This window comes from Cydia strobilella, chromosome 8 (assembly GCF_947568885.1).
Source record: "Cydia strobilella chromosome 8, ilCydStro3.1, whole genome shotgun sequence".
In the NCBI taxonomy this organism is placed as follows: Eukaryota; Metazoa; Arthropoda; class Insecta; order Lepidoptera; family Tortricidae; genus Cydia; species Cydia strobilella.
The window spans coordinates 12,065,160-12,209,338 of NC_086048.1; the positions used below are offsets into that span (position 1 = coordinate 12,065,160).

General features: G+C 37.1%; 3 protein-coding genes across 4 annotated transcripts in view; 2 read left to right on the forward strand and 1 right to left on the reverse strand.

Annotated features, from left to right (window-relative positions):
- The window catches only part of LOC134743672 (importin subunit alpha-7), a 23,471-nt gene extending 6,171 nt beyond the window's left edge, over positions 1-17,300 (forward strand). The window contains exons 5-11 of the mRNA XM_063677265.1: positions 6,574-6,683; positions 6,974-7,127; positions 11,747-11,951; positions 13,994-14,121; positions 15,082-15,248; positions 15,462-15,729; positions 17,102-17,300. Of these exons, the coding sequence (XP_063533335.1) occupies positions 6,574-6,683; positions 6,974-7,127; positions 11,747-11,951; positions 13,994-14,121; positions 15,082-15,248; positions 15,462-15,649 (952 nt within the window). The 3' untranslated portion in view covers positions 15,650-15,729; positions 17,102-17,300. The remainder of the gene's footprint in view (positions 1-6,573; positions 6,684-6,973; positions 7,128-11,746; positions 11,952-13,993; positions 14,122-15,081; positions 15,249-15,461; positions 15,730-17,101) is intronic.
- A 12,595-nt stretch (positions 17,301-29,895) lies between these two features.
- Positions 29,896-111,522, reverse strand: LOC134743662 (juvenile hormone esterase-like). Of its 2 annotated transcripts, none has more exons than XM_063677252.1 (4): positions 111,518-111,522; positions 33,473-33,647; positions 31,761-33,055; positions 29,896-31,189 (listed from the first exon to the last, which is right to left on the reverse strand). In XM_063677252.1, the coding sequence occupies exons 2-4, from the start codon at positions 33,635-33,637 to the stop codon at positions 30,976-30,978; spliced, it is 1,674 nt and encodes a 557-aa protein (XP_063533322.1). In that variant the 5' UTR covers positions 33,638-33,647; positions 111,518-111,522; the 3' UTR covers positions 29,896-30,975. The 2 variants fall into 2 exon arrangements, with proteins under 2 accessions (XP_063533322.1, XP_063533321.1); XM_063677251.1 differs by lacking the exon at positions 111,518-111,522 and adding an exon at positions 33,792-34,046 and having other exon boundaries at positions 33,473-33,698.
- On the forward strand, positions 71,843-76,704 carry LOC134743648 (toll-like receptor 13). Its single transcript, XM_063677228.1, has 3 exons — positions 71,843-75,040; positions 75,784-76,155; positions 76,307-76,704. Exon 1 carries the CDS (start codon positions 72,460-72,462, stop codon positions 74,977-74,979), a length of 2,520 nt encoding a protein of 839 aa, XP_063533298.1. The 5' UTR covers positions 71,843-72,459; the 3' UTR covers positions 74,980-75,040; positions 75,784-76,155; positions 76,307-76,704.
- Positions 111,523-144,179: the final 32,657 nt, after the last annotated feature.

Sequence of the window (144,179 nt, forward strand, 5' to 3'; positions counted from 1 at the left end):
GGCCGGCGACTCGCCGCGCTGCCGCGACACCGTGCTGGCGGCCGGCGTGCTGCCGCCGCTCGTAGAGTCAGTTCACTTAGCATTCACATCACACGAATAGTGGCGGAGAGCGGCGCGGTGGGCGTGCTGGTGGCGCTGGTGGGGTCGGGCGCCAGCGACGACGTGCGCGAGCAGGCCGTGTGGGCGCTCGGCAACGTGGCCGGCGACTCGCCGCGCTGCCGCGACACCGTGCTGGCGGCCGGCGTGCTGCCGCCGCTCGTAGAGTCAGTTCACTTAGCATTCACATCTGACGAACTTGTTAAGGTTAACTGAACAAGAACTGGTATGAGGGTGTCAAAAAAACGCTAAATTGAACGCTATGAGTTTGAAACAAAGCTGAAAATCAGTGTGAGAAATACATCCCCTCTGGCTTTTTTTAATACCACGTCGGTGGCAAACAAGCATACGACCCGCCTGATGGTAAGCAGTCACCGTAGCCTATGGACGCCTGCAACACCAGATATATTACATGCGCGTTGCCGACCCTTTAAAAACCTGTACACTCCTTTTTTGTAGAACCCCATACAGGGGCTACACCTCGGGAAAACCTCGGCAGGGAGCTCATTCCACAGCCGAAGCGTCCCCGGGAGTTAATTCCTCTTAATAATAATAATAAATAATTTATTTCAGACCGAGCTGATCCATAGTTTGTTAGTTACAGAGTATCTTAATAACTATGTTAGTGGCACAATACAAAAACAACAATAATTAAAATTGAAGAATACAAATATAAAAACTACATATATTACCTACACGATATAGGAAAAATTATTTAGCAGGGGCAAGCAAGGCAGACAACCTGCTCTACTTGGCCCTGCCAATCGCCACTTCCACCCAGTAGCGAGTGAGAGGAGAGTCGAGACGCTCAGCCAACGCCCTCAGAAGGCCGTTGCTGCTGCCCCGCATACGACTCAGCAGTGATCCAACTCTTTTTCTCCTGACGGCGAAAAAGTCATCTGTACGCGCCTCAGCAAACATTCTGGATGCACTGCAATGTCTCGGCAGCCGCAACAACATTCTGAGGATGTTGTTGTATTGCACGCGAATTGCGTTCTAGGCTCTCTGTGTAAATTTCACCCACAGACTACACGTGTAGAACGTCTGACAGTAGGCCTTGAAAAGCGTCAGTTTGACTTCGTTACTACAGCGTGCGAATCTGCGGGCGATCATAATGCCCCGCACAGCCATCGCTCTCCTCTCCCTCTCCAGATTCGGGTCGTCGCTCAGGTCACTGGTAAGCATATTAGGCCGGTCCGCACAGTTCAAAATGTATGAGAAATCTACATTAATTCTCACATTAGAGATTTTTTGAGATGTGATTACCTATGTTACAAATAATATATTTTGAAAAAAATCTCCACAAAATATGTCAATTTGTTTTTATAAATCCAAATTATTACTAAAGTAGAGAAATAAACCAAAACATCAATCCCCACACTAGAGATTTTCTAATATGCTGTTCTCAGGCATATACTCATTAAGTATTTATATTTTCTTCCAGCTTGGCACAGAAACCTGCCCCCAATAACTTTCTTTATTAAATTTTTTTTTTACATAAAAATAACAACTAATGTGTACATAAAAATTACATGTTAATTAAGCTCTTTATATTTACTATATTCTACAAAAAAATCTCTAACGTAAATGAATCCGTTTAATTACTATTAACCATTTTTGTTTCGAATTTTTTTTGTTGCTTATAGAAAATGGACACTCTACTTTTGTTTCACCTTCATAAATCTCTTACTCATGTTAGTGTAATAACAAAAAAAAACTCACGTATATGTAATATTGTATGGAATACAACCATAATTATTACGACGTCCAAGCTATTTAAATTACCCACGCAGGCACTAACTGACGGGTACTGATTCACTGTAGAGAACGTTTGATCGACTTCTATATCTCCGTCTCACTTCAATGTTCGCGGTAGACGATCGGTCCGCTTGAATTGCCGAGAGTTCGCGATGCGGTCGACCGTTAATTCTCCCATGACTAACTTACCCAGTTTCATCGGTACGCGTAACGATTGTTTACGCATGTTTAATTTTGATTGCCCGCTTACTTAATACACCTCAGGCAAAGCTCCGATAAAACGCGCAATGCATACATTGCGGCATATATCTCACGTATGTCAGCTATGAGGCTATGACATAGCAATGACAGACAGTGGCAGTTAGTGCCAAATTAGAATACAGACTTTTTTACCAACCATAAAGTTTAGTGCAAAGAGAATTTTAAACTCCTTAGTGAAAACCTCACGGTTTGTGTGAAATTGAGCGTTAAGCTATGCTATGCTAATAAAGATGATGGTGTGATTTACGGAAATTAATAATAGATATAATTTATTTTATTGTATAATACATTCCCGTTTCATTTACACCCAATATTATATATTTTTCCGTAATCAAATGCGTTTATAATTACTGTAACCGTCTGTGTAGTGTACCTTAATATACGCAATGGTTTGTCCTCCGGGCCCAAAATCGATGATCCCCTTTGATTATTTATTTTAAATGAACGTCAAAATCCAGACAGGAAATTTGATTTTGACATTTACGGCTACTGCCGTAGCAGTCGACAGCAATGTCGCGCTTCAATATTGCTGCAGTCGACTGCATTGCTGCAGAAAACGTGAAAAAGATCATTCAATTCAATGGGTAGTAGGGTTATGAGATGAAATGACGCAATAATGAAACTTTAGTTAATTAACAATATTATATTAAATCATTATTACATACTATTTTACTCGCAAAAAGGTTTACTACCAACATACTTCTTGGTGCCCAAATGAAATAAATAGTACATTTCGATGCTAGTGCGGAAAGTATGTCATTACTTCACGAGTACCGAGATAGGTATCTTGGCAAGACTCGGGACGAGTGAAGAATGACATTTCCGCACGTGTATCGCACGACGTTTTTTAACACAGTTGCGAAAAAATAATAAAAACAACAAGTGAGGAATAAAAACAACAAGTAAGGAATAAAAACTTGGAAACTTAAAACGCCGCTTAGTAAGAAAAAACGCCTCTTTTTTGACAGGCGTTTCGGCAGCTATTCCTTTAAAGTGATATTTTCCAGAATGAACAATAAATGGGCTACATTGTCCATTTTTTTATTTAGTGCAAATCGCCACACTGTAATTGTAACAGGGAAAATTGTCACAAAAAATTACATAACATTTAAATTTTTTGTAAACAACTCATTTTTTTTTGTATGGAAAGGTCTAATAATTTTTTCAAAAATGAATTCCTCGTTCCTAAATTATACGAAAATGATATATAAGTTGCCCTAGTTGCTAAGAACAGGAAGAAATATAGCATAGATTGGACTTGGGGAGCCGACCCTTTCACCCCCCTTTTGGGGGGCGTTACGATCTCGTGGCTACCGGGCTGAATCAGTTTTATTTGCCCTAAGGAACAATCAATCGTGCCAAGCGGCATCGCCTGAGACAAAAGTGCATACTCAATGCGCTTACTTACCACTATAATTTAATAGGCCCTGGAGGGAAATTCTCTGAAAACCTTAAGTTAGCTCATTTTACTTAAAGGAGACATTCTTTTATTTTTAAAAAGAAACTTAATTGCATTCAAAGGTTTTTAATTATTTTTTTTCAATTTTGCTTGTCTAAAAATATTCTTGAGTACTAAATTTTTGTACGACAGACGAGTGTAAGACCTAATGTTTCTTGAACAAATGTTATCATTAACATTAACTGTATCGACGTGGTATCGACTAGTAGAATAAAATAGGGTGTATATTGTTTGGAATTTTTAGTCGGTTCGATTCCCAGGCGAGACAAGCGAATTTCAAAAAACCTTTGAATACAGTTTTGTTTCTTTTTAAAAATAAAATGAGCTAACTTAAGGTTTTAAGGCACTTTCCCTTCAGGGCCCATAAAAAAATTCCACACTGTATATTCAGAGCACGTCTTATTCTCAACTGTTAGACCTTAGACTAATATAACTTGATCCCAAGTTTCCTTACAATTATACGTAATCGAGGGCCAGGTTCATACTGGTTTCATGTCGCGATGCGCTCGCTGACAAATACCAAGCGGTAAGAATTGCTGACATTTGCGTCTTTTCACTCTCACAGCTCCCGCTACTAAAAGCATCGGATGACAGGATCGTTGAAAAGGGACAAACATATCGTTTGACGTTACGTTACTCTTCTCGTGAATTGTCAAAATTTAAAATTCGAAATTAGCTTTATAATTTGTCCGGGCGGCTATTCGAAGTATAACTAAGTGGACGGTCCTTACTAACCAGTAAGATTCAGATCAAGCATAATAGATAGTTGTAAGACTTCAAGGGTCTATTTATATCTGACACAGCATCCAGTATTCTAAACGTTTTGTGAATAGATATAAAAATTTGACAGCTATCGTTTTTCATATAAAGACAGACACTTAATGCATTGAACTATTGAACCTTAACGCAATGCCATAAGCCATAAGGTATACTTTCCTAATATACCTTGAGGCTAATTCGAACTTTGTTATTAAAGATATCAATTTTTAATTTGCGTGTGCGTTTCGCTCGTACTAGTTAAAATATGTTTTGGAGCGAGCGAGACGGTCGGGCGAATGATAACAAAATGATATATTATTGACATCTTAAATAAAGTTCGAATTGGCCTCTGTGAATGCCTGGAAATACCGCATACTTTTTAATTTTTTATGCTGGAAATTGATTTAATTATCGAGAGAAAAATGAATACGTTATTCTTCCATAACTTGTGCAGTTACTGGCAAAAAACTAGAAATGTCCATTAATTGTGCAGAACATTATTTGCTGTTTGTTTCCAAAATCTTGCTGCTATTCTACAAATATAGTAGTGACTCGGGAGATTTTTAAACATGATCCATACAACTACTTCATAACCACCATAGTAAACTTTTCTCTCGGTGTGGGAGTTCCTCGGTCATGAAAAACTTACAAAATAATAATTTGTTTCAATAAATCTATAATTTACATTATTGTCGAGAGATATTCTGACCGTGTAGTCGTATAAGCTTCATAACCCATTCTACGAAAAATATCTTATGTGGGAATTATTGTTTAAGTAGTATAAAAGATTTAAAAAAAAGTTTTTTTTCTCAAAAACGGGAACTGATATCAAGTTGTTACTTTACAGACGGGTTTTCAATATGATATAGAATTCACCCATGTAGAAAAATTTGAGTGTGCATTTAATGTAACTTAAACTTTATATTGACTCCACTATATGACCAAGATATTTAACCCTATCAACTACTTTTAGAGGTAACCCACCCAGCGTGATCTCAGGGACAGCTTCCCGGTTGTATTTACGGGCCTTGAACACTACCAGCTCGCTTTTGGTAGCGTTATACCTGAGACCACGCTGCGCAGCGTAACCCTCGCATAGTGCCAGCAACTGCCTTATGGAGTTGACCGATGGCACCAACAGCACCATATCGTCCGCGTAGCTAATGTTATTAAAACACTTATCGCCCATGTGACAACCGACAGGCGTCCTGCTGAGGCCATCGATCAACTCATTTATATAGAGGTTAAACAAACTAGGTGACGAAAGCCCCCCTTGCCTAACACCACATTGGAGTCTATACTCGTCCGATTCTTCCCTCGCCCATCTCACACGATTGACCTGGGAGCTGTACCAATACCTTAGCAATGCCACACATTCCAACTTTGAAAGATTGAAACTTATAACCGCGCACGAACCGTGAATCTTCTTTGCGCGCCGCAGTTTTATGACCGAGCTGTGAGTGTCGGCACGGGGTTGTCACTTGACAAGTTTTTGTACCTATACCTACTGATTTATTATTTTTAAGATAAATATGTAGGAATTACAAACGTTGATTCTGTAAACATATTTTTTTTTATCCGGAGATAGTATGTCTGGTTCTCACGGAAGTAGGTATGCCACAGAAGTACTTATTCCTTTGAAAATATATCGGTCAATATACTCCGGAATTTAAAAAAAAATAATTTCTGCTTCCTTGTTCTTCCGCTTATTCAGACATTCGTAAATAGAACAATATCTATAGATTTAGGTTTCGAAGGCATTATGTATTTTCAATTTTGCGCGAGTCGAGCGGCAGCCCATTGCCATACGCCTGCCCGGGAGGCGCGCCGGTCAAATGTACCTAAACTGCAAAGTGACACCCCCCTGCCGAAAGCTTAAAGTTCCGATTTTACACTTCCGAAAATATTTTTTTCCGAATTCCTAAATTCCGAAAAATCATTGTCCGATCGGAAATTAAATAATTCGGTATTCAGAAATTCGGTCTTTTGTAAGGTCGAAAAATGAAATTCGGGATATTCAAATAAAGACTCACGTTTTACTTTAGTAATTCGGTATTCAGAAATTCGGTTTTTTGTAAGGTCGGAAAAATGAAATCCGTGATATTCAAATGAAGACTCACGTTTTAGTAATTATTACGGGTGCCTGTCGTGCCGCATCATGATAAAATGAAATGAGTAAAAAAGCATCTTTTCATAGATTACATAGATACAGCACATCAACGCATATATTCTTGTTTCAGAATTTTGAATAAATATACGAGACTATCAATGACTAGAAATGCTGTTTGGACACTGTCAAACCTCTGTAGAGGCAAGAATCCCCCGACTAACTTCGAAGCTGTTGCACCAGGTGTGTTTCTAGAATTAATTTATTCTGCCGTTTTCACGGTACGATTTTGTCATTGATTTTAGTATTTCCTATAACAAGATATTCTTTAGCCTGACATATGATTGGTGTCTGTAAATGTTCCATTTTAGCAGGCTGTTTGTTGTCTACTTCAAAATCGAGTTAAAACTACTGAGCTGATTTCAGTCGGTTCGTTTTTATGACGCGGGTGATTTACATTTGTAACCGACTAGGAAAGATCCAAAACAAATTGTAGTCGGATGAAATGAAACATTTTGTCTGTTTCACGACAGGTATTCCAGTGCTAGCGCGGTTGCTTCACCACACAGATGCGGACGTTTTGAGCGACGCGTGCTGGGCGCTCTCGTACCTCTCCGACGGGCCCAATGAGAAGATACAGGCCGTCATAGACGCCGGTGTGTGTCGGCGACTCGTCGAGTTACTCCAGTGAGTGTTTAATACTTAAACAACGAGCTGCCTCACATGAGGGCTCACTATATAAATGCTCGATCAGCCTTAACGTGTCACACCGACGCGGACATAAAGCATGACCGGTAATATATGATCATTGTCAAGAGGGCGCTGTTTATTCTCATGTATAGGGTGACAGTTCAGTAAAGTATGAAAAAATTAGTTCCAGTAAAATTGGCGCGTAAGCCTATGTATATTCCTGGTCAGGCCTTACAGAGCGACGCATGCTGGGCGCTCTCGTACCACGCCGATGAACCCAACGATAAGATTCAGGCCGTCTTAGACTCCGGCGTATAACTAGACAGGTTGCCTCGACGAGGCTCGCTTGGCAAATACTCGGTCGGTCTAAAAGTGACTTACTGAGTCTTCTTTTTGACGTGAAAACATTAATATTGATAGATTTATTACAAGCTATTTTTAGGGACGTAGATGCATATAGTTAGCAACAAAATTCAAACTGATGTTCTTCTTCTTTTCGTGTCGTGGTTCCATTTTTATTTTTATACAATGGATGCCCAGTAGGCAGCGGTGTTGACAGCCCTGGCTGTCGCGTCCCTCAGATCCAGCTCCGAGCAGTGATGCGGGCATGCGGGGCACGCCAGTAGATGTGCCATGGTTTGCGTTGCTGTGTCGCAGGTACACTGAGTCAAGGGGATACAGAGCAGTCCCCATCGGGCCATGTTTTGCTTACATCGACCAACTTGGGACCTGAGCCTGTTTAAGGACTTCCAAATTGGCCAAGGTTCTTTATGGCCAGGCGGTAGTTGCTCCAAAGCCTGCAGGTACACGTATCAAACTGATGTTGACCTTGTCTTATAAAAGTCGTCGGTTCATGGAAAACGGGTTTTCGATAACCTCTTAACTTCACCGTTTGCACTTTTATGCAATTCTATTAAGGTGGTTCGACTAGGTTACCCAAAGCTTAAACCCCGCTAGATGGCGTCACTTTCGCAAATTTTCAGGTTTTATTTTTTTGTGGAATAGTGTTGGTATCTGTATACTTAAAAGTATGTTTAGCGCACTCTTTACATAAATATTGAACTATTATAATAAACATTGAATACTTCATTAGTGTAAAAAACACTTTTAAAGTCGACAGAGTGTTTCTGTCATGCTATTTCCTACTATTACTCACACATGCAAACAGTGTTTTCGTGATTGCTTGTAGTAGACAATTTCATGGAGTGTAAGTATGCTGCAATGGCGTTGCGGTATGTTCGTGGAAATACGTGCAAGAGGATTCGGGTTCGAGACTGGTACGTCAGGGGTACTTTTTTTTGTCCTTTTTGTGTTATCTTATGTTTTATACCTTTTATTCTTCGAATTCTTGTCCGATTCCGATATAACCGAAATATATTTCAGTGATATCGGAAACGGCTCTAACGATTTCGATGAAATTTGCTGTAAAGGGTTCGATCTAGCTAAGTCTTATCTCTGGGAAAACGAGCATTTTTGAGTTTTTACTTATGTTTTCTTTTTCTCCTAGATATTCAGTATTATTAATAAATTAGTTTATAACGTTTTATAAAAATATGTGACGTTTTGAACTAAAAGGTACCACATTGTCGGTTGTCGATTAGGTTGATTTCATTTTGAAGCTTTATGGAAATATGACAACAATAAGTAGGTACCCGTTTGGTTGAAAACGCCATATATATTGAAAACCTGACTTTCACAAATCTCACCTTTTTGGGTTCTTCCAACTCAGAAAGGATGGAGAATACTGACGATTCTTAGTAGCACTAGCCCAAGGAAGTCCAGGTTTGTAAGTGTCAGGTATCAGTTTTTTTTTAAAGCGCTAAATATAGTTCTACAAGTAAAGCAATCCCTTACTGCCCAGCCTCTATAGTATTTTTCAAACTGGAAGGGTACGATGATAGATTTCATCTCCATACAATTTATAACCTAATAATGCCAAATGTTGCAAAATTATATTGAATTGAGATCTATCATCGTACCCTTGCAGTTTAAAATAGTTATTTACGATACAAGTGCGGAAAAGAGAAAATTCGAAACGAGTGGCGACAGATTAAAACACGACCGCAGAGAGTGTTTTAAATCGACACGAGTTGCGAATTACCTATTCGCACGTGTATCGTACAACGTTTTACAGTACATATGGCCCTTTAAACTTTCGACATATGCATGAAAAATGCTCTTTACGCACTAGGGCGAGAAAGTTGCACCATATGTACTGTAAAATACTTTTTAGTACATATGGTGCTACATATACGTTACCGCCCTAGTGCGGTAATTAGTACAATACGTGCATATGTCGAAAATGTAAAGGGCCATAATTATGTACTGTAAAACGTTGTACAATACACGTGCGAAAAGGTAATTCGCAACTCGTGTCGATTAAAACACTTCCTTCGGTCGTGTTTCAATTTATCGCCACTCGTTGCCAATTTCCTACTTTTCGCACTTGTATCGTAATGTACTAATAATAAAGTAGTAATTGTAAAATAAAATTAAAACTTTTTTATATTATTATTTTTTGGATTCAAGTAGGTACAGTGAGTAATAACATTGCATGGCCTTCTAATTATAACTATTATAGAAAACGGGATATTTATCATGTTTATTTATATTATTTATTTCTCGATATTTTGGCCGGTCTTGCAAGACCAGTCGTTGTGGAGATCCCTGGGGAGGCCTATGTCCAGCAGTGGATGTCTTGTTGGTGTAGATGGATTCACACAACAAATGAAATAACATTTTTTCATATTTGTTATCCGTAGTTGTCCCTGTACCTGAAAGAAAAATAATATCATGATAGCACAAAATCTCTAATGTTATAGGAAGAAAGATGAAGCAACAATATGGATTCTAATAAAGTTATCATTTACTTACCTAGTAATAATTGTGCTTTTCATTCATAGACAAAATTCCATAATTTTCATCCCCAGGAAATGTTATTTTACTTTATTGCAGTGAGGATGTCCTGATTTTTTCTGGCTAATGAAGGAAAACATTTTATTTCCAAGAATGCCTCTTCATTTTGCACAATACCTAAAAAAAACCTAGAGTTAGTGACACATTGACTATTCGGCAACCAAAACAGTAATAATTACATTATATAGGTATTGTTCACTGCTTATATCTACCATTACGGAAGAAGTGAGAATTATTTTCTAAAAAGATCGGCACGAGAAAATTACAATGTACAATGAAGGAATGAAACTGTACCTACCTTACAAAACTTCACCATCATGAATTCCGCTTCAATTGAGTCTGAATTTTTCTGGATTTTCGCAGACCAGAACACCGATGATTTTTGTAACTTGATTTAGACGTTGCTACATATATTATTATACTCTTTGCGTTGCTATCATTTTCAATTTATACAAACAAATTGATGTCACAATAAACATGACCCTATGTGTCAGTGTCAACACTGTCAAATAAAAATGCACTAAACATGACGCCACTGCAAATCCTGCCAGGTCGGCCAGGCAACGTCGCCAACGTCATAGAGTGGCAACGCCGCACGCAACGTATTTGTACACGACATTTGTGACACACACATACGTAAAATTGATGAAAAAATTACGTTGATTTATGTATGAAACAAAGTTTTTCTATTAATTTAGCGCAAACGAATATTCGAAAGTAGATAAATGAGCTAATATTTGTGTAGTAATAGTGTGTAGTGCCTTAATTAAAGCAGATTGAATTTTGTATGAAAATCGAACCACCTTAAATGCGGAGTTTATCTTAATTGTCGATTGCATAATATGTAGCAAAACAATTGTGTGTACATGTTTCTTTGTGATTTTCACGTGGTACTCGTACCGGTTACGGATATAATATTACAGGTAAAGAACAAAACAAGTGTACGTGTGTCTGTTCTTAACACCGGTTTCTGATTCTTTTTTGACGTTAGACTCAAATTTTAGATTTTGATTCTCGCCATTTATAAATTGATCATAAAACGACTAAATTGTTACACCGTAAGTAATAGTGGATAATGAAATCAAACGGTTCTAACCCATTAAACGTCACGGCTGTCGCGTGTGGCGCGTCATCGGGAACCTTGTCGGATGCACGAAAGTTGATATTAGGCTACAGCCCAAACGTTAACTGACGTCATTGGCGGTCGAAGGGTTAAGCCTCATTTCGTTTTCATTCAGTCATAATTCAGCTCAAAACCTGACTTAGGTAGGTTTAATGACATTCCACCAGTGCCGGATTAAGCCAGCGTGGGGCCTGTAGCAATTTTTATCATGGGGCCCATGGATTGTTTTAATTTTGTCGGACGAAGTGAGTGAAACTTAGGTTTTTTACGGTTACAATGCGCGGGGCCCGTGGCATTTGCTACCTTTGCCACGTACCACGTGGCTAATCCGCCACTGCATTCCTCATACGGGAAAATTTGTTATTCGGTATCTCGACCACTATTAGCATCGGTTCTAAAAGTATAATAAGGTGTATTCGGGTGATTCCGAAAGGAAAAATACTAACGAAGTTGCGGATAATTCCTAAAAGGAACTCTTATTACAACGAAATATGAGTTATTTTTAAATTACTTTCGGGATCCGATTTCCGAAATTATTTTTACCAAATGATTTATTACAAAAAATTTAAAATTTCAGGCACAACAAATCAACTGTGGTCTCGGCGGCCCTCCGCGCAGTCGGCAACATAGTGACCGGCGACGACTCCCAAACGCAGACAGTCCTGAACTGCAACCCTCTCGGCTCTCTGCACGCGCTGCTCCGGTCAGGGGCCGAGGCGCTGCGCAAGGAGGCCTGCTGGACCCTGTCTAACATCACTGCGGGCAACGCGGTACAAATACAGGTGTGTAACGTACACAGTGAACTGCAACCCTCTCGGCTCTCTGCACGCGCTGCTCCGGTCAGGGGCCGAGGCGCTGCGCAAGGAGGCCTGCTGGACCCTGTCTAACATCACTGCGGGCAACGCGGTACAAATACAGGTGTGTAACGTACACAGTGAACTGCAACCCTCTCGGCTCTCTGCACGCGCTGCTCCGGTCAGGGGCCGAGGCGCTGCGCAAGGAGGCCTGCTGGACCCTGTCTAACATCACTGCGGGCAACGCGGTACAAATACAGGTGTGTAACGTACACAGTGAACTGCAACCCTCTCGGCTCTCTGCACGCGCTGCTCCGGTCAGGGGCCGAGGCGCTGCGCAAGGAGGCCTGCTGGACCCTGTCTAACATCACTGCGGGCAACGCGGTACAAATACAGGTGTGTAACGTACACAGTGAACTGCAACCCTCTCGGCTCTCTGCACGCGCTGCTCCGGTCAGGGGCCGAGGCGCTGCGCAAGGAGGCCTGCTGGACCCTGTCTAACATCACTGCGGGCAACGCGGTACAAATACAGGTGTGTAACGTACACAGTGAACTGCAACCCTCTCGGCTCTCTGCACGCGCTGCTCCGGTCAGGGGCCGAGGCGCTGCGCAAGGAGGCCTGCTGGACCCTGTCTAACATCACTGCGGGCAACGCGGTACAAATACAGGTGTGTAACGTACACAGTGAACTGCAACCCTCTCGGCTCTCTGCACGCGCTGCTCCGGTCAGGGGCCGAGGCGCTGCGCAAGGAGGCCTGCTGGACCCTGTCTAACATCACTGCGGGCAACGCGGTACAAATACAGGTGTGTAACGTACACAGTGAACTGCAACCCTCTCGGCTCTCTGCACGCGCTGCTCCGGTCAGGGGCCGAGGCGCTGCGCAAGGAGGCCTGCTGGACCCTGTCTAACATCACTGCGGGCAACGCGGTACAAATACAGGTGTGTAACGTACACAGTGAACTGCAACCCTCTCGGCTCTCTGCACGCGCTGCTCCGGTCAGGGGCCGAGGCGCTGCGCAAGGAGGCCTGCTGGACCCTGTCTAACATCACTGCGGGCAACGCGGTACAAATACAGGTGTGTAACGTACACAGTGAACTGCAACCCTCTCGGCTCTCTGCACGCGCTGCTCCGGTCAGGGGCCGAGGCGCTGCGCAAGGAGGCCTGCTGGACCCTGTCTAACATCACTGCGGGCAACGCGGTACAAATACAGGTGTGTAACGTACACAGTGAACTGCAACCCTCTCGGCTCTCTGCACGCGCTGCTCCGGTCAGGGGCCGAGGCGCTGCGCAAGGAGGCCTGCTGGACCCTGTCTAACATCACTGCGGGCAACGCGGTACAAATACAGGTGTGTAACGTACACAGTGAACTGCAACCCTCTCGGCTCTCTGCACGCGCTGCTCCGGTCAGGGGCCGAGGCGCTGCGCAAGGAGGCCTGCTGGACCCTGTCTAACATCACTGCGGGCAACGCGGTACAAATACAGGTGTGTAACGTACACAGTGAACTGCAACCCTCTCGGCTCTCTGCACGCGCTGCTCCGGTCAGGGGCCGAGGCGCTGCGCAAGGAGGCCTGCTGGACCCTGTCTAACATCACTGCGGGCAACGCGGTACAAATACAGGTGTGTATCGTAACTTGAATGAAAGAGATGTTTTACAACCTTACCTATATATAGAAAAATCGCGACGCCCTCAGCTGATGGTAATCTGTTATGTGTGGCTCTTCGAGCCCCGGCTACCTCCTAGGGGGTTGCGACCCATAGTTTGAAAAACACGAACATTATAGAGCGTGTAGTTATCTAGTACCGTTCTTAAACCTTATTGTACCGAAATAAAGTCCATCGTCAGAAATGTGTCAAAATTAACTTTATAATTTTGTAGAATCGTAATTGGAAATATCACAAAACTAGCTAATAACTTCGCTTTACTACTATTGATTTATTTTATTTATAAGTAAGTAGGTAGTTATCTACTTATAAAACGTCTGCTTATAACTTAAACTCAATTGTAATAGAAACCTTTTGTATTTCAGGCTGTTATAGACGCAAACATCTTCCCAACACTGATAGAAATTTTAAGACAAGCCGAGTTCAAAACTAGGAAAGAAGCGGCGTGGGCGATAACAAACGCTACCAGCGGCGGTAGTCACGCCCAGATAAGGTACGACACCAGAATTTGATCTATACTTATTTTTATCTGTTATTGTTTAAACTTTTTTGTCCCGAAAGTTACTATGTGCTATATAGATTAATAATTCACAGATTTTATATCTCAATTATATAAGAAAATGTTGACAATTCACATTCAGTATAAATTTCGCGTTAGCTCTTATAAATCTACCTACATTACTAAAACTTTGTAATGTTATTAGGGGGAGGTGCGCATAGTTATTATGCTAAAAAGTAAAGAAAAAATATATTTTTATTCAAAGAAGTCCTAACGCAAATGGGCTTGCTGCTAAAACGTAAGGTCAAAGAGGATATAATATTATAGAGCGGTACTGTCATAGTTAATTTTGTAACCACAGTAAATTCACTGCCATATATCGACATACTTTAAAGCTAAAAATGAAGATTTATAAAAATACGATAAAATGTATTTAAATATAGATAAATGATTTTTTTTATTCGCATTAATTATTTTTATTATTTTGACCCATGTTCTTTCACTGATATGCGTTAAAATTGTTTAATAACAAACGAAACCGTCAACGCTCTCTATACGAGAGTAGGCCAAACCAAAGGTAGTGGAGCCATCTGATCGAGAATCAAATTTTGAGTGATTTTCAAGGCACGTTTTTTCCTTAGACTGTATCCATCTATTACGGAGTTATATCTATCTTTGGTAAGGTCTAACGGACTTTTCCCGTTCCAATATCTGTGCCATATTCCCATACAATGACATGGATGTACCTTTTAGCGTCACTAAACTGTGGACAGAAAAACAGCGATTCCCAATGGCAGCTCCAAACAAGACTAAGTGGAATTGACAGTTCTTCAATCAAAAGAAACGATTTTCCAGCTTATATGTCATTTTGCCGTTTTATTGTCTATCAAGATCAGCAACGCAGCAGAATAGTACTTGATATATTTTAGAACTAATTTGAGATTTTACTTTCAGGTACTTAGTCGAACAGGGTTGCATACCACCACTATGCGACTTATTAACATTAGCAGACCCGAAGACAGTGCAAGTAGCACTCAACGGAATTGACAATATACTGAAGGCCGGCCAGCAGTCCGACCACCAAGACAATCCGTATGCGGTGCTTATTGAAGAATGCTTCGGTAAGAAATACTACCTATTTTTTTAATAATGACAACATCACTGATATTACAAGCTTTTATTTTACTTGCTCTGTTAGTTAATGTGGGTCAAATCTTGGAATCAAAATTTGACCCGTTTCCCGATTTCCGATTGAGCTGAAATTTAAATTGTAAATTGGATGACAATAATTTCTAACATTTTTGCATGTACAAAAGTGACACTCTCTTTTCCAGGCCTCGACAAAATCGAATTCCTGCAATCTCACGAAAACCTCGAGATCTACAAGAAGTCATTCGAGATAATCGAGAACTACTTCGGGTCGGAGGAGGAGGACGGGCGCCTGGCGCCGGCCGTGTCGTCCAGCACCGACTCCTACCAGTTCAGCGCCGACCACCCGCCCTCCACCGGCTTCCACTTCTAACCGGCCCTGCCCTGCCTGCCTGCCTGCTACCACTACCACTACCACTACCACTACCACTCAATATACACGCTTATTGTGCAGTTTGTATTACTTTTTATATGAAAGAGAGATATATCTTTGAGTGTCAGGGCTATTTTTATTACACTATATTGGAAATACTGTTAATTAGCCATTGCTGGCCCTTGTGTCGTTGCAACAAGGTTGACGAATTGTCACTTAACACATGCGATTTCCAGTCATCCATTGTCATGGGGGTTAAAACATACATACACGATGCCGAATGGATTCGTAATTTACGACGTGTCAAACGTTTGATGCATGTCTAAATATTATAATAATTACGACTTCTTTGCTGGTGTCGACCCTATGGGTTATTCCCACTACTGTAACTACTGGGATTTTTTTCCCCACCTTTTACCAGTGGTAACTACCAACATTTTGTTAGAGTTCAGTAGTAATAAAAACAGTATAAATACTATACTATAATTATAGAGACTTTAATAAAGAACTATAAGTCGATTAACTATAAATGTTTTAGTAAACTGCCTTAAAAGTGAACAAAAATGCCAAAACATAAACTGTTTAATTAATAAAATCACTTGAAGAATGGATAATGAACAAAATAACAACTTGGTGGTAACTAGTGTGAATAACCCAACCTTACTAGCCGTGGCGATGTGCGCCCGCTAGGCGGGTTCTTCGACGTAGCCTGTTATCTTTATCTATAACTACCTAAAGCAATAACCCGCCTAGTGAGTTGTCTGGCATCTGAGCAAAAGTTGCAAACGCCCACTACACGGGTTCCTGGCAGAGAATGCGTTAACAGTGTGAATGATGGTTAATTTTAAACTAACCGTTGTCGGCTATTGCCGACTGTGGCGTTCTAAGGATTGATATGTGCCGTCTCAATCGTTGCGACTTCAGCGTACTCATGACCTCGTCCTTATTTAGGATTTACTTTTAAATCAAAATACAGTAAGGTCAACAGCATTTTTTTTTATTCGAAAAAAAAAACAAGTAACGAACAGAATCAATATATATATATCCTTCATATTTTTTTCATTGTGATTTACATCTGTATATGCAATTTATAGATATAAAAACTGTTGCCTTTTTAAAAATTAATCAAAGCGACTTCTATTATTTTTGTCAGTCTGCTTTCCTTTTCTGAATTCTTAATTTTTCTCTTTCTTAGCTATTACTGACGAGAATAATTTACGTCATCCAATTTGCTGCGCTAAAATGAATATTAAAATAAAATCTAACACAAATCAAGCTTTAGAAATTTAGACAATGTTTGTTTGAATGCATAATAAATTCTTGTAACAAATACGTATGAATGGGCACATTTATTTAAAAAATTTACATGTAATATTCTCGGTCAGGCAGCTCGAAAATGTTATTGGACTAGTCATCATATTTGTTTTATTAATCTGCTTATTTCTATTGCAGATGTATCAAAATAAAACTAGTGATAACATGTTAATGAGGTATGAAGCGAAACAAGGGAATATCTATGAAGTCCTTAGTATGGTTTGCTGACCAAATCAAACACCAGAGTGAAATTATATATGCACCAATGTAGGTACTACATGTGATTTTATTAATTTATATGTATGATAATTGTTTATAATAAACGCGCTTCTTTATTATTTGCTTTGTAGATAATGGCATATCTAGATAATATATTTTTTAGATAAATGAATATATTTTGTTGGCAACAATAGTGGCTAATATTTGTTAAAATTAAATATACATACTTACCTGTATATTGTTATGTGGAAAGTAACGTTTTAATTGACTGTATGTATTATAAAAAAATTGGTAAAACCATGTTCATGATCTTTTTTATATTCTTTCCTTAGCCTTTTAGACCTACCTATCGTATATTATATTATTAGGTACTAATAATAACACGCACAGTGGTATAAATATTGTGGGCGTAGTATATTTGTTGAGTTTAGATACTTGTGCGATCTAAGGTAGACCTACAGGACAATCTTATGCGTTAGATCGAGATGTACAGTCCGTTAACCCTGAGAATGACCTTCGGATTTTAGAAAGATACATCGGGTATCGGCGGTAACACGCGAAGGTGATAATGCTGTTCTGCTTTCTTATCAACTCACAAAAAGTTTTAAACTTACCGCAAAAAGTTAAGGGTACCTAATGTCTCAATGTAAAATAAGCCCTAATTTAATGACATTATGCTTAATATTCGGTTGATGACTATATTATTGCGATTTGAGTTTTTGTCATAATCTAAATAAAATAGAATCAGAATTTAAATTCGTCCGGAGGTAATTTGAAAACAGAACGTCACACCGTCATTTACTACTTCTGGCCGAAATTATACATATAGAGTTGTTAATACCAGTTACATATTTCAATCATAGAGTAACTGATACTAGAGCGGTACTGTTATAGTAAATTTTGTAACCACAGTAAATTCACTGCCATCTGTCGACACACTTTAAAACTAAAAATGAAGATTTATAAAGATACGATAGAATGTATTTAAATATAGATAAATGATTTTTTTTATTTGCATTAATTATTTTTATGATTTTGACCCATGTTCTTTCACTGATATGCGTTAAAATTGTTAAATAACAAACGAAACCGTCAACGCCATCTATACGACTGTAGGCCAAAACTAGTAGCGCCCTCTGAACGAGAATCAAATTTTCTTGATTTTCGAAACACGTTTTTTCCTTAGACTGTATCCATCTATTACGGAGTTATATCTATCTTTGTTTCAATTCATATACTTAGTAAAATCAAAGATAGTAGATATAACTCCGTAATAGAGTAGAGAAAATTTTGATTCTCGATCAGATGGCGCCACTACCTTTGGCCTACTCTCGGATAGATGGCGTTGACGGTTTCGTTTGTTATTAACAAATTTAAGGAGATCTTTGAATCTTAATATTTTTCTTAATGTATTTTTTGAAATTCCTGTTACTTCTATCACCGGTCTTGAATTTTATTAAAATATTTACAATTATCTCTTTTCTTAAAAGTTTCTGCTTCTTTTCAAAAATAATTATATACTTTATATATGATTTCTCGTGATTGACTATTTACAGAAATACCCTTTTTGAGATGAGCCCCCATTAAATTAATTGCCGAAAAATATGAAATTAAATATTTACCTACTAGTTATGGTGGTATTAAGAGCCAACAGGAGCCGAGCCCGAACTCAATTTTGAGATTTGAAAGAGAATATCGCCGTCGCGCTGACGGGGGCGGTACCGCGTACCGAGGGACTGTCCCAGTGTGTGTGGTGCACGAACACAGACGCGCACGTTATTTGCGCTCCTCGCCGGCCTCACGCCGCTCGCGTTTTAAGTAACTAAATTCAATATCCTTCTACAACCTGCAATCTAATTAACATTTCGAGTTACAGAAGAGTAAAAAAACATAACATAACATGGACATACAAGAAAACATTGTTGTATAAAAACATACAAGATAACGGCTGTTAAATTAATCCAATTAAATATTTTTAAATATCATAAACAAAAATATTAAATTATAGTCATAAGTATTTTAAAAGTAAAACTCCCTTATACCTTGATTTTAAACAAAGTATTTTACTTATAACTTACTTGGTTCGTATGAATTAGCATAGAGTAACTTATACTAGAGCGGTACTGTCATAGTAAATTTTGTAACCCCAGTAAATTCACTGCCATCTGTCGACACACTTTAAAACTAAAAATGAAGATTTATAAAAATACGATAAAATGTATTTAAATATGGATAAATGATTTTTTTATTTGCATTAATAATTTTTATATGATTTTGACCCATGTTCTTTCACTGATATGTGATAAAATTATAAATAACAAACGAAACCGTCAACGCCCTCTATACGAGAGTAGGCCAAAACTAGTGGCGCCATCTGATCGAGAATCAAATTTTCTTGATTTTCGAGGCACGTTTTTTCCTTAGACTGTATCGATCTATTACGGAGTTATATCTATCTTTGGAATTAGTGACATACCTAATTAAAAAAGAAAGCTATAACTCCTGCGGGAACAATATAGGCCTTTTCCCTTCAGTACACCTGCATGAAATAAGATCTTTCGAGCAAGTTTCTTGAAAAACAAATTTGCCGCTCTCCGGCTCCGTTGAATAGAAAAAAAGAAAGCCTCAGGTTAGATAAAATTATCATTTATCATAATAAAGAATCATGTGACATGTGATATTTCTTACTTTGATGTAATTATACAGTTTTATTAGTGGTCCGTTTTTTTTATTTATGAGTCAGATTTTGATAAAAATAGGTATGTTTGAAGAGCTCCTAATTCTGGTCGGAATAAATATGAAACCCAATATTTTGGGACAATAGTCTAGTCTACAAAAGGTTCAAGGTGGTGAAAAATATAGTGCAAGCTGTTCGCATAAAAAAACACAAATCGATGTACAGCTAGGTTAGCCGTTTGGTACACGTATACTATACATCGATTTGTGTTTTTTTTATGCGAACAGCTTACACTATATTTCGTATACTAGAGGTCCAAAAAAAAATCCCTTAGTGCTGAAACCTTTTTTTTTTTATAAAATAAAACAATTTTTTTTAAACCTATCGTATACTTCTCATCTATCATACGAAAGGGCTTTTTGAAGCGATTCTGAAAATATACCACATCATTACATTTTAGCTATTTTTAGGGTTTCGTAGCCAAATTGCAAAAAACGGAACCCTTATGGATTCGTCATGTCTGTCTGTCTGTCCGTCCGTATGTCAGCCACTTTTTTCCGAAACTATAAGAACGGTTGAAACTTGGTAAGTAGATGTATTCTGTGAACCGCATTAAGATTTTCACTCAAAAATAGAAAAAAAAAACAATAAATTTTGGGGGTTCCCCATACTTAGAACTGAAACTCAAATTTTTTTTTTCATCAAACCCATACGTGCGTATAGGTATGGATAGGTCTTCACAATGATATTGAGGTTTCTAATATTTTTTTTTTCTAAACTGAATAGTTTGCGCGAGAGACACTTCCAAAGTGGTAAAATGTGTCCCCCCCCCCCTCTAACTTCTAAAATAAGAGAATGATAAAACTGAAAAAAATATATGATGTACATTACCTTGCAAACTTTCACCGAAAATTGGTTTGAACGAGATCTAGTTAGTTTTTTTTATACGTTATAAATCGTAAACTGCAATTTACCTTTCACTCACGTTTCACATAAAAATACATTGTTTAAATTGTGTAATGTACGGAACCCTCGGTGCGCGAGTCCGACTCGCACTTGACCGGTTTTTTCTTAAATTGAAAGAAAAATAATTTTCAAAACATACCTAGTTTGGGCTCCTCCAGATACGATATGGCTGATTTTTTTGTACAATATACCACAAATGATAAGTGATATCCTCATATGTAACCCCAAAAAAGGAATTAAAAAAAATATTATTTAGTTTTTTTTTTCAATACAGTGACACAGTTCTACTTCAATACCTATTTAAGAGACTTATGGAACTGTACTGCAGATACGGTACATATTAATCATACAATGATACGTAATATCCATATATCCGACGGGAAATACCTCCTTAACCCTTTAACTTGACCCCAAACTTGGTATGTTTTGAAAATTCTATTTGTTTTAATTTACAAAAAAAAATGGCTAAAATGTGATGATGTGGTATACTTTTAGAATCGCCTCAAAAAGCCCTTTCGTATGATACCAAACACCACACACGATAGGTTTTTGAAAAAAAAAAGTTTTTTTCCATACAAAAAAAAATGTTTCAGCATACCCCTCCTAAGGGATTTTTTTTTAGGAACTGCGGGTCAAGAATTTTGTTTTGACCTCTTAGTATGCGTGTGCCAAACTGCTAACCTGTACATCGATTTGCGGTTTTTCTTTGAAATTGGGCTTGTACGGCTGCCACTAATAGAGATACTAACTCCTAAAAATACGTATGATACCTCATTGGATTCAGAATGTCTAGAAAAATGTATTCGAAGCGTTTATTCCCACATAAAAAAAGTTCAAAAGCTATTAACAAAAAACGGCCAAGTGCGAGTCGGACTCGCGCACGAAAGGTTCCGTACCGTTTCGCAAAAAACGGCAAAAAATCACGTTTGTTGTTTGGGAGCCCCACTTAAATAATTATTTTATTCTATTTTTAGTATTTGTTGTTATAGCGGCAACAGAAATACATCATCCGTAAATATTGCAACTGAGCTATCACGGTTCACGAGATACAGCCTGGTGACAGACGGACAGGCAGATTGACAGACAGATATTATTTTAAAGGTATTAAATATTATTTTATACATACTTAACAAGATCACGTCATAAAAGTTTTAATAAAATTAATACTTTGTTTAAAATAAATTTTAGAATAATAGTGAAAATTGTAAAATATAAAGCAATATTTTAACCAAAGTATTACTACATTTTTTTTACACTCAAATGTATGAATACGTACTTATAACTGATACTTTTCTAAATAAAGAATAAATAAACTAAATTGTGTAGGTAATTAATTTTTAGTGTAAATCGCCACAATTTGCTTCTAAAGAGCAAATCAGTGACCAATATCCAGCGTTCATATATTCAGATTTGTGTATGAAAATGTGAAACTATTATTTCTAAAATAAATTATTCGTCCCTAATTTACACAAAAATTATACCAAATTTGATCTCTTAGCAACAGATAGGTAGAAATAGAGGCAAACTGGACCGCAGGAGCCGACTTTTCCCCTCCCTTTTTGGGGGGTAGTCAGGACTTAATCTCGTAGCTAGTGTGTCAGCTCAGCTTTGTATGAACCAAGGAATAATAAATAGTGTTACGATATCCCCTGGGGCCAAAGTGCATACTCACTTTGCATACTTCGCCTACTAAGAGGCAAATCGCGACTTTTTTATGGTTTATCGATAACTTATCACATCACTAGATTATCGACATTCAATGTCGACTATTGCCCATCACTTTTCTGTCTGTGTACGTATTTAGAAACTTGACCCCGCCCCTAAAATTAGTGCGATAAGGACAACTGCAGCTTAGGCGAAAATTCCTGTGTAAAAATCTCAAAAATCGAGGTTTCGTACTCGACTGTTTCCTCCTCCAAAACTTAACCAATCGTAACCAAATTTGGAAATCTAAATAATTATGAAATTGTCTGTGTCGGACTGTTTTGATTTTTTGGCTAATTGATATCAGTTTTGAATACCACGCCTCTCATTGCGGCATAGTCAATGAGGCCATTTTTGGCCATGTTTGAAGGGCTCTAGCGCCTTAAAAAACAAAAATATCAAAAAAAGCAAAACAGTCCGACACAGATATTGACAATATTAATCTGTGTTGAAAAAAATATTGCTCTAGCTTCAAAAACCACGGAGGAAACAGTCGAGTACGTTTGTATGGAGAAATGACCACTCCTGTTGGCTCTTAACTATTATACCTAGTCGGCGCATAAGTTCTGTCATATACATAGTATCAAATAAAATCAAAAGTTTAAGTTTATTCCGTATAATTTGTACAGCGTTTGAAAGCTTATAAACTAGAGAATCTAAATGTATAACATTTATTCAAAATGACCGCCATAATTATCTACACAGGCTTGAAGTCTTCGTGGCCAGTCGTCAATGGCTTCACGCACCACTTTCATGTCGATATTGGCCACTGCCGTAGCAAGAGATTTTTTCAGCGAGTCTAGATTTGCATGAGGTTTTGAGCACACCTTTTCCTCTAAATACTGCCATATTTTATAGTCTAAAGGATTAAGATCTGGGCTAGAGGAGGGCCAATCTTCATGCCGTATAAAGTCGATTTTATTGGAGGCGAGCCCAGGGACCGGACAACCCTTTCCGCGATAAAACCCTTTCAATGGGCGACACTTAAATAAGGCTAACACATTGAAAGACTTTCCCTTTTGAACTGCAAGCCCATTCATACCCTTACCTTTGACTAACCCTTACCGAAAAGCTAACCAAAAATAAGGCTATCTCTTAATAAGGGTTACCCTTATCTTTAAGCGCTTTTTATAAAGGTTTCCCTTTGCGTGAAAGAGACAGGATTAGTATATATCTACGGTAGCGTATGAAAAGGAAAGAAAATACGTGCCTAGTCAAAGAACGCCGCCGTCGCCGCCGACGATCGCTCGGATTCGAAGTAATGTGTGCTTTATGAACAAGGTGGACGACTTAAATTAGCACGCTTATATGCTAAAAGGGAAGCCCTTTATAAGGCTAACCCTTATAAGCAATATGCAAGGTGCTGGTGAGCGGATGATAAGGGTTTTGTAAGGGTATTTGGGCTACCGATTACTCAAATGTGGTAGCTTTATATAAGGGTTTTTAAAAGCAAAACAAAGGGTTTCGTCTGGCAAAGGGTATGGTGAGTTAAGCCTTATGCAATACCCTTATAAAACCCCGATAAGGGATAGCGGGCCGGTCCCTGGGCGAGCCAGGCTTGTGTAGACTTTGCCTTATGGGCTGGAGCAGAGTCCTGCTGGAAAACCCAATGCTGGTTTAGAAACATCGTATGGGATAGTGGTTTCACAATATTAGTCAACACCGTGTCTTGGTACACTTTGGCACTAGTTTTTACTCCTTTCTCACAAAAATGCATACTAGTGACGCCCGCATAAGAAACTCCCAGCCAAACCATCACAGATGAAGGGTGATGACCTCTTTGAATACGGGGAATGCTATTAGACGCTTCTTTACTATTGCGAGCGTACACTCTATCATTTTGTTTATTACAGTTTTCTTCTATGTCAAAAAATTTCTCGTCCGAAAACAGTATACAACGGTGCTTATTTTTAGCGTACTTCTTCAATAAAGCTTTAGATCTTTTAAGCCTTAAAGCTTTAAGCCGACCATTGAGAAGATGGCCAGTTTTTCGTTTATAAGCACGAAGTCTCAGGTCTTGATTAAGCAATCTTTTCACCGTGTTTTTGCTCAAACCCATCTGGAGGGCCATAACTTTTTGTTTCCTAGCGGGATTTCTGGCAATGCGTGCCCTAATTGCTTGTACAACCGCTGGAGTCCTAGCTGTACGCGGACGACCGCTTCTTTTCTTGTCATTTAAACTAGAGACCTCACTGTATCTTTCTATGGTACGATACACAAATCTTAGAGAGAATTTTAAATTTTCAAGTAGCTTAAAAATTTTAGTCGGCGAGTGACCACAACGATATAGTGCAATTATTGCGGTACGGCTATCTTTAAGCGTCCACTCCATGTTGAAGAAAACAGAAAATTGCAAAATTATACTACTCAAATATTTAATAAAGATTCGAAATTCAAATGCAGAACGGTTTTTGTTTTAGGAGTTCCAAATTTAAAATTTAAAGGCCAGTGACAGAACTTATGAGCCGACTAGGTAGAGTTATATCTATCTTTGTTTCAATTCATATACTTAGTAAAATCAAAGATAGTAGATATAACTCCGTAATAGATGGATACAGTCTAAGGAAAAAACGTGCCTCGAAAATCAAGAAATTTTGATTCTCGATCAGATGGCGCCACTACCTTTGGCCTACTCTCGGATAGATGGCGTTGACGGTTTCGTTTGTTATTAACAAATTTAAACGCATATCAGTAAAAGAACATGGGTCAAAATCATATAAAAATAATTAATGCAAATAAAAAAAATCATTTATCCATATATAAATACATTTTATCGTATTTTATACATCTTCATTTTTAGTTTTAATCATGTGTCGATGCTGTCGATAGATGGCAGTGAATTTACTGTGGTTACAAAATTTACTATGACAGTACCGTTCTATTCTATTATATCCTCTTTGGTCAAATTATACAATTTTTCAAATTCGGGAGATCTTTGAATCTTAATATTTTTCTTAATGTATTTTTTGAAATTCCTGTTACTCCTATCACCGGTCTTGAATTTTATTAAAATATTTACAATTATCTCTTTTCTTAAAAGTTTCTGCTTCTTTTCAAAAATAATTATATACTTTATATATGATTTCTCGTGATTGACTATTTACAGAAATACCCTTTTTGAGATGAGCCCCCATTAAATTAATTGCCGAAAAATATGAAATTAAATATTTACCTACTAGTTATGGTGGTATTAACTATAACTATATAGTTTAAGGCTGAAAAGACGACTGCAATCTTTGGGAGTTGGATTGCAACTAAATCAGTGAGACACTGTCATTTTCTATTACGCGATTACGTCCGAATTTACCCGAAAAACGAATGTCATTGTGAAGGCTGGCGTCCACTAGACTCGCCAAGGCGAATCGAATCGCAATAATTCGCCTCCTATATTTTCTAATGCAATTGCGTCCATTGACGGGCGCGCCGCGTCAATGGACGCAGTTGCATTATAAAGGCTGGCGTCCACTAGGCTCGCCGAGGCGGATCGCAATAATTCGCCTTCTATACATTTATTATAATTATAAGTAAAACTGCCGCGGCGCGTCGAATCGAATTTACCATTCATAGGCGAATTATTGCGATTTGATTCGCCTCGGCGAGTCTAGTGGACGCCAGCCTTGAGAGTTAATACGAATGTAATTTCAATGCGTCTTGACATCTGATTTAAATGGCGCTCATGCCCAATGCATTAATAGTAGTTTATGTGACTGCGACATAATGAAGGGCATTAAAATACGAGTTTGAAACTATCTGAAAACGCCACACGAGTGTTTTAATGCCTAATTATGTTCAGGTACATACACTGGTTTATTTACACACATATTATAAGCTCTTTTTTTTCTTTCTATCTGGCTTTTACTCCCCGCAATTTTGCACGGGGTGAATTTGCCAATGCCGGTTTTTGACTTTCACACGTGAGGAGAATGTTCGGTAGTCTGGGAGGTGTGATTGGGAAAACCTAAAAACGAATAATTGTTATGAACATCACAGACAAACACATGACGAATACAAAAATTAGTAGAAAGGAAGTGGAAGAGAAGAAAACGATATATAAAATAAATATGAAGTATACCTAGTCGGCTCATAAGTTCTGTCACTGGCCTTTAAAATTTAAATTTGGAACTCCTAAAACAAAAACCGTGTTGCATTTGAATTTCGAATCTTTATTAAATATGTGAGTAGTATAATTTTGCAATTTTCTGTTTTCTTCAACATGGAGTGGACGCTTAAAGATAGCCGTACCGCAATAATTGCACTATATCGTTGTGGTCACTCGCCGACTAAAATTTTTAAGCTACTTGAAAATTTAAAATTCTCTCTAAGATTTGTGTATCGTACCATAGAAAGATACAGTGAGGTCTCTAGTTTAAATGACAAGAAAAGAAGCGGTCGTCCGCGTACAGCTAGGACTCCAGCGGTTGTACAAGCAATTAGGGCACGCATTGCCAGAAATCCCGCTAGGAAACAAAAAGTTATGGCCCTCCAGATGGGTTTGAGCAAAAACACGGTGAAAAGAGTGCTTAATCAAGACCTGAGACTTCGTGCTTATAAACGAAAAACTGGCCATCTTCTCAATGGTCGGCTTAAAGCTTTAAGGCTTAAAAGATCTAAAGCTTTATTGAAGAAGTACGCTAAAAATAAGCACCGTTGTATACTGTTTTCGGACGAGAAAATTTTTGACATAGAAGAAAACTGTAATAAACAAAATGATAGAGTGTACGCTCGCAATAGTAAAGAAGCGTCTAATAGCATTCCCCGTATTCAAAGAGGTCATCACCCTTCATCTGTGATGGTTTGGCTGGGAGTTTCTTATGCGGGCGTCACTAGTATGCATTTTTGTGAGAAAGGAATAAAAACTAGTGCCAAAGTGTACCAAGACACGGTGTTGACTAATATTGTGAAACCACTATCCCATACGATGTTTCTAAACCAGCATTGGGTTTTCCAGCAGGACTCTGCTCCAGCCCATAAGGCAAAGTCTACACAAGCCTGGCTCGCCTCCAATAAAATCGACTTTATACGGCATGAAGATTGGCCCTCCTCTAGCCCAGATCTTAATCCTTTAGACTATAAAATATGGCAGTATTTAGAGGAAAAGGTGTGCTCAAAACCTCATGCAAATAAATCTAGACTCGCTGAAAAAATCTCTTGCTACGGCAGTGGCCAATATCGACATGAAAGTGGTGCGTGAATCCATTGACGACTGGCCACGAAGACTTCAAGCCTGTGTAGATAATTATGGCGGTCATTTTGAATAAATGTTATACATTTAGATTCTCTAGTTTATAAGCTTTCAAACGCTATACAAATTATACGGAATAAACTTAAACTTTTGATTTTATTTGATACTATGTATATGACAGAACTTATGAGCCGACTAGGTAGAATAAAACATAAATAATTAGACGCATTAGATTATAAAAGATAAGACGCTATTTAGAGTTTAATGTTGTTCGTTTGTAAATATTTAATGAGTATAGAAGTAAGCCTAGTTTCCATGTGACAAAGCAGTGAGCTAAAGCATATAGGTCGTGGAACATTTTCGGGTAATACATCGTACAGTGAATAGCTAAACCCTGAACAAGCAAAGAAGATGTGGTCCAAGTTACCCTCATCCAACCCGCATTCACACAATGAGTTCGCACGGACACCAATCATAGCCAGAAATAACGGAGTACATACTTTACCTAAGCGTAAACGACAAATGGTCGATATTACCCATTTCGGAGAAGTACGAAAACGATAGAACCACGGTTTTTGAATAATTCGAGGTTGTACACAGCCATAATGTTTACCTGTCTGTAATCTAGAGGTATCCCATTGCTTCTGCCATGTATTAAACATATTGGTTAGCGCACAATTCAATAGGTCAGTACTGTAAATTTCCTGCTTTATTGATCCGATGTCAATCGCTCGTTTTGCCCACATATCAGCCATCTCATTGCCGTTAATACCACAGTGGCTTGGAACCCACCCGAGAACAATATGTAGGCCCCTTGATTCACACCTACGTAGCACAGCTTTGATTTCGAGAATCAATGGAAATTTTGCTTTGAATTTGAATTGGTTGCCTACAATAGCCTGCAGGCAACTCTAAGCTCTTTATGATGTCGAATTTAAACTCATTCACTTCAGGAGTCGCATGTCACAGTAACGTTACGATCGCTATTTCGTCATTTGGTCACACAATAAAACGTCATCTCGACTTATACTAGAAATTAGGTCAGGTACATCAAATTCCTTTGTTTTTCGGAGATGTTCTAAATAAGAATGTCATTATTATAGTTTGTCAAAGGACTGTCTTATTTAAAACATAGAGACTAGAGAGAATTATACTATCATTGTCTTACACTAGTACTAGCACCCAAAAGAAAAGGATGAGTATAGTTTTTAGGGTTTTGTAGCCAATTGGCAAAAAACGGAACCCTTATAGATTCGTTATGTCTGTCTGTCTGTCCGTCCGTATGTCACAGCCACTTTTTTCCGAAACTATAAGAACTATACTGTTGAAACTTGGTAAGTAGATGTATTCTGTGAACCGCATTAAGATTTTCACACAAAAATAAAAAATAAACAATAAATTTTGGGGGTTCCCCATACTTAGAACTGAAACTAAAAAAAATTGTTCTCATTAAACCCATACGTGTGGGGTATCTATGGATAGGTCTTCAAAAATGATATTGAGGATTCTAATATAATTTTTTTCTAAACTGAATAGTTTGCGCGAGAGACACTTCCAAAGTGGTAAAATGTCGGCTAAACGGTCGGTTTGAACGAGATCTAGTGAGTAGTTTTTTTTAATACGTCATAAATCGTAAACCGCAATTTACCTTTCACTCACGTTACGGAACCCTCGGTGCGCGAGTCCGACTCGCACTTGGCCGGTTTTTTTGTTCTTATTTACTGACAATATGGTTTGATCAACTATAAATCGATATCGACATTATTATTGCGCAATAGAAAGCATCATATAGGGTTTAATGATATGTGTGTAGATAAAATAATTAATGTCGTACATAATGAGGGCTAACGCGTATGAATTCGCCGCTAGGGGCGCTAGTGTGGATGGTGGTTTTCGCAGTTCGAAATGTCAATATCACTTGTCACTTCAATGACTGACAGCTGTTCTTTAGTCTTTTGGACCACCATCTAAATCCGTGGGACCACCATCAAAAGAGGCGCCAACTGGTGAGCAAAAAACGATAGCCCTCATTAGATTTCCAGTTACCCCAAAACGCATGGCGCCATACAACGCCATCTAGTTTACCTGGTAAAACACACCTATGTTGTGTTGATCTGCTTGGTGCGTCTTATTATTTCGTCGTATATGATGTAGAAGTTGTTGATAGTATGAAAGAAAGCAATATTACAAATAACATAAATATATTTAAAAAACAGTATAAAAAACAATGTAATTGCGCAATTATCACTTTTTTCTCTTACGGTTTAATGTTTACAAGTGCACAATGAGTTCCATCTTGAACCGCTTATTGGAATGAAACAGATTATAAATTTTCTAAAATGCATAATTACGTAGTAAAAATATATCCCTGTAATACCGAAATTTGGACAAGGTTAAACCCATGATACAGTGGAACCCGTTTAGTACCTACTATCACGTTTAAGCCGCCGGTGTCGTTTTGGAGCAAAAATGTAAAATTGATAGATTTAGTCGTTGAAATTATACACGTTTTGTTACGTTATATCTAAATAACAAGTATTGGTTTCTATTAGCACGTTTTCTCATCTTGCCTTTTAATAATGAGGTCGCGAGCGTGTGTCACCGGTAATATATGAAGAGAAAGGACAGTTTTAAAAAAATCATCAAAAAATTATGGTGGTAAATTATACAAATTGATGTATAAGAATAGTTTCAGCAAGTGTTGTAGATTGTTTAAGTATCAAAATTACGTTGAAATTAAGTCGATTTTCAGAGAAATTGTCACTTGTTTTGAAGTAATTTCTGGAGAAAATTGAATTCGTTACTTTCATTTCTCGAACTCTAAGTCATATAACAAAAATGTAATCTGATAAAGTTCAAGTACAGAATATGTGTAATACAAATTTACCAGTCCAAACTTTATGAAATTTACAAATAAGAGCGACAAAATCAGTGCTTTACGCGCGTTTACCTAAACGTCCATCAGAAAAAAAATCATTACTAATTTAGTGAGTCTGTTTTCAAAAAAATTATCTGATAAAAGGCAAGATAAGAAGACGTGCTAATAGAAACCAGTACTTGTTTTTTCAATTAGGTAACAAAAGGTGTACAATTTCACCGACTAAATCTATTAATTTTACATTTTTGCGACTAAAATCGACACCGGCCTCTTAATACGATTTCCCGCGTATTAATCAATGTTTTTGCACTGGTTTCTGCAACTTGTTGTCATACGTTTTTTTCATGGTAAGAATCTTCTTAAGCGGGTTTCACTGCATATTCATATCAGCAAGCCATTCCGAAATCCTGGAAGAAACTCAGTATTTTCAGGAACTTATGTTGGTGGAGCAGATCGTCCCAGAACGCCATTCTGTCCCTAAACGGATTGCTTCCTTTGGTGAGCTCAGATCCGATATTTAAATAATTCAATTTATTAGCGTTCTCTACTGGGTCCCATTTAATCTGTAGAAGAGGATCATTTTCGTCGGGTGTTGGGTTTCTAAAAAAAAAGGATGAAGTTATACTCTGGTTAACCCACTTTGTCAGTAGAAAAAGGCGCGAAATTTAAATTTTTTATGGGGGACGCGGCCTTTCGCGCCTACACTTTTTAAATTTGCCGCCTTATTCTATTGTAAAGGTTACAAAGTTTGGCCAGACAATTTTAAGGGGTTTTACTTGCCGTGAGCGTGACCTACAAGTTCTTAACTCCATAAACAAGATATTGGTCCAGATTTCATTTAAAACGAAGGACAGGATATCGGTTGCGAAAAAAATATTAGTTTAATTTTATTAATTCCAGTGCTACCCAACCCAACCGCTAAACTGTAATGAAATGTCGCCTGCGCTATTTACGGTACCGGATACGACCTTCCAACCATCAAGAAAACAGCGTACTCCCATCTTAAAGGCCGGCAACGCAACCCCCTCTGGTGTTGCGGGTATCTATGGCCGACGGTAATCGGTTACCGTCAGGCGATTCGTCTGCTTGTTTGCCTCCTAAATCATAAAAAAAGACATACCTTTGTCAATCGTAAATACTATTAGTTATCGTAAAATCATGAATGACTTACCCATATTTGGCAAAGTTTGTCCACATTTTGATAACTCTGCTTCTAGTGGTAACAGAGTCGCGACTGCCCTTGCATGGTGGCGACCCTGGGATTGCAATACGGAATATAAAAGGTATCTCTGCATGATGTCCAACACAGTTAAATAATTCTAAATCCTTTGGCAATCTCCATTCCCCGGCATGGGTTAAGATATAGTAGTATATTGGACATTCTGGTGCAAAGGTTGTGTGCAGTTGGGCAGTTTTGGTTACGTGGTATATAAAAAAGAAGTCACTGATAAGTTGTATATATTGGTCTTTACTATCCTCATTCATAAAATCTTCACCACCTGAATAAAACTTCAAAATCTTTTGCCCTATCACCTGGTCCAAATTATCTTCTACTGCTATTGGTTTTGGAACCATATGTCTCACATTTTCATTTATCTTTTTGTAGTCATAATAATTGACACCAATAAAGCGTACAAACTCGCCTTCTTTATTATTGCTTCCAATTATAAATGGCACTTTATTGAAATTTCCAGATTTAACAATTAATGTTGGGCTTCTTGTAAGAAACGCAGGTTGGCCCTCAAACTCTTGTTCAATGCAGGGCTTAAAGACTGAAGCCACAAAATTACCTTCAAATCGCGCTATTCGTTCCATGTCCATCCAGGCAGATGTGATTTCATCTTTTGAGCAATTTTTTATTTTCTCTATGATTGTAACCATACAGCATGTCTGTATGCCCAACTTCATGGCCAGTTCTGTCACTACAGCGGTTGGGTTCCTATCTATAGACCAATTATTAAATGCTGTAGCACTTTGAATAATGGCTTTGTGGAATAGCCCAGTTGCCATTGGTGACAGGATCATAAAATGCACCATAGAGCCACCTGAACTTGAACCAAATATAGTGACATTTTTTGGATCTCCTCCAAAGATATGTATATTTCTCTGCACCCATTTCAGACCTAATACTAAGTCTTTCAGTCCATTGTTACCTGGTGCAGATATGTCATTAATAGACAAGAAGCCAAATGGCCCCAATCTTCCATTGCAAATCACATAGACAACATCCTGATTGGTTATTAAAGATGCATCATAAATCTCTTCTAGACGAAATCCAAATCCATAACTGGGCATAAAAAACATGACAGGCATGGGTTTGTTAGGTTTGATGTTGGGACTGATGACCTCGAGATATAGACAGTCCTCAGTACCAATCATTTTTCGTTCCCGGCCAACGCATACTGGCATAGGCGAATTCATGGTGCAGTCTAGTTCCTCAGCCCATGGAGCAATAGGTTGAGGTGGCTAAAATTAATGAAATATAAGAACAACACGTAATTGGCACAAACTTAATTATAAAATAAACAATCTATCTTTGACTTCAAGGTAATTCTGCTGCGCTTAGCATAAGAGCAGTAACTCATTTTGAAATCTCTTTCAAGTGTAGAACATATCGTATAAGTACAAAGTATACAATTGATTGATTTATATGAATTTCATGTTATCAATTTTTGTTTTGTACAATAAAGTGATTTACTACTACTACTACTACTACAATTGAATGACATTTCAAAATGAGTTTACTGCTCTTAATCCCATAAATTATGTGTATTTTAAACATTTCACATAAGTAGGTTATACCTTCATGACTAGGTAAATGTAGTTCAAAAATATCAATTAAAAATAAAGCAATGAAATAATAATTATGAAATATGTACATACCATAAATCGTAATGGGCCAATAGGAGGCTTGGCAAAAGGTATGCTCTTGAATTTGTAGTAAGTTCCCTCATCGTTTCTGTCAATATAACCGCGTATAGGCCCCTCTCTTGTTAGTACTACACAGGTGGACTGCCCGGATCGTGTATCTTCTGAGCCAGGATGCATTATTCCAAATCTATGGAATGGTGCAATCAAAACTTGGCTGTAGTGATCATACAATAGTCGGCTGGAATTTTAAAGATAACATTAAGTATCAATACATGTAAATGATCTATAGATGTACTTCTGTTTTCAAGGTGATTGTATTATTTTTTCTTACCTTATTAATAAATTTTACGATACGTACGAATTCTCGGAGGGTAATTCGATTTCCGTAGTGTAATTTCTTCCATCATAGTTGAGGGTTTACCAAAATTAGTTCATATTTAATCTCAAATCCGGTTTTGCTTAAGCTCAGATGTTTACAAGCACGAGGACGTGGTACCTATCTGTCAGTTAATTAAAGAATAATTGGTTATAATACTACACAATCTCGTATGGTTGTTGAATATCGGGTCACCAGTCACCAAGTCACCATATTAGACATAGTATAGTAGTTACCAGTCACAGTAACTTAATTGTCAATGTCAATGAACTATTTGTGACCTACCTATACTCAGTACTTGTAAAACCTGTAATGTACATGTGAAATGCAATAAATAAATACAATACAATACTGCTGATAGCTGTCGTTAATGGGGGGATGTTCTAAAATGGCATCATGGCACTTTTGTATTTTGTGTATAGTTTGTCAAAAAACTGTCTCATTTCAAACATAGACAGAGAGAATCTTACTATCTTTGTCTTACACTAGTACTAGCACACAAAAGAAAAGGATGAGTATAGTTTTTTAGTTCTTATTAACTGACAATTTGGTTTGACCAACTATATTGTGTATTTTGTGACTAAAAGGCTTAAGAGACCACTGCGACATTAATATCTTAATAAATTATGTATTTTTACAATTATTTTCGAGTAAAGTTACGTGAAACAGAACGATTTTTGAAACAAGCGTTAAAAAGCGATTGAGTCTGCCCGCACGCTAAATTCTATTTAAAGACCAAGGCTTAAAGTTGAAAATCCAACAACGCTTGTTAAAAACCGCTACCGCCATCGTGTGAATAAATACACATTTTCATTTGTGTCATTCAAACGCTTTTTTAACGCGCGTTGAAAAAGCGCTCGTGAGAATGAGGCCTAAGCTTAGTTCGGACTACCAAGGACTACGTACAGTATAATTTAGTCGAGTGGCGACTGGCGAGCATGGTATAATAAAATCAAGGTACTTCTCGAGATCTCTTCCGAGACTCGCGAACCACGTGACTGACACAAGCCTACGTCATCGTGCTGTTAAAAGGTTCACGATGACGTAGGCTTGTGCCAGTCACGTGGTTCGCGAGTCTCGGAAGAGAGTACCAGGCGGAGTATATTATTATACCATGCTGGCGAGTATTCGGCCACGTCACCAATCTTCTCATAAATAAAAACTTTTATTATAAAAATTCAAAAAGGATGAAATAAAATATTATCCTTTTTAGGGTTCCGTGTTTAAGTATATGCGTTACCAACTGATATGTTTAAAGTCGGTGCCAAGCCAAATTTTGAAACATATATTCATAGTGATTTTGATGCAATTCGATAAGGATGCGGCTAGGCTTTAGAAGTATGTACGTTGGATTGCCTAACGCAGCGTACTACGTAGGCGAACAACACGCGAACGCGAAGTCGCCTTAATTAATCCTTTGATACCTATAGAAGTGTCCTAGGTGGGCGATCTCGTTGCGAACGCGAACGCCTTGGGCCGGCCGCGCCGCGCCGCGTCGCTTCGCTTCGCGTTCGCGAGTGTTCGCCTATGTAAGACGCAGCGTTACACGACGACAATAAACGGATTTTCTGTAAGTATTTAAGAACACACCTCAGGACAGAACACACGGTTGAACCTTCTTGGCGCAGTTCGTACCATGCTTGTCGGCACATTGGTCTAATCTAATGCGTTTATTTGTCGTCGTATTTTTTAAAGAGCATTTCTTACTAATTCTTGAACAGTCCATAGCACGCAAGTGTGGGATTGGGACTGAGTTATTTTCTGTCGCTTATCCAGATCAAAATATAAAACAATTCAAGGAACCTTCATGCCAAATTTCAGCTAAAGCGGTTCAGTCGTTTAGCCATGAAAAGGTAACAAAGAGGCAGACAAAATTACTTTCACGTTTATAATATTTGTACAGTTGTAATGGGATTTATAGACATAAAGCTGATTATTTTTGACTGGTATTGTTACTACTTGGCTTGGCACCGACTTCAAACATATCAGTTGGTAACGCATATACTTAAACACGGAACCCTAAAAAGGATAAAATTTTATTTCATCTTTTTTGAAGTCGGTTTATCTTTTTTTATAAACGTTTTTATTTTTCCATTTTTAGTTTTAAGACATTGTTAAACATTGTTGTCATAAGACATTGTTGTTGAGCGTGACGCATGAATGAAAAACATAATCATGTTTAACTCTAAATTCGTAAACTTTATTAAATAATCAGAATTTTCCTCGAGTCCGTTTGGGAAATCATTCCTGTCACTAAATCCATGCTCCGCCCCGCCATTGTGTCCCAATCCCTCAAACCCCCCGATCACTCAACCTCACAGCACATCAACCCCCGATCACTGAACCCGTAGACCCTAAACCACCAACCCTTCAACCGCCATTCCCCGACCTCTTACCCCAGACCCCTTAACTGCTAACCCTAACCCCCAATCCCCAATCCCTTAACTCCCAACCCCTCAGTCCCCGACCCATCAACTCACCTCCCCTCAATTACCAACCTCAAACCCCCCAAACAAATACCCTCTACCTTCACCTCTCACACCTACCCTCACCTCTCAGTCTCTTTGGTTGTTTCCAACCATCAGTAGCCTTACCACGAGTTTGACATTGATATATTCGCTATCGTTACTGTTTATGCATCTCGCTCGTACTGGCATATTAGTGTACAAAGTAAGTTACGAAGACGCTAGCGAATATTTAGTGTCAAACTCGTGGTTAGGCTACAGTTGCACTACATCAAATTGGTGATTTTTTTGGGAGGAAATGCTTGAGCTACTTCAGAAAACACCGAAATCACCATACACGTGCCTTTAAAAATTGAGGAGTTCCCTCAATTCCTCATGGATCCCATCATCAGAACAGCACCAGATTAATGTGAGACCACCTTGGAGGTAGTTCCTCCAAACAAAAATAAAAATGTTCAAGTCGGACTACGGGTCTCGGAGTAATCGCTGAACATCCTACATTAAGAAAAATCATCATCACTATCATCAAAACAATCATCATCATCAGATCCACTTAATCAAATTGGTCGTTTTCGAGAGAAAATGCTCAAGTTGCTTAAGAATACCCACCTCAACAAAACAAGGAGAACACTAAACAAGAATATCCAGGCACCTAGTGCGACAGGAAGTTTTATTGATTCCTAAGTCGCCATCCAGATAAATCGGAGCGGCCAAGGTACTCAAACATTATCTGAACGTGCACTTTAATCTCATGATAATAGAGGCTTTGTTCAAATATTAGTGAACACCTTGGCCGCTTCAATATCTGATGGCGATCAAGTAATTTATTGCACTCATGTTGTTATACAGATGATAATGTTTAGATGCTTCAAACATGAACCCTGTGAGGGCATCGCAAACAATTCTTATTTCCTAAACTTAAAAACTAAAACTAAAGCTATAGCTAACACCAATATTGTTAGGTACATTTAATGTGTGTGCGTGTGTATCTGTGTTAGTGAAAATATGTGTTTTATGTCAGTGTTTTGTCGTCTAAGTATAGAATAATAGGCTTTATTTATTAAAATTTGTTTCAGTTTACTAGTAAAATGACTTTCTTTGGTTTCGCTTTTTAAATTTTCTGGCAAGTTATTATATATTTTTATGGACATATTACTAAGGGACCGGAGGAATGGAGTTTTAGACGAGAGGCTGGGAGTATTAGTCTCTGTTTGTGTCTCATTTCATATCTTGATGGTAGGTCTTTACGTCTCGTGTAAAATTCGGGGTGATTGCGGACAAACTTGCAGATCTCTAAAATATATAAGCAAGGCAAGGTGAGTATTTTATGTTTTATAAAATGTGGTTTACAGCTGTCTAATTGTTTAATATTGACTAATATTCTTATAAGTTTTCTTTGCAGCGTAAAGACGGTGGGAAAATCGGTGCTATTTCCTCATAGAATGATTCCGTAGCTGAGCCAGGCATAACCGTAAGAATAGTATGTTATGAGCGGCGTTTCAAAGTTGGTGATTTTCTTTATTACTCTAAGCGCATACATAAACTTAGAGAGCTTAGCTTTTATGCTGGTTAGGTGCGCCTTCCGGGATATGTGTTTAGCTATTTCTATACCTAGGAGCGTAAACGTTTCGACCACCTCAAGCCTTATGGAGTTGTAATTATAGTTGATAGGGATGGGGATAGGGATGATACGGATAAAATGCCATTAATTTTGTCTTTTCGTAGTTAGTATCCAGGTGGTGGGCCTGCATCCAGTTCGTAACTTTGTTCAGTACATTAGTGATTTTAATGTTTATATCTGTTGCGTCTTGACATATGAAGTTAGTGTAGAAATGTCATCCGCAAATAAAATAGACGATTCTTCTATAATTTTTGGGAGATCATTTATGTAGATGAGAAATAGCAAGCATCCAATCACACTACCCTGGGGTATAGATGATGTTACAGTTGCAGTATCAGACTTTACGTTTTGTATTTGACCAGTGTTGAAATTGTAGTGCTCTAATTCTACATACTGATTTTTATTTTCCAAGTAAGATGCGATCCATTTATGAGCTATTCCTCGAATTCCAATCCCGTAAAGTTTGTGTAATAAAATTGGATATTGGACTTATCATACGCTTTGGTCATGTCTAATAGTATAGGTATTCCTATTGCGTAGTGTTTTGAATCTATAACATTAAGAATATCTTGGATGTATTTGTAAACTGCTAGGGTTGTTGACCGTTTTTACTTTTTACCTGAAACCGTTTTGTGATTCGTCAAGAATTTTGTATTTTTCGCAGAAGGCATATATACGATCACTCTTTCAAAAACTTTAGAGGCTGTAGGTAACAGGGCGATGGGGCGATAGTTATTAGGGTCTGTTTTTTAATTCTTTTTGTGGATCGGTTTTACTATAGCGGTTTTTAATAGATCGGGAAATGTGCCTTCGCTGAAAGACTGATTTATTAGAAAACAAAGGGGTACAGTAAGCGATTGTATAGTTATGAATTTTATCGTGCTAGGGTTGAAGTTTATCTCCTTTGAGCGACAGTAACGGCAACGCCATCGCTACTTCTATGAGATCTCAAATAGACATTTATCTTGATCAACCCTGAGAATTAGCACACACATTTAAATTCCGGCGACATTAAGAGAGATAGAGCTTGCGCTAGGGATTAGCTCGCAAAAGCAATATATTTGAGGGTTTTACTAACGGGTGTGAAGGTAACGGTCCCAGAACTCCCAGATAGGTCGGTACATTTGCGGCTTCCCCTTCATTTGTTTGCGCATATGGCGGTGTGTGGGCGAACCTTACTGCGGAATCATACGGACCATTATTTTACCTCACATATCAATAAAATGGGCACGCGTAAAAATTTGTTAACCGAATCAGCTGTTTAACATTATAATTTGTTTTGCTCTGGACATAGCTCAATTGAATTATGTTCGCGGTGTCCAGGCGCCATCCATCAGATATCTTATTATGTAATTTACTTTTCACCTCAGCAGCTCGAACAAGCCTTCTTTCGTCACTCCCTGGAGTGAAAAAAGTGCGACTTTCCTCACTCCAGGGAGTGAAACAAAGTAGCTTTTTAATTTAGTGAAGGCCATGATCTGCCACTTCATACTTTTATTTCAATTTTGTTTTTTTCTTGTTTCTCTGTATTATTCCGTAAACGGATTAAAATTCGAAATACATTTTAACCTTTAACATCTTCTCACTACTGTGGTGAAAAATTATGTGTGCAACACGAGAGCAAAGTTTTACATCTCGTGTTTTTGAGTCTCTCGCCACGCTCAAGATTCTAACTTAGAATCACTCTTGTTGCACAAATAACAATTGTGCAACAAGAGAGGAAAGTTGGTTTTTCTTGCGAGTGTTTATTTTGAGTCCCGAGAAAGCGAGTGATTCTAAGTTAGAATCTTGAGCGTGGCGAGGGACTCAAAAACACGAGATGTAAAATAACTTTGCTCTCCTGTTGCACACATAATTTATCACCTCAGTAGTGAGAACATATTAAAGTTTAAAATGTATTTCGAATTACACAGAATAAACAGAAAAACAAAAATGGAATATAATATGTAATATAATACCTTACCATACCATACCATACCATACCATAAAAAAATGTAATAAAAGTATGAAGTGGCAGTTCATGGCCTTCACTAAATCAAAAAGCTACTTTGTTTCACTCACTCCAGGGAGTGACGAAAGTAGGCTTGTTCGAGCTGTTGAGGTGAAAATAACTAATTTATACATCTTAGTGTCATTTTATATTTTCAAATTCTTTGTTTTTCACTTTGTTTTATATGGGTGCTTTCCTGAAATAAAGTTGATTTATTTTCATTTATTTATTTATATTGGAGCGGCCAAGGTGTTCACAAATATTTGAACAAAGCCTATATTATAGAGGGGGTTCGCAACATCGCTAGTACTGACATATTAGTGCGAGCGAGATGTATAGAAAGTAAATTACGTAGACGTTGGCGTATATTTCAGTGTTGACACTGTGACTTGTGAGAGTTGTGAGTGACTCATGGTACGGGTACAGGTGTCGTTTACCATGTAGGTATAGTTTGGATATTGATACAATTATATATGTAGAAATTGAACAATTTTTTCTGACGAAGTCCTGTGTTATAGGTGAGATTAGGCTGTGTTACGTTACGGTAGATACCTACCACAAAACATATGGTATCGTAAAGCGTCGTGTAGTTCTGCTGATAAAATTCGTAGACACTATTTTTCTACTTTACAATCTACTACTTCTACGTCTACAATCTCTCTTTGGTAGTAATAAATCAAAACGGCGTACGGTGCGGTAAGTACTTACCTAAAATTCACAGAGTCCATTTTTCAAGTGACTTTCAATTCCGTTCCTCCACGTGCGGACCATCTTATGTTAATGGCCGGGACTGATCTGTGATACGTTCCTCTTTTCGAAACCGTCCGCCAGTACTTAATACTGTCCAAATAAAAAGATATGTTTAAAAACTTTTTTCTAAATGAATTCAATCTAATCGTGATGTTTTCTTTAGTTTTTGTGTGATGGTAAGAAAGCCTAGGAGGCCGATTCGCATGCAGGTAGTAAATCAACGTTTTAGTGTTACTCATTACCATGGTTACATTCCCCTGGACAACTTCTTTCTTAAACTCCTAATTTTAGGTACATATTTAAATTTACCAAACAATCCAAACGCGTGTTTTTATGGTAGTTTTTTTTTAAATTTATTTATTCACTTTAAATATTCATACAACTTTTGCCAGCATGCCACTATTGTAAACCTCTATGGTTTATGTAATAGTTGGCGAGATCGCGCGGTCCGATCCGCGTTTGCTTAATACTATTAGGTATATAATTATTATACTATTATATATATATATATATATATATATATATAAAATTAATCTATACACATCAAATCTCTGCATGTGTTTTATAAACCATTTCCGTACTACTTACTCGTAACGATCTCGTACCTACTTACGTATACTTACCTAATCTAAGTTTAATCAGTTGGTAATTAAATAGGATCCTACTCAATTGATTAATCAGAAAATGTAATAAGAAAGTCAAGATTTCAGTTTTATGACGCAAAAATAAGAAATGGCGCGACTTAAGTCGCACGGGGTCGTAAAACGGGGTGGATTCTGAAAAATCATCATCGGTAAGGTTCAGATGTTATCGCCACGATATAAAAGGTGAGAAGCGAGGAAGCGGGGTCGCAGGGAGGAAATTGTCATTTTTCCCGCGGCCCGGGCTAGATGGAGGTTTGCATTTTGAAATGACGTTTGAAATAAATTTCCGCTGCCGCCTCCTGCGTCGCCGGGGCGTTCGATTGGAAAATTGGCCCGATAATAATTAATTCCTTCAAACCGCATCCGCTTTCCGAGGCGTTAACCAGCTAGGTGCTAGCTCTGTTTATTTCCGTTCGTTATGTTCTGATATTTTACATCGTGCGGTGACAATTTACAGCATTTGCAGACAATATCCGGCGGAGTACGACCAAAGAATATAATACTCGCTAGGAGAGTACGACATTATGTGAGGGATTGAATACGATGAAACAATAAACAAATAATATTTGTTGATATGTAATAGTAGAATATTGTACAGTATTTACAAAACTACTACTATTTATACTTTAGTCCCTATAAAAACTCGATGCAAATAATTTCAAGTTAAGCAGGTTTTGGGTTATAGTTTAAGGATTAAGTACAATTACTAATTAGGTACACAATTTTGAACACTTTTCCTACTTGATCCATGTAATTGTGCATTCTTTTTCTATCTTTGGCTTTTTTCTGAAAGTACCTATACCCTATGTATATTAGGCGTATAATTGCCACCATTCTCCACTGGCAACAATTAGACAGACAGTCGACATCAAAGAATATAATACTATTTTTTTAGGATGAATGCTCGCGTCAAAAAAGTTGGCATTTTGATTAAATTCGTTACCCTTGTCCACGCCAAACCTCGATATCATTACCCAATAAGTATATCTCTATTTTTCCAGTTCTACCTATGGTCCCTATGGACCTCTTGTACATTTCCGAACCGGGCAAAAGAGACTGCGACTAATTACCGGTCGAGGACGAGCCGCGTGCTATTGGCAGCTAGGGCCATGCGTGCGCGACAGCTTAGTTTCGCTATTCGCTAATTAATTAATATTGGCTTATTGCCCGCAGGCGACTAAAGATGGAAGCAATACTTACGATGAAAACGTAACACTTTACTTTAATTAAGTAATGGTTTTCACAAAAAACGGATAATTAATGACAAATGATTTTCGAAGTGTTTCTAGGGCCCATTAGGGTTTTACAATAATATTATTTCTTTTGGTTCATTAAAATCCAATGCTTTTTTTGACAACACGCAAGTAATATTATAACAATATAGTTTCGGATTTGTCCTAAATAGTTAAAAAATATGTCAGTGTAATTATGTACAGTCGCCATCAGATGTATCGGAGCGGCCAAGGTGATCAAAAATATCTGAACAAGCACTCTAATGCCTTGACAATAGAGGCGTGTTCAGATATTTGTGAGCGCCTTGGCCGCTCCGATATATCTGATGGCCACTGTACTAGGGGGTGGTCTGTGCCACTGTACCTATACTGCCTATGTATACATTTGTACTCATAGTCATGTAAGTAAATACATATATATTCCAAAGGCCACGTGGAAGTTAGGTAATAAGTAAAGCCCTGTCCCAGATTGGGCCGGACGTGCGGTCACTATAATCTTATAAGCCCCAGTAACCGTACCACGACTTGACACTTGACGTTTACGGTAACGACTACGTAATCTCAATCGCAGTCCATCTCGCTCGCACTGATGCATTGGTGCGATAGAGAGGGAACGCGGTCGAGTTTACGCAGTCTTTACGCTGCATTGCATCTTATTTAAGTGAACAACTCGCGAACGCGAAGCGAAGCGGCGCGGCGCAGCCTGCCGACGGCGTTCGCGTTCGCAACGAGATCGCCCACGTAGGACACTTCTATTATTGGTATCATCAAAGGATTGATTCACCCCGCGCCGCATCGCTTCGCCTCGCGTTTGCGTGTTGTTCGCCTACGTAGTACCCTGCGTTAATGTAAAATATCAAATGCCAACTCGTGGTAGCCGTGCAGTTGTCAACCAGTTTTGGCCTAACTTAAGTGTACTTGGTAACTAAACATACAAGCGTATGATTTCAAATATAAAATAATTGGCCAAACCTGAGACAAAGCTCGAGGCATTTAGTGTTCCGTGCGCATCGTTATACTTTACAGAGGTTGTTTGCCTGATTTTAGTTAGGGTTCCGTAGTCAACTAGGAACCTTAAAACCAGACGTAGTTTCGCCATGTCTAACCATGTTTGAACCATGGGTCGAAAAGTATAAAAAAAAGTGACTGTAGTTTAATAAAGACATTAAACCAAAACTATAGGCAACATGATCAGTCAAGCCAGTTTCGAGTTATAGCTTATCGCAAAACGTCTTCCTTTCATAGGAAAACGACGTACAAAGCGCTGTGAAGGTATTCCATTTTGCTTGTTATGTGCAAATGCTACTTACTAATGTTAGTTCTACGTTTTCGTTTCGTAATTCCACGTTTAATTAAACGTAGAAGCTACCGTGTCGTTACCGTGTCGTTAAGAGATCCCAGAAAATAAAAAATTTGAATGAACCATTTTCTTAGATACTTAATGAAGATTAAGCCATTTGTAAGGAACAGATTGGATACGGAAGTGCAAAGGAAGTACTAAGTAGTCAAAGTAAGTGATCTTCCTCGGCGGGAACGGGCTCGATTAGATGCATAGCCTGCATCAAAAGTACGTCGCGGGGACGGTAATTTGTGTTTTGGGAAAGTATCCTATGAAACTCAGTGACACATTCATCCTCAATGTAGTCATTCGCAAGTATATACGAAAAGCGAGCCATTGTATTCGACAAAAACCTAGGAGATAATTTATAGGAGTTATGCAGTCAAAACGGCAAGTGCAACGTTACAGCGCTCAGACTCGAAAAGGTCAATTTTATGGTTCACCATTATAGCTCGGTATTCTATACTGCTTCAATTTGAATTAAATTTAGAACTTATTATTTTGATTAGTTTTTTTTCTAGTTCCATGCCATATATATATATATACTTTAATATTATTTAGAACTGCTAAAAATTTAGAGTTTGTCTAAGCTAACAAAGTGAGAGAGTGGAAGTAAGTAGTGTAAGAATGAGATAAACGTCATATTTTCATAAAAAATTGACATTAATGATGACATAGTGACACTCGGACTCTATCAATAATTGGACGTAGTTTAGGGAAAAGGATCTAATCCACAATTTGTTAAAAAAAATATCTTTCTTACAAACAGAAAATCAATTAATTTAAATGTCATAATATTTTATGGATGAATCCTTTTCGCTAAACTACGTTCACTTGATACTGAATTCAGTCCGTTTTTATAATGTTTTTATAACAATATAAACCGCATTAATGTTATTACTCTACTTAAGCTGTCAAAAAAGTATAAGTTATGAGTAAGTTATTTATATTTTCTGCACGTCTTGAATTTAGGACGAGGAAAAATATATAATATTATCGTGTTTTTCAAAGAATTTAAAAAAGACTGATACTATGACGTACTGATAAATATTTTGAACCTAAGTAACCTAAGATCAGGCTGCAGTTAAAAAACTAATAAAGATAAGGTTAACCTGATAATTTTCCCGCCGTCTCCATACTCGATTTAGTTGGTTACTGGCTGGTTAGCTGCCTGTTAGCTATAATTTTTCCGAAAGTTCCCAGGACAGAGGCGAATCTTTTTGTATGAAAACTTGCAACTTTAAATGCATTTTTTATCGAAACTACTGCAGTCTAAAATGAAGTCAAAATCAGTCTATCGACTCAATTTTTTGCAAGCTTTGGTACCCCACTCGATTCTTACAAATAAAAATAAAAAAACAGGTTACCACTCTCAACCCCCTAAATTACGGTACTTTTACTAATAAAATAAGAAATAAGCGGTTTTGACTTATTTACAACATTAGTGGTGGTAATTGCTATAACTGTTTCAAATTTTAGGTATCTATGTCAAACGGTCTCTGAGAAAAACGCATTTAACTGATTTGCAAGACCGAAGTGATCCCATAAGTGTTCCGTTTGTCAAAACAAAGTTTTGCACGGAACACTAAAAAGAGGTATATGTTTAAAGTTTATATGTTTTTACTTAGGAATGGTGCCAATGTGATACCATAAATGAGTTTGGCACTCCCGATTTGTACAAAAACGATACCAAACATGGCCTAGTAGCTTCACTGATGTAGATATTAAGATAAAATGGAGAGCCCCAAATAAACTTTTAATAGAGAATATCTTGAAAACTAAATATTCAAGATGTCGAAAAACTTGAAAAAATTAAACTTGTAGAGTTAGACCAACAAAAGTCTGCAGCGATTTCAAAATTCTATGAAATTATGACGTATAAAAAATAACACTTGCACTGCGTGTGCTATCAAAATCGCTGCAGACTTTTCTGGGTCTATCTCTAGCAAATTTAATTAGCTTTAGTTTTGTGTAAGTAGTCATCACTAATAATCAATGTTTCCAAGATATAAGTGAAAAACCGAAAAATGGGACCTATAATCCCCCCTCTCCCCCCGGCTCATGGGCTACTTTTGATATGTTCAATTGTTCACCTAACTAGTCCAAACGAACTTACGGAGTCAAAAATTGTGTTCCAAGCATTTTCCTCTATACCTTCTTATTGCTTGGCCTATACGTGATTAATAATAGGATTTGTACCTACGAGTTCCAATTAGGTTAGGTATTCAGCTTGACAATGGGAACGAAATTCATACACATTTTTAATTGTAAACATCTAAAAATGGTACGTGGAAGGGCAGGCAATACTGTTAATGAATATAAATAAAACAGTTCTACTGGTCTACCGTGCGGGAACTTCGCTTTCCAAAATTAGTCTACTATATTGTATACTACTGTATTGTCTTTGTCACAACTGCTACTGTTTACGCCACATATAATAAAAACCTTTTTTATTAAGTATCTATTCTGACCTCCTTGTCGGGGTTTCAACTATATACGGCAAGGCGGAAAAGAAGTGTGACACATGTAATGTCAATAAAGAAAATTCGATAATACGATCGCGTGCATGCAAAATAATAAGAATATTAAAGAAAACCAAAGGGGATCCCTAAGTGCCGACGCGCGCCGATCAGTGGACGTTCCACAAGGAGAAACCCAGAACCAGTGAAAATATATTTTGGTAAGTTTTTCCGCACCCCCAGCTACCTATTTCAATTAAACAAACGTAATGACGACGCCTGTTGCTCATTTATGGGTGTATCCTCCTGGCTTCGTCAGCTACGTTGCGGACATGAGTTTGTCAATTATTTTCCTTACTTTCATTAACGATTGATCTGTGTTTTGTCAAATAAAGTAATATGTTTTGATTAACACATTCACTGCCCCCAACGCACATGTGCGTTCACCGTCATACAAATTTGTTCCTAGGCCACGCCCCCTGGCAGTCAATGCGATAAACGAACTGCAGATGTTACAATGATGCAGCCCAGTGGTAGAACGTAAAAGTTAAATTATTTCCAATAAGCTAAATTGGTCGTTGTTATAATAACAGTGACACATTTCTAAGTATTACACAATTCACTCCGTGAATAATTTAAAGGAAACTCTATGCGAAAAAAATATAGTCAGCATTTTTTCGCAGAAAATAAATTGAATTTCCCAAACCTCTGTCGTGAAACAGAATTACGACATACAAAAAGTTGTTTGGCATGGAATAAAATATTTCCCAATAAAATAGATTTCGCAAATACCTACTTATCTACGTTCGACGATGAAAAGAGTTATAGACACAGAAGTAAGCTTTTACGGATATTTATATCTAGTTTTTATAATACCAGGAAAATTGTTTAATAAAGATGATGCTACTGAAGTTACAGGTACCTAGGTACCTACTTATTATTATGTTCTAAATGTATACGTCACCTAAATGTCAGTATACTCGACTAACGAAAAGGGTAATGTTTTTAAAACATATTATGCGTAAATTTCAGCGATGACGATGTCGCGTTAAACATTTTACGTAGGCTTGCCGGAGGTGATTTAGCTCTCCTATTCTTCATGAACCGTAGTAGGTACCTAAAAGTGCTCACCTGGTTTAAAAATATGCCAGTCAGTGGGAATCGTATATACTTTGTATACTTTGAAAATATCTTAGGACGATTTGTCGAATAACTAGTTCAATTTTATTTCCAAGTTCCAAGCGAAATAACAAATTTAATAGACCTGCTTATAATTTACCTAGTAGGTATACAACATTAAATTAATATTGACAGCAAATAATTGTCCAATAGCACGTTAATTATCCGTGACAGAATATTGGGGCATGATTGGCATTTGAGGCCTTATTATGGGTAGGGCCAGGACGGAATGCTTGGCAGGAGGGTCCAGCGGCACGCCACGCTCCATATTGAATTCTTAGCTTTTATGATCATAGAATAACTATATAATACTTGAATAGGGTCATTTGGGCCTTTAAAATGCAATATACAAACTTTAGCAAATCTCTCAACTCTGAAGTGGGCAACTTGGGTAACTTCGGAAACGTGGTAATAATGTATAGCATAGCTAACATTTTATATCTAAACCCCTCATCCCGCCCTTTCCCACAGCATTATCCCCTTTGTTGCAGGTACAGTTTTCTGTAGGATCCCGTTTAGTAGTTTAGGTGTTTATATACGAACGTTCACACGGGCATCCTGATTGCAATATCCGGCAAAAAGATCCGTTCGAATTTTGCTATTCGGTTTTGCCACTACAAACTGAATGACATAGTCCAGTAAAAACAGGATCCACTTTAGTTATAAGTATAATTAAATGGGTGTGTTCCCACTAGCTTCCTTCAAGCCGCGTTTTGCTGGATGTACCCAGTATTGCTCATTCTCATTGCTGTACCGCAAAAAACAGGATGCAAACTAATGTGTGTGAACAGGAACACACCTATGATTTTTGCAGGATTCAGTAAAGAACCGTTCCCTCAGAACTGGACCTCAGTGGGAAAGGGCTCTAAGATGCCTTGGTAATGGTTGCATAGGCGTGCGCGCATAGATTTGGGCTCAGGTTGGTCGATAGCCAGCCGTGACACGCTAGCGCTGATTTGAGTCGTCTTATCGGGCATCTTACGCGCATCAATAAGTGCAAGCGGATAACTCTGATTTTAAGCAAAGCTCGAGATCGTTTCAAAATAAGATGAGAACCATGTCAAATTGTTAAAACGGAATCAGCCTCCAGGCGTCTCTCCACAAAAGCCCGTTAGCGCTACAATCGTTCCAACATTATTACTTTTAAATATCATGCCTAAAACTCTCCTAGCACTTCCATCAACATTATAGCGTATAAAACCCCGCCATTGACACGGAACGGGGTACTAGCATTAATTAATTCCCTTAAATCAAAACAACGACGCTCCAAGTCGCGGCCGCTCACTTTAAATTTAATTGTGGAGGGACGGGGAATGGAAACAAATTGTGCGAATTTAAGTATAAATTCAGCAAGATATTTGCCAAATGAATGAAGATAAGGAACTCGTGTTGTTTAGTAAGCAACGTGAACGTAATTATCAGTCGAAATAATGCTGATAAGTGTATATTTAAAAAATACATTTATTTACATACAAGATATATACAGTGGTACTACGTAAACGAAATTAATAACTAGCTTAAATCTAAAATAGGCCCTTGAGGCATTGTACCAAGGATGCTGGCGGCATTTCCCCGCTGTATCGCAATGCTGATACGTTGTGCGAGAAAGCCGCCAGCTCTTCGGTCACCAGTTACGTCAACCAGACGCTTCGCGATTTCTGCAAACAACTTATGCGCGCTGGGACCCCATGGACCTAGAGTTTCAACTTAGTGTATATTTTAGTTTCAGGGGGCCAACTTTCCTAAAGAAGCCAAACAATAGGGTAGCTACGTTACGTCGCTTACTGCTACTTACTGCTGTTCTGTCATGTTTCTGGCATCAACAGTCTGTTTTGGTAGCAAGTGGCAAATGAGTATTATTTATTACCATTGAGCATTAGGGTTAATACAGTCGCTTGCCAATAGGGCAAGCGACTTTAGGTAAATAAATCATATGCGTTAAAAAAATTGGTATTTTTAGAAGGATTTTTAACGCGTTGGTATCGTATTCCTGGACTGTAAGCAGGTAGAAGTACACAGGAGCAAATACCTAGGGAATCCGTGCACACTGAAGGAGGCAGTTAGCAACCTGAAGACCTTGCTAGGTTTCATGGACGAGCTGGGGTGGTTAGAATAGGCCTACCTCATATTCACGCAAAATGGGCACATTGGATGTCGACTTGCGGGAAATGCCCAGTAAAACTAACTAACTAACTAACGTATTACCGGATTTTTATCGATGAAATAGGAAAGTTTATTATTTGACCTTACCCCCTAATGTACAATTTTTCAATACAAACCCTTGTATTTGAACCCTTGTGTAAAAACATCGAATATTACATAGGCTTAATTACATAGCGAAACATAAGTACAATCTAACCTTTATTGACGGACAGGTATCTACTATAATAATTGAAATTGAAATATTTATTGCAGACCGTGGTCCATAGTGTGTTAGTATAGTGGTTGGAGAGCCGGCAGTAAAGTTTACAAGTTAAATGTCATTGTCAACGTGTCTTTTGATTTATCAACGTGAAGTGGCCAGTTACGTTTTATATTTAAAAGAGATTTTAGAATCTGTTCAATGAGGTCTCATTTAATTATCTCATTAACAGAGTTTTTTTACAAACCAAATTTGTTTTCCAATTTTCTCAAAATAACATCATAAAACCTATAATGTTTCATACTTACATATACTTCAGGAGCCGAGTACTAACAACTGTAAAGATATCGGTAGCTAATTTGTTAGCACCTTTATAAGGCAAACAAAGAAGTACAAAGCCGTAAGCAGGTATTAAATTAATGCCCAAATTATATTGTGTATATTAATAAATTTGAAATATATGTTATTAATAACGTAATAATATACAAATATAAGCATAGAGTAATAAATTAATAAGCCTGCAGTATTTGAAATGTCCGTAATATGTACAATTCCGAAATACGGGTACCACGGATGTTGCGCCACAAAATCTCGTATGTCAAGGTGTTTCGGCTGAAAACGCCCTGGCAGACTTATATATTCCTGAACAGAAGGTTCATATCTACCGACTGGAATTGGTTTCATGCTGGTATCAGATGGGTTAATTTAGGGGTCCCGATGGTCACCTTTGAGAGCGTATGCCAAGCACTTCCGGCAGGAATCATACTGGCAGGTTTCGCTTTTCTGTATCTACCAGTAAATTTCTAACTGGTGCCATAGCTATTATTGCAGTATCAGATGGGTTAAATGACCCCCCCTTTTTCGCACCGGAAGTGGCTATCTTTTTTGTACTTTCGGCCAGTTCCGCCGTGGCAGACTATCAAATTCGGACTAAGCATCACTTTTATGGGAAACCATTGTGCATCTCATCGCGGTATCACGTTGGTTCGAAACTTTACTGCCGGCTCTTCTACCATAGGTACAATTAATATTTACATATGTAAAATAGGTATTTAAATTATGGTTAGATAATACTAACATATGAAAAACTTGTAATCTGATTAAAATACTAAAGTTTATTATGACATGTATTATCTTTAAAGTTAAATTAAAATAATGTGTGCTTGCAAAATTCCTGTACCTTATAGTTTTTTATTTGTATGGTTTAATTCATTATTAACGATGTGTAAATTTGCATGCTGTTTAAACAGCTGAAGAAGGTGAAACGATTATATGTTATGTACATTTAACCTAAGACAATTATTGTACCCTTTTTCTGCAAATAAAATTATTTCTATTTCTATTTCATCACTTAATTATGATACCCCTCAAGGGCCTCAAGGGAATGCCTAAGCGATGCCGTAACTTAGCTGTACAAAATTATTAGCTTTGCGAACTTACTTGATTATTTTAATTTTAAACTGCTTATTGTAAGGGCCGGATTTTGAAGTAGCAAAGGGATTATTAGCTTTTACCCTAATTTAATGCAGGTTCAGGGGACGTAATACGACATGACCATTGAAAATAACTAGATAATAACAGACTTCTTTAGATTTTATAAATAAAATGTAAAATGTGCTGACTTTCAAATAAATGGAATACCTACTTTTAGGGTATTCTTTTATAACTAAAAAAAAACAAATAAATTTCAGTTGAGGTTGTTTTATTAGGATTCCGTACCTCAAAAGGAAAAAACGGAACCCTTATAGGATCACTCGTGCGTCTGTCTGTCCGTCTGTCACAGCCTATTTTCTCCGAAACTACTGGACCAATTCAGTTGAAATTTGGTACACATATGTAAGTTTGTGACCCAAAGACGGACATGTAACGTAAATTAATTAATTTTAAACATGGGGGCCTCTTTTGGGGGGTAAATGAGAAAATTAAAAAATAAAGTTTTTCTAATTATATCGTGTTACATATCAAACGAAAAAGCTCATTGTTTAAATCTCTAATATGTATTTTTTATAATTTTAGGATAAACAATTTAAAAGTTATTCAAGAAAATAGGCAAAAAATGACCATTCCCCCCTTTATCTCCGAAACTACTACTCTAAAATGTTGAAAAAAATACACAAAATAGATCTTAACCTATAAATTACAGGAAAATCTATTAGAAATGTGCAGTCAAGCGTGAGTTGGACTTAATTACTTAGTTTTTGATCCCGCCTCTACGGGTTTTTTAAAGATATTTCACTCACGTTACACATAAAAAATACATTGTTTAAATTGTGTAATGTACGGAACCCTTGGAACGCGAGTCCGACTCCCACTTGGCCGGTTTTTTATGGACATGAAACTACTTAAAGCTTAATGTAATTTGCTGCGTTTATTCTCTCATTTAGTATATTTTTATTAATACTACACGAAAAAAAAAGTCGCCATATATATCAAGGCGGCCAAGATGCTCACAAATATCTGAACACGCCTCTATTGTCAAGGCATTCGAGTGCGAGTTGGTCAGATATTTATAGGCACCTCGGCCGCTTCGATATATCTGATGGCGACTGTAGGTAGATATTCACTTTTGGTATCATAAGAATTTTTATTAAGGTACTAAGTATTAAAACGAGATGTAGGTACGTGTCTAAATTCAAATTACTTATACCAATACTCTAATCCTAATGTATAAGTCTTCCCTCTCTATACCAATTTTATTCTAAATCTAATGTTTGTAACTATCACTACACTTTATAAAACAAAATCCCCACCGCGTCTGTCTGTTTGTGTGTATGTATGTTCGCAATAAACTCCAAAACTACCGAACGGATTCTCATGCGGTTTTCACCTATCAATAGTGATTATTGAGGAAGGTTTAGGTATATAATTTTTTAATGTTTTGTGTAACCTGTGCGAAGCCGGGGCGGGTCGCTAGTATTGTACTAAGTAAATAAATGCTCTCGAAATTTTATATTATGAAAATAAATAAAAATAATTCTATTCTAAATCTATATATATGAATATATAAAGTCTAGCAAGCTAATTTTGTCACTAGAAAAATGCGGCATTTTTTTAATAAGTCGCGAGCGGTCGCTATCCCTTACAAATATCGGCGTTTTTTTGTACTGACGAATTGGTTTGCCTATAAATGTTTGTCGTGGAAAAGAGAAGCTCAGCTCAAAAGTTTTTTTTACAATAAAGCGGTACGTTAAGCGGTGGCTTTCGGTCCGGTATAGAAGTATTTGATCCGTGAATACCGCTACGTTCCATGTTCCATTTACTTTCCCATTTCGCAGCAGAAATGTTCGCAAAACTCTTTTTCAACATATCCATATGTGCAGATTGTTTGTTTCAATGCACGTTACAAATACAATGTAGATTACATCCAACGACATCAAAACTGGGTTTGAATTTCATTTAAATTAAATCTGATTACACAAATTGGATTGGTATCATATTGATTAGTGCGCTAAAGCGAAACCCCGTGCAACCACAACGCATGGATTGGATACGAATTTAAATTGAATTGGAATTTGATGTTCACGTAGATATGCCAAGTTCGCTACGCTATTGCTTAGGTTACCAACATTTGCTAAAATTTAAAATTAGCATTTTAATTAAGCAAAATTCAATGTTGAAATATGAAGAACTTGTTCTTAACTTTTATCTCCAATCTCAATGGTGAAATACAGGCTGAGCTAAAGTTTTATAACAATGCATGTGGCCCGCTCCTATAAAATCTACATCTTTGAAATGAACCTAGGATTAGGTTTAGAAGTTTGTTATAGTTAATCGTAACCCAAATGCATGGATAACTTTCACTGGATCCTGTATTATGAAGCGTGTACGATGACACGCAAACCACTCATCAACAGCAGTATAACTGTGGGATGGAACTAAACTAGCCTCGAGGTGCATTTATTTTATACAAAATCCCTAATTTGGTATGAGTAGGTGTGTCTGTGTGTTAAATGCGACACATATTACATGCTGAATCTAACGACGAAGTGATTTGCGAGTTAATCGTAACCCAAAACATTGCTGGGAAATATTTATAGGGCCTGCCAATTACGAATTCGTACGCCAGCTGCGCTCTAATGGAGTATTTCGTAGTCGCTCTAGCTTCAAACGAACGGGAGTCGCAGATGTGTGACGTAGGCGAGGCAGTAGTGGCGCAATAGGGAATATTACGCGAAACTCTGCGTAGGAGGCGCCACTACCACAATTTGAGGGTCTATCGCGGAACAATACTTCAACTTCAAACGTATCAGTTTGCTAGCGCATATAAAACGAGATAATATTTTATTTTTTCCCGTTTGAAGTAGGTTTTACTTTTTTTTTGAAGATTTTTTTTTTAGATTTTACGGCTGATTTTACCCGTTCTAATTTTATAGTAGACACCTACCATGTATCGCTCAAAGCATATGGCTTACACCGCATTCAAAAATGTGGCGGAACTTCGTCTCGTCTGCGAACGTTATCTTGCATGTAATTTTAATTTTATTCGAAGAAATCAAGTTTAGACGAATCTGAAGCCTGGATTACGTGTAATAAAGGGGTTCCGTTTAATATATCCCTTTAATGTTATATATGTTAATGCAGCGACGTGCTTAACGAACTATGAAACAGAGTAACTACTCTGAAGTTTTCTTTCTGCGGAGCGTAACATTGTTTTATACATGGCTATATGGTATGTGTTTATAAACATGGCTTTACAGCTTATATTTAACCTATTTTAAGTCTTTAGTAATTAGGCCAAGCAATAAGAAGGTATAGAGGGAAATGTAAGGAACACAATTTTTAACTTCGTAGCTTTGTTTTAGACTGTTAGGAGATGAACATATCAAAAGTCCCCGGCCGTAACCCTGATGCTGGGGGGAGAGGGGGGTTTGAAGGTTCCATTTTTCGGTTTTTCGATTATATCTCGGAAACTATGTACTCTATTAACTTGGCCACTTATACAAAATGAATAGAGATTTAATTTGTTACAAGTTTTATTCAGTCAAGTTTTTCGATATCTTGTATAGTTTTTGAGATATCCGCTCTTGAAGGTTTATTTAGGGCTCTCATTTTTATCTTGATTATCTACATCAGTAAAGCTGCTAGGCCGGGTGTGGTAATGTTTTCGTATAAATCGGAGGTGCTGAATTCATTTATGGTATCAACAATACACCTTTCCGAAGTAAAAACATATAAACTTTAAACAAATAACTTTTTTTTTAAACTCCTCTTCACGCTTAAACCGCTGAACCGATTTAGTTGAAATTTGGTAAATAGGTGTTTTAAGTCCCGAGACAGGACATAATATAGTTTTTATCTCAAAAATCATACTTTGAAGGTGTGAAATTTGGTGTGAGGGGAATTCAGCGTCTTCGCCGAAGTTGAATTACTGAGGTTAATACTGTTTAAATTTAGGTTTGATTCCATGTTTGGTATCATTATCAACTAAATCAAACATGTAGACCATCCCAAATATTATTTAAATAGGTTCAGTGGTTATTGATTCCCCATACAAATTTCCACCCCACTTTTCACACCCTTAAAAGATGATTTTGGTTATAAAAACTATCCTATATACTGTTCCGGGACTCAAACCATCTCTGTGCGAAATTTCAACGAAATCGGTTCGGCGGTTTAAGCGTAAAGAGGAGTTTTATAAAAAATCATTTTTTTACTTAGGAATAGTGTCAATGTTGATACCATAAATGAATTCAGCACCCCCGATTTATACGAAAACGATCCCAAACCCGGCCTAGCAGCTTCACCGATGTAGATAATCAAGATAAAAATGAGAGCCCTAAATAAACCTTGAAGAGCGGATATCTCAAAAACTATACAAGATATCAAAAAACTTGACTGAATAAAACTTGTAAAAAATTAAACCTCTTTTCATTTGGTATAAGTGGCCAAGTCGCTCAGACGCATAGTTTCCGAGATATAATCGAAAAACCGAAAAATGGAACCTTCAAACCCCCCTCTCCCCCCCAGCACCAGGGTTATGGCCGGGGACTTTTGATATGTTCATCTCCTAACTAGTCCAAACAAAGCTACGAAGTTAGAAATTGTGTTCCTTGCATTTCCCTCTATAACTTTTTTTGGGCATTTATTTCCTGGCCTAAATGTTAATAACAAAACTTACTCGGACGTATTAAAATGGGTCCCTCACGTTTTTTTACGCCAAAAATTCTATGTATGTACCTACTTACCTAGTCTGCGTCGATCTGCCATCGCGTGCTTCAGTTGAAGCTGCTCGTTATGGAGCGAAAGTTTTGTTATATTTTAAGAACGTCACTATCTCTAATTACTATAATTATTATGTAGTTTTGAACTAGTTAAACAGTCGAATTGAAACTGTCGTGAGACAATTTTACGGTTTAAACACGTGTTTTTAGTCACTCGCGCGACATGTTCCGGAGAGGCTAGGTCTCCTTTTTCAAGCACTAACAGTGCGAGTAGTGTTTACGACGGCCGCGGCCGCGCTTCGCGTAGGGGAGAGTGGGGCAAGACGGGGTGGCGGGTAATACGGGTTAGTGGCTTTATATGGCGACACGACTGACCAACCAGAATCCCGTTATTGCATGACGATGCGTCGCCATCATGGCAATCAGTTCGCACAGTGACCGGCTAGACAAATGGTGTCGTTAATATTTGTTTGCAAAAAAACTGTTTTTGCCATATTCCTTGTTATTTTTTTATTTTATTTGGTTTGCGTTTGTTGTCTTAATATCACCAGCCCAAATATAGTGTTAGTTTATTCCTATGGACCAGCATTCACGCCAACAGCTAAGGACTTGTTTGGTTTCAAATACGGAATGTTTTTTTTTTACAAAAAAAAATCGGATTTCATTAGGCATGCAAGACGGGCAAGATGTACTGCCCACCGTAGTAATGAAGAATTGCGGATTTGAATGTATTTATTTCTTCTCTTGTAGAATGGTGAAAAAGTATAAAAGAAAGTCAAATAGAGGAGAGTGGTCAGGAGGACAGGAAAAAAGCGGTGGATGCTGTTATAGAAGGGAAGATGGGTACATGTTAGTTGCTAATTCGTTTTCTGTCCCTCAGACGACTTAAGGAATAAAAGTAAAAACAGTTCGTGAGAAGTTATCACTTTATCAGACGACGGTACTAAATTTATTAAGATGGCCGTAAAATGTTTGAGTATGAATTGGTATTTTTATAGGCGAACACAAAATTTTCATTTTCCACGTAACAAATATATTAAGTAAGTGGGTACACTAGGATAACTTGGGAAACAGGGTAACTTCCAGAATGGCAAGTATCTAGTAAACTAGAGTCTTTCTATCAATTTATAGGTACCCTATAGATATAGGTATAGAGACCGGCCACTTTTTGTGTGTCCTTCCAGGGCACCTAATCTAAGCTCACATGTAAAGACTGAAGGCATACAAACACAGAATGCATGCTTTTAGTTGAGTAGATATTGGCACTTTTATAAATTATCTCGTCTCCGAAGCTATCCCAATGCACCTTAACATTGTTTTAAATTGACTTACCTGATCGTAGCAGTCCACGGTCGGCCATTGAATATGTATTAATGATGTGAGCCAATATTTTTTATTATCAGCTATCGGATCCCCTAGCCCGAGAATTGGGTTGTTATGATAATGTTATTGCCCTACTTATGCTGCTCTCCTAATGCCGATAGATATACCTAGCTCACGGCCGATCTAACGACGGACTCTGACAAATGGCTGCACAAATCAAGGTTGTTAATTTTTGATAAACTACTATGTTTTGTCAGATTTTTATCTTCCTCTGAGTCGAAATGACCTAATATTTTTACGGAGGTACGTTTCTATCCTTCATATAAATGCTTAGAGGTTTTATACAATGAAAATGTTCTTAGTGATGCTCAAGAATAATAACAACAGCAACATTGAAGTATATTTTTGAATATAAAAAAAATTAGGTATATACCAAGGTTTCCCATAGATGAATTTCGCGCCTTTTTCTACTGTCACGGTTGGCCAGAGTATTCTTTCAACGGTTTTGGCAAAAACGGGATCCTTATAGTTTCGTCATGTCCGTCTGTCCGTCCGTCTGTCTGTCCGTATGTTACATCAGCCATTTTAGTCGGAAACTGATGTAGGGTACCTATCTTTTAAAGTTTTTTTTATATAGTTGTAATATTCGTTTTTACACAATATAATTATTACTAAATATTTAACTACTTAGGTACCTATTTACTTCATACCTAAGTATTTTTTTTCCTACTTACATATTTGCTAATTCCAACCTCTTGCATTTGCTTGACAACACCGTGACCTCTATTTGTGTTTTGTGGACTTAGAAGAAGCCTTTGACCGTGTTCCTAGGTCAGCCCTGTGGCCCGTCCTAGAGAATGTTACGGTTGAAAATCGTAACTTGGGTTTTGCCTTATATAGGTATCAATCTCGTTTCGACACTCCTGGCGACATCTAGCAGAGATGTTATAAATAGTGTTGAGTATGTTAAAACGATAGTCGGGTCGAAGGCGTTTAACGCCATCTGTCGAGGTCGGGCAATACCTTTTGGATAGAACCTGGCAACATTGATTGCAAGGTGTGTTTTCAGATGTTTCGCCACACTATTACTTGACTCGACTGTCTCATTTTAAATGTAGACAGAGAGAGTCATACCATCTTTGTCTTACACTAGTACTAGCGCCCGAAAGAAAGGGATGAATGGGATTATCCTGGTTGTCACTGACTGACAGATTGGTTTGACCAACTATAAATATAATTTCGATGGCTGAGTAAAAGTTTTTTTTTGTCCTCTGTTGATATGGCAACTTAATACATGGGGACGTGGAAGGTGGACGGAGCTCCGTCACTTTTCAATTCGGCATGATGTGAGGAGGCAGACATCAACGATTGAGAGTCAATTTTGGTTGGGTGGCAGCCCGTAAAACATGCAAATACACGTAGCGGGGTAAGTTTCTTGATATTTGTCATCGTGAAGGCACGGCCCAATTTCTAAGGTGCTGATTTGTATTAATTTTTGGTTTCTTTGTTTTAGCACACAACGTGGTAATGGCGTCCTTTTCTTTTTGAAATCCTTGTGGGAATAATTTTAATTTGGCTTCGGGTCAACATGTTAGAGGTTGATACCAACAATTTCATCAAGAGTCCGGGTAAGGAACTGTGATTTAATATGGAAAAGTGTATTTTTTTCTTTGTCTTTGTGCATACGTGGCAATAATGACCATGAGTACCAAATTTAATAGTTTTCTCATGAGTAGTAGAGTAATGTAGGAGTTTTAATTATTGTCTGGTCTGTTTTCGTGGGAGATAAAATCAAGGTGCACATGGGCATGCATTTTTGCCAACATGTGTTTCAATGTGTAATTTTGTTTGTAGCTTGAAAGCCGGTCCTTTCCCCGGGTCCTTCCTTTCGTCCCTGCACACCTGGCTTTGTCTTCTGGAACGTGCTAGCGCAGCCTGCTCTTGCAGTATTGTTCTTGTGACTCCGTGCTGTTCATCGCGGCTGTGGTGTACCGGTAGAACGGCTGGCTGGATACGCAACGACGGTCTCGCTGCGTATCGTCGCGACTCCTGCCGTCTGCTGCGCGCCACTGGAACGGCATGTAGCTACAGTTCTGCTGCCTCAGGTGTGGTCAACTCTAATTTCTCTTAGTGATCTCTTAAGACTTAAATTAACCTAGCAAGGAACATATAATAGTGGCCTCTTAGATTTGATTTCAAGTGCGAAGTGCTAAGCGTGAAAACAGGACTTCATAGACTTTCTCACGTTTAACGTCTCATTATAGCATAGTTCACCCTAGCATAATTACCATAAGTATGTAAATTCTGTATCAGGCCTACTGCCCGTCATCTATTTATTTAAGGATTGTAATTAAATGTGTAACTGAGCTCAAACAATAGTTTATTTCATCTCATATTAATCTTCCTTCTTTTGCACGCTTTATGTGTGCTGGCGCCCAGTCTTTCTTTAGCTTAACATACTTTATCTACTTGGAGATACCTTAGGAAACTGCCAGACGTGTATTGTGATAGCAGCGTCGAGGCCCACGACCCTGAGAGAACCTACATATAATCCATAGCTTAATATACATGTTACAAGAGAAGTGCGGGTGTTCTGTGAAATTTGTTAACTTGGTGCCTTGGTGCGCCAATTTCACGAGGGCATGAGTGCCCGCGTGCATCACGAAAGCGCTTACACAGAGCAGTCCGGTCACTAGCGCCGTTAAACAGGGCTGTGTCATGACTCCGACCCTATTTGCTATTTACTTTTCCGCGGTAATCAACGATGCCCTTCAGAAATGTAACCATCAGATCATGGTGAATTCTCGAACGGGCAAAAGTAGACTCAACCTAAGCGAAAAGTCAACTCAAGTGCAATCACAGAAGGTCTCTATGCTGATGACATTTGCCTTATGTCACATACCTTAGAAGATTTGCAGAGGTATCTGGACAACATAGACGATTCTTGTCGTAAGTTCGGATTGGTGATCAGCGCGTCAACAACCCAGATTCATAAGCAACCTGCACGAGGCAAATCTGCGAACGACACTGCTGTTTACCTCAGGGGCAACGCTTTGGAAGAATTAGGAACTTTTCGTTACCTTGGGTTGGGAGTCTATTGCGGAGCGATAATCGTCTCGAGTCTTAGATATCTTCAAGGATCGCTAAAGCTGCTGCAGCCTTTGGCGGACTCAATCAACGAGTTTGGAAATCACACGACCTCAGCCTCCATAGTTGCCGTTTTACACTAAACTTGCCGTTTACAAAGCAATAATTTTACTTCTGTTGCTTTATGCTTTAGAGACCTGGTGTCTGTACAAGAGAGACATCAAACGTCTAGACTCTTATCATCTAAAGTGTCTCCGGGCAATTCTTCGGCTGAGAGGGCAGGATCGTGTTCCAAACTCGTAGGTTCTGCGTCGTACTAGCATGTCGGGTATGGAATGCCTACTCATGAATGGTCAACTGCGTTGGTGTGGACACCTTGTACGCATGCCGCCATCAAGATCGCCGCCTAAAGTTGTGTTTTACTCCGAACTAGCTTCGGGTAAACGCAAGGCCGGTGGACAATATCTGCGGTACAAGGAGTCTCGAAACGCCACCTGTCGGCCACCGGCATATCGTGTGAGTCATGGGAGGAGCTCGCAACTCGGAAATCGGACTGGCGAACTGCGATCAACACTAGTCTCAACGACTTCGAAAGTGCACGCCTCGACGATCTTGACGGGCTTGGGCCGAGATTTTCTTCGGAGGGGGTTTTCGAGATTTTTATAGGAGGCTACACATACACTTACGACTCAAATGGCGAGATTTACTGCATGTCTTGCGGCCGAAAGTTTAAGACAAAACTTGGTTTCGCAAGTCACGTTCGAGCCCGTGCACGTTAGAATTTTCTGAATACCTGGTACTGATTTGTCCGGGTGCCGCGTCGACGGATACGTCTGGGAGGATACGGATACGTATCATCATATCCAACATATCCAACCTCTCCGTAAGTCGAGTCTTTGTAGGTAAACTGGCAATTTGCTTTTCCAAAAGTTTCTAGATCTGAAAATTACGGGGTACCTGAAAAAGGTTTTGGAATATATTTAAGCATATTTGGTATGGTGACCGTACTTTGCTGAAACAAGCTTGTTGTTATATCGGTATAAAATACGATTTTTAGCGTCATTTGGTTGAAGGGGAAAATTTGTAAGCAAAGTAGACATCGTTAGGAGAAATTGTGTAGCCGCAAACAGAAACCTTAGCTTTACAGACCTGCTCGGTAAACTTTAGTTTAAAAGCATTAATTAATTCAATAAAGTTGTAATTGCGGTATCAGTTGGGCAATTAATTAAACAAAAAATTGCAAATGGATATTTTCTTTTATTATGAATTGAATTGGTACCTAATAAAATTACCTACGCTTGGTTCTAGGTAATTAAACAGCAAGTTTATTTAAATGGATTAATATGTAGACTTTTAAAGAAGAGTTGTTTGTATGACAAGGATGCAAAATGCAGGACGGGAGCTCCCCCCGCAGTGGCCGTCACCTTCACTACAGTGAGCATCGGAGCAAAAAGCAAGGTTTTTGCTGTAAGTAGGTAACTTCGATTTCAGACAAACTATACCTATAGGCCTATAAACCAGTAGGTATCTAAAATACAATTAAACACCTCCTGACATTTAGTGTATTATGTAGTTTACACATGCACGGCTACTGCTTAGGACTATATTTACAATCCACTATCAACCGCAAAGTTTGAAGATAAATATTTAGAACGTCGCTGAACCAAATAAACCAATCTCAATGAAAGTAAAAAAGACTATTCAAACGGGTAAAACTTTTCGGTATTAATTTATGACTCACTAAATTATTATATAAGTTAGTCATTTGGCGGAATCTGCATTTTTTACGCCAAGTGTATCTACTTGGGAAGGTACAAGTTTTTTGGCGTCCTAATAGTTCTTTGTTCAGGCGAAAGGATTTAAGCGGCACAGTCGCGATAGTCCCGGTTTTCGCCCCATTAGTTGCTCAGCGTATCCTTATCTTAATTCGTTAAATGTGCTTGCACAGGTTTTACATATAAACTTTGCATAAAAAGATCTCTTTTTATAGCATCCTAGTTTTTTGGCTATTGTTTGAACATCACATAGTCCTACATCCTATATGAAGTACATACTAGGTACATCGTACAGTTTACATTTATATACTTGACATGACATTAAGATATAATTTGTACCTGACATTACTGTCAATCACAGCTTTTTGTATACAAGTCACAACCCCTTACTGGTTTACGGTATTTACGAAAACAATAATAGTAGGATGTAAAAAATAATGTTTTCATCAAGGAAATTGGCAGATACAGCGACGGCATCAATGTCACCTTAAGGCTTGACTTTATACGGATCAAATAGGTACCTACGTCGCGTCTACGTTCACGTTTCTATCGGATTTCAGTTCAATCTAATCTTATAAAGGGACGCGGCATCCGCCGCGCCGAGACACAATATTTCACTTTTTATGATGTAGGTGGTATCCAGAGCCGTAAAAAATATAGAGAAATAAAGTGCTGTGGCGTTTTTACGGCGCCTTTAATAGTGCTCTTAATAATGAAAAGCTTTGAAGAGATGTCACGTGCATTTTTACTACATGGCCCCAGCGTGTGTTTTCCTGCAACGCTCGGTAAATTGAGTTAGCCGTTGAGAGGTTTACCTAAGTGATTAAATTATATTACGGGCCGGGTACGGATAATCTTTTATGTACTCGTAACACAGTTGACACAGTGTAAATCTATGCGGATTACTTTGTTATTTAGTCAATAGGTGCCTATTGCCGTTAATCTTCTTCACAGCAAGAATTTAGCTTACCTGTCCAGCGGGCGCAGTATGGTTCCATTTTTATCGCCCACTATACCCGTTGCCTATGAACGTCACTTTCGCACTTACATACTTATTAAAACGTGACAGGGACAGGCATGGTGACAAGCGATAAAAATGCGACCGTGCTACCGCCGCAGCAAGGCCCTTTTGTCTATTCAGCATATTACAAAAAGTTAATTATAATTAAATATGCACTTTCACTACAATAAATTATTATAAACTTTGGATTCAAAAGACTCAAACATGTTGGGCATGGCAGTTTCTTGGCGGTTCTTTCTCTTTAACGGTATAATTTTGCTTGACGTAAAAATATTGCCCTTTTCATGGCTTTTTGATCTATTTGCAGTAAGTACATAAATTTATATTTTTTATATTGTGTTTCAGAACCTGATTATAAATAACATAGGATATTCGTAATTACAAAAAGCAAAAAAATGAATTGACGTCACTGCGCTAAAAAGTTACCTACAAAACATGGCTCGCATTATTATCTTACAGCACACACGATACATGATTTACAGTCTGGTGAAACCGAAAATTTACAAACAAAGCCTTTTTATAGAATTTTCTCCCCTACCCGAAAGGCATACCGATGCCCGTCTGAAAAAGGTCCGCAGAATTATGTTTGCGCAGTGCTAGTTGGAGACGAGTCTCGCAATCTGTCGGGCAATAAGTCATGACTGTCAATACAACGGACAGAATATAAAACATTAGTTCCCTGGGGCAAGCTCTCATATTTCAAGACGGACATACCGTGCATTTTGAGCCGCAGTAGTGAGATTGATTAAAGTGTCGACCTTGGAACTCTAGTGACCGCCGCTCGGGTTGAGTTGGACTTGTTTCTATCCCAAACGTCGGTTTGTGGCCGGGGTAGCTCCAAACGATGATTACTAGGTACTTGTTATGTTGCGGTCTAAACTTGTTCAGACCGCTCTATTATTACAATGGGGATAGTTAGGTGATTTTGTATTTACAACGGCACATTTTAACACCTTAACTTTAAGACACTAAGCCCATTAAACAAATATTGCATTTATTTAATTGGAAAGGTAGTGTAAGTAGTAAGAATAGTTCAAAAAGTAATCATGTCAAACGTATACGAGTTATTTCTCAGTTATAGACCAGTACTTATCTATTATTAAATTATCACGGTTTGTCTATGCGCTAAATATTTTAAAGAGAAACACAAATTTCGAAACTGCGCTAACAGCATATTTTGCATATGCGTACGCGTGGCTCTGGTATGGTGCGGTCTTGTGGTACCCAAGCACTGACGCCAATGATTTGTTCATAATGCAGAAGAAATGCGTCCGTATTCTGACAAACACACAAATACCAAACAGCAGTCGCCCTCATTTCGTAAAACATAGACTATACTTACCTTACCGTATATATATACTGGAGTGTGCACTTTTGTTAGAAACCACTCGGAACCAAAGGAGAAGTCTGTAAAACTAATAGTAGGCCTAAGAATCAGTTAGCCATACCAAATACCAAGTTAGCTATGTGCAGAAAGGGACCTTATTATCAATGTATTATAATCACAAATAAACCCCCAACAGTATAAAACAGGAACCGAACGATAAACAGTTTAAAAATACGCTTAAAAAGCTTCTTCTGGACAAAGCATATTAAACAATAGACGAATTTCTAAATTATAAAACACTGAAATAATGCTATGTACTTACCCAAATTGAATTAATTAAAATGTTATTGAAATATTATTCATGCATTCTCTAAAATGACATATATTGTTTCACATTATTTGAATCTATTTATAAATTAACGGACATTTAATATTTAGCATCATTATTTTATTATTTTACTAATTTTCTAAACGAACTTGACATTTAACGTTGCATAAACGTCGATAAAATCATAGAGTAACTTATACTAGAGCGGTACTGTCATAGTAAATTTTGTAACCACAGTAAATTCACTGCCATCTATCGACACACTTTAAAACTAAAAATAAATATTTATAAAAATACGATAAAATGTATTTAAATATGGACAAAGGATTTTTTTATTTGCATTAATTATTTTTATGATTTTGACCCATGTTCTTTCACTAATATGCGTAAAAATTGTTAAATAACAAACGAAACCGTCAACGCCATCTATACGACAGTAGGCCAAAGCTAGTAGCGCCCTCTGATCGAGAGTCAAATTTTCTTGATTTTCGAGGGACGTTTTTTCCTTAGACTGTATTCATCTATATAATAAAATATAAAATTATAAATATTAATTACATAGACTTAAGAAAAATTGAGTGCCCTTACTGGGTGTCATGTAAGTATACAGTGTGGAAAGATAAGTCGGGCCCTGGAGGGAAACTACCTTAAATCCTTAAGCTGGCTCATTTTTAGGGTTCCGTACCTCAAAAGGAAAAAACGGAACCCTTAAAGGATCACTCGTGCGTCTGTCTGTCTGTCCGTCTGTCACAGCCTATTTTCTGCGAAACTACTGAACCAATTAAGTTGAAATTTGGTATACATATATATGTAAGTTTGTCACCCAAAGACGGATATGTAACACAAACAAATGAATTTTAAACATGAGGGCCACTTATGTAAATTAAAAAATAAAGTTTTTTAAACTATATCGTGTTATATATCAAACGAAAGAGCTCATTGTGAGAATCTCAAATATATATTTTTTATAATTTTAGGATAAACAATTTAGAAGTTATTCAAGAAAATGGGCAAAAAATGACAATTCCCCCTCCCTTTATCTCCGAAACTACTGGGTCTAAAATTTTGAAAAAAAAAAAAATAGATCTTTACCTATAGATTACAGGAAAACCTATAAGAAATTGCAGTCAAGCGTGAGTCGGACTTAATTACTTAGTTTTTGATCCGACCCCTACAGGTTTTTTAAAGACATTTCACTCACGTTTATAGTATTATTCATATTCATATTCATATATTTTATTGGTAATAAATAATTACATGTCAAAATAATGTAAATACAATTGTAAATAACATTCTTAGTTTAAGGTACTATTGCTAAAAAATAATTCTTTATGGTCATAGAACGCCTGCTCTATAAGCCATATTATTATGCAGGATAAAATTTCTCTAACAAACATTTGGTTACTGTTCACTTTCAACAAGTAAAAGACACGTAACAGTTCTCTTATCTCACCAACATTCAAAGATTTCGTATGAACACGCTTGCTAATTTATCGCTAAGTACCTTGTTGAAATCTTCGATAAAAAAATCGTTTAATGGTAGTAATACTTCTAAACTTGCTATGAAATCGTTCAAGAAAATGTTATTAGGGGCATACACCACAACACTTTGCTGAAGGCTACAGTCGGGTTTATAAATATGTATACATTTTTTCACCTTATTGCATTGAATTAAGGTTAAGAAATGTATACATATTTATGAACTCGACTGTACAAGAAATAAATTACAACGGCGACTAATTTTGTGTAGCCGGAACGAGGGGGCTCATTTCGAACAATTTATCGGTTAAATAATTTAAGTGTAACAAATTGATAGTAAAATAAAGTTAATGTTAGATTTAACGATCATTTTTATTTTTAAGACCAAATGTTTGTTAGAGAAATTTTATCCTGAATAATAATACTATCGATTAGTATAATAAAATAGGGTGTTTGTTTTTTTAATTTTAGTTGGTTCGAGTCCCGGGCGAGGCAAGCGAGTTTTAGAAAATCTTTGAATGCAGTTTTGTTTCTTTTAAAAAATAAAGGAATGTCTCCTTTAAGTAAAATGAGCCAGCTTAAGGATTTAAGGTAGTTTCCCTCCAGGGCCCGACTTATCTTTCCACACTGTATACCTACCATCCTCAAACTGTAACACCTAATGTATTATGAACATAACCGCAATACAATAAAGAATAAAGAATACTTAATGTTGCTATTTAAAACAAAATCAAACCTACCCAAATGAAACAAAAATAAGCAAAGAACAAATAATTATTGCCAATGTTCACCATCAAAGCAACAAAACACAGGCCAGCCAAACAGGTAGGACGATGCGAAAAGGCACGTTACGTAGTAACTGCGGACGTACGATACGACACACATTAAATCCGTATGCTCAACCCAGCGCGTTATTCCAGGCAATAGTACGGAAATAATGTGCCGCTGTTATTATTTACGAGAGAAAAAGTGTAACCAGCGTTGATACAAAGCGAGGCGGCGAGGTTAATGAGAATGGCCGTCATTTCGCATCCGCCTCATGGGCCGAGGTAGAGCGTGTAATAAAGTTTTACGCCACCACGACCCTTATTACGGCTCGCAGTTCCCACGGCTCACCCGTTAGTCTCCGCCGGACAGAACGATTAACAATGGCTAAACAGATTTACTTGTACACAGATTCACAACAGCTAATTAACTTTGCATTCCTCTATTTACCTATCGTTTTAGTTTTAACTATTTTACATAATGTTCCTTTTAAATGGAACATCGGTAAAGTTATTGGTCAGTATATTTTGTGAGTTCGCTAAGAACTTCGTCTAGCTCGAACGAAAAGTATTTTTCCATTTAAGTATCGTCCTACAAAGAGGAAAGCAAGGTTTTGTTGAAAACTTACAAACAAAATCAGTTTCAAATTCATGACCAAACTTCGAGCAACCATATAAAGTCGGCACAGAAAAATAAAGCTGGGAGCGTAATAAGCTCGAGTAACCTCTTGCCTCAAGGACGGTTGAAATGACTTTTAATTGCTCGCAAGGCGAGCCGGCGAATGCAATTCATTTGTACCGGTCAAACAATTAGCTTTTAATTCTAGCGAAAAAGGTAACAAAGCAATAGCAATCAATGGTAGTCCAAGGCAGGCAGGCTGCCAAGAGGATGTCGGTTCATTAGGTCTTGCAACTAAAGAGTTGCTCGGACCCAGGCTGACGCAGCGGCCTGGCTCGTTACCCTAATGACAGCGATTTCGTTCCCCCGTAGCCTTACTTTTAGTTCCCGGAACAGTTTACTGTAGGTACCCGTCGCTAATGGCCTAATGCTTCGGTTTATACTCGTACCGCGTTTATTTTGTTACTTAATCGCTTCTATCTAGCGATAGTAATGGACCGTTTAACTCCGCCTCGCAACGGGTGCCTCTGCTTGCGTCTCGAGAGGAAGACTGTTTTATAAACTTAATATTATATGATACTTGTATACTTAGCTATACATTTGTTCCCATATTGATTGAAAATTGTAAAAAAAATACTTAATGTAAAATCATAATATAATAACACACATAACTGATCCCTGTTTACGACTGGAGAAAGAATAAACTTAAGTAGGTAATGTAAACTCGTGGAGTGGAGAGAAGAGATCTAATGATAACTCCTTATGGAGTCTATTTTAAAACTAACCAATTGACCATCACTAATACTTACGATTAGTGATCGTTAATCGGACAGTATTTTAGAGACAGTTAGTTAGCATCGGTACAAAAAAATACAAATAAGTACGGTATGTAAATGTAAACAAACCTTGTCAACATGTTTCTTTAAGAGTCCCGGGCAAGCTCGGTTTTCCATACAAACGTAGTTACGCTCTCATTTTAAAAAGACTAGCTAGATTATTCTGAAAAGATGTACTCACAACAGGATAACGTATATCTAAGGTCTGTAATTAGTTTATGTAGCTTTAGATACTATAGTAAAAAAAATACAGCGAATTTAAGTTTTTCATACAAAACTTGTTTTTGTTCCATTTTGTTTGTTTTATACAGAATGGCTAAAAAATAAGTGCAATCTAGTAAGGTTTTGGGATTATACTGAGTAACTTTTACTATGGGACCAACCACGAAATCGCAAAATAATTTACCCTCCCATAGAAAATGGACCATCTAAAATGTATGAAACTGTCAATTTTTTTTTCGCGTGTTCGGGTTTGGTCCTGTAGTAGAAGTTGCTCATTATAATCCCAAAACCTCCCTGGCAACGGGAATGCACTTATTTTTTAGCCAACGTGTACACTAGAGCTATATAAACGAATTACAGACCTAGATATACCTCATGTTGTGTGCAAAGTTTCATTACAATCTAAAACGTAGTTTTAAAATTAAAATGAGAACGAAACTGTTTGTATGGGAAGGTGAAATTAGGCCGAGCTTGCCGGGGACTCTTAACTAACTACGATGCTACGCAAATGCTCCCGAGTAACGACCGAGTAAGAGAGAGTTTATATAAATACGTAGGTAACATGCATGAATCCTTCTTAGTCTTTAACCTAGCGTAACAAACATCCATATGTTGACCGTATGTTATCCTGGCCCAACTATCCGTTGGCCATCCAACGGATAGTTGGGCCAGGTAATTGCCTCAGGCAAGGCTTCCTATTCCAGTCCGAGGTAATGAGCGCGCTCGACTCCGAGAAATTTCCTTACTTTTATATGCTGTCTGCCGTATTCTTGATGTCATTCATGGTTTGTCCGAGATCTTTCGTTATTTTAGTACACGTCGTTACTCCTGCAAAGCCTCGGGTTTACCTTTTCTGTCCGGTTGCACGCCTATGAGAAAACCCGCTATTTCCTCACTATGATTTATCTCTCGGCCTCTAAGCTCTGGGTCACTGTTATAAATGTATTCGCTCAATGGAGGCGGACTTTGCTGCTGACTAGTCTAAAATCTACATTTTATTTATCTTGGTAAAATCTAATTGGAAATCAAAAATATAGGCATTTTACATTACAACGTAGCGATCACGTATCTTAACTTCTAAAGGCAGTTAAAAGTAGGTACATATTGTATCTATGTAGAATTTTGTGCCAGTTTTCAACAATAAATAGCTTAATTTCCGGGGAAACTTTCAGTATGTCATTTATAAATGAGTTGTTTAAGCGAGTGCATCCGCGTAGGTAAACCGCGCCAAGCGGCGTTCGTCGTCACACTTCGAAATAAGCATTAATGTTTAACTTTGAAATACATAATTTTATTCTGCTATGTGTTCAATGGAAATAATTTCTTACCATCTTAAAATATAGTTATTTTAAAAGCGCCTTATATTGTCACTTTACACTTGGGAAATGACTAAAATGGGAAAACGTAGGTATGTACAATTTATTTTTGTATTCGAAAGGCATCATCGATAGGTACTTTTATAGTTATAGGTCAAGGTTTGGTTACTTTTTAGGGTTCCGTACCTCAAAAGGAAAAAACGGAACCCTTATAGGATCACTCGTGCGTCTGTCTGTCTGTCTGTCCGTCTGTCACAGCCTATTTTCTCCGAAACTACTGGACCAATTAAGTTGAAATTTGGTATACATATGTAAGTTTGTGACCCAAAGACAGACATGTAATGTAAACAAATGAATTTAAAACTTGGAGGCCACTTTTGGGGGGTAAATGAGAAAATTAAAAAAAAAAGTTTTTTAAACTATATCGTGTTACATATCAAATGAAAGAGCTCATTGTAAGAATCTTTAGGATAAACAACTTAGAAGTTATTCAAGAAAATAGGCAAAAAATTACCATTCCCCCCCCTTCATCTACGAAACTACTAGGTCTAAAATTAAAAAAAAAATACAAAAAATAGATACAGTTAGACCTATAGTTACAGGAAAACCTATTAGAAATGTGCAGTCAAGCGTGAGTCGGACTTAATTACTTAGTTTGTGATCCGACCCCTACGGGTTTTTAAAGACATTTCACTTACCTACGTAACTCACGTTTCACATAAAAAATACATTGTTTAAATTGTGTAATCTACGGAACCCTTGGAATGCGAGTCCGACTCACACTTGGCCGGTTTTTTTTTATGTCACTTCTACAATTGTTACTCCCTTAGGAACGGAGATGGTAATTGTATGCATTTAGGGTGAGTGAGAAGCTATTAGTTTGGTGTGCTTAGATAGAATCGTTAACAGATGCTGTCATAATTTTATTCAAATTTTAAATTTAAAGATACTTATATATATATATACTAAGATTCATATTCGCCCATTAGTGATATCTCAAAGCTAGCATGAAGCAATGCGGCATCTTACTTCAAAAATAAAATAGCTAAATAGCTCCATCTACTGTACGAAAAAGCATGAAGTTAAACAATAAAGCCCAGGGATGATGGAATCTACTGTCGGACGTATTAGCTTTCACAACAAACGCTGGCCGCCTGAAAGACGATGCGCCCCCAAAACATTCAGCAGAGGACAGGAAAAGTTCAAATAACCCAAATTAAGGAGCGCAATAAAGAGACCCTTCGGAAAGCCTTGTGGGAGCAATTCATGAAAATGCCAGTCGAACGTTCCAGTAAAGATGTTGGAAGCAGCATAAAGGGTTGAATAAACAGGTAGGCTTCGTCGCGCCTTTCTTTTACTTCGCACTTGGAGACTGCAAGTTAAAGAGAACATCCACAATAAAGGTATTACGGCTTTGTACTGCCACCAACCTCGGTTTAATCGGTTTTCCTACTCGTGCAAATAAAGAAAACTGCTATCCATTTGTTACGAGGAAATAAAACAGTGGCTTTGTTGCGATGTACAACAAAAACACTATTTCAAACCTTATTTCACGGTGGAAAAAGTTACATAGAAGACAAACTTAAATATTTTATTAGTTAGCAAGGTAATTATGCAAAAGCCAAAAATACGCATAATTTATATTTAAATGGAATAATATTGTGGAAAAGTATATCAACAAACTTTTGGAATAAGTAGAAAGTTGCTCTGAATAAAAGTTGCCAAAACTATTCAGCCGTAATAAATATCTGTCTAAATCATGTTCTCCTCTGAGACAGCCCAACTGGGAGCAATCTCAGTTAGAACGACCGAAAAATATAACGTACATTTACAAATACTTGCCCCCTCAAAATAACGTATTAGGGAGCGCCGAGTATGACATAAATAGTGGCGGTGTGGAAGTCAGTCGACTATATAAAAATGAGGTTGTGAGGGATATTACGTCGGCAGCAGGGCGCCGGCGCCGGGGCTCTCGCCCTTGCTCTCGCAGTTCGCGGGCAGACCCGTCGGCGCCCGCTCTGTCGTTGGCCGTCCGCTCCGCCTCGCGATACGACAACACTCGCCCGCGACGCTTCCCGCGAGCGCTCGCCCCTCGCGCGACCCACGACCGAGTTCCTCGCTCCGCCAGGTGAGCGCGAGCATGACTGACAGCTTCCGAGCACTAAACGCGCCTACTTGAAGTGTCTGTGCCGGAGTGAAAACAACATGTTTCAAACAAGTAGAACACATGACATCAGTGCTGTTGTGAACCACGATTGTATATCTCCGCCAACTCAACCGATCCTGGTTTTTAATCCAGCATAAACTCAGGCAAGCAGAAGACAATGACTCTAACTCCAATAAAATATTTACTTTTTGTATTTTTATCGTTTTGGCAAGTTCACAATCTAGCTTCGACATGTCTAGAAAAATGTACGTGCCATAACAATTTAACATTATCTCTAAAATGTTCCTACAACGTAACATTGAAAGAAAATCAGAACGTGTATCACGTGTCTGTGTGTTGCGACAACGAAGAGCAAACATGGAGGCAGGAGTTCACAAACAAAACGCTATCAGAAGTGATGGTCCGCTATTGCAGCGCGTGTGGCAGCGCCGACCTCGCATCGCCGGCCCTCGACACCTATTCGCTAGTCATCACAAACAACAACCTTTTCAAAATAACGATCAACGTCAACAACAGAAACTTACGAGAGATAAACTTATCTGATAATAGATTGAAATTGATTACAAAAGGCCTCTTTAATAATTTTTCGTCTCTTCAAAAACTAATTTTAAGTAGAAATGAAATAATTAGCATATTTCCGGGAAGTTTTAATGGACTATCAAAATTAGAATTGCTGGATTTATCTGAAAACAACCTAACGATCTTGGCGAACGTTTTTACGTCGCTTAAAAACCTTCAGCATCTAAATTTAAGTAGAAACAACATCGAGTTTATCCACGAGAACTACTTCAACAATTGGTTGTTGCAACACTTGGACGTGTCGCATAACAATCTGAAGAAGATGGAGCCTGGCGCGTTGCAGTTGTTGCCAAACCTCGCGCGGCTGCTGCTAACTGACAATCCTCATTTAGGAATCACGCAACTAGACCGGCAGCTGCTGGTCGGCATGGGACGCCGGCTGCAGCAGATCGATGCGTCGCGCACCGGCCTCTATCAGGTGCCCGAGGCCTTCACCCACTCTGTGCGCTTCCTGTCGCTCGTCGGCAACCAGATTTCATCCGTCAGGTGCGGCGATCTCGACAGCTACCCGTTATTGCAGTCTCTCGACTTCTCTGATAACAAAATTGTTTCGGTTGAGGATGACTCTTTGGGTAGATTAGAAATGCTCTTATTACTAAATATTAATAAGAACATTTTAACAACTATACCTAAATCTCTACCTGATGAGCTGAAATATTTATCCGTTAATGATAATCTTGTGAAGAACTTATCTCGACACGACTTCAAAAACTTACCCAATTTGCGAATATTGTTATTAAAAAACAATCAAATACGATACATTGAAGACCATGTATTCGACGATTTATTGTCTCTCGAAATGCTGGATTTGTCAAATAATCCGATACAAGTTCTATCGTCGAATACTTTTGACGGACCTCTGTCCCTTCGCGACTTAAGGCTGTGCTACCTGAACGTGTCGATGCCGGCGCAGGACGGCTCGTTCCCCGTGCCGGCCCCGGAGAGTGTACAGATGCTACACCTGCAGGCCAGCCCCGGCCTCGCGCGCCAGCTGCTCGCCGACTCCGCCGCGCTGGCCGCCTTCTCACATCTGCAATATCTCGACTTAAGAATGAATAATCTATCGGAAATAAGAAACGACTTGCTTTTCTATCTTAGTCAGTTAAAAACCTTGAGATTACACGGCAATAGCCTTAATTGTAGCGCTAAAATGTGGCTAAAAGACTGGATGAATTGGAATAAGTCCACATCAAACGGCGAAAGCTGTTATTACTCTACATCAGAAGCCAAAGAGGATATAATCAAATACAACTGTACTTTTCCGGAAACGTTCACCATAAGCGAAAGCTTACCGCCGGTGAATTTATATAGCACAGAAATGATAAACAAATTGTTGAGGTACTATGGGTATCTCAATAATAAAACAGAAAAAAGTTTCGATTATTCAAAACGTGACAAGATTAAACATAATTCTGTTAGTTACGACTACGAGAGGAAATTGAACAAAACCATTGCAAAATATATGAAATATGCTAATAGTTCCATCTCTAGTGAAAAGAAAGGTGCGCTTAAGATGAAAAATACGTTAAAATTCCAATATTATGACTACTTGAACGAAACCATGGCCATCAAATCACGAGAGTCCTCAAAAATATTAGAGCAAAACAAACTTTTACACGATCAATTAAATATAGATCAAAGGTTTTTAGATACAGAGCCTAATTTATCTCCAGCATGGCGGGACTCGAAAAAAGGGAATGAAGATGACATTCCAGAAATTCGGCAAAATAATAAATCTGGTAAGCGCTTGAATACACCAGTGGAAGCTAAAGAACTTTTACAAATGAACTTAGTGAAAAATGAATTTCACCCGGCGACCCTTTTAAATGTGTCTCATAATGAAATAGGCCTCGCCATCGCAGGCGGCAATCAGACTGCGGATGCGAACGAAAAATCTCAGTTTTCGCCGTATCAGTCGCCTCACACAAACTATGCGCAATACATGGGCACAGTCGCCGTGTCCGTACTGATAGTTATGTCTTTGATCCTTTGGATCAGTTTTCGCCTGAGATATAGGAGAAGGCGGGTGCCAATCGTGGAGGTGGAGGCTGAGGACCAAATAGAGGTGTCAAATATATCCGGCGGAGTGCTGTGGTGACACCTGCGCGCAGCCGACCCCACGCCCTTCGAATACGACTCGCTTCTGACGTAGCACCAGTGTGAGTATCTACATGTTCATTCCAATTACCCTTTGATCGCCACATTCGGCTTGGTTTTACTGTGCTTTTACGCGGCTGGGCAGTTGGTAGTTGCATCGGTATTTGTTTACAAAGAGTGTTTGATTGGCCAAAATACGCGGCCGCTTGTGGCGATTTGAGGGCGAAAAAATGAGAAAAGTAACATGTTCCCATATTATTTTGAAATAAATACAAATAATCACAAAGTATGGGACAATCTTATCGACCTAATCCCACTCCCACATTATGTTAAGGCTATTTTTATACGACGTGTATTTTTGATATAACCCCAAATTTAAAGAAATTCATGAAAAGAATCTTTTTTTTTAAATGTGTCTTTATACTATAGCGTATTTGTTTTAAAACATTTTCGTAACAAAGTAATGATTTCAACTGAAGTAGTCACGTCAGTATATGCGATATTTTGATTCAAAATAAAGTAATGATACATTGCGTGATAATACAAATACACGCTGTATTCGATAGCTAATGAAGAGTTGTATCACTTGCATCCCTGTTAGTTTATTTTCAGAATGTTGTTTCCATTTTATTTAAAAACTGCATTTGGTTTTCTGAACATATATTTAACTGGATAATTAAGCCTTAATTTCGGCAAACAGAAATGTAAATTGGGACAATAGGTTGTTGTTTCAACGTTTACGTTTAACGTAGGGAGTGAGGAGTGACGCGACGCGATGCTGTAGATAACACGTTCTTTGTTTCAGTACGGAGCGGTCGGCTGCACGCTGTACGGGAGCTGTTATGTGATATAATTGGACGTACATATTTTTCTATGGAATAAGTACAAAGTTGGATGGGCAGCGATGCTTATACTTGTTTGTGTCTAAAATGTAAATAACCTTTGTTAAATAACTTAGGACATAGAGATACGTATTTTTGTGTAAAGTCGTAGCATTGTGATCATTAAGGTTTGTTTGAGTATAGGTACCTAAGTGTACCTATGATCTATATTTTTTAAGAAATACGTACTAATAATTAATGTTGCTATAAAACATTTACATAGAGCAGATCTCGTCTTCCTTGTTAACCCTTTCATTGTAATAAATAACATAAGCTACCTTGTAAACGATCATACAGTGGTCAGGCCCCGTAGACAACATGCCAATCGCTAACGCTACGTAGCGAACGAAACGCAACTATCACTGTCACACTAATGGACATGGAAGAGTGATAGAAAGACATAAAGCGATTCGATGGCAAAACGTAAGCGATCGTCACCTTGGCTAGGCCGCCTGTTCATGTAGTGCCAAAACGTTTGGAATCGTACATTTGTGATCCCTGTGTTTATACAAAAATTGTTGTCGAAATATTTATTAATAGCAAAAGTAAATTAAGAAAAATACTACCAATCTCAAATGCCAATATAAAATAAATTAAGCACGTTTCGCGTTCCTGATCTGTGCTTTAATTAATTGCGTACAGTTCTGTGATTATAAAGTTATGTGCTTTGGCAATCTTGGTCTCTCGCAAATACTCGAGGTTATCTATACCTACGTCTCTTTTTTTGGCATAGAGAATTTTATATCTAAGTAGCTATAGTAACTATTATTGTACGTTCCGTAAGTTTGTCTATCTAATTCGAATTTTCCACTCATTAACTCTTAGGTTAGCTGGAAGAGATCCCTTATAGGGATAAGCTCGCCCTTGTACCAAAATTTATGTTAATTTCATGTAAACCTTTTTTTCGTACAATAAAGTGATTTACTAATACTACTATAGTTAGACGAAGATTGCTGAAGCTTAAATCGTAGTCTGTAATATGTATGACTACATAGATGTAGGTAATACATCCATGTATGACTACGATTAAATTGAGTCGCTTAACTTCAAACTCGGGTAAATCCAACTGTCTGATTTTGTTATTTTGGTATTAAGAAAAGGTAATAGGGTAGATATCTCCTAAGAGGGTCGAATGGATTTACCCGAGTTCGAGGGCAACCGACACAATTATGACTAGTTTTTGTGTATGACCTGTTTAATACCTAAAAAAATCTAACCTATGTATATGTAGGAAGTACCTAGAGGGCGGTAAAACATTATTCAGTGCGCTAAAAGTTTTTTATTCTATTTTTGTTGATATTGTCTAGTTATTCGTCAATAGTGTGCTGCAAAATAAGTTGGAAAATTACGAGTTAAGTAGGTTCATACCTACTCGTAGGTACTTACTCAAAAACTTTGATTCGACTGTACTCAAATTTCTAATCCTTGAATCTATGATTTGTAAGTTTATGTACGTTCTCCCATTCTAGCTCTTTATAAATATACTGGTCCACGTGTAAATATATTCGTCGCTCCATGAAAACCAGCTGTCATTTGTAGATGTGTACATCACTTTTGCGTAGGTACTGTTTTAAATACAATTCTTTTCCCAGATTGTCAAACTTCCCATAATTTGATAAGATAACAGTTTGCTGTAACTTATATGCTATTATTTCCATTTATTTCATGAGTTTAGATTTTGGTCCAGGAATGTATGAACACTTCAATCTTCTTTGTGCTTTGTAGATACCTACATAGTTCTGTTGTTTACTTACCTGCAATGTTTTGCAGGGTACTGAGTTAACAAACAAAGATAAAACTGTTTAAAAACAACAATGTAGTCACATGGGGCTAGTTAGTTAGTTTTGCTGGGCATTTCCCGCAAATCGATATCCAATGCGCCTATTTTGCGTGAAACGACGTAGCCCTACTATAAACACCCCAGCTCCTCCACGAAACCCAGCAAGGTCTTCAGGTTGCTAACTGCCTACTTCAGTGTGCACGGATTCCCTAGGTATTTGCTACTGTATACTTCTACCTGTTTACAGTCTAGGAGAATATATTTTGTTGTTTCTTCTTTTTCTATGCACGCTCTGCACATGGGGCTGTCAGTTTTACCCATATTATGTAGGTGTTTGTTTAGTGTGTTATGTCCTGTTATTAATCCTACTATTTTACGTATAGTTGGCTTTTCGGTGTTTTCAGTAGTATGTATTTTAGCTTGTGGTTCAGTTCCGGTAAAATATGTATCTTCGGTTTGCCTGCATGTTTTCATTTCATTCCAGTACTTGTTGTGCAGTTGTCTGTGATGTTGTTCTAGCTGGTTGTGTAAGTAAGGGGCATAATTGGCTCGGATCATATGCCGGTGTTTCTGAACCTTTCCTGGCCAGTTCATACGCTGCATCGGAAACGATGCGGTCCACTATGCCGCTTTATCCATCGTACTGTTACTTTGTTGCCTTCTTTGCTCACTTAAGTGAGGCTCCGATGACATTCAAGTATAAGCTCTGAAGTAAGTTTGTCGCTGCATAGCGCTTGTAGTACTGATTACTGTCTGACAGTATTACTAGTATTAGTATGCTTTCGTGTTTCACTTGTCGTCTTGTTATAGCATTGCAAGCTTCTATTAGAACTGTCCTGAGACCTGTCCCTTCATTTGTTTTTGAGCTATCTGTAAATATTCTTAGATCTTTCCAGAAGATCATAGTTTTTGGTGTTTTGTCGATAGGCGCTTCCAGCATGGTCAGTTTTGAAATTATATTTTCATAGATCTTCTTGTGCGATGAGCTGAAAGATGTCCATAGGTTTAGATTTTTCAACCAAAGAGCCGTGGCAGTCGCTTCTTTCTGTATACGACACTGGCAGGAGTCCTAGCATTATTTCTAGAGCCGCAGTCGGAGTAGTTCTCATACAGCCCCTCGCAGCCACACATGCTAGTCTTTGTGTTTTATTTAGTTTGTCTATTGCCGTGGTTAGCTGGGTGCAGGGTGCACATGGGGCTATTTCTAACCACTAGTTCCTCTTTTTCTAACTACAAGTAGTAAAAGTATGAGGCAGAGTTTTAATCCATTAAGTAATGTAGTTGAAAAAAAGTCGAAAAAACAAATGAAAAACCTGAAAGTAGTTAAATGGTAAAAAAATATCGGCCCAAGAACATTCCCTTCTCATATTTTTCATAGTTCCGAATATTCCCAGCAGCTGCAAATAACCCCCTGCAACGGTAGATAGGTACATCTAATAATGAATAATTCACCTGTTAAAGTGTACATTGACAATTTCCTGCAGCGTGTGTAACATCGGATAGATACTCGACTCTAATTTACATTTTGATATCGTTTAATAGCTTTTAAGAGAACAATATGATGCGAGTATTTGTGTCAGTGCCGTTTAACTCGACGTATTTGTATGTTTGCTAATCAAGTGTTTGATTCCATTAATTTTATTGCAATATAAAAACTTATAATAATGCCATTTTACTGTAGGATATTTTTTTATGGAAAGGTCTAGTTTGTATGTTTAGTTAAGACGAAAAATAAATTCCTTTTTGGGAGAGGGTGCCATATTTCATGGATCTTGTCTGACATCTGACTGCTACTACTTGATTCAGTTTTGATATTATGTGAGCGTAAATATGAAAATTTCAAACTTATTACGTTTTTCGAATATATTAATTAGGAATAGTAATATAAAATTTCCCGTCTCGATGAAATGATTGCATCCACGGAGGCTATTGGGCAGTGTTAAACAAACGAGGATAAAAGTTTTATTTACCATAATGAGTATATTTAGCGGTGTACTTCCGTTTGGGCCAAATACCTTTCGCCAAATTTCACTTCCTAACCAAACTTATCGCAGTAGTTTCATTTCCCAAATGAATCTTTAGCAAATTAACACTTCGCATTTAATTTGTTTGGTCAAATTATCATTTGGCATGATTTTACTTTGTCAAATTTTATTAAGACAAAAACTTATTTAGCAAACGTTTTTTATTGGCCAATATTATATTTCAAAAAGATATTTGATCAAATTGTCACTTCGAAAATTTGGCAACTAATTTCTACTCGGAACCAGGAGCTTATTTTCATTTTTACTGAGAAAAAATGTTCCTAATTTTTTTGGCCCATTTAGATACATCTTCAGTAGGTAGGTACAAGCTTCTATTACTTCATAATGCTAAGCTTCATAACGGACAAACAAAAATGTAAAATGAAACTTGACCGAGTAATTATTTGTTGATCAATAACTTGCCAAAAAAGAGTTTTGCTAACTGTAAAAAAGTTGTTTTGCCAAATATGTTTTTGGGAAATGATAATTTGGGTAAAATAGTTTGGGGTGTGATACTTTGGGAAATGTTTTGGCCCATTCATTAGTAAAACCATAATTTCATAAGTAAACTCAATAACTACTGAACGGATGTATATGCGGTTTTTACCTATCAATAGAGTGATTCTTGAGGAAGGTTGAGGTGTGTGATTTGTTAAGGTTTTTTGTACCTAACACGTGCGAAGCCGAGGCGGGTCGCTAGTCTGAATTAAAAAGTAGTTAAACGACCCCCAGGTTTTAAATAGCCTCACGAAATAATACCTGTTCCATGCCAACATGTCCTTTATATTAACTGAATGCAAGTTATAAATAACATTCAGTTAATGTAGAGGATATACAATATACCTAATATATAGTTGGTCAAGCAAATCTTGTTAGTAGAAAAAGGCGGCAAATTTAAAAAGTGTAGGCACGAAGGGTTACCGTCCCATAGAAAATTTGAATTTCGCGCCTTTTCTACTGACAAGATTTGCTTGACCAACTATAATAATGAATGCGGTTTTTACTTTTTTACTCCAAAACCGCTATATTTATTTTTTGTTTTATCTGTTTCTGTTAATTATCCCCTTATTGGTTTACTAAAAATATTAATACATTATGACTGTACTCTGCAATGCACGTACATGCAAATATTATCTTCTTCTAAACGAAGCCCCTAAAAATGAGAAAATATGGTATCAAAAAGTTGTTCTTTCTTAACATGTATTTTTCATATTTTATTATTAATATGTAATTTATGTATTTTACGCGTTTTTACATTTTCGACACTAAGAAAGTATTCCTGTACTAAAAAGCAGTAACTCTTACTTAATTGGCCACCTTGTGCACATTTGCATCTAGGTTTATGATTTTAGGAATTAGCAGTGTGGAAGCAGTGGTAGTTCTTATACTAGGGAAACCAAGTGCAAAACTGCGGAAAAGGTCAAGTACTTAACAAGTTACGATGGGTAAATACCATCAAGTACACAAACAAGTCAGTTAAGGACAGGACAAACTACTGGATTGAGCTCTAAACAATATGTCTTCTATATTCAGGAAAGATAAAGGGAATAAAATTAAGAAAATACTGGAATTTCAACCTGAATGAGGGGGAGAATGAGCTCCTCTTCCTAAAATCCAGTGAACAGCAAATATTTGCGATAAAAAACATCGATCTTTAAACGAATTAAATTGAACGACGTGTAAGTTGTGTATATCTAGGTCTAGAACAACCTCAGTGTAAAAGCAGAGGCTAGTAAATAACACTGTAAGAATACACTATACGTACTTCAAATATTTACTAGCATCTGATAAAAGTGAATAGTCAAAGAGGCTGGCTAATTTTATTCTGATTGTAAATCATTCTGAAGTGTGAATTTGTTATGGATATAATAGTGATATTTCTTCAACCAGATATGCCAATATTGACAGCTGAAAGATCATATCCAGTTTATTTAAATAATATTCTTCACATAGCTATCATCGTACCCAAACTATGTGAAAAATATTATAGTTTATTGTTATAGTCATAATTATCACCACTGAACGGCTACATAGGTACACAAAAAATTATAATCACATCTTGTTTAATGGGGACATAGTGACAATAACAGTATACAGTAACTTTTAAAATTAAATAAACTAACTAATCTGTAAAACTAAACTAAACTCATAAAACTTATTGTTATTAAATTGTGAAGTGTCCGTATTATCCACAACAAATCAATTTATTACAAACTGTTATACAATCAGAATAAGCCTACGGATCGAGTGCGGGTCGTCCGAAACACGCACAGCTAGATGATAATACCTTACCGCAATATTTCAGTCCTGCTACCAAGAACAAAACAACGTTTGAAACATCAGTAGGTATGAATAAACCAATACGTATAAGTTTACGTGATTAAGAGGCTGTTAACACCCAATTTCGTTGAAATTGATGTTACTTAAGCTATTTTTAAGAAAAGCTATTTGTTTTATTAAAGGAAAAAATATATACATGTTAATATTCATCATATTTCAAAGATCGTGGCCGTACTTGATACATGATTGATGAAATCGCCTCAATAGAAAATAATTGCAAAGATTGGTCACTATTATTTTTAATTAAGACTTATGTCTTAATTATTTTTGACTGGTCTGCAATTAAAATCACAATTTCAAAATATTTATACCGCGGTTTAGCGGTTTACCGCTAAGAAGTAATATAGGTACACAAATAATCCACATTTTTTTTGTAATTCAACATTTTTCTTATTATTCCCTTTTAAGGCCCAGTGATAGTGACAATCCTATCTCATTTACTCCGATACAAACAGACAAGTGTGCGCTGTCGCGCCGTACGCGGTTTTGACTGCCTCTTAAGTCACCACCACCGTCACCACCGTTCTTAAAAACTAAATTAAATGAAATAGTTCATCAGCACCACTTAACACTCTGAAACTAAGGTTGTAACTCGATATTTAAAGTTTAAAGGCAATCATGTGTAGATATAGATTTATGTTTTTACGTAAAGTTGTAGTTTATGATGTACAAACAGATAGCTAAAGATTTACGAAATAAATAGAATCGCATTTAACTGTGTCTCGTTATTTATACCCTAAACTGGTATTTGACTTAGCAGTTCGTGACATCGCTAATGTGTTGCCATACTGATATTATAAAAATTAACATAGGTATTTTGAATACCAAATTGTGGCCTTTTACCTATCATAGTAAATTTAACAAGACCCATGTTACGAACTGATAAAAAATTAAGTCGAATACCGCTACTACCTTCGAAACCTGTAGGTAGAAGTTATGTTATACATAATTATATTAAGTACAACTTCATCTACTGAAACCTCACACAAAATCAGACACGTACTCTAGTCGACCTTCAAAGTACAAATAAAATTATCAGTACCTCCAAAAGGGTGACGTTATCTTCCTGCGAACCTTACGACCAAACAGAAGGATATCATGAAAATATTATGAGGAACAAATGCTTCAGAACTATAAATTGTCACTGAAAGTAGTGAAGCCTTAACAATCTTGTCATGAGATTACATTATGGTTTGATTCCAATTGTGTCACTTCCACGTCCCGAACAAATGATGAGGGAACCAAATAGAAATACTTTCCCTAAGAATTTATAAAGGGAGACGAAAAGAAGTGAGCGTACGTAATGATTTTTCAATATTTGTGTTGACAGAGAAAATAAGGGGCCGCGTGCGCTCTTCGTGCCTCCGGGTGCTTCAATTGATTTCAAACACACATTTTTTACAACACAACGAGCGCAGTCAGGCAGAATGTGATTATTACACTTCTCGGCGGTTTTGGGGCGGTTGAAATAAATTTGACAAATATTTGTTCTGATTACTGTACCCGGAATACCTTGAAAACAGGTAGTAGACGAATGTGTTGTGGATGTGCAAGATTTACAAATTTTACCCTTGGTGGTGTATTGATAAACGTCAAAATATGATGATACCAATTTGATTTGCAATGAGAACTGAAGTGAGATTTTAATGTCGGTTAGTTATTTTATTTACATATTTAAATTTAAATTGACGGACAGTGTTACACCAAAATTACACGGTAATAACAAAATACAAGTAGGTCAAATGACAATCTTTAATTATTGATAATTAAGATCATTAAATTGAAAAAAAAACGTGTCATCAAAAAACAATAAAACGAGCCAAATAAGAAAAATGCATTCAAGTGCAATCTTACTTACAAGTTAATAAAATTGTGCCTTGTTCGTAATTTGAATTTAGAAAAGTATATACCCCTAATGTAAATTTCATTCGATAGCGTGACGTGACGTATGCGATTGCGTTAAGTCTCATTTTGTATGGGATTTTGAATTTCGAAACGTCCCGCTTGGCGCGCTGTTCAAAATCCCATACAAAATGAGACTTAACGCAAACGCGTACCGCGTACGTCCGTCACGCTATCGAATGAAATTTACACTAGGGGTTCTGAATATTTAGGTACTTTAGTTTTATTATTAAATTTATGTAGAAAAGTATATTTGCTTTAGTTATCATAAAACACATTGGACAATTGCTTCTTTACTAGAATATACACTAGGTAGGTATAGTAGACTGTTCAATGTTAACCAAGGGATGAAAGGCACTCATTTCTGTCGAGGTAGTCTGAGACTGAAATGGTGCCTTTCACCCGAGTTAAACACTCTACTTTTCATTTCGAATACGAGGAAAGTAAAATACATGTGTATTTAAAAAACCAGTCAAGTGCGAGTCGGACTCGCGCACCAAGGGTTCCGTACCATTACGCAAAAAAACGGCAAAAAAATCACGTTTGTTGTATGGGAGCCCCACTTAAATATTTATTTGTATCAGTTGAATTAAACGTTGTACATTGCAACTGTCAACGATATTATACTCGCTGAGTACAATTTTAATTAAATGCTTTTATCGAACCTTAGGATTAAGCTGGGTTGGTAATTAAACCCGGCCAGGATTAATGACCTTTGTCTGCAGGTATACTCTTTGATTTATCAAGCCCCGTGTTTTGTTGCTTAATACTTATTAATAGACACTACGTTTTAATTAAATTACTGGTGGATTTTACTGTACAATTGTTATTATAAAGAAGTGTTATAGAGTACAAATTCGGAGGCTTTGTTTAACGTTTACCTAACAAGGCACTATTTACTGGCGCGTACTTGAGCAAATGTTGACACGCCTCAGCGGCGCCACGTGCACGTGCCTATCTATGATTGCTTTAATTTAATCCCAGTCTCCGCTTACTATTTTTCTCGATTACTAATCACAAATACAATAGTCCAATTAGGAAACCGAAGGGTCCGTAGCTACAAGTGGATATGGCTCGTTGAATTAACAAATAAATTTAGTCGAAATCGGTAGGGTAGGTACGAGTAGGTATCACTGTCGGGGCCCAATATCAATATTTAAGCGGGGCACAGTCTCGCGCTCCTCGGCTGTTTGTCTTGTGCACCGCGACTCATAATAGCTGAAGGGCTGTTTACATTCCACTATGGAATAGGAATAACCTTGTTAACATTGTCTTGCCCCCGCCTCACGATCACCTGCTTTACGTGCCGGAGCCGGAGCCGCCCCAAGCGACGGTTATACAAATGGATAACTCGCTGGAATGATTGTCTTTGACAATCTGTTTAAACAGACGTACTCGGTTTTTTCGAAATGAATAATTAAACTGGCATATACATAAAGCAGATGTAATTAACACAGTATATCTTTCGTTCACATAAATATTTATAACTTTTAGATTTTGCTTCAGAATAATTAGTATATTATAATTGTAACAAATGTAAATTTAAAGCGAATATACAGGCAAATTTATGTAGGAATAAGTTACTAACTACGACTAACGTTTTGATTTGCTTGTTGTGCCTTACTTACTAAGTGCTACTAAAAAGTTAATAATAATTAGTTAATAAATTGATTTTAAATGAAAACTGACCGCAAGGACAAACAAAACACCTAATCAGCGTACTAGTGCTACGTCGTAGCACCTCGTAGCACCTCGTAGCACGACCCTACTCGTAACATACAAAAATGCAGGAGTCGCAGAAAATGCACAAGCGTTTCATTTCTGCTTTAAGAGCTCGTGAATTCTTATTTGTTATTTATTAAAACTTTATTATCCGAGGCATTCTATCCATCCTCGGTGAACCACTCGGTGAAACATGATAATAAGCTCGTATTTGGCGATACATTGTAAAGCATTACTATACCTAATTAGGTACTATTCTAAGAACGTTAAACGGCTTAATTTTAGTAAATATCCTTTATTTGCTATAAATTTTAAGCTGATCTAAAGTTAATGATATCCTTACCAGCTAAGTAGAACCTTAAAAAATAAGAGGCAGCTGCCGGAAAATCATTTTGAGGAGCTGTCTCGGTGCGGGTAATGGATCTCAGGGCCTCGTCAGCGGCGGATTACACACAAGCGTACTCTGATCTGCATGAATATCACCCGCACTTAAGGTGACCCTTTCAAGCCGCTATATTTGGAAGATTCACACAAAATCCTACGCTGTCAATGTAGCGAATTTATATTAGTTATTTTCAGATTGTTAAATGTAGTGTTGCTTGTTTTGAAACAATTGAGCACCATATCTTATGTATCTGAAAAAAAAAAGATAATCAAATGAGCTCCGGTTTGGTTTCAAGGAATAGGTCCTTGTGCCCGTGGCCCGCTTTTTGGAAAGTGTACCTATGCGCAAGTGTGTGGCGCAATTAAGTGGTTTTTATGTAAGCGACTGCCAACTGACAGCTCTGAGGGAAGCAAGGTATTTTTAGGATAAACTATCCTTACGATTTTTCCTCTACCGAAGAGCAACTGGTAAATATCAAAGGTATCTAAAATTTATTCACAATAAACATTCTAGGACATCGGCGATCGTCATTTTCACGTTTTAAAACACCGAAACTACTTCCAAAAGAAGATCGCTCTATATTTGATACTTTATTATGAAAATCTTCTACCATATTTCCTAGCTCCATATTTCACGAAACATGTTGAAAACTCCTTAACTGAAAAACTTTAGCATCTTATTTTTATAGTTAGATCACAAACTACAGGTGAGCCCAAAACTTGGGCTCATTATACAGTCAGCAGCAAACTTGCTAGAAGCAGGCTTGGCCGTGACAGGTAGAGCTAGAATGAATTATTCAACCGAGGCCGGCCTCTGCATTACGGTCACAAAACCACACCTACGACTACAATGCACTAAACTTAATAGCTTACACGGACAGTCCGGAAGAATGTTTATTGTTAGCTACGGTTACTTCATTCTGGGGCCCTATTTGATCCAAGGAAGTCACAAATGATGACTTGAATATCGCTTGTTTTGTGATAAGTGGCCAAGATACTTCCGTAAAATTTTGCAATTAAACATGCCGCCTAAAAGTCTGTCTACGTTAAAAAATTACAGCTCGGTCGCGATGTCGTCCTTATCAAAGTAGCCATATCTTATAATTTTCTGAATTTAAATTTTCTCTTTCTTTAGGTACTTATCCGTGCTCTTTCATGTGTATAGGTACTGATACCGATCTGAGGGACGAAATACTTAGGAAGTGTTTTTTGAGTGTATAGTATGCCGCGCAACTGTCTATTTTTGTCTCAGTCGTGGGAGTGACACTCTCAGTGACTTGTTCAAATAGCGCAAATATGATGTATATTGTACCTGCTATTGTAACCTGAATTACCATACGCAATAAATAAATACAAATACAAAAATACAAATAAATCAAATTTTAAGAGTATTATACCTTTCTTCTATCGTAACGCAATAATCACATTAAATGGTCAACCTCAAACAACAGTCAGCATAAAACTAGAATCCTGTAAGTAAGTATTTCTATATGTTTCAAAAGTTGACAGAACGTACTCAACATTCACAAAAATCGAATGAATCGCAACTATATTTAAGGACGATGAATAATTCAGAGGGAAAAGGGCCAGCCGCCGAACCACTTTTATGTTGTGTCAGATTCATATCAGCAACTGACCTACACTGTTTTGAGAGTAAACTAAGTACAGAGAACTTTATAGGTCGGCTTGTCTGTTTTATTTTATGCGTGGTTGCAAAATTATAATCGGTCGTTTGCTTCGAAACCCTGAAGTTGGCGCTGGCACTGCGTTTGAGGGTGAAAAAGAAATTTGAAATTATATGCTGGAGAACCATCTTTGCTCGAACTTAGTTTACGATACGCACATTAAGGATAAAAAAAAATCCTGTAGTTGATATATAACTAATAGTAACTGCAAGTTCTTTATAGTGTAATTTAAGCATGTCATTCAATAAGTAATATATAGTTTGTCAAAGGACTGTCTCATTTCAAACATAGACAGAGAGAATCATACTATCTTTGTCTTACACTAATACAAGCACCCAAAAAAAAAGGATGAGTATAGTTTTCTTTGTTCTTATTTACTGCCAATTTGGTGTGACCAACTATAATAATATTTCGCAATTAAACGCTCCAAACCTAGTTCTAAATAAAATATCGAAGAAGAAAATATTTCCATCCAATTTACCCACCAATCGTTTTAGCGACATTCACGTCATAATTTATTAATAATACAATATTCTACTTGTAGTTTAAAATACAGAAATAGTGTTTAAAACACCTAAAGAGGCAGAGGTCAACAGTGTTCGATGTGTCTCATTACTGTCACCGTGTACAATTTGCTTTTGTACTTACTCGTTCACGTTGTATCGAAATCGACGTTGTTCTTGGAGAAACTTTTCAGAAAAGCTTTCGAATGACTCTGACTCTGTGATCTTCTAAAAAGAATCTAATGTTATCAGACCGAATGAAGTAGGTATAATATGTGTAAACCTTATTAGTTTAGAAAAAATAATTATTCTCATCATTATCACACTCACCTGCAAGTAGCCACATACTACCTATACAATAAATAATGTTGTGGATAGCCCCGGCACCCGCGAGTGAAGGTAGATCTCAGTAAGTACCACTGGTAAGTATTATACCTATTTTAGCGATGCGGTGCGTCCCCCTGTGAACATCGAACATTAAAATTAGGTACTGTTGCATATTCGAGCGACAATGAAATAAACAGATAAACGAACGAAATAAGTCCCTTAAATCCTCTTACCATCTTTATGCGGACGACCTACAGATCTATGCAGCGGCTGGCATTGATGATGTCCCTTCGCTAGTCAGTCAAATAAATGATGATTTAGAACTGATTCGCAGATGGGCATGTAACTTCGGTTTAAAGGTTAACGCACAGAAATCGCAGGCAATTGTTATCGGTAGTCCTTATTATATTAGTGGGCTCTCTTACATGGTGGTACCCGACATTCTTTTTGATGGAATTCCCATCTCTTTCTCCTCTACTGTTAGGAATTTGGGTATCACCATGGATGAGACGCTTTCCTGGTCGGCCCATACGGCTGAGGTGAGTAGGAGGATATTTGCATCTCTCCACTCTTTAAAGCGTCTCCAAAACTTCCTCCCTGTTCACACCAAGCTGACTATAGCGCGATCCCTCTTGATGCCACTTCTGGACTATGGTGACATTGCGTTCGTGGACCTCAAAGAGGAACTACTTGACAAGCTGGAGCGTCTCCAAAATGTGTGTATCCGTTACATTTTTGGTTTGCGGAAATATGACCACATCTCCGACTTCCGTTCTCAGCTCGGTTGGCTTCGGATCCGTCGGCGCAGGGATGTGCATGTCTTGTCCTTACTGTTCAACGTCCTATTCAATCCGACCTACCCTCCATATCTCTCTGAGAGATTTACTTATCTGGCAGATGGTAGTGGTCATCGCTTGAGATCGAGTGCAAACCTCTCTCGCTGTGCCGTGTAACAAGACCCGGTCATATGCGAAGTCTTTCACAGTGCGCGCTGTACAGTTGTGGAACAAGTTGCCATTATCCCTTAGACAGTCCCAGTCGGTAGCATCACTCAAGGGAAAATTACATAAGTTGTGGCTTTCTGATGACTTGTGTTGTACTTAGTTGAGTACTAAGATTATTTATTTAGTTGTGATAATATATATATATGTATATATGTATATTTATAGGTATATATTTGTGTTTATATGGATATGTATTGTATATATATATATATATATATATATAAGTTTATTTTATATTCTAGATTACAGGTTTTAATTATTTACGTTTGTAATAATTGAACCATAATTTACTTTCTGTTCATAGTGTTCGTTTGTCTATCTTGATCTGTTTATTGTTTCATTCTCAATTGCTCAAAGGTTGACTGGAAGAGATCCCTTATAGGGATAAGTCCGCCTTTGTACACTGTATATATTTATGTTCTTTTATTGTGTTTGTAATCTGTCTTATGTACAATAAAGTGTTTACATACATACATACATACATAAGTGGTTCACAGTAAACCCTCTGTTCTGCTCTACCGCGCATAAACACTGTGACATCTAAAACTTCTATCGTTTACCGTTTTCTATCAAACAGATTTTCCAATATAACTTATGGTTGTACTTAATGTATGGTGGGACAGAGGTACGACTCAAGGCGTTGATTGGCTCAACACGATGATTCTTCAAGAACGACAGTTTCGCAACCATCAATCCGTCCAAGCAATCCTTTCTAGCGAGTACGTAAGTCCGAACAGGACAAATGGCGTAAGTCGGAGCAAAGGCTGCTGTTACTTAGGCTTTGAAGTTGATGGACGATACATAAATGTGTGTATCTAACCGTTGCTGCAAGATATAAAATGTTCTTGCGGTCAATGGTTTTTATGACTCCGCACCATTAAAGTACTAAAGGAACTCTTTATTTAAATATCGTCTTGCTTTCAGTCAAGTCAACTATTAATATTATTTTCATCACACCACCTGCTAAAGGCTCTCTTGATTGTTCAAAAACTGATAAGAAAGTTGCATTTTATCCACATGTGAGGCAAAGTAATCAAATGCAAATTTTGAGTTGTATTCTTATGTGTGCTGGTAGAAATGGACTTTTAAAATGATGATTTCGAATTATTAATATTTAATAACATTTATTTTGAATCAATTTGCTTTAATTTTGTTTGATATTTTACAGTTAGTATTTTCCTTGTGTTGGTGTGATAAAAATGTTGTGTTTCACTCGGTGGCAAAATTTGTTTAGACCTCGTGCCTTGAAATACTAGCAGCTCTTTCAAATCTTTCGCTTGCTCGGATATCAATATTAGCACGAGAGGTTAAACAACAACTGCCCCCTTATAAAACAAATAACTATTATTACCTTATCCTGTTAGTAGTATAATTTCTCACTAATTATTTACTACTTGTTGTTAGTATAATTAAGGCTATAGACCTACTACATCTTACGGAGAATTGCTTAATGTCTAATTGAAGGGTTGAGCTAGCGACACCGTGCGATTACATAATTGAGCGATTAGGAACGTATCTATAAAGTTTACTCGATTAGAGTATCGAAAATACTACAACTACACAAATCCTCGGGCATAGAAAGTATACGGGGTTCTTAAAAATGATATTTTTTTCGCAATAGATAATTTCACATCATATCAAACTCCTCCCCAACGCTTACTTACTTAGATCCCCATTTTAATATGAACACTGCAATCTTCGAAGTGTCGCCTCGTGTTTTTAATTGAAACGACGTGAAGGAAGCAGGGACACAAGAGCACTCGGTAAATAATTCAATTGAGCAGATTCGTGACACTTGAAAAATGGATGGGCCATTAGCCATTACCTATGGAAAAAATATTACTATCGATTTACCGGTTTCTAATTGTAACGGAAACAGGGTTCCGCACCTGTAAATAAAATCCTTGTTATTAGTTAACGTAGATACATTTGAGTTGTATCCTTTTGATTTTACAAAATTTTAAAATATATACAAAATACCTTTGCCCAGCAGTGGGACACGTAAGGCTCCAAATAATAATAATATACAAAATACTTAATCTAAATCCGTTTGGGCACTATGACGCCAACTATAAAAATCAATTCTGGGCGGCTTGAGGACAGGCAGCAGACTAGCAACCCCAAAATACAATTAATTTGCGATTTTTTATCACAGAGTTTCCATGGCTACCTCCTGTCTCCAACATCAGATCATGCAGCTTCATATCATCATAATATTGCATTGTCATCCGATTTACATAAATGTATGCAAAATTTCAGCTCAATCGCAAATCGGGAAGTGGGTCTTTAGCTTCCAAGATTTGACCCACACTCACTAACGAACTAACAGGGCAAGTTAAATAAAAGCTTGTAAAAAAACCTTAACCCGTCGAACGACCATCCTAGAACAAATTGATGCGCTTTGCATCAAATTGTTTTTTTTTTTTGTTTTTTTTTTAAATATATATTTATGTATGTCTTATTTTCTTATTTGTGTATATTTATTTACTGTAATTGTGTGTATGAAAGTAGACTTCATAACGTTTTATGCAACACCTACTCTTCTTTACTAAATGATCTGTTTCCGCTTCCCAAAGGTTGTCTGGAAGAGATCACTCTTCAGCGATAAGATCGCCTGTTGTCTACCTCTATCCTTAATCAATTGTTTCTGTAAGCTGTATATTTTATTGTTGTTTGCTTATTTGTTATGTGGCGACACAGCATGTTTATTGGTAGTTTGAAGTTAGTAGATTGATACTGATAAGAAAATGGCATCAAAATCCTAGACGCAAATTGCCACAATTTTGCAACAGACGTTTAACAACGGCAAATTAAAAATTACCTCTAATTATTTATGCAAAATGAAAGAACGAAGAAAACTTTAAAGCTGGTAAAATAAGCGAAGGCGTCAAGGCCGTCAAAGATATTAAGATGAAGGAATTAATGATTGCGGTCGGTTGCGGATTTTATTTTTTAAGAGCCCTATTAGGGGCGCCAAGGAAATTCCGCAGTTTCAGGGTTGGCAGAATTGCTCGTCATAAAATCAGGGATAGGTATTTTGCTGTGTGATTTAGCTGTTTGATCCGCACTTAATTTTGACTCCAAACTCATGCCTCAGCCAAAATTGACGCCTCGAAATTTATAGCTCTGGGAAAAGCGTGATACATGTTTTTGCTGTCGAAGTAAATCATTAGGTCTAAGAGTAGGTATATATAAATAAAAGCATTAGGTAGGTAAAAGTTAGGCATAAACCAGCTATACGTATGTACCTACCTATACCTTTTTCGAAAAAAAATTAATACTTGAAAAAATCACATTTTAATATGGTTCGGTGAACTCTGGTTATTGTTATTTCATACATGTTTTAAACATAAAGATGATGTCATTGTCCAATATTTTACAATAAAACACGTTTGCAAATTAATTGACACAAAGGAAAACAGAAGTCATTAGCAGTACATCCCTACTGAGATGCCGGTGGGAAGTGCGAGGCTAACGAAGCTCGCATCTGCTCTGCACAACAATTAAACCGTGTTTAAACTGGAATGCTGAAACTGGAATTCTGGTAATTTCCAAGTTATACCTAAAAAATACTTGCATGGTCGCGGCACATGGTTATTGTGACGCTTTTAGATATTTACAAGGACGGGTACCCAACAGTCCTGTTACGATTTTATTTATTTTTATATATGTTATAGAGTAGTCTAAAATAACACACTTATTTTTTATAGCTGTCCAAACTCAACCTTTTGTGAAAATTCTTCTAAAGTACTGAAAAAGTGACCAAACCCTCTAACTTCTGTAGCGAGTTTAGTTCAAGCAAATTGCTAGTTATTTACTGGTTTTGGGTTATATGCTGGAGAACTTGAAAAAGTAATAAACACGTGTTTTGTTATTTCGGCCCAAACTCATATTTCACAAAAAAAAAATAGTTATTTGTTATACAAGGGTGCAAAGTTGTATTTTACCCGCGAGTGTGGAATTGAAACACGAGCAAGCGAAAGGATTCTATAGTTGAACCACGAGCGAAGCGAGTGGTTCTAAAATAGAATCCTGAGCGTAGCAAGTGTTTCAACACACGAGAAGTAAAATACATTTGCACCCGTGTGTAACACAAAACTTTTCACCTCACTATAGCGAGGAAAGTGCAACATCCACAGGCGTTAGATCATCTTCATCACTGAAATCGCTCATTTTTTTACGATATTATAACAAAAAACTGGAAATTCTGTATTTTTACCTGAGAAGTTTTTAAGTAAAAATTTTGTTGACAATGTTGACATTTCTGACGTATGAAATGTCAATGATGCGTTTTGAAATTGCATCGACTCAACTTGTGCGTATAGAATTATATTTACATCATTATTTAAAAAAAAACGTTTCTTTTGGAACTTTAAGGTTTATGACATAAAATCATTAAATAAAGCTAAATTTGGTTTTTTTTTATTAGATTCTCAAACCATTTGTTTAATGATAATTAATATCAAACGAATCATTATTATGAGCGTTTTACGTTTTGTTATCTGTCAAGCTACTTAAACATGCTCCATCCAAGGTCAAATTACTTTCCCCACTAGTGGATAAAATGCGATTTTCCCCGTTTGTTTTAAAGGATAAAAGACAACTTTCCGAGCTAGTGAGGGGAAAAAACACATTTCAAAGCTTCATACTACTCATCGTATCACTAAGAAATAAAAACTAATATAATAAATTAACCAAAGTGAAGTGCGTGAAACGATAAGAAGAATGAAACTTTAAGGGGTGTAAGCTTGAGTCGAAATAACAAATCACATGTCCATTACGTTTTCATGTTCTCTAACATATAATCAAACCAGTAATTAACTAGCAATTTGCTTGAACAAATGCTTGAATAGGTTGAGTTCGAACAGCTTAAAAAAAATACGTGTCTGTTATTTAGACTACTCTATAACATATATAAAAATCAATAAAATCGGAGCCGGACAGTTGGGTACCTTTCCGTTAGTTATATGCACATACATATGTAACGTTTTAACGTTACCCGACTACGTTTTGTTTCCTAAAAAAAAAATCACTTTAAAATGTGGTCTTAGTCACCCACGCTAAACGCATTGATTGACACGCCATTCACCATAATCTGCTCCATAGTTTTGACATTAATATTTACTATGTCTGTCATGTCATGTCTGTGTCCTGTCTTAAAATACCGATACGTTTGTATCGAGGGGAAAAATTGTAATGTAATCGATTTTTAAACTACTTATGAGGAGTTGGTTTCTGAACGCTTTCATCATGTATTTCTGTTAAGGTTGCCAATCACATCATAAAATTATTAAGCTTGTGTTCAAGAATCAACTCCCTATTTCTCAAAAATTGATGATCAATGTTTTTCCGCAATTCAAAGTAACACCAGTTTACGGTACTGCTAAAATCAAAACCCCTTACCGTAATCGGGTAAAAAGGAATTTAAACAGTCGAAGCTTCTGAATAACGGTGTGAACGATAATCGCAATTGGGTGTCTTAATATAGAACAACGCATTTATTATTAGTTATACGTAGAAATAATATTATGTTGTGCGCCCGTTTGGTGCTTGTTACTTTTTAGCTTTATTCTAGATATTAACGTTACTTTACAGCCATTTGAATTTACGTTGGAAATAAACAGTAGATATATCGGTTGTGCATCGCACGGGAAATCTCGTCGAACAGTAACGAGGTCCAGCTCGAATTTAACGAAGCTTGCATTTCCTCTTTGCTACAATTAAACAACGCAATAAAATTTAAATATTGCAGGCGAAAGGTAAAATACTCGTAGTTTGTTGTTTGACTGATGTACCGGATGTAACTACATACCTACTTAAAGGTACCTAACGTCATGTTATAAAATGGTCATGTGTCAACTACAGTTCACGCAGGAATTCCGAGGAATCATAGAGCAGTCCAATTGGCTCCTCACGACCCTGCGATCAGTACATTGTGCGCCACACCTTCCCATTTTCTCAGCCAGAAGTTTCTCAGACCTCTGCTAACGGTAGACGTGGTCCGGTCGCCATCAGATATATCCGAGTTGCCTGAACAGTGAACACGTCTTTATTGTGAAGGCGTTAGATATCATTTTCTGATTTTTGAACACATGACCCGTTCCGATTTATCTGTATTTACTGACCAGATCGGTTACTGACAAGGGTGCGTAGACAAGATGCCAATCGTTCACGCTCCGTAGCGAAGCGTAGTTATCTCTCTCTATCACTCTTCCATATTAGTGCAACAGAGGCAGTTGCGTTTCGTTCGCTACGGAGCGTTAACGATTGGCATCTTGTCTGCGCACCCAGAGATGCAAGATAGTTGCCGGTACTAGCTAAATCTTCACATTTCTTCTAAGAACATTATATCGTAGCTTTGGAATTTGCACTTTGGAATTACATAAGAATGAAAAGAATGGAAAGATCCATTTTTTCTTTAGTATAAAAACTAACTAAATAAAAAATGAGGTTGCGTGCCTGTAGGGGCCCCGGCTAGTAGCGTAAATATATATATATATGTAACATAATATAACATTTTCACCTCTTGATCTAATAAATTAGAAGAAAACGTCCAAATATTTCACAATGCAGTTGATTTTGAACTGCTCTAGATTGAAAACTACTGAATGGATTGTTCCTAAATACATACCACGTGACTGGGAATATCCTTTATACAATGTTCAAAAATAATAAACCAGAAATATATAAAAAATAAGAGAAGTATGTATATCAATTTGAATAACAGTATAATTTTACTACAATACTAAAATGCGTATTTTTTCACTGAAAACATACCATGGGAGGTAGGAGGTAAAGTGAAAACGCTATATGAGTAGGTAGGTAGCAAACATATACTATAACATTTCCACGACCAAAAAAAATTGGCGTTTTCAAAAATTTGTTTGAGCAAGTATTGAAAATGTGATAGTGTGTTATATAATTATTTGTTATCTACTGACAAATCCCGTTCTTTTCATACCCCACATGGTATGTTTTCAGTAAAAAAATAGTATTTAGTCTACTGTAACAGAAATTTATACTGATATTCAACTTGATGTACTTTTCTTATTTTAGGATATATCTGGTTAAATTTTACATATAATACAGAGGATATTCACAGTCATGTGGAATATAAAATGGAATAATCCATTCATCCATTTCAATTTAAAGCAGTTCAAAGTCAACTCCAGATTATGAAATTTTTGAACATTTTCTAATAATTTGTTAGACCAAATAGTGAAAATTTTATAGTATGTTATATATTAGTAATCTACTCACAAACTGTACTGCGACTTTATGACGTCACAGTAACTACCCCCACCATTTTCAGGACATTAAACTGAATGCATTTACCCATATCCGAGATGACATGAACAGAAAGTAACCTAAAACCTGATTTCCCCATCGGCTACTGGCTGAACTTGATTCATACCATAGACCACCCTTGTGAATATGATGTATGAAGCGTTTTAGACGACTCGCGGTCGACTTGTAAATTACATGTTTGTATTGAAATGTCAATCATTGTAACCGCAGCAGGTAATTTTATTTTATATGGTCAATCTAGTCGATAAGTGATCTATTACTGAGATACTAGATAGGTACTCATTTATTATCCGCTTACCCCGACGAAGTGGAAGCTCATATCCTCTTCGGAAAACCTTATTTATTTTCTTTGCCAATTCTCTTTCCAACGTTATCTAATTTTATTGACTATTGTTCGTCTTATTTATGATTCGGTGAATTATGTTTCGATCAGACAATGGTAAGGGCCCGCCCTATCGTACTTAATTGTATTAATAAATCACTTTTCTTTTGTTACACAATGTTATTTATTGTTAAATGGTCTGTTGATTCATCTGTCTGTCAATTATTTTCGTTTTGCTGAGAAGTCGTCAAACTTTAAGGTCTCAGGGAGAGCAATACTGGATACAATAATATTTCTCAGGACACACACTTAACTACAAGCATGGAAGGCGCTTAGGGCAAGGCCTACGAGACTCGTTACTTTCTATGACATCATTATCCGTTCTAAGATAACGCTTGATAATACTACTTACGTACCTACTTTTCTAAGCTTCAGTAACTAATGTATGTAGGTAGGTATATGTAGATTATGCAGGGTTGATTCTGATCTGAGAAAAAGGTGCAGATGTTTGTCTAATGATGGGTTGGACTGTTTTTGAATTTTAAAAGTTAGTTTAGGATAATTATATGGTTAGACTTATATTGGCCGGGACATAGACCGTGATTACCTTTTGTATTATTTATAAATATCGAAATATCGGGATCTCATAAATAATACAAAAGGTAATCACGGTCTATATCCCGGTCAATATAAGTCTAGTGAAACTAACCGCTAATCATTCAAAACTCTAATTATATGGTTGTTTCTATCCTTCGGGGACCTAACATAAAAATAAGATCAACCATGGTAATTGCAATTCAAACAACAATATAGTGTTGACCTGTTATACTTACCTACTAGCGATTTTTTTCATGGAATGAATACGCAAGTAAGTACCTCTAATGGAGTAACACTGGTCGTCTGGCACGTTATTGTATAGAGGATTGGCAAAGCAATATGAATTAAAGCCTGAATAATAAATTATTCGAGGTAATTGCAATCATGGGGAAAATGCGCTTAAATAAAATGATAGGTACCTACCTCTAAGTGTACAGGCACATAATTACAACTACGCAGCTTCAATATTAGCCCTAGTACTGTAATACTGTATAAGCCCAGGGGGAATTTTTATCATAAATAAATAAAAAAGGCAACCAATGGCTTATACATACATCTAATGTACTCGTACTTGTTTTCACTTAAGAACAGAAAAAATATTAAAAATGGGTGGGGTGGGTTAATATGCCAATACACCAATACCTATATTATATATACCCTGGTATGTCATGATTTTGTTTTGCAGTAATATATCGAAAAGCTGTACCTACCTACTTAAATTTCATGAATTACTATTATTTGAGAAAAAAAAATTTGGCATATTCAAATGTTAAAACACAAATTTACTCTCATGTGTCCGTCGCCGACAAGGAAAATATTTATCTACGAAGGGGCCAGTCTAAAAACACTACATTATTCAGACACTCAATATTCATTCACACAGAAAGTTTTTATTTTCTATACAATATGCTATAAGTAGGGTACTTATGTAGGTAAGTAATGTCCGCCAATTCTTGTATCTAATAGGTACTTGTAGATAGGTTAAACAAATATTATATATTCATAAATACACATATAATAATTAAATACATTGTCGCTCTCAATATCATTTAATATTAGTTACGTGACTCGCAATGCAAAAAGGCGAAATAGTCACGAATCGTTGTGTAATCCAACCCAACATGTTTATCAGCAAAAATAATCAACATAAACCTGTCAATGGGAAATGAAAACTCTTTGATCCGGGTTAAAATAAAGTAAATATGTATTGGTCTAAAAATCGACAAATATGAAAGGGGTATATAAGATCGTCAGTCCCTTTGATGCACAAGCAGAGATAAATCGTCGTTATTATAGGAATCAAAGGGCGAAAGTTGCAAGATTAGCCGCCCCTCTCTTCCTGTTAAAGCTAAGCATTCACGGGCGATCCCTTCGCCGGATTTATCGCTGGAGAAAACTACGCGGAGAAGGGGTCGTTCTACCTACCTTACCTATCCTAAAGTATTTTTTCCCGATTAGTCCTGAACCTACACGTTTTTACCGCCACGGAAAATGTCGTGGCATGGAGTGAGTCGTCGAGCGACCACTCCAGACAGGTCGGTAAAAACCATGTTTGTTTATGCGGTGACGCCGGTGACCTATTGCGGTTAGCAGCACACAGACACGTCATTTACCGACAAGTCTGCCTTTTTATATTAAAATGGTTTTGCTTGCTATTTTTTATACACACTTGTGAAGTAGGTACGAATGACACGTCCTGTGTATCTGCTGTGTCAGGACTCAATACAACAACTTTGGTCGGGCTTTGTGTAGTATGTACGTGAATGTGTACGGCTCTCAGTACGCCTCGCGGCTATCTATAGTGAATGCGCCGCTTTAGGCTTATTTCATGTCATTGCTAATGCTGAGAGAAAAAAAGTTAAAACGGAAACTTTTATCTACTTGACGGCGGGATCTGAGGTAATTGCCTTTGATGCCAGAAATAAAAGTTAAGTAGGTACCAAATTTCTGTTGAGAACGAACATAAGTGCTGCGGCTTTGTGGATAGGCCGAATTTTTCAAATTTTGGTTCAGTATTTAATATAGAAAGAGCATTAGTGTATCTAAGCTTCAAAATAAATGTAACGGGTACAAATCATAAAGGCTCGTTGAGAATCAACGTTAAAAGCTGGACCACAGTTGTACTTAAGGACTATAGTCAGGTGCCTGATTTTACGGTACATAAAATTATGCTAAACGAAAGTCGCCAAAAGTAATCTCCTGCTAAATAATATGCTGTAAAATGTATTAGTAATAGTAATGCCAAGTAATAGCTATGCAAAATTATCATTCGACTAAAAGTGTTTCTGCGATACATGTTATGCGAAGTGTTTTTCTGACAAACAAAATTATGCCAGATGAGGGTAACCCGTTTTCGTCATTATTGTATCTGCCATACTTATTCTATAACTGACAACCAGCTAACAACAATGTTACCAACAAATATCACATTTTATTCTTAGCTTACATATTTAAAGGTCTCTCGTTTAGGTCCGGTATCAATTACAACAATGTTGTCTAAAGACTAGAAGACAATCACAACTTGTAACAGGTCCCAAAAATTAAAACAGGGTTTAGTTTAAATAAGCTCAAAAATAATTTCACAAATTAGCGTAATGAAAGTCATGTAAGTAGGTCGGTCGGGGTTGGCTCGTTATCTGGTCCGTTATTAGCGAGTGGTGAGTTTACGACGAGCATTACTGCCCTCGTAATTTTACGTCCCTTTAACTCAACGACAGAACTTGTTGATGTCTTTTGTTCAACTTCCGGACTTTCCCAGATAAGGAAGGCACTTGAATATTCTTTTTGACGTATGAATAGATTTTTGTCGGCAAATTGTTTTATGCGTTACGGAATTGGGGATCGGGAGGGCTTCTAGTAAAAATCAATTTGTAAAAATATATTTTACGTTTGTTTTATGTGTTCATGAAATCTTATCTATAGCAGGCGTGACTCACTCCGCGATTTCGTCGCGTCGCGACAATTAAATCGGCCCACATCAATTTTGGTGTCTATCAGTAGCGGAATGGACGACTGCTCGCGCTTGCGCCACCTTGATGATCGGCATCTCACGCGATTAATTAAGTACGAACGAGATGCCAAATTACACAGTTTTCATTGCATTCCTCATGCACTTATCAGCGTCAGCGATTGTTAAGGTCGTGTCAAAACAAGATGAAAACCGTAACAAATCAGCCGTTAATCAGAATCGGCCTCCGAGGCTTGCATCATGGCATTATACTCGCAAAAAGTAATTTAAGCTGGCAGGGGTTCTTTGGAAGTAGGTATACCTAAAGTAACTAACTAAATGTGTGAAAAACTTACTAAATGTGTGAAAAACTTAGGTAGTGTAACATAACGATTCACAAACAGTTTAATCTCACACTATCGTATCCTAAATGTCCCGAAACATGTTTGATAACACCAAAAACAACTAATTCGGTTCCAACAGCTATTTGCTCAGTTAATAGGCAATAGAAGGTCTAGAAGTTCCCGCAACTACAAAACGGTATCGTTTCAAAAAGTGTTAGCGCTAGCGATAATGAGTGTTAAATTAAATCTTTACGATATTAGCTAAGGCTTCATTTACACGAGCTGCTATACAAGCTGATTATTTTATAAGGGCAAAAACATTGACAGTAAAATTCTATGTAGGTAGGTACAATAGAGGTCCTTCCTATGATACAGGTCTTCGAGAAAAAAAGACATCGTTTGACGCAATAAGTAAGAGAATAAGACGTGGCGCGTTATAATGGCTGGTCTTTTAAAAATGTCAATTTGGCCGTGACATACCTTTGTTGATCAACAAAACACAAAAGCAGCGATATGATGGCAATAACTAAGGGACCTATTTCACCTGTCATTTTCCCGAATCAAGCGGGGGCCAATGTTATTGATAGGTTGGCAACACGTATTTTTTAAATTTAATCCTGAACACGTCCAAAACCATTGACGATTACTAACTGACGATGGCGATAGGCTTTACGACACAATTTGTTTTTACTCATTCAAATAAATTGCAGCTGTAATCTCGACTGGCTGCGTAATTTGGCTTGCTACAACTACATCCTCTAGCAAGGTTTGCTTTCATAGCGATGTTTCTTTGAGATTATTATGGTGCTCGGTCGTGGAGCACACAATAAAATAAGCGGAAATATACCGCTTTAAAACAGTTCATTTTTTACCAAACGTTTTTTACGTACTTATGTGGAGTATGTGTTAAAGTTGGGTTCTGTCTGTGGCTCACTGACTACACAATGTAGTTAAGTCCACTTGTCGGTTACCCTCCGAGGCTAGATGACGGAAAAACGAGGTTGTCGTCCGACGACAACGAACAGTGCTTACTTGACATTTCAATATTTATCTAAGGACTGTTATTAAAGTAGAATTCAAATCAAACTAAAGTTTGCATATAAATCTTACCTTGATTGTAGAACACTAAAATATTAAAATTACCAGTATATTATATAAACTAGCGACCCGCCCCGGCTTCGCACGGGTGCACTACTGATGTAATAATACATATAATCCTTCCTCTTGAATCACTATCTACTAAAAAAACCGCATCAAAATTCCACTCTAATAGGTATGTACTCAAACCCAGAACTAAGATTGCTTAAAAATAATTTAACTGGTTCCTTTTTATTACGATTTTCAATTAGGAATAGTTTTTTTCATTTCTCATGCTCTGAAAGAGGGTCATTGTTGTTCTAAAAGGTGCGCAGAAAATGATACGTGTCTGCACTAGAGCATTTTACGTTCGAAGTACGACTTATTTAATTTTTTTACGATACGCAATTGAAATTTGAGTTTAAATGGATTTGTAATAAATTTTTCATTTTGATATTTGACTCTCCATTCCATAAATAACGATACTTTTGTCTGAATTGTTAATTGAAAGTACCCTCAAGAAATACTATAAAAATGTATACTTAGTCATGTTTTAAAAAAAATACATGCATTTTACTTTCCTCGTATTCGAAATGAAAAGTAGAGTGTTTAACTCGGGTGAAAGGCATCATTTCTGCCTCGGACTATTGGCGCTCTCACTGCATTCGAGCGCCAAAATACCTCGGCAGAAATGAGTGCCTTTCGTCCCTTGGTTAACAATCTACTATTGTTTTTCAGGGGGCAAAGTTGTTGTTTAACTTCTCGTGCTATATTGAGCAAGCTGAAAATTCCAAAATTGCACCACTAGCATAGGGGTGTTTCGAAACGTAGAATCTTGAGCGTTGCGAGGGTTTCAAGCTAAAGCCACACAGCGAACTTTTTCTACCGAGTAAATACAATAATTTTTTTCAACATACCAATGGGAGAAAAACTAACTGTAAAACATTACAAATCATTAAAAAAAAAAAAAAAACGAAAAGTAAATTCCATCAGTAGGCCAAGTAACAAGAAAGTATAGAGGGAAATGCTTGGAACACAATTTTTGACTCCGTAACTTTGTTTGGACTAGTTAGGAGGTTAACATATTAAAAGTCCCCGGCCGTAGCCCTTGAGCCGCGGGGAGATGGGGGTTTGAAGGTCCCATTTTTCGGTTTTTCACATATCTTGGAAACTTTGCATCTTAGCAACATCACTACTTACACAAAACGAAGCTGATTGAATTTGCTACAAGTTTAACTTAGTAAAGTTTTTCGATATCTTGAATAGTTTTCGAGATATACTCTCTTGAAAGTTTATTTGGCGCTCTCAATTGTATCTTGATATCTACATCAGTGAACCTACTAGGCCGTCTTTGCTATCGTTTTCGTATAAATCAGGAGTGCCAAATTCATTTATGGTATCACATCGACACCATTCCAAAATAAAAATAAAACTCCATCTAATAATAACTTTGCCACTCTTGTGGATAAAATGCAACTTTTCATAAGTTTGAGAAGAAGAAGCACAACAGAAAAAAGAATTTTTACCTCACCAGCTTGTAAAGGTTCTCTTACAAGCTGGTGAGGTGAAAATTATTTTTTCTGTTGTGCTGCTTGCAAAAACAGGAATGCGCGTGATTAACAAGTCCGTTGTGTAAATAGGTTTATATGTCAACAAATTAATATATTGTTCATTGTGGATGTGAATAATCAAGTGATTGTTCTTTATTCATATCTGGTTTTATTTATCAGACTTTTAACTTCTAAAAAGGAGGCCGCATGCATGTATGATCGATAAGTTTTAGCTCCCGACAGCAAGCTGGGTTCTCCAATTCTCTTAATATATGCGGCACAAGATATATAAACTATTCGGCCATAATTCAACGGAAAAGAATCCAGAAGTCTTGTAGAAAAGTTTTGCAAACTAATCCAATTAGGAGAGGGTATTGCGGACCTGATGCTTATAGGGCTGTCACAAATAGTTGTCTGAAGCGTAGTCGCGTCCGTCAGCGTTGATTACAAGCCTACCTTTATACTTACTTGTTTTTAACAGGTACGATTCTAAACAATTTCATCGATTACGGGTACTACGATGGCGTTGACGACAAAAGAGTGCCTATTGCAACTTCACTGATGTCCCATGTGGGTTGACGACGCTATAAAGAGAGAATTGGATTAACAGAAGCACAGCATTACATAGTATGTGCATACAAATATTTGTTCCCGTATGGGTGTTTTCTATGTATATAAGTATGTAAGTATATCGTCGCCTAGCACCGATAGTACAAGCTTTGCTTAGTTTGGGGCTAGGTGATCTGTGTAAGATGTCCCCTAATATTTATTTATACTTAATTGAATAAGAAATCATCATCTAAATGAGCTATACTAGCTTCAGTCGACCCAATTTTCAAACCAATAGGCGTATAAGGCTTAATCCAATCAATGTGGTAACCCTCTGTCCTTTACTTATTCTGTTGGGACGGTTTCGATTGCTTTCTACCTCTAAAATGCGATTTCTAAAAAGTGATTTTAGTTTTTATGTAAAAAAAGGTAAATGATAATAGAAATAAGAAAATTGTATATCACACTAATGCGCGTTATTATTCTGTTATTGAAAGTTAATAGTTAATAGTAAAGTGTATATAAATATTTTCACGATGACATTAAAATTTAGAAACCTGTCTGAGATCGAGAAAGAAAAGGGTAGCGAGATGTTCAGCTGGCTTGGAATATCCACTGCTCGATAAGTTTATATAACTACTAGTATTGATTGTTATCAGTGTAGTGGTTGAACAAATGAACACTGACAAAATCAGTTGAACTACGTACCTACTCGTATCTGCCAATCGTTCTTCCGCGACGTCAACTCCGATTACCACCCCTTGTAATAATATTTGTTTGACCGGACATGTACATCGATTAACTCAATGCTTTATTTTCCTTAACAGAGATATTCTGCAAAATATATTCTGATAAATAGTCCGAACTCATAGCATCACAGGAGTCGAAACGTTCAATTTTTCCCTAAACAATCGCGCCCGTTATCTCTTTCTAGTCGATTGTCAATAACAACAAAGCCGGAGATGAATCCACGGGGCGCTGGTAAGCCCGCGTTAATTAGATTAGTTCGCAAGTTTCTGATACCTGACCGAAATGTTCAGTTGCGGGTAACTTTGTCAAACTGCCGTCCTATCACAATAACTTTGGTAAGTACATGCTGTTTCTATGCACAGTTAAGCACGTAAGAATCATCTAATTAATCGTAATAAAAAAAAAAAAATTAACTTCAGACCATCAGATCCATATTTTGTTAGTTAATCAGAAAAACTTACATCCTATGTTAGTACTTACATAAAAACACAACTATCTACTACAAATTAATTACATCGGAGAAGAACATATGGCAAGAGGGGTTATTTAGTCCTACCTATCACCACCTCTACCCAGTATTTTGTGAGGCGGCAATGTAAACGTTCAGACAACGTCCTCAGGAGGCTGTTGCTACTGCTACGCACGCGCTTCAGCAGAGACGCTATTATGTAAATGGCGTAGTATGTATGCCGTAAAAGTCATCTATTCCCGCCTCTGCAAACATGCCCGAACCGCTACAGTGCTTGGGCAGTTTCAACAGCATCCTCAGGACGTTGTTGTACTGAACTCTCAGCGTGTTTATAGGCCCTTTGTGTCAATGTTGCCCACAGACTGCACGTGTAAAAAGTTTGACAATATGCCCTGAAGAGCGTTAACTTTACTTGTGTGTTACAACGTGCAAATCTGCGGGCAATCATATCACTTACCCCTTACCGCCATAGCCCTCCTCTCACGCTCCAGATCTACATCATCCTTTAGATCTCCATAGTGAGCATATGCCCTAAAGCTGCCCACCACTTTGAGGGGTACTCCTCCCAGCATGATTTTAGGCACAGTTAGATCTGAATTATACTTTAAAAATTAGTATTTCACTTTTGGTTGAATTGTACCTAAGACCACATGCTACTCAGCGTAACCCTCACAAACGGCGATCAACTTTTTTAACGCGCTTACTGAGGGGCCCAGCAATGCCATGTCGTTCGCGTAACTTATATTGTTAAAACATGTTTCGCAAATATAGCATCTGACACGCTCCCTGCTGAACCTCCCAATAAGCTCGTTGACATAGACATAGACATAAAGGTGGTTGGTGGACAAGGTCGCCTCCCTGTCTAACCCCACATAGTAGTTTGTATTTGTCTGAATACACCCCATTCAATCTCACCTGATTGACCTGATTGTTATATCAATATTTTAACAAATCTATGCTTTCTTTAGGTATTCCCGTTTTTACTAGTTTGTTCCATAGCATGTGGTAAACAACCAGGTCAAAAGCCCTTGACAGGCCCAGGAAACACGCGTACACAGACATGTTCCTGTCCCTGTAGTACCTGACAGCTTGCTTAAGGCACAATATCGCCGCTTCAGTTGACAGCCTAGGCCTAAAACAGAATTGCGCGTCGTGCAACTTTATATGGCTCTGTAGTTGTGCATTAAGCAAGCTGTCAAGCACATTAGCCATTATAGTGGCAAGTGAGATGGGTCGGTAATGCCCAAGATCAGAGAGGTAACCCGTTCTGTTTTTCGCAAGCGGCACCACAACGGTGCGCGTGAGCTGGTCGGGAACATACGCATGGTGTGCCTTATACACCGTAAAATTATTAAACTCTCCGTTGAAGGTGTGGGTAAAGTATTGTGACCTTTAAGCGACTAAATGTGAGAATCGTTAACACAAGCTAAGCTAGAACACCACAACAAGGAAACCACTTCATTATCACCTTTAACATAACTGACGTCCACACAAACATAATTTCCCGTGGCTTACCTAATTGAATGATGTACCTCACATACAAAGTTGAGCGGTTGTTAGCAGTAACAGCAGTTCATACTGTCCGCTGCCGGCCTGAAGTTACCTCTTCAGGGACACCAAAACAAAAGCTGTAGGTACCTATTTGTGTTACAAAGATTAAACTCCATGTCTTTTTGGGTACGTATCGCAAATAATTTACATTAATGAAAGCCAAGGTTTAATTAATTGAGGTGAGCGCAAAGGGAAGAACAGGTAAACAAGAGAATTCTATTCGATTAGGTACGAGTACTTACGGCAATACCCGCGGGTGTACTCGAGGCTTACAAAGGATTTAAAACAAAATTATTACGGAGTTGCTTTATTTGATGCTCATATTATTTGTCTTTTAAAACATTTAGCGAATACCAAACATTGGAGTTGGGTTACTTGCGTCATTATAAGGTGCGTATACATATATACTTACGTATGCAATGCATTATGTATCTTGAAAGATAAATAGCTGAAAATATATAGAGGTACTTACTTAATCACCACATTACTTTTTGATGAAGCTTATACGAATAAATCGAAATTTAATTTCGTATTTATTCACTAAACAGGAATTGAAAATTCATTTGTATAGTAGATTAGCGTTACACGCCCGAATTAGAGGTAAATATGTAATTTCAGACAAGAGGTCGACGAAAGTATTTGGAAAGTTTGGGTGTTGTTGTCTGCTCGGAGTGGAGGTGTCAAGCGGCGGGGTGCCGAGACACCGGCAACTTCGCCAAGTTTGCTTGCCTGCCCTCACGCCGCCGAGGAATTTTAAGCAGGTGCCAGGTGAACGAGTTTATTCCGACCCACTCAAATGTTTAACAAATAACTCTCAAAGATTTCTTATTACAAAGTTTTATAATCACAATTTACTCGTAATCCCTTTCTTATCCTCACAGTATATTGTCGGATTAAGCGGGGCGGTGCCCAGCTGCTGAAGGTGCTAAAACATGTTGTATTTTGAAACATTTCGCGCTAAATGCGGCGCGGTCTAGCGAAACCGTATCATAATAATTTTAATTTATCTAATATTTTTAAAGTATAAGTAATCAAAATAACATAATCCGGTAATAACGATAGAAATATTTTGTTTCATGTCGATATCCAAAGGGGTCGGTCTAGCATGGTTCAGCATCGGAACTGAATCAAAGATTATTAGAGTAAATATATCAAATTCGTAATCACACAAAATAAACGCGTAAAGTATTTTTTGCCCGCCCGTCAAAAGGTTACATTTGTTTTTGTTTTGCCTACAGAGAAGTTAATTTGCGAATGAGGCAGGTACATGCCTCAATTTACGGGAAAATAAATGCAAAAAGGGTTGTTTGTTTGTACTTTGTCGCAGGACGCGAGCCAAACAGCAGCTTTAAATAACGTGGTATCTGTAGGGAAATGCGTCGAGATAGCATCGAAGCGCGTTGCCAAATTACACCCTAGCTGCGTTTTACAATAACCACGGCACAGGGTAGCGGCGGTGGCGGCCACGGCTCGCTTCGCTTGTCGCGACTGGAATTAGGTACTTAAGAGCCAACAGGAGTGGTCATTTCTCCATACAAACGTACTCGACTGTTTCCTCCCTGGTTTTTGAAGCTAGAGGAATGATTTTTTCAACACAGATTAATATTATCAATATCTGTGTCGGTGTGTTTTGCTTTTTTTGATATTTTTGTTTTTTAAGGCGCTAGAGCCCTTCAAACATGGCCAAAAATGGCCTCACTGACTATGCCGCAATGAGAGGCGTGGTATTCAAAACTGGTATCAATTAGCCAAAAAATCAAAACAGTCCGACACAGACAATTTCATAATCATTTAGATTTCCAAATTTGGTTACGATTGCTTAAGTTTTGGAGGAGGAAACAGTCGAGTACGAAACCTCGATTTTTGAGATTTTTACGCAGGATTTTTCGCCTAAGCTGCAGTTGTCCTTATCGCACTAATTTTAGGGGCGGGGTCAAGTTTCTAAATACGTACACGGACAGAAAAGTGATGGGCAATAGTCGACATTGAAAGTCGATAATCTAGTGATGGGATAAGTTATCGATAAACCATAACAAAGTCGCGATTTGCCTCTTAGTAGGCGAAGTAAGTGAGTATGCACTTTGGCCTCAGGGGATATCGTTTAACACTATTTATTATTCCTTGGTTCATACAAAGCTGAGCTGACGCACTAGCTACGAGATTAAGTCCTGGCTACCCCCCAAAAAGGGAGGGGAAAAGTCGGCTTCTGCGGTCCAGTTTGCCTCTATTTCTACCTATCTCTTGATATGAGATCAAATTTGGTATAAATTTTGTGTAAATTAGGGACGAATAATTTATTTTAGAAATAATAGTTTCACATTTTCATACACAAATCTGAATATATGAACGAAACATTAAAATAAAATAAATATTTAAATGGCGCTCCCAAACAAAAAACGTGATTTTTTTGCCGTTTTTTGCGTAATGGTACGAAACCCTTCGTGCGCGAGGCCGACTCGCACTTGGCCGTTTTTTGTTAATAGCTTTTGAACTTTTTTTATGTGGGAATAAACATTTTTCTAGACATCATTCGAAATCCAATGAGGTATCATACATATTTTTAGGAGTTAGTATCTCTATTAGTGGCAGCCGTACAAGCCCAATTTCAAAGAAAAACCGCAAATCGATGTACAGGTTAGCCGTTTGGCACACGCATACTAAGAGGTCAAAACATTTTTTTTTCAACCGGAGTTCCTTAAAAAAATCCCTTAAAAGGGGTGTGCTGAAACATTTTTTTTTAAAGATAAAGATAGATTCTTTATTTGCAAGAATACTTAATTCTAAAATACAGGTGTTGTTTTGTTAAAATATGGTGTACAGCGAGCTTAGCACGGAAGTATTTTTATCGCCTGTCACCATGCCTGTCACGTTCTAACAAGTATGTAAGTGCGAAAGTGACAGGCATAGTGACAGGTGATAAAAATGCAACCATGCTGACACCGCTGTATTCAGTCGCATAACGACATGCAAATAACAAAAAATGTTATCTAATAGTATAAATAATAGATTAAAATTCCAATATTAAAATTCATAATAAGTAATTGATTGATTGATTTTGTATGGAAAAAAACTTTTTTTTTCAAAAACCGAAAATCATACGAAAGGGCTTTTTGAGGCGATTCTAAAAGTATACCACATCATTACATTTTAGCATTTTTTTTTGTAAATTAAAATAAATAGAATTTTCAAAACATACCAACTTTGGGGTCAAGTTTAAGGGTTAAAGAGGTATTTCCCGTTGGATATATGGATATTACGTATCATTGTATCTGCAATACAGTTCCATAAGTCTCGTAAAATAGGTATTGAAGTAGAACTGTGTCACTTTGTATTGAAAAAAAAAAAACAAAAATTTTTTTTTTTTAAATTGCTTTTTTGGGGTTAGATATGAGGATATCACGTATCATATGTGGTATATTGTACAAAAAAAATCAGTCATATCGTATCTGGAGGAGCCCAAACTTGGTATAATTTGAAAATTCTTTTTGTTTCAATTTAAGAAAAACCGGCCAAGTGCGAATCGGACTCGCGTTCCAAGGGTTCCGTACATTACAAAATTTAAACAATGTATTTTTTATGTGAAACGTGAGTGACTTGTCTTTAAAAAACCCGTAGGGGTCGGATAAAAAACTAAGTACTTAAGTCCGACTCACGCTTGACTGCAATTTCTAATAGGTTTTCCTGTAATCTTTAGGTAAAGATCTATTTAGTGTATTTTTTTCAAAATTTTAGACCCAGTAGTTTCGGAGATAAAGGGGGAATGGTCATTTTTTGCCTATTTTCTTGAATAACTTCTAAATTCTTTATCCTAAAATTATAAAAAAAAATATTTGAGATTCTCACAACAAGCTCTTTCATTTGATATATAACACGATATAGTTTAAAATACTTTATTTTTAATTTTCTCATTTAGCCTCCCAAAATGTGGCCCCCATGTTTAAAATTCATTTGTTTACGTTACATGTCCGTCTTTGGGTCACAAACTTACATATGTATACCAAATTTCAACTTAATTGGTCCAGTAGTTTCGGAGAAAATAGGCTGTGACAGACGGACAGACAGACAGACAGACAGACGCACGAGTGATCCTATAAGGGTTCCGTTTTTTCCTTTTGAGGTACGGAACCCTAAAAATGGCTAAAATTATGTGGTATATTTTCAGAATCGCTTCAAAAAGTCTTTTCGTATGATAGATAAAAGAAGAATCCGATAGGTTTAAAAAAAAATTATACAAAAAAAAGTTTTCAGCGCTCCCCTTCTAAGGGAATTTTTTTTAGGAACTGCGGGTCAAAAATGTTGTTTTGACCTCTAGTATACGTGTGTACGAAACGGGTAACCTGTACATCGATTTCCGGTTTTTTATACGAACAGCTTACACTATATTTTTCACCACCTTGAACGTTTTGTAGACTAGACTATTGTCTCAAATTGGGGTTTCATATTTATTCCGACCAGAATTAGGAGCTCTTCAAACATACCTATTTCTCTAGACTTATATTGACCGGGATATAGAACGTGATTACCTTATTATTTATGAGCTCCCGATATTTCGACGCAGTTACATGCATCATGTTCACGGGTGACCCGTCACCGTGAAATATCGGGAGCTCATAAATAGGTAATACAAAAGGCAATCACGGTCTATATCCCGGTCAATATAAGTCTAGTGATACCTATTTCTATCAAAATCTGACTCATAAATAAAAAACGGACAATTAATAAAACTGTATAATTACATCAAAGTAAGAAATATCACATGTCACATGTTTCTTTGTTATGATAATTTTATCTAACCTGAGGCATTTTTTTCTATTCAACGAAGCCGGAGAGCGGCAAATTTGTTTTTCATCACACTTGCTCGAAAAGATCTTGTTTTATGCAGGTGTACTAAAGGGAAAAGGCCTATATTGTTCCCGCGGGAGTTATAGCTTCCTTTTTTAATTAGGTATGTCACTAATTCATACGAACCAAGTAAGTTATAAGTAAAATACTTTGTTTAAAGTCAAGGTATAAGAGAGTTTTACTTTTAAAATACTCACGACTATAATTTAATATTTTTGTTTATATTTAAAAATATTTGGGTGACATGTTCACCTAGTGTCCAAAGCCTCTATAAAAAGTAGATAATTTTTTTTTTTAATATTTAATTGGATTAATTTAACAGCCCGTTATCTTGTATGTTTTTATACAACAATGTTTTCTTGTATGTCCATGTTATGTTATGTGTTTTTACTCTTCTGTACCTCGAAATGTTAATTAGATTGCAGGTTGTAGAAGGAAATGGAATTCAGTTACTTAAAATCAAGGAGTTAATCACAATAACAGGGAATAAGCAAACGCTTAGTGGTGGTTGCGAGCGAACGAGTTATAATCGAAGAATGTAAGAAAAGAACTGGGTATAGCGTGGTATGTGGTATGCATAGTTATAGCGTAGCGGGCCGCGCGAGCGGGGGCCGGCGAGGAGCGCAAATAGCGTGCGCGTCTGTGTGCGTGCACCGCACACACTGGGATAGTCCCTCGCTACGCGGTACCGCCCCCGTCAGCGCGACGGCGATATCCAGCATGAAATCCCAAAATTGAAAACGGGCTCACCTCCTGTTGGCTCTTCTACCAACGCCTAAATTAAGATTACTTTTGTTAATCACTTTTATATGCCTTCAATTAGACTTTCAAAATACCCACTTGAGAACCACAGATATAAAAAAATCTAACTTTTTAGTTTGATTGCCCATCCGGTGACAATTGACAGCTGCAAGTAGTAACAATAGTTATTCGTTATACAAGGGTGCAAAGTTGTATTTTACCCGCAAGTGTGTAATTGAAACACGAGCAAGCGAAAGGATTATATAGTTGAACCACGAGCGAAGCGAGTGGTTCTAAAATAGAATCCTGAGCGTAGCAAGTGTTTCAACACACGAGAAGTAAAATACATTTGCACCCGTGTGTAACACAAAACTTTTTACCTCACTATAGCGAGGAAAGTGCAACATCCACAGGCGTTAGATCATCTTCATCACTGAAATCACTCATTTTTTTACGATATTATAACAAAAAAAAACTGGAAATTCTGTATTTTTACGTGAGAAGTTTTTAAGTAAAAATTTTGTTGACAATGTTGATATTTCTGACGTATGAAATGTCAATGATGCGTTTTGAAATTGCATCGACTCAACTTGTGCGTTCAGAATTATATTAAACACCATTATTAAAAAACAAACGTTTCTTATGGAACTTTAAGGTTTATGACATACAACCATTAAATAAAGCTAAATTTGGTATTTTTTTTTAGATACTCAAACCATTTGTTTAATGATAATTAATATCAAACGAATCATTATTATGAGCGTTTTACGTTTTGTTATCTGTCAAGCTACTTAAACACGCTCCATCCAAGGTCAAATTACTTTCCCCACTAGTGGATAAAATGCGTTTTTCCCCGCTTGTTTTAAAGGATAAAAGACAACTTTCCGAGCTAGTGAGGGGAAAAATACTTTATTAGGACCTTAAAAATCCAGAAAATAAAGTATACTTTACCTAAATGAATATCGTATGGATAGAACCATTGAATCCATTAGTGTGTGCAACTTAGGTGAGTAGGTAACACAGTGCCTATAAAATCTTTTTCCCCTCACTAGCTCAGAAAGCCGTCTTTTATCCTTTAAATCAAGCGGGGAAAAACACATTTTATCCTCTAGTGGGGAAAGTAATTTGACCTTGGATGGAGCGTGTTTAAGTAGCTTGACAGATAACAAAACGTAAAACGCTCATAATAATGGTTCGTTCGATTTTAATTATCATTAAATAAATGGTTTGAGAATTTAATAAAAAATACCAGATTTAGCTTTATTTAATGATTTTAAGTCAAAAACCTTAAAATTCCATAATAAACGTTTGTTTTCTAATAATTATGTTAAATATAATTCTGAACGCACAAGTTAAGTCGATGCAATTTCAAAACGCATCATTGACATTTCATACGTCAGAAATGTCAACGTTGTCAACAAAAATTTTACTTAAAAACTTCTCACGTAAAGGTACAGAATTTCCAGTTTTTTGTTATAATATCGTAAAAAAATGAGTGATTCCAGTTGATGAAGATGATCTAACGCCTGTGGATGTTGCACTTTCCTTGCTATAGTGAGGGGAAAAGTTTTGTGTTACACACGGGTGCAAATGTATTTTACTTCTCGTGTGTTAAAACTCCACACTCGCGGGTAAAATACAACTTTGCACCCTTGTATAACAAATAACTATTTTGCACCTTTTTACATAACACAATTTTATTTACGAAACTATTTTTTTTCCAGAACATTCCTACGCCTTTTAGACATGATTAAGTGGCAGCTAATTTAGAATTTTCTTGGTAACAAATTACTGGCAAACTAGCCGGCTCATGAAAATAGCAAGCACAACAAAAGGGCGTGTGAGCTGCGGCTGCTGGCAGCAATAAATATAAGATAGTTTATATAAATCTTCATTATATTAAACCCCAGCCGTTCTCATATTTTCAAACGGGACGTTTTAACGCTCTTACCGCTTGCGGTAAGCGGGTGCAACAAATTTCCCGAATAATAGTGTGAAGGAAAAAATGTGGGAAGCAAAAAAGGTACCAAATATCGAAGGAGGAAAAGGGGTGAGATATATTGAGTCGTAAAACATATTTCATACTGGAAATATTAAATGTTTAATTTATATCGTGTTTACCGCGCTTCGAGAGACTTCAAGATGGTCTGGCCAATTTTCTTAGTTGAAAGGCACTCTCACGAAATGAATGTAAGCTATTTTGTCCATTATTATATTAATTTTACTTAGTTCAGCATTAAATAAACCATGACAGTAATAAATGTAAGTATTAGCTGAGAGTACGTACATTTCTAGGTGCTTTTATTTAATTTGTTACTTAATATTGTCTTCGGTTACCGCGATAGTTACTCATGAAATAAAACTATGAAAACGGATTACAGTGGAGTTACGGATTACGGATTGTAGTGTATAACTAGCCGTATGAAGCCATTTTGCATGTACAACCAGCCTTAAAGTTTATAGTCTATGATTGTTCATTATTTTTAGTATGTGGGTATTTTTGCACTGTAATTTTTCCTCAGTCACCCGTTGACCACGAACGCTGTAAAGGGTTCGAAACGTCGGGATGTATAATAAATTCAATATACGCGATATAATCCGTTTTCATAGTTTTATTTCATTGTTACTTACTTACTTACTGCTGTAGCGCGACGACCCGAAGTGGATCTTGGCCTCCGTCACGAAAGACCGCCATGCTACTCTGTCCAAAGCCGTAGCCGTAGCGTGTCGTTAGCCGTAGCCGCAGGCGTGTATTTAATTTGTTAAATAAGTTATATCTTTCAGTATTATCTAAGTTGAATTTAATTCATGTAAATTTTCTTGCGTTGGTGCATGAACAAACTTGAAATTGTAATGAGTTAAAAAGTTACTCGTAATAAAGTGAAGTTGTAAAAATAGCAATTAAGTTGATAAAGGGTTGGAGCGGAATGTCGTATATCAAAGACGGGGTTCCTGACGTCTGTTGGATGAGATTATTTTAATTCGGGCAACTCCGCCGCTTCTGCGGACTATCCTTTTAACTTGCTAATCAGCTTATCCCGCCGCATGGATTTGTGTACGGAACGGAAATTTAAATCTTCCCTCCGTGACACTCTCCTAATTAATACGCGGCAATGGAACTTCTGCCATTGTAGCAGTAGCGGGTATGAATACTCTTTCGTCGACCCTTTGTCGAAGCCATGTATACCTACATTAGTATTACAGTATTTACTTTGTGAGAAGTTAGCCTATTTGTATTAGTGCCTAACACCTAGAGCAGGGCGTTAGTGAAACAGCCCACTGAACTCGACAGGACGACCATGGTCACCAGTTGGTCAAGAGCTGAAGAAGAAGAGTAGAGGAGCATCTGTTAGCAAGAAGACATAAAGAGCATATACTCGTGTGTCATTCATGGTTGTTTGCAAAACTTCAAGATAATAGTTTAGGTATAGTGCTAAGACTGCTAAGTACAGTAGGCATTTGCATACTTAAGTAGGCATGTTTCACGAGTAGCACATTTAACGTAGAACTGCACGCCACTTCAGCTCTGAATGGAGTCGCGTTATTGAGCCGTAAAGTGCTTTTACAACGCGTTTGAAAGGCGTAGGCGCGAACTAAAATATCAAGTTTTTATAAACACAAAACACAGCTTTTCAGTTTCCATATAGAATTGCAAGCAAGCAATTAAGTTGCGGGTGAAAAGAGGATAGGTACGATGAAACAGTGATACAGCTCCGGCGGGTCTTTTTTAAAAGTCTAAACTTGTATCGATATGGTTGCTTCGTGTGTGCGAAACGAGTACATGTATGTATGTACACACAAAGATGTGTGATGATGTGTAAGGATTCCTTAATCCTGTATGATGTATGGTGAGTATTAACATACTTCGGTTCTGCTCTAACCTTAAATAAGGATTACTTACATACGTACCTACTTCAATTTTATTAAAGTTTTATGCCGAAATTGCCCGTGTAAGTGTGTTATCAATTTATTCCTGAATAATACTGAAGTTGATTTTACCCGTTTAGTTTATTTTCGTTGTTGTGTGATTGTTTCAAGCTACTTTAAAAAATCTCGAATCTCTGTGAATTTTAAATCGAACGAGCCTTTAGCGTCAGGCGATGAATGTAAATCAAGTGAATGAATGAACTAAATTGGACAGTATACCCATTCAATGCAGTTGGTGCATGGTAAGCACAATGCTTCCCGCTGAATTCATCCACTATTAAATCATTATTCGATTGTCCCCGCCGTGGTTCAACTTTTTTAACATAAATTTCGGGATTCCTGTAGTTATGTTACATGTTTTTACAATAAAAAAATTACAAATTGAAAATGAATAATTTACAATATCCTGTTGACATTTATACCTACTTTGGAATTGTGTTATTCATTATAAAAATGTTGTTTGAGTATAAACGTTCGCTCGAGTCGCTCGACTGACACGGTTGAAACAGGATCATGTTATCCATATGACAAATGTGACGAGGGAAGGGGATCAGACCAGGGTGTGTTAAAATCGTATCAATTTAAGTAGGTACTTACCTATACATAAAACTCATGTGCATATATTATGCAACCATTGTAAGCGGCAAATAGAGAAAAGCCATTAGAATTCATATCTCAAAGCGTGCTGAAAAGAGCAGTCATACAACCTACCTCTTTATATTCACGGAAGGACGGAAGGCACAGGTTAAGCGGCACATAGTCTAAATGAACCGATAACTTTAGCAAGCTCTTTTTAGTCTTAATCCTTCAGCTGTAAAAGCCACCTTCATTCAAACGAAGACAGTTGAATTTTAATTCGGTCGTAAAGGATCTTCAAAGTTAGTGGGAAGGGAAGGAATGAAAATGTACAATAAGTACATTGGTCCACTGACGGCCATCGCAGAATGCTAACAATATTATCTGTGCTACGTGAAACTACGTTTAGCCTTGGCTGACGACAGCTGCCACGTTTCGCTTAAACCTAGTGGCCGCCACATTTGTTTAACTGGTTTAAAATAAATTCAAATGTTTGTATTTCTTCAAGAAAATTGTATTTTATATTAATATTTTAGAGAAACCTCAATTTATTAGAAACATACAAAACGTCAAATAAACCTATGAATACAAATAATTACATGAAGTAACTATTAGTCAACCCCGTTCGTTATCGTTCCCGGTGCAAAAGTGCCCATAATGCTCACGGCATTGCCCCGCTGGATGGCTATGGCTATTTTAGAGAATAAACGTTTTTTAACGTTTTTGGCATGTGGTCGGGCTATATATACATACAACTTGTTTATCCAGACGTATTCACTATTCAATATCCAATCACAAACCGAAAACGTTCAACATTATTTAGGTATTCTATTTAGGTTTAGTCTTAAGCTCTTCCTTATAGTCCGTGGTGCACACGACAAAAAAGTGCGATTTACGGCAAATGATGATGATGAAATTTTCGTTTGCACAGTTGCTCCTTTTGACTCACAGATTAATTTAGGAAAAGGAGCCAATCGAATTTTTGATGCAAAATTTTGACTTTTCGGACCCCCCGAAATTTGTAAAAAAAAGTGTTGCTATGTGCTCATGTTTGGCATCATTTTCGTGTAACTCAAGGATGCTTAATGCTTGATATTTAATTCATACGGTTTCATATAAAAAAAATGAAAATTCATAATTTGCCATTTTATTTTTTTCCGAATAAATGCCTATACTTTTCTTATTTTAATAGACACACAATAAATAAATATTTCATAAAAAAGCCCTACTATTCCTTGTTATAAAACGTATACACATGGCATATTTATTTTAACAAATTTTGACTTCGTTACAGCTATGAGAATTACGGCGTTTGATGATGATGAGATACCCTTTAGCATAGCAAGTCATTAGAACCCTTAGATCATTTTAGAAAGGGGAGCCATGCACGGGTATTGATTTTTGGTGCGGTTGGGGGGGGGGGGGGGGGGTTGAATTGTCCCGCAAGAGTGCATAAATAGATCGATGTCACAGAAATACTTATATCTATCCTATTATGCAACATCCTATCCCATCAAGTGGCGGCAACAAAGGAAATAATCCTTTGGTTGTTCTGCACTGAGCCCATTGGAAATGGGTCGGATGATAATGGTGGGTAAATCCCCGTAATGCGCTTGACCCTGCCGTAATGTCTTTAAGCGTCAAAATTTCGACGAATAGGCAGCAATAGCATTGTTATATTAAAATCATTGTGTCGCAATATTGAATCATTGATATTCGTTTGTTAACGCTCTGTCGATAAACTTAATGGCTATCTCAGTTTGTCTTAAGTAGGTACCAATCGCATTTCGAAATCTGAGCGTCTTACTCGCATTCGCGACTAATAAATGAGTAAAAAATTTAATGAAGAGAAACAGAACAATCACTCCCGCTTAAATGTGAAAAATAATTTGAATCGAAATTAAACAATCGTGAGACATAATTCTAGACACGCGGGTTGAAGGAAGCTAAAGCCAAAGAAAAAGGAACTGGCGACGCAGCAACCGTGTGTAATTATTACAACTTATTACATGAACCATTTCGAGCTACTTCTGATCGCTTCACAACTTGAAACCTACTTAACCTACACACATGAAATTTGGCACATTTAATCGAGTCCCTTAGCTTGTCTAAAATACAAAATTTCATTAACGTAGCTCAAACACGTATTCATAAATTAACGTTTAAAAAACCGGCCAAGTGCGAGTCGGACTCGCGCACCGAGGGTTCCGTACATTACACAATTTAAACAATGTATAGGTATATTTTTTTATGTGAAACTAGAGTGAAAGATAAATTGCGGTTTACGATTTATGACGTATTAAAAAAACTACCTACTTGATCTCGTTCAAACCAATTTTTTTAGTTTTATCATTCTCTTATTTTAGAAGTTACAGGGGGGACACATTTTACCTTTTTGGAAGTGTCTCTCGCGCAAACTATTCAGTTTAGAAAAAAAATGATATTTGAAACCTGAATATCATTTTTGAAGACCTGTCCATACGTATGGGTTTAATGAAAAAAAAAAAATGAGTTTCAGTTCTAAGTATGGGGATCCCCCAAAATTTATTGTTTTTTTTTTCTATTTTTGTGTGACAATCTTAATGCGGTTCACAGAATACATCTACTTACCAAGTTTCAACAGTATAGTTCTTATAGTTTCGGAAAAAAGTGGCTGTGACATACGGACGGACAGACAGACAGACATGACGAATCTATAAGGGTTTCGTTTTTTGCCATTTGGCTACGGAACCCTAAAAGCGTCATTTTTGTGACTGACTGACTTATAGATCAAAACCTAACCAACTTCCAGATGACGTAGTAGAAACTTGAAGTTTGGCGTCAAGGTAGACTATTAGGTGTATATATATAAGGGATGTACCAAAAAAAAAAATGTAAATTTCAAACGGCTGTAATTTTATTTCCAATATATTCCAATACAAATAATTCTGGTTTTACGCCATGCGAGTTACACCGGTGAATAGAAGAGATCACTGAGATTTAATCTTTTCCAAATGGCAAGAAAATTTTCAAAATCCTCCATGCTTGCTTTCGATATACACTTAAAATTACCTCGAAGTTTCGTGGATTTCATTTTTATAAAAAATAATTTTGTACGTTGTCTCTTGAACAGAGGTCTCGAAGCGGCGGACCTCTAGGAACAAGTGACCCTGACCATCAGAAAGATTGTTAGGTTAATTTGCGCCCGCCCCCGTATGCCCGTCATATTTATCGTGAAAAATTGGGGTACATATATTATGCGGCTTAAGTGAAACGAACTATAAAGAAACATAGTATATAGATTCGTACAAGAGTAAGGATAGCTAAAGTAACCGAAAATTTGCGTTATTAATTTCCAATTTAACTAATGATAGGGATTAATCATACAATTTCCTTCGTACAAAAAGTCGTATTTTGTAGTAGACGATGATCAAAGTAAGACCACCATACGTCCTGCAGTGCCGTTCTCTCGACTATTAATGGGCTCAAATCAAGAGTGTATTAAAAGAGAAGAATAAAACAGTCAAAAAACTTTAACAATTCCAGCAGGTGTTGGGATGGTGCTGGCAAATATGAAAAACAGCTCCGTACAAAGCTGCCACTGAATGCGCTAGGAAAAAGCTTCTTATCACTCCTGGAGAGACTTAATAATAATAAAAAACTGATAATTATTTAAATTAAAAGTAGCTTCATATTCTAGTAATCCTAAATTCCAAAAATCCTTATCAATTGCATTGCATTTTTTATTTGAAGTTTACAGTTTTTTTTCGGTACACCCCTTAAAGGGAAAAATCTGAAAACTGAAAATTGTTGATAATCAATGGAAAAAAAATCATATATTGATACTTATTAGATTAATTAAGACTTACCTATAGACCAAAAACCTAACCCACTTCTAGATGGACTAGAAACTTGATATTTGGCATGAAGATAGACGTAGACTATTAAGCTTAAGCGTTTAAAAAGGAAAAAATCTGAAAACTGAAAACTTTTGACAATTGACCCCGCCTTAGCGAGTGTCTCCTTTTCAGCTTGGGCAGAGCTGCTTTCATGATGAAGACTATAGTAATTCAATTCTTTTGTCGGCGAGTCAACAACGACACATATTCTTAATATTAAACTTGGCTCTTATTTCACATTTATGCTTTTGTTGGGTTTCAAAACATTAGATCACAACGGTTACACTCACTTGTATTTTTAGTCGCTATTGGTGACATATAAGTTTCGGGCCCGTCGGGGGTCCTTCCTCAGGCTCGAGTGCTCGAGTAACCTTTGTGACCTAAATATTTTAATAATTTGAATTTCAGTACCTAGGGGATAACTTTTACTTGTGTCTAAAATTATTCATAAATTTTGAATGAACAACAGTAGGTACCTATGCTCCTGATCTTGAGAAGTAGGAATAATCAAAAAAGTAACAACGTCTGAAAACCCCGGAAATATCAACGTATTCGAATGAAAAATTGATGTCTTGTTCTAAAATTTGTTGTATTTTTACACAGTGATAACTTTTAAATTATGTGGCCAACGTTTGTGGTTTGATTATATTTAGATAGTTATAGTCATACTTGTTATGAACAAAATGCTGCACTTCATGATAAAAGCAAGCCGCTCTGCACAGTGATAGTAGGGACCAAACTGAGCGATTTGACCCGCAGCAGCGGCAGTTTCACCCCTTAGGAACAGAGATGGCGCCACTTCTTTAAAAAATATTTCAAAAAATTCTACAAGCTAAACCAATGAACCGATTTAAATGTTTAATATCTCAAATGAAAGCGCATTATATACATTACTCAAAAAATATATACTCAATACTTTTGATAAAAACGGGAATTTTAAGTTTGTTTTTTTACTCGATTGATAGTTTTTACTTGATTTCTCAAAAAAATTGTATGGAATATGAATAGTTTAATGCATGTATATATTACTGAATAAATAACAAGTATTATAAAAAAAACCCGACACCGATATCTCTCATACTTCTCGAAATATGAAAGTTTGAATGTGAGTGTAAATTTCTTCAAGATATATTCCAAATAATTCTACAAGCTAAACTAGTCGACCGATTTTAATGTTTAATATCTCAAATAAAAGCTCATTATATATACTACTTATAAAAAGATATACAAAAAACATATACTGAATACTTTTGGCAAAAAACGGCATCTTAAGTTTTTTTTCTTACTCGATTGATAGTTTTTACTTGATTTCATAAAAAAAAAATATGGAACATGAATAATTAATAAATATATATATAGTACTGAGTATATAAAAGTATTACAAAAAAACCCGACACCGATACCTTTCATTCTTCACGAAATATTTAAGTTCAATTATGCACGTTCTTACAAATAAATTCTTTAAAAGAAATCTTCAACCGCAGTAAGTGCACTGATTTTAATATGAAAAGTGTCATATGAAAAGAAATCACCCAATTTATTTTAATAAATAAAAAAATTAATAACTAAAAACTGATGAAATAAAACTATGAAAACGGATTATATCCGTCCGTGGTCCGTGGTGTAGGGTTGGAGCCGGCGTAGTTTTTTATCGCGTATATATATATCTTTACTTGAAAAATAATTATAGTGTATAACTAGCCTTATGAACCGATTTTGCATGTACAACCAGCCTTAAAGTTTGCAGTCTATGATTGTTCATTATTTTAGTATGTGGGTATTTTTGCAATTTGTAATTTTTCCTCAGTCACCCGTTGACCACGAACGCTGTAAAGAGTTTCGAACTCTTCGGGATGTATTATAAATTCAATATACGCGATATAATCCGTTTTCATAGTTTTATTTCATGAGTAACTATCGCGGTAACCGAAGACAATATTAACTAAAAACTGAATAAAGTTTTTTCCTGGTGCTGAATTACAAAAAAATATAACAAATCTAAAATTAGGAATTATTTTTATTTAAAGTGAATACATTTGTAAACAAAAAACTTAAATGTCCTCTTCGGGTTCACCGGTAGATGTAGAACTGAAAAAAAAAGTCGTTTTGAGAAGTACTCGTACCATTTCAATACTACAAAATCACCGATCATACATGAACTGGTTGCTGTAGATTACTGTTGGATAATTTTTGTGCCTGTAGATTTACTGTTGAATTATTTTTGTGCCTAGTTGATTACCATTAAACCTATAATTTTGTGCCAGACCTATAATCAGTGGTCAGCATGCAAAATAACTGGATTGAAAATTACATTAACTTACTTTTGATTTGTACAGCCACCTTTGCATGATTTACACTGGGCTGTGCATGGTAAGCTGACGCGACGACACTCACAACGCATAGTTTCGCAGCCAGATTTGCAGCCACAATGGTCCAAGAGGCTTAATTGCGACCAAATCGCTGTAACTGCCGACCATTCCGGAGTCCAACTCTCTTTTTCCTCAGTCCATCCCCAAGAAGATGGACATGGTATGGAAACTTCTGGTTTCATAGCGTTTCCCCATATATGGCCCTCTTGGTAAGCCGCTCGAAGTGAATGTTTATAGAGAGCAGCTGATGTAGGTGGCAGGCTTGTCAGAAGCTTGTTTTTTGAAGCTAACAAATATTTGTGAACTTCATTTACGTTTATGTGTTCCGTTTGGCCAAACAATAACACAAATCTAGGGTAACTTTATACTAAAATTAAAATATGTAGTTACACACCTGACAACTGACAAAATCAAAAACTTAAAAGTTGACATACTCCTATTTTCCCGTCTTTTTATAGTGGCCAGAGAAAGGCACCTTGATCTGAACGAATTCTTCCAGTACGAAAACCAAATTTGTCCACCTTCGTTGTCAGTCAATGGAGGGCGTCGTTCAGGGAACAAATCTGATTTGGCCGAGAAATTAGAACCTGCCAACCCTGCCACCTACATGAGCTGCTCTCTATAAACATGCACTTCGAGCAGCTTACCAAGAGGGCCATATATGGGGAAACGCTCTGAAACCAGAAGTTTCCATACCATGTACATCTTTTTGGGGATGGACTGAGGAAAAAGAGAGTTGGACTCCGGAATGGTTACCGCGATTTGGTCTCAATTAAGCCTCTTGGACCATTGTGGCTGCAAATCTGGCTGCGAAACTATGCATTGTGGGTGTCGTCGCGTCAGCTGGCCATGCACAGCCCAGTGTAAATCATGCAAATGTGGCTGTACAAATCAAAAGTAAGTTAATGTAATTTTCAATCCAGGGTTATTTTGCATGCTGACCACTAATTATAGGTCTGGCACAAAATTATAGGTTTAATGGTTATCAACTAGGCACAAAAATAATTCAACAGTAATCTACAGCAACCAGTTCATGTATGATCAGTGATTTTGTAGTATTGGAATGGTACGAGTACTTCAAAACGACTTTTCTTTTTCAGTTTTACATCTACCGGTTAACCATATAATTTGACATAGAACGTAGTGATTATATGCTCTTTGACATCACCTAGTAATAATTAGTTGCCCGTTTATTTTTGTATTTAATACACTGACAATTATCTGATTCAATTCGGCTTATATGTATAAAAACTAATAAATTGACCTACTTTTATATTATACACATAGATTTAAGATTAGATCCTAAGTATGCATGTAATATTGGTATGCCCCCACGGGGTCCATGTGGAACTACCAAGAATTTGTAATACCTATAAAACCATGGTTGAAATATGGACCCGAAGAGGACATTTAAGTTTTTTGTTTACAAATGTAGTCACTTTAAATAAAAATAATTCCTAATTTTAGATTTGTTATATTTTTTTTTGTAATTCACCACCAGGAAAAAACTTTATTCAGTTTTTATTTATAATTTTTTTATTTATTAAAATAAATTGGGTGATTTCTTTTCATATGACACACTTCATATTAAAATCAGTGCACTTACTGCGGTTGAAGATTTCTTTAAAAGGATTTATTTGTAAGAACGTGCATAATTGAACTTAAATATTTCGTGAAGAATGAAAGATATCGGTGTCGGGTTTTTTTGTAATACTTTTATATACTCAGTACTATATATATATTTAATAAACTATTCATGTTCCATAATATATTTTTTTAAGAAATCAAGTAAAAACTATCAATCGAGTAAGAAAAAAAACTTAAGATGCCGTTTTTTGCCAAAAGGGTTCAGTATATGTTTTATGAGTATTTTTTTATAAGTAATGTATATAATGAGCTTTTATTTTAGATATTAAACATTGAAATCGGTCAAATAGTTAAGCTTGTAGAATTTTTTGAAATATATTTTGAAGAAATTTACACTCACATTCAAACTTTTATATTTCGTGAAGTATGAGAGGTATCGGTGTCAGGTTTTTTTATAATACTTGTTATTTATTTAGTAATATATACATGCATTAAGCTATTCATGTTCCGTACATTTTTTTTGAGAAACCAAGTAAAAACTATCAATCGAGTAAAAAAAAAAACTTAAGATGCCGTTTTTTGTCGAAAGTAATCAGTATATATTTTTTGAGTATTTTTTTAAAAGTAATGTATATAATGAGCTTTCATTTGAGATATTAAACATTTAAATCGGTTCATTGGTTTAGCTTGTAGAATTTTTTGAAATATTTTTTAAAGAAGTGGCGCCATCTCTCTTCCTAAGGGGTGAAACTTGCGCTGCTGCGGGTCAAATCGCTCAGTTTGGTCCCTACTAGCACTGTGCAAAGCGGCTTGCTTTTATCATGAAGTGCAGCATCCGGGCAAAAAATGGCCATAACAAGTATGACTATTAGTTGTGACTGTCAGCTGTGGTCACTAAATGCCTAGACATTTTGGGCAAGCTGTTACAAACACTGTTTTGAATCTAAAACGTTCCATGTTTATGATAATCCATTTAAATCTTCAAGTTACTTGAATTTGACGATTAAGCTTAGTTTATCGGTTGAATTTGTTAACGCTAGAAATCAGACGTGGGTTTGTATTTGAATTAACTTTTTGGTTTATGTATTATAAAGTCTCAAAATACTATTCAGTATGCTGCAGCGATGACTCAAATAATTTTATTTGAATAATCCCGTGAATCCGGGAACTTATAACCATGAAGTTATGCGCCGTTTAGTAAATGTCAAGACTTCGCAAAAAGTCGGCAGCGGTGGCGGTATGGCACCGATTGCGCGCAATTCATGACATTATAGTTGCAATCAGATTTACTTCTGCACACGACATTTTATACGGTAAGCATCTTCTTGATTTTCAACCTTGCTAAAAATACATAGTCTTCTTTCCCGAATTTTGTATGACGTATCCTGACCTTAAATCACAACGAATTGAGTAGATGGAAATGTTATCTTCATATTCCTTGACCTAATTCACTTGGGATCTAAGAAATCTCAAGAACTAATTTAGAACACTCGTTATCTTCGTTTAGTACTTGGTAAGAAGTTTTAAATTGAGGCGATAATAATTTACCTCTATTAATATATCTAGGAATTGGACATGGATAATTGGTAATTCTAATTACCTAGTGTGGTCTGCTCTTCAATATCAAAACCCAATTCCATAATAATAAATGAGTTTTCTTTTGTTTTATTTTTCTCTCCTAGACCTGGACGTACTTGCAGCGATTTAACATGTGTTATGTTGAGTCTCTAGTACGGATATGGAGGTACACAAGTAAAGATTTCTTAAAAGCAAATTCTAGCAGTCCGGTTTCAGTCAAACACATCAATTATTAACAAAGTCGTAACCCACGGACGAACGTGACGAAGATGTGAGGCGCTGAGGTCGTAAATGTTTTTTTTTGCAGCGAAGCGGTGCAGCTCAGGTTGTAATTCGTAGCTCCGCCGGGTGTCCGTTACATGGCCGCTCCCGGCGGACGGCTACGGAATATTAAGTCGGAATGGGATAAAAATGGCGGCGGCCCTGGCTCAGGTGACAGTAGAATTTGACGTCGGTAATTTGACGCCTTTATCCGGGTCAGCTTCCCAACAAATAGCGGATAGGAGCCGAATGAGCGTCAAGGGGAGAATTGACATGTTTTGCATAAGGTGGCCAATGTTCTGGAATAAATTGGTGTATTACATCTAACTTCCTGGAATTACTGTCCTAGTTTCCGAATTGCTCTCGTTCCCTGTTACTGCTTGATGTCTACTATTCTATTTTCGTAATCCTATTCATAAGTTTGTTTGTTTGTTTGAACAATTTTATAAATTATGCCTAGCATATTTACATAGAAAACAAAGCTCTAAAGGTCCTGAATGGAAACGGAAAATAAAAGTTATTTTAACACAAACAAAATAACTATAAAACTCCCGTGAGACTCAAACATATTAAAATATTTTAAATTACTTATTAATACGTGAGTGACCTGGTTTAAAATAATTTAATACAAACAAAATATCTGAAAGTCCTCCATTTCCTCTTGTGATCAATTACCCATCTTAAAATTTAATTAGTCGCTGAACTCCGTGAACATCAATAATAATATTTTCCACTGGCGATAAATTCATAAGAAGACAACGATTTTATGAATGAACGAGGAAAGGAAGCAATAAAAGTAATTACGGAGGAACGAGTGAAACTTGGCCGCAGTCTCGCATTAGGCGGACTTAGTGCCTGCTGCGCGGAAAACTTGTGCCAATTAATGTAAGGGAGTGTATCGGAGGGGACGCCGAGGAACCACAAGATAACTTCTGGATTCGACATTCGCAAACTCTAGCGAAAATGCTCCCAGGTTAATTCTATTTTTATTTAACATATTACCTACATTTTCATAGTATATATTCAAAGACAACCAATTATTTTAAAATGGTGTTTCAGTTTTTCACATTTGGTTAATTAAGAATTGAGAGTGAACATTTTTCACATCATCGCCTATTCGGAAAGCTTTTTTTTCCCTGCTAGGAGGGATGAGTGCCACTTTTCTTTCCTGCTAGGAGGGATCAGTGTTTGGATGTTTGGGGACTGGGTGAATGGGTGTATGTACAATAAACGGGTGAATGGGTTAATGTTTTTCCTTACCTATTATGTTCTTACAGCTGAGGTGAAAAGTTGTATGTGCCACATGAGACCAAAGTTTTTAGAGTTTAGAGTCCCTCGCTACGCTCAAGATTCTATTATAGAGTCTTTCGCTTCCTCTGGACTCAAAATACTTACTCGCAGCAAAAATTAACTTTGCTCTCTTGTTGCACAAACTACTCATCCAATTTCAGTACAAACATGTGGAATAGATGTTTGTTGCTCAGATATTTCGATATCGATTTTCACCGATGTAAATCACTCTTCTACTTACACCAGAAAACTTGACAAATGAAGTTCGGTTACGGGAGTTTTTTTACACATTTTTCTACGCTGTTTTTCTATTGATTTGATATCATAGCTTACGGTCTCGTTGCTTGTCATCTTATCGACTAAAATAATTGTACGAGTCGGCAAGTCTACGTCATTTTTATTCGTCGAACTTTGTTGTAGTTATTCTATCTGATTTTCTGCGTCTGTTAAAGTAGGTATCAAGATGTTTAGTCAATGTTGAATTTGTTGTATAGACATTGATTGAATTTCAGACTGTGATGTCGTCACACGCGCCGGGACGAGTGGGACGGCATTCGATCTCCCTTAGTCCATACGGGACCTCGTGTTGTCTCTCGACTTAGCTCAGGAGTGAGGGGTCATAAGGGTGAATAAATAAACACTGGTTTACAACTAGATAATCTGCGGGCTTTTATGCCAGTTTATTTATCGAACTATACTTATGCTATGACCTATGCTATTGAGCGTGGGACGGGATCTCTTATCCGGGATGTCAGTGACGGGCGCGACTCCCTAAGCTACTCGCGACAACTGTACGGAGTTGTTATGACCCTCGGGGCGGCTATCAGGGTCAGGCTAACGTTAGGCGGTACGGTGATAGGGATTACCGAAGGGTAGCGTGCCAGGCATGTGACTACGCGCCGCACCTATCTATCCCTTCGGGGGAAGACACGGGATCTCAGGACCAGGATATGTGGTGATGCGTCTACCACGCACGGCACCGTCTATCCTGCAAGGGAAGGGTGGAGAAGCCTCTACCAAAGGTAGGGTGCTGACGCGTGACCACACGCCGCACGAGCTGCACCTCGGGATGAGGGGGAAGGAAGCTCTGGATGTTGATGCGTCACCGCACGGCCAGAGTGTAGTGCCCCTAGCAGCTTGTCCGAGACTGTGAGAAACACTGCCGCGCTCGCGCTGCTCGGAGTGCGCGGCGCTCCGTGGCTGCGCCTGCGCCGCGAAGCCGCCTTGCCGCCTTGTATTGTGTTCGCGCTGTGCGCGCATCCTTACAAGATCACCTTTATATTCAAATGTATAAATTAGAAAAAATGAACCCGGCCTATATAAAATTCCATTTCAATATTCCGTCTGCGAAATAAGACTTCGAATATTCTTTGAATGTTATGAATGTTTCCAGGCTAGAACTTTTAGGTTTCCATTTCTAAGATCTCATGCATAATGAATTCAAAAGGTACAGTCGCCATCAGATATATCGGAGCGGCCAAGGCGCTCACAAATATCTGAACACGCCTCTGTTGTTAAGCTTGGCCGCTCCGATATATTTGATGGCGACTATACCTATATACTCGTATTTAGAATCTCATTCATGGGTCAAACACAAAACTGTGTAATTTACGTCTTTCATTTAGACATATCTACCCAAAAGTTAAGGACTATGAGGGTAAATTTCTTATTGATCCCTTGTCCACATGAAAAGGTACTCCTTTTATTTGGATAAGTATGATAAAATCATTACTTATCTACATGCCCACCAGCGGTTAACTATTGTCCACAGAAGAGAATACTTGATGTGTGTTCGTCAGAACTGTACAGTTTTCTCTCCTGTGGATAAGGGCAAATAAGAAAATTAACCCTTATAATCCCTAACTTGTGGGTATGTCTACAGGAAAGACGTGAACACAGTTTTGTGTTTGACCCTCATTTCAATTTTCGTACTTAAACCAAGTTTTATCGGCCGTTCGACCCATAAGTTAGATTAAACACAACGAAAGCAAAACCCAGAAATTAATTCACCCTTTCATTAATTATAGAATTATAGAGAAAACAACGTTATTAATTTAATATCGAGAACACATAAATAGTCTTATTAGAAAACTATAATAACAGATTCTCGATTCAGAAGACGTTATTTTACATATTAATATAACGAAAAAACCGGACAAGTGCAAGTCGGACTCGCCCACCGAGGGTTCCGTACAAATTACATTTTTAGTATTTGTTGTTATAGCGGCAACAGAAATACATCATCTGTGAAGATTTCAACTGTCTAGCTATCACGGTTCATGAGATACAGCCTGGTGAGAGACAGACAGACGGGCAGTGGAGTCTTAGTAATAATAGGGTCCCGTTTTTACCCTTTTGGTACGGAACCTTAATGATTTCAATAATAGTAAGTATGTACCTTCTTAAGAAGAAGAAGAAGTATGTACCTAGTAAGAAAAACAATTATCAAAACAAATCAGATTATGTTAAGTAATACCAATTAACTAATGTTGGAAGTAGTATGTACAAAACAAAAATATTCTCTTACATAAAAATATAGGGATACGTTTTAGGTAAAGGATATATCTAATGACTAAAACAGTATTCATGACATTAACTGTATTATATTAATAACGCATATGGACGAATATTCCGACGTTAAAAGTTTTATACTTATACTATCTCGTGGAAAAAGCGAGGATTGTTTTGTCAAAGCATGAAAATTGGCAAGACTTGGCTCCATCCAGCCCAAGGCGATATCTCTGCATCATTCGAGCCGGCTCCGACCGGAGTAGAGAAAGCACTTCCCAAGAATACTTCTACCGGTAAATTGCATCCGCTAAGTAACGGCATTCCGTAAATGAAAACCCGTAAAGACCTTATATGGTTTCCAGTCTAGTTATATTTTGTATGTACATATTTGATTATATATTTCCCATTTATTAATTCTACATTCTTGTTAGACTGACCCAAATTTTAGAGGCATTTAGTTACTTAGTCTAAACAACCTACATAATCATCTCGACTCGGTTTAGCGAGTAATTTATAAAAGAGTGCGAGTACCTAGGTATAATTGGAACGTATTCTACGAAAATAGATAAGATGCATAGGCAAGAAACTGAAACACAATCCTTTTTTTATACCGTAAATTTAACTTTTCAAATAAAAGACATTCCAAACGTGCATATGTCCAAGCTTTTCGGGAAAATTACGTAAATTTCGTTAAGTACTACACGAGAGACCTTCATCGTTTCGGATCAGCGATAATCCCATAATATTTCCAGTTTCGGCAATTTGAGTGCCTCGCTCTTATGGTAATAAAAAGTTATTATTGAAACGCAGGTGAGTGCTAAGTTCCCCCGAGCCTTAACTTACCGTCAATGTTTATGGGCGACGAGGAGTTTGTGTACCTGCATAATCTTAGCGTGCTACCGGGAAACGTTTTGCTGCGCTCAAATTTTTTATGGTAGATCAACGGTCTCTGCAAGATGTTACCCGTTAAGCAAATATAATAATTCCTCTTTGAAATATTAAAAAAAGATCAACGCACGCATTGATAGTCACTTTGTTCGCGATACTTTAAAACTCCTCGGGATTTAATAATTTTTAAGTGCGAAATACACAATAATATAATTTCGTAATTTTTGAAGTTTGGTGTATGTTGGTTATTCATGTAGGAATAATTACTCATACGATTACTTATATACGATTGATTACTCAATACATACTCAATGCCCTTAATCCTGATGAATACTGTAATTCATCATTTATAGTCCGAGACGGCTTTGTTGCTCATAAAAGCCTTCTCTTGTCACCATGTCACGGGACATCGCGAACATTAAATTATAAGTATGTATAATGCGCCTGTTCGTCGATTAAGATTTAACTTCGAATACGTGATTCCAATACAACTTCATACAATAGTCCTTATACGACCGACTATAGGATAAAAAAATGTAATACAGCCAGATCCCTTGAAAACCTATATTAGTTCTGTATTTAAGGGGTCCTTACCGCATGTATCAGGCTGACTGTACGTTTCGACAGAATTGTCGTTAGCAAAGTTTTATTTCCCCCTGCTAGCTCTCACAATAAACATCGATTTGAAGTCAACAAGCGACATTCGGCCTGCTGTGAAGTTACAGATCTTGGCAGATAAGTACCGTCCGTGTCCACCCACTGCTTGATTTATAGAATTTGTCCTGATATTAGCTTGCCAACAAAACAAGCAACAGAATATTCCCTATAATATATTTTGGAATTTGAGAAATAGTTCGAAGGAAGTTCTTGCGAAGATTGAGATCTAGATTAGATAGTGCTACGTAGGTATATTTATATCTTTCGTATCTCGCACCGTCGATGGCGAGTCGACTGTTTTCTTTTATAACTGTGGATACTTACACCATGTTAGTAACATATGTAAAATTTAGAAAACTAAAATATCTACATAGGAAATATTCTTAAACGAGGAATAAATACTTGTGCTCATTAGTCCCATTACCCATATAAGTGACCTTTCCGGGATTAGAACCCAAGACTATCAGCTACGGGAGCTGGATCACTACCGAATTGGCTGAACGGGTCATGTTAGTGTACGTTCGAATTGTCTGTTAATTGTGTCGTTTTCAAGCAAGAGGTACCACATTGTTGCTTGCCATAAGGACGCTCTGACAGGTTTTTCGTATAAAGATACAAGCAATTTTCGTCCTTATGGTAAGCGACAATGTGGTACCTTTTGATTGAAAACGTCACAATTAGTGATTATTATACGCGTGAAAAAAGGGAAAACTTTTAAAACTATAGTAGCTGCATTGCGTTACACCGTAGCGCATTACGTAGTGCTAAACCGTAGCCCGTAGCAACACTATATAGTATAAAACAAAGTCGCTTTCTGCTGTCTGTTTGTCCCTATGTATGCTTAGATCTTTAAAACTACGCAACGGATTTTGATGCGTTTTTTTAGGGTTCCGTACCCAAAGGGTAAAAAAGGGACCTTATTACTAAGACTCCGCTGTCCGTCTGTCTGTCTGTCTGTCACCAGGCTGTATCTCATGAACCGTGATAGCTAGAGTAAAAATTTTCACAAAATGATGTATTTCTGTTGTACAACAAATACTAAAAAGTACGTAACCCTCGGTGGGCGAGTGCGACTCCCACTTGTCCGGGTTTTTAATAGATAGTGATTCAAGAGCAAGGTGTATAATACATCATGTATATGTATAATACATCAACATTGCACCCGTGCCAAGCCGAGGCGGGTCGCTAATGTTAAATAAAGTATGTAATATAAATACATCGAAGTTGTCTGCTGCAGGATCGCGAATGATTAGTTGTATGTTGTATACCTATACCACATTAGAGTGTGACAGTCTATTGTAATTTTAACAAAATACTAATATTTACTTATCTACCTAATTAGCATAGGATTTGAGATAATGAAGATGTAAATAAATAGTAGCTAAGTTAATTAATAAGTAAACACGGCTAAAGTGAGTCGAAGCCGACGCAAACTAAGGTAACTCACTCATTATTTTCATAAGGAAAATATCCTCAGCGACGAAAAACTTCATCGCAACTTTTTCTTTCTTCCCTTATTAGCTTTCCGCTCTTTACTAAGACTACTCTTTTTTTCCATTTAATTTCGTTTTATAATTCCTTTTCGGTACAGCGGCATTTCCCTGTTTAAATGTCCAGTACTTAGCTTTTAAGTTCCAGGCAAAACTACTTTTCCTAGTGGGTTAGAGCGAGTATGCTTGACTTGGGTAATTACGGGAAATTATAGCGAGTTTTGCAAATTATAAGACAAGGCAAATTGTTCGCCGCAGCAAAGAGAATTACGAATAATATACACAGTTAGGTTTGAAGGGTGCTACAGCGCGTATCTGTAAACAAAGTTGATGGAAACTTGTATGTCACCAAGGAGAAATTAAATGTGAATTGAAAACTCACTTGTACCACCCTGCAACCTCAAGGGGAGGGAAGTTTGATAACATTGTGAGCTGAGCCAGAAGAATACGGCACTGTTAATCAACTGTTATTCTAACTTTGTTGGTTCTTTCAGGCTGTTTGTGAAAATTTGTAAGTAGGCTTAATTGTTTCTCTGCTGGCGCGGGATAACAATCAATTTTCAATATGTGAAGTGATTGCGTACCTATAATAAAATAGTAATCATCATCATCCTGTCCTGGCCGGTTTCGGCCACGGCGACTGGGTCCAGCACAAACCCAGTCGCCGTGGCCGAAACCGGCCAGGACAGGATGATGATGATTATTGATGATTGATTATTAGTGAGAGCAACGATCGTGAGCTCTCAGGTGGCTGACGTAGTCTATTTTTGCAGTGAATGTACGGCCACACTCACCGCAGGTCAGCACCCCTCCGACAAAATTGTAGTTGATGACCGCAGGTGGTCGGGCCTTTAACTCGTCACGCTTCGCGTCGAGTTCCACTCGTCTTATAATATATAACTAATTTAACTAATTTAACCGTGAAATAATATAACTAATTTAACCGTGAGGCCATTCGAACTTACCTACTTACATTTTGATGTCAAAATAATATCATTCGCCCGTGAGTCTCGCTCTCGCTAATACATACATACGAATAAGTACGAGTGAAATCCACGCGTGAATGATAAGAAGATGACATAGGAAAACTTCTCAAATGAAATTATTCTTAGTAAATGTAGCTTCAAGTATTGTAGAATAAAATCCCTAAGGTAAAATGTAGAGTCGGACCAAGCTTACTCTGCATGGCATTTGCAATGACAAAGTGTGGCAATGTCAAGGGGACTTTAATTTTTAATTAAGGGCAAATGCCACGAAAAAAATCACTCGGAAGCTAGACTAGTTATATTTGCGAGGGCAGACTAAGCAAAACCGTAAAAGGTTAAAGTTGGCTCGATAGAAAAAAAAAACACGAAAACATGTCTAATTTTCATTTATTTTCAATTGTATATCGTTACCCTGCATACTATAGCAGTATAATATTAGTATAAACTAGCTAGTGATATAGTTTTGGGAATTGACTAGCAAAATTTTAATTAGAAGCATACTTTCAGAATCATTCCATGCCAAATCTTCCATCACAAGTTTCGCGCGGCGCGATGTATTTTTATGTTCTATTCAGGTCTGTGCTTGCTTAGAGGGACCCTGTACAGAATATACATGGGCATGAACAGCTTGACCTATATAAGACAGCAGCATTTTCAAGTCACACCGGAGATAACGAGCAGTCGGCACGATGCGCCGTAATATTTATATTTATTTTTATAGCTCTTGTTAGGACGGTACTTCATTTTGTTAGTGTATAGCGAAGTGAACGGATTCTATGTTACCTACTCAAAATGAAATATAAAACATCGTTTAGTTGCTTTTGAGCCTTGGCGGCCGTCCTTGGAGCTAATATAATAACTAAAAAAAACCGGCCAAGTGCGAGTCGGACTCGCACTCCAAGAGTTCCGTATATTACACAATTTAAACAATGTATTTTTTATGTGAAACGTGAGTGAAAATTGTCTCGTAGGGCTCGGATCAAAAACTAAGTAATTAAGTTCGACTCATGCTTGACTGCACATTTCTAATAGGTTTTCCTGTGATCTATAGGTAAAGAAATATTTTGTGTATTATTTCAAAATTAAAAAAATATATATATATTTGAGATTCTCACAATAAGCTCTTTTATTTGATATATAACACGATATAGTTTGAAAAACTTATTCTTTAATGTTCTCATTTACCCACCAAAATGTTTAAAATTCGTCTTTGGGTCACAAACGTACATATGTATACCAACATTCAACTTAATTGGTCCAGTAGTTTCGGAGAAAATAGGCTGTGACAGACGGACAGACAGACAGACAGACAGACAGACAGACGCACGAGTGATCCTATAAGGGTTCCGTTTTTTCCTTTTGAGGTACGGAACCCTAAAAACATAGGATTACAAACTTATATTACATAATAATCATAATAAAAAAACCGGCCAAGTGCGAGTCGGACTCGCCCACCGAGGGTTCCGTACAAATTTAACTTTTTTAATATATTTTTTATTTTTTAACAAAGTAGTAGTAGTAGTAGTAAATCACTTTATTGTACAAAACAAAAATTGATAACATGAAATTCATATAAATAAAAAAAAGTTAGTTATAGTTTTCAGATTTTTCCCTGGACAGTCAACGTGAAATATATTGTAGCAGCCTAAGTGGCCAAATAGTTCGTCACACCGTACTTAATATATGGTGTAACGAACTATTTGACCACTTTTGCAGCTATAATATTTTGATGCTGACTGTACTTGTAATATAAGACGATATTACTTGCCAGGCGGACAGACGGACGGACGGACAACAAAGTAATCCTATAAGGGTTCCGTACCTAATACTAAGAATCCGCTGTCCGTTCGCCCGTCTGTCACCAGGCTGTATCTCGTGAACCGTGATAGCTAGGCAGTTGAAATTTTCACAGATTAGAATTTTGCCGCTATAACAACAAATACTAAAAACTCATGTGGGGCTCACATACAAAAAACGTGTTTTTTTTTTTGCGGTTTTTTGCGTAATGGTACGGAACCCTTCGTGCGCGAGTCCGACTCGCACTTGGCCGGTTTTTCCTTTTTGAGGTACGGAATGGAACCCTAAAAGTAATTTTGTAATTACAAGTTAATAATACTGATAATAATAGACTTTCCCTGGGAGTTTTTGTCACATTACATGAACTGAGCGTTTTTCACTTAAAGGTTTAATATATTGTTTACTCCAATTCGGCAGCCGAATCTCTCATTATTGTTGGCAGGGTTAAGGATGACTCACGTTAGACCGGGCCGTGTCCGGGCCGGAGCTTCCGGCGCTTACTTTTCTATGACATGACAGGTGATCACATGATGCTTTCCATAGAAAAAGCTCCGGCCCGGACACGGCCCGGTGTAACGTGAGTCATCCTTTATCCGGGACTCCTATGTATGATTTTACATATAAGAAATATAACACTTAAACAATACAGTGTAACACAGACTAGTAGCAACTTTATAAATATTTATAGTTTTTATTGGGCAAAAAAGTTTTAATTAAATTGTTGAAAATCGTCATAATATACGACGAATACACAATTATATCATAGAGCAGGATTGCTATTTAAAGAAAGATACCTGAGTTAAATCCGGCTTCTAATCCTAAATGCTGATGAAATAAAATTCGATCAGATCATCGTGTTAAGAAAAAGGAAATGGCGTTTCGTTTTATGAATGCTTTGATCTTCTAAGTCTTTTATATCGGATTATACTCAATCAGAAAATATAATCATCCTTAGAGATACAGAGTTCAGTAAAATCATGATGGATATTGTAGATCTGCAATAAGGCTTAGCTTAGCATACTGTGAGCCGTCTAGATTTAAAGGCGCACTAATTCCTTTGAGCCCCGATCCTCGACAAGTTGATCATTCGATCCGTGAGACAGATTATCCGACAGATGCGCGTTTTCACTAACACTATCCGAGTAGTTAGTGTATAGCTGTACGGTAATATATACGCATACTTTATACAAAGTATGTCTAGACTTTTCCCATCTCATTCATAAAACTTAGCAAACCCCTGTTAATTTTTTCTCTTTCTACATAGCACCGACCTACCGGTTTGACGACCGGTCTGGCCTAGTGGCCTGTGAAGTCCATGGTCCTAGGTTCGAATCCCGGTAAGGGCATTTATTTGTGTGATGAGCACAGATATTTGTTCCTGAGTCATGGATGTTTTCTATGTATTTAAGTATTATATATATCGTTGTATGAGTACCCACAACACAAGCCTTCTTGAGCTTACCGTGGGACTTATTCAATTTGTGTAAGAATGTCCCTATAATATTTATATTTATTTTCATTTATATCAAATATAAATGTCAAAATGATGGATTTAACCATTTCTGAGCTTATTTAGATACTCTTTAGATTAATAAGGGCACTGAAACCACTAAATAACTACTGAAACTACAAAATATCAAAAATAGTGAACGCTATAACGGGTAGTAAGTAGTAACTAATTAGTTTATTAAGCTGCATGCACTTTGACGAAAGATAAGAAGGCAACGAGCTCGAGCGCAGATGAGCAAACACGTAATTAAACGACCCAAACGCTAATTAATGTATCAAGAGAAGGGGCACTGAAATGAGAATTTTACAGAACGCTTCCCGTTACAGTCTACTTACTGCCTCTAGAAAGTTCAAATAAAACGGAATGAAATTGCATCCGCGTTACCGCCCCGCCGTAACTGCGTACTTCATGCAGTAGTATTGCCACAGTTACTGGCAATGAGGGCAATATTTGTCTGTGCTTGCAGTTTATTATAAATGAGATCACATACTGGGCGAAATTAGATGCAAAAAGTCGTCGTCGCCAGCAGTTTCGTTTAGTGTCTAGACTATTCACTTAAAATATCATTGCCGCAAAACTGGTTTAAACTGATATAAAATTACTACTATGTTACTTGACTTACTTGAGTACGTATAGTTACGTATCGTGTTCATCGTCATGAGTGCTCATTGATAAAGGTCCTTGAGAGATTCGAAACATGTCGAAATACTCGTACGTATGGTGGACTTTAATGAACTTTGTAATACGAAAATCTGTCTTCTGCGTTAGTCACGTAATAAAATTGGATTAAAACTTTTAGATTAAGTACGACACCTAGTCTAATGTTCAAGTAATAAGTATGTATATACAGGTAAGAAAAATGAAGTGATGGTAAAAGAAAACATTTACCTATTTAAAATAATTGTATTGAACTTAATGTCGTTTCTTTTTGTATTTAGAGCGAAACATTATTTTATGTGACTGTCTTATAAGTAATTGGAAACAAAATATCTTATAAAACGACATTATTGAAATGTGGAAAATATATACGTTTCTTTATTATTAAATCTGTTTAAGGTGCGATTTGCTCTTACAATTTTTTAGATTAAACTGGAATTTATTTTTAATGCATCTATGCATCTATTACATGAACAAACTTATCTATTGTAGTTGAATCTTATATATTGTGGTCAATATTAGGAAATCTTATCGTCTTCTTTCCATTTGTAGTAAACGTAGCCTACTCGTTCCGAATAAAAACAACTTCATTGCATTTCACATCAGTGTTGCCATAATATTGTTTGCTTTAAGTTCTTACTGACATAAACGGTTGGCCAGGCTACTATTACTTAATCAAATTAGACTGAATTACCTTCATTTATAAACCTAACTAGACACAACCTTGTCAATGGATTTAATCCATATAAGAGCTGAGCTCAAGAGCACTCTGAATACTAAACTTCCAACTTCGACGTTTAAGAGTTAAGCTTTTGTATGTGTTTAGTTTCGAAGATGGAGGAGTGGCGGAGCCGTTCGTTTGTAATTAAACGTCACTATGTTCAATTAGAGAACATTCAGCGTGTTTTGCCAAGAATATCGTAGGTAGGTATATGTATTTAAACATTAAATACCTAAAGTCCGCTTTTGAGTGGACGTGACAGAACTTGGGTACCTAACTATTACTTAGATGCAGTTGTGCGGTGTGTGAAAATGCTCTCTCGTCGTCCTTTACGGTACAATTTGATGCACCATGAGTTAATGACAATCATGTCATTCATCTCTTAACTAATCGCTCCCTCAGTCCCGTATGTGACTTTAATCATAGAGTAACTTATACTAGAGCGGTACTGTCATAGTAAATTTTGTAACCCCAGTAAATTTACTGCCATCTGTCGACACACTTTAAAACTAAAAATGAAGATTTAAAAAAATACGATAAAATGTATTTAAATATGCATAAATGTTTTTTTTTATTTGCATTAATTATTTTTATGATTTTGACCCATGTTCGTTCACTGATATGCGTTAAAATTGTTAAATAACAAACGAAACCGCCAACGCCGTCTATACGACAGTAGGCCAAAGCTAGTAGCGCCCTCTGATCGAGAATCAAATTTTCTTAATTTTCGAGACACGTTTTTTCCTTAGACTGTATCCATCTATTACGGAGTTATATCTATCTTTGCTTTAATGTTACTTGATGTATTGTTAATAGCGAAACAAGAATTTCACGAATTTTTAATCGATTTAAATAGCAAGTTTTAGTGTAGATACATAACACAGCTGACGAAAAAAAAATTACCACACATTACAAATTACGAGATTACGTACATTTACATTACCTACATTTGCACAGAAAAATTGATATTTAACCTAATAATATATACAAAACACTTTATTTTTTTTTATTTTATTTTTTTTATTAAGGTTCACCAACAGTGGCAACAACAACTTATAGATTAACACACTTGCATACTATTAAATTATGATTGCGCCACCAATTACAGGCGAACACAGCATGCATTAGTATTTTACTCTAAACATTTTAATAAGATAAGATAAGAAGAATTACCATTATAATTAATAACTAGACACAAAGGAACTAAACTATAAATAAGCCTAAAATCTAAAATCTACAAGGGAGAATGTCAAGAGGCACTTCAATTGGGAATCGAAGTAAGTTTCTTTTTAAAACTATACAAGCAGCTGTCATGGTGTATATCCAGCCGGGCATTGTGCTTGCTAATTGTATTGTACAAGCGCGACATGCGGGGCACCGGTGAGTGGGAACCTAGTTTAGTGCGATAGAAACGCATGCCAAATAGAGGGATCATATGACATTATAATATTAAAACCCACTGTTGGTTGGTTGGTTGGTTGGTTGGTTGGTCGGTTCATAAATGGTATTACTTGCAGTGTATTTTAAGCCCTCTATCTTTTGATGTTTGCCTCACTGTAAATTAAACATAGTTTCGACTTCACCTTCAACTTCAGTGGTGCGAGTAACGAAGTTGTGAAACTTTGAATTGGCTGGGCTCATAATCCCGTTCGCATCCGATTTGTGTGGGCTAGTGAGCCCGGGCCCTTCCTACTTACGATGTTCGCTGTATAATGACAGATTATTCTGACGGTATAAGCTCAAATAATACGTAATGGAAATTAAGGTCCCCTCGGTTTGGCAAAACTTGAAAGTTAGATTTTAAATAATGTTTATCTGGTCTTTTAATACATCTATGGAAAAATCAAGAATCAAAGGTACGCTTAGGTACTTATGACACCGTGGTAAAAGTTACGGGAGTGGAAAAAAGGCACGATGGGGTTCGTGTTCGTTTTACATATATATAGGCTTTTTGCTTCGAACTTGGACAGACACTGTCGTACGCGCTGGTCGTACGTGTTTCTAGGTCGGCAAAAATCGGGCTAGAAATAAGAATATTTGTAATATATATGTATAACAAGTATTAAACGCGTTTCGTGCAATGTTACGGCTACCGTGGCGGTGTAGTGCATCTGGCATGTTCGCCGTGAACAGAGTAGACAACTTTTACGCTATAATGCGTAAAAGGCACTGGTCGTTTGTCGGGAGAGTGAGCGAATCGACGAACAGCATTGTTAGCGTAGTGTACGCAACCTGCTACTGTATGAGCAAGGCCTCCGCTGCAACTATTTAATTAGTGTTAGATTAGGTTAGGTTAGTTCAGAATAGTAAAATTTAATATAGATTAGAATGTATAAATTAGATTAATAATTATTATTATCTTAATGTAATGGGTTGATACCTAAATAAATAACATTTTTTTAATAAATGTATAATTGATAAAAGTACATAACAACCTACGTAGATTGCGTAACTCATTGTTTATTAACTTTGTAAAAATCTGAATACCTACAATGAAATATTTGTTTCTGTTGATAGGTGACAATACATCTGAACCCCAATGTAGTAATTTAAAAATTCATAAATACATTCCTTAAAAAACAATGTCATCTATAAAAAATTAACTTGACGGCACGCCAATCACCCAAAATACTAATAAAGCGAATCAATTTTCTTAAACAATGGCGCCTCAGTCTCCCTCGCTACTAACTTACGTTCAGTAAATTGTCCTGTTCCTTCATATTTACGGAGTTATTGCATTACAGGGTCTTGATCAGATATTAAATTGCCCACTCGAGATTCCGGCCCTTCTCGGAAGATTTACGTAAGAGGTACCTACGTGAATATGTAAAGATTGTTATCAATGAATAGCGCGATCGGGAACAATGTTATCTGTTAACAATTTGGTAATAATGAAGCTGTCGGAAATTTAGGAGCCTTATCATTACAGTGTAATATCCAAGACGCAATATTATAAATAATGTCGGTGAAGTGTAAAACTTTTGGGTGTCTGCTAGAAGAAAATATCTAAAACGAATATTGTGGTGAAATTGGTTTGAAAATTATTATTTATCTTTACAGAAATCTTCAAGGAAAAATGTTTGACAAATTTTACATTGACATTGGAAACGAAATGATTAAAATCATGATGATAAAATGAAAAGAAAATTGTATGCATTTAAAACTGAGAAATCGTCATTAGGAATCATTTCCTATGTTTGTATGTATTTCTCTAGGACATTAAAGTATGTACAGTCGCCATAAGATATATCGGAGCGGCCGAGGTGCTCAAAAATATCTGAACACGCACCTAGCGCCTTGACAATAGAGGCGTGTTCAGATATTTGTGAGCACCTTGGCCGCTCCGATATATCTGATGGCGACTGTACGTACCCACATACAAAAAAAATATATCAAAGAAATGCAGCTGGATAAGGAAGGTACATGACAAGACGTTCAAAAGACTTAGTTATTGTTACAGATTCACAGTTCAATGGGATGGATAGGTACGTAAGGTCGTGTTATTCGCAGTGTTTCTTGTTCGCACGAATGTACTCGTAATCTCGTATGCATAAGTAGGTACGCGAGCGTTGTACCATAGTGTCGAGCCTATACCTGCCGAATAAGGACGGTCAGATTTGTATGTAATAGGTATGTAGGTAGGTACTATATTTTAGAGTTTAGTAAAATTCGATAAGTTACAGTAATATGCATATTAGAGCACCTAACGGTATAATGTTAATAAATTGATTAGTGGAACAATTTAGTTTTCCCCTCACTAGCTCGGAAAGTCGTCGTTTATCCTTCAATACAAACTTATTCACTAGTGGGGAAAGTAATTTGACCTTGGATGGAGCGTGTTTAAGTAGCATGACAGATAACAAAACGTAAAACGCTCATGATAATGGTTCGTTCGATATTAAATATCATTAAATAAATGGTTTGAGAATCTAATGAAAAATACCAAATTTAGCTTTATTTAATGATTTTAAGTCATAAACCTTAAAATTCCATAAGAAACGTTTGTTTTTTTATAATGATATTAAATATAATTCTGAACGCACAAGTTGAGTCGATGCAATTTCAAAACGCATCGTTGACATTTCATACATCAGAAATGTCAACATTGTCAACAATTTTTTTACTTAAAACCTTTTCACACCGACTCGCGTAAAAATACACAACTTCCAGAGTTTTCTGTTATAATATCGTAAAGAAATGAGTGATTCCAGTGATGAAGATGATCTAACGCCTGTGGATGTTGCACTTTCCTCGCTATAGTGAGGTGAAAAGTTTTGTGTTGCACACGGGCGCAAATATATTTTACTTCTCGTGTGTTGAAACACTCGCTACGCTCAGGATTCTATTTTAGAACCACTCGCTTCGCTCGTGGTTCACCTATAGAATCCTTTCGCTTGCTCGTGTTTCAATTCTACACTCGCGGGTAAAATACAACTTTGCACCCTTGTATAACAAATAACTATTTTACGTGGTACCTATTGGGTGAGGTGACATTTTTATTTATATAACGATTGATTCAATTTTGCAAGAACGAATACCGCTTTTAAACTTCGCAATAAAAAATGTGCATTTAAACGAATTTAAAAAACACTTCCGGTAAGCTCTCCGCCATCAAATATGCTGATTAAGATCAGGGTCCGGTCGCCGAACTGACTTATTCAGAATATTTCTTGCTTTTGAAAACCACAAATAACTGGGGTCTGTCGTTAATTGTATTAAACAACGCGTTTAGCCGACAGGTACATATTTACTAACTGAGGTGTACGTAGTTACGTACTTACTAAGTATTACTCACAGGTACGTGCATTACATTATAGGTAATCGAACGAAGCGAAGCTCTTTCATTCGATTTGAAACATAGCTGGCGCTAGATTTTCGATAGTTTGTTCTGCGATACCTTTAGTGCATTTGTTCTAATT

Bases quoted from the DNA above. Each gene is read 5' to 3' on its own strand.
- LOC134743662 (XM_063677252.1), bottom strand. From the start codon at position 33,637: ATGCATCCTGGCTCAGAAGATACACGATCCGGGCAGTCCACCTGTGTA. The intron at 33,056-33,472 runs GTATGTACATAT...CATTAATTTTAG, and splicing joins TTGGCCCATTACGATTTATG to CCACCTCAACCTATTGCTCC. The intron at 31,190-31,760 runs GTAAGTCATTCA...CTTTTTTTTTAG, and splicing joins ACAAACTTTGCCAAATATGG to AAACCCAACACCCGACGAAA.
- LOC134743648 (XM_063677228.1), top strand. From the start codon at position 72,460: ATGACTCTAACTCCAATAAAATATTTACTTTTTGTATTTTTATCGTTT.